Genomic DNA, 117,500 nt, shown 5'->3' with positions numbered 1-117,500 from the left:
TTAAAACAGCCCTTCAGAATGAAATAGTTGTTTCATCTTGTATTCCTGAAAAAGTCTGTGCAAACTATATATATATATATATATATATATATATATATATATATATATATATATATATATATATATATATATATATATATGATGATTAGAAAAAATGTATTGCATAAACAACATGGCTCTGGCAGTTGTATTTTATGGGCTTCATAAAAATGTTTTGCGAACGTAAATTAGGCTTCATGAACATTGACATGAAGAAAACGTGTCCAAAGTGAGCGTAACCGCACCATTCTGTGCACCGTTAAAATGGTCACTAAGCATTTAAGTGTTCTTAATAAGTCTTAACAAGTCTTGTTGTACTTGCACATAAATGAATGGCGATGATTGTTTGTGGAACAGTTTATTACGTTTGGTGATTTATTTGTTATGCAAACGAATAGAGGTAATTTATATGTTTATATTGTCACTATAGCATCACGTGATGATTAAGTATGGTAGTAGAGTCTGTGATTATATGCGTGTTATCAAGTTAATCGCGTTAGGATATTGTTTAATTGTTACTGTGTAATTATAATAAAGTACGTTGGCCTATTTACAACATATATATTTGTATTGCTTTGTTATTTTAGACTGAGGAAGTATCTGATGACAAAATAATTTGTAATATTTTTTATTGATTGTGCCCATAATATTTACTATACACATATCGTATTAGATAAGCATTGATTTAACAAGATGATGACTTGTAGTGAAAGATGACAATATATTTGGTTGCTAGAATAGCTGTTTAGAGTTAACTAACATTGTGTAAGATTTTATCAATTCAAATGTTGAAATGTCTATTTTAATTAGTAGTATGCATTATAGTTAACTGTGCTAATGTAAAGCAACAATTCGTTTTTTCAGGTGTTCTGAGAGTTGTTTGCCATGAGGTGCCATGTAAACTTTCAGTCATTGTGTCAGACTCATTTCTGCAGTGATGTTCTATTAAAAGATATAAATAAATGTTTGCTGAAATGTGAGGGTGTACTCAATTTTGTGACATACTGTATATAAAAGCAATTCCATGCAAATGTCAACCTTCTCATGAAAATTTTTTACCAAAATAGCGAAAAAATGTCTATGTTGTTTCCTTAGGCTTGTTTGGTACAGTACTGTAAAAATGCTCAAGCATGTTTTTGTCAATGTTTTCAAACAATTATATGTAATTTATCAAAGTCCCACAAGTGCCAGTTTCACATGTCACATCCATAACCAAGTGTTTTCTTCATAAATCCAAAAATGTTAAATAAAATAAAACTCATTCATTTTGTTCTATAGTAAGCCAACTGTTATCCATTTGATTAGCATAATCTATTTTGGGTTGTGTAGTTAAATTCGCAGAATTTTTACAAAGTATGTAGTATACTGTAAATTTGCATACTTTTTTGGTGACATCCATAATGCATGTTTATTTTCCTCTATAAATTATGCAAAAATGCTTACAGATTGATATTTTTGTGATTCCATTAACTTTGTGGTTAGTTGCGACTGTGGTTGTAACTGTTACAATTGACCGGGTAGATGGAGGCAAATAGTGTCACAGAAGCCACTGGTGAAAGTGAAGAATGATTTATTTGACACAAAGTGAAGACAAAAATTCAGCAAAAAGGTGAAAGTGACACAATTACAATAAAAATAAATAAACAAACTTTACAATGTATATACAGGTTTGTTCAGCTAAATCAAGGAAATGACCTGAACAAAATTTGTTCGCAATACTCTGACACAACACAACCTTCTCCTACAACAACCCACTCCAAGTGAATGTTTGGGGCCATTTTATAGTATTGGCCCCACCCATGGGTTCAACCATTTTATTGGTAGTAGGTTGACATGTAGACAAAAAAAACATAAAAAGACATTCAACATAAGTATAAATTAATGCAAGTAAATGAATTTGCATACAAAACTCAAAATACAAAACAACAAATAACCAATACAAATTTAAACAACAAAACTGTGATTTTTATTTACTGACCAGGGGGTTGTGACCCTGATGATGTCATGGAAAATGGCTGCTCCAAAGTGAAGGCAGAAAAAACCTGTATAAATGGCTTTGTTTGAAAGTTAAACATGTTTGGTGCTGAGAAGTGGAAACTGGGAAGTATATGTAAACTCTCTATGTTTGGTTAATAAATGATGTTTAAAGGAAAATGTGTCTGTAGTTATTTCAGTGTGAATGGGAAGATGATATGGGCTATTGTTTGACATAAAAGTGAAATTTTTACATAAACACAATGCTAATCTTGACAAAAAAAAACAACATATACACATTACACAAACCCACACATGCACAATACAAATAACACAAAAGTCCATGTTTAAAAGCATGTATTTTATGTAAGAGTGCAATGTGATACTCAAAATCAATGGTGGTTTAAGCGCTCCTTTTGATGTACAGAGGGGTGTTAGACAGGGTTGTGCTATGTCAGGAATGTTATATTCCATTGCCATTGAACCTCTTCTACACAGACTAAGAGCGGAATTAAAAGGTTTTTCTATACCCCACTGTAATGCTCAAGTGCAACTTTCAGCATATGCAGATGATGTTTTTTATAACTAACACTGATGGTGTAAGAAGACTGGAATGTATTAACATTAACAATTTTAAAAAGATTTCTTCTGCCAAAGTTAATTGGGAAAAAAGTGAAGAACTTCTCATAGGTGACTGGAAAAGGGACCCTCCCTTTTACCTGGAGGATTAAAATGGAAGAGGGGTTTTTTAAAATACCTTGGAGTTCATCTAGGTGAAAGTGACTTTGTTCAACAAAACTGGAACGGATTGCTTGAAAAAATTTAAAGTCGTTTACAGAAGTGGAAATGGTTGCTTCCACAACTTTCTTACAGAGGGCGAACACTCATTATTAACAATTTGGTGAGTTCCTCTATGTGGCATAAACTTGCTTGTGTTGATCCACCTGCTGGACTCTTACCAAAAATTCAAGGAGAACTGGTCAACTTCTTTTGGGACAATTTGCACTGGACACCTCAAAGTGTTCTGTTTCTGCCAAGAGATGAAGGTGGCCAAGGGTTGGTGAATCTTGTGAGCAGGGGAGCCACATATAGACTACAATTCGTTCAGAAGTTGTTGTATGGGCCTGAAAATCTCGTGTGGAGGCCTTTAGCTCAATGCATCCTACGTGGAATAAATGGCTTGAATCTTCATGTGTCACTTTTTTTGACAGATAATGTGCATCTAGATCTGACTGGAATACCTTCTTTCTACAAAAGTATTTTTAAAGTATGGGGACTTTTTAAACATTTACAGGCAGATTCAACAACATCTCTTTTCTGGCTGCTTGAAGAACCAGTACTTCTTGGCAGTCGCCTTGATGTAACAAAAGATGATACCCCAGGACTAAAAGAATTGCTTATTTCCAACAAAATGACCAAACTAAGAGACATTGTTGGACAAGGCGGGTTTTGGACTAAGAGATGCAGAAAATGTTGCTTTATATATGGGAATTAGATCGGTGAGGTTTGTTACAAAATTTTTGAATGTTTTGAAAAGTTTTTTAAATGAAAAATAAAAAATTTTAATTGAAGGTTACAGTCAAGGTATTATTTTCCCTAATGATCAAGATTGTTTCCCAGACATTAGACTTACACCTAAGATTGAAAATTCTGGGATTAATAGTCCATTGTTATGCTTTAAGGAAAATGGGAATGTTGATTTTAGTACAGTTAAAGGGAAAGTGCTTTATAAAAATATTGTGAAACTAAATAATAAGTGTACTTTAAAAGAGAGATCTGACACTGTGTGGAGAGATAAACTGTGTTTAGTAGAAGAAGAAAAACCAGAATGGAGAATATTGTATAAACCACCATTGAATAAAAGATCGGGGGATTTGCAGTGGAGAATTTTACACGGTGCTATAGCTGTTAATGCATTTGTGACTAAAATAAATTCTAGTGTGAGTGATCAATGTCCGTTTTGTTTAGAAAGGGAAACAATTTTTCACTGTTTTATGTATTGTAAAAGACTTGCTCCTCTGTTTGATCTTTTAAATGTTTTAGTTTCTTTACTTGGTTTTTTATTTACGAAACAATGTTTTATATTAGGTTTTAAATATAAAAGACAAAACAAATATAAATGTCAATTATTGAATTTTATTTTTGGTCAAGCAAAATCAGCTATTTATATTACAAGAAAAAATGAAATAGAAAAGAGGAATGGTAAAAACATTGTAGAAGTTTTTAAAAACCTAGTAAAATCAAGAATTATTGTTGATTTTAATTACTATAAAATGATGAAAGCAATTAATGTGTTTAAAATTGAATGGTGTTGCGATGATGGCTTGTGTTCTGTCATTAATGAAGAGCTGTTTTTTATAAATGAATTGATTTGAGCTGTAAATCAATTGTTAAATAATTGCTTGTTAATAAAAGGATTTGTAAAATCAAAAAATCTCTCTCTCTCACACACACACACACACACACACACACACACACACACACACACACACACACACACACACACACACACTCTCTCTCTCAAACACACACACACAGACAACATGCATCACACACACACACACACAAATACAGACACTCTCACATGCACACAATCAAGCACACATACTCTCTCACACACAAGCGCACACACACACACACACTGCTGCTGACTGCTCCCGCAGAGGATTCTGGGTAAATCTCTCGTCAGTCTTCAGCTCAGTTTCACTGATGATCCAGGATAAAGCCTAAACCCAGCACAGAGCGGCTCAGTGAATGTGGTCTGGACTGAGTGGATGAGGCTCATTGTGTCTCTATAGATGTTGTAGAAGATCAGAGTTCCTGCACTGTGATCCACAAACACTCCTATTCTCCTGCTGAGCGCCTTCACTGGGAGATCAGTGTCTGTGTCATTGTGACTGAATGAGAAACTGGAGGAAACACAGCGCAAACTCCAGGACTGAGCATTATTTCCAAACAAACACTCATGTCCCTTCCTCCTGATGCTCTTATATGACACTGATATACACACATGATCATCTCCACTCCAGTCAATCTCCCAGTAACAGCGTCCACACACACTCTCTCTGCACAACACCTGACGATGAACATCAAATCTGTGTGGATGATCAGGATACGGCTGATTCTCTCTCACACTCTTCACCTCTCTGTTCTCCTCAGACAGAATGAGTTGAGTGTGTGCTGTGTTTGGATCCAGAGTGAGGAAACAGACATCTGAACACAAGAACACACACATTTACAACCACAGCTGTGTGTGTGTGTGTGTGTGTGTGTGTGTGCGCTTGTGTGTTCATAGCTGTTTGTGTGTGTGTCTGTCTATAAGAGAGTGTGTATGTGAGAAAGAGAGAGAATGTGTGTGTGTTTATGTGTGTGTGAGAGTGTGTATGTGTTTGAGTGTGTTTGTTTGAGAAAGAGGATGCGTGTGTGTGTGAGAGAGAGTGTGTTTGTGTGTGTATGTGTTTATGTGTGAAAGTGTGTGTGTTTGAGAAAGAGGATGCGTTTGTGTGTGTGCGTGTGAGAGAGAAGTGTATGTGTGTGTGCGTGTGTGAGAGAGAGCATGTGTTTGTGTGTGTGTGTGTGTGTGAGAGAGAGAGAGAGAGAAAGAGAGTGTGTGTTTGATTGTGTGTGTGTGTGTGTGAGCGCATGTGTTCATAGCTGTTTGTGTGTCTGTCTGTCTGTGTGTGTAAGAGAGTGTGTGAGTGTGTGCGAGAGAGAGAATGTGTGTGTGTGTGTGTGTGAGAGAATATGTGTGCATGTGTGTGTATATGCGTGTGCATGTGGTTGCGTGTGTGTGAGTGTGTGTGAGAGACTGTGTGTGTGTGTGCATGTGGTTGCGAGTGTGTGTGTTTGTGTGTGTGAGTTTGTGAGTGTGTGTGTGCGCGTGCGCGTGTGTGTATATGCTCATATGCGTGTGTGCAAATGCGTGTGTGTCGTGTGTGTCTGTGAGAGTGTGTGTGTCTGCGTGTGTGTGTGTGTGTATGTGCGTGTGTGTGAGTGTATGTGTAGTCCTACATTTGTGCAGTCCTGCTGTAATCCTCGTGTGTGTGCGTGTGTGTGTGTGCGTGCGTGAGTTTGAGTGTGCGTGTGTGTGTGTGTGTCTGTGTGTGAGTTTGTGTGTATATGTGTGTGTGTGTGTAGTCCTACATTTGCGTGGTCCTGCTGTAATCCTCGTGTGTCCTCCATGATCCAGACTGTAAACACACACAGATGGAGAGAATGAGCTGTTTAGTTTCCCCCTCAGCTAATAAGCTAAAGCTAGCACTGAGCCGCTCAGCTACACGCTCCAAACTCTTGAGCTAAAACACACAACACTTGTTGGTTGAGCCGGGATGCACAATGAATGTAACACAGTGCGTTCTTTTCCTCTGCTGTTGGTGAAGCGAGCGCAGATACTGCTCATGTTGATGGAGACACCCTGCTGCAACATTCATTTATTACAGTGATCACACTTAGCTTTGCCATCGTTCTTCAGCACATGCAGCCTTTGAGCACATGTTGCAGTCCATCTCTAAACTATGTTCAGATTATTAAAGCTGCTCGCCAGCGCCCAAGTTCCTGACAGATTAGCAAGTGAAAAATACACATGTGTGCACAGAGAAGAGGAATCCAGATGTTGATTTTAGAACAAGAGTCTGAACATTAGTCCAAGTGTCTGATTCCAGAATCTGAATCCATCTTCAATCCCCAACCCTATTCCTGACCTGATATTGTAGGATTCTTCAGCAGAAATGGAGGAAGAAGTTTCTCTGCTCAGCTCAAATGCTGAAACTGTACAGTGTGTCCCGCTTAATGTCACTGTAACTGAGCCAATACACTCCAACATTTACAGAGGAGATTCATTTCACACTCAATGATTTGCTCTTCATAGACATGACTGGAATACTCTACAAGCTGTATCTTCTGTCTGTCCTCACCCCATAACCCTCACAGAAAACTGAAGCTGATCACAAAAGAGCTTTCTAGTGTCTTTTTAAAGCCATTCAGTGTAAAAGCACAAGGCCAGTGATGCTCCACATACTTGAGTTTGTCCAGTGTGTAGTTTGGATCCTCCAGTTGTTCAGAGAGCAGCTTGACTCCTGAATCTCCTGGATGATTGTAGCTCAGATCCAGCTCTCTCAGGTGTGAGGGGTTTGAAGTCAGAGCTGAAGACAGAAAACCACAGCCTTCCTCTGTCACCATACAGCCAGACAATCTACAAACACAGCAATAGTCCACATCACACAGTTGGATAATCACACATCTCTTTGTGTTGTGAAGATGCTGACTGCTGTTTCTGCTCATGTCAACAGCAGTGATAAACACACACATCCTGATCAGCTCTCCTTATTGATCGCATCAGCAAACACACACACTCACACACTCAACAAGGACTCGACATCATCTGTAGAAGTTTATATCAATATAAATAAAATATTACCCCAGCACATTTGGGCTCCACATCTGGTAAGACTTAAGGGCTGTTCACACAGAAATGTTGAATGTTGACACCCACACACAGACACAACCTGGTAAAGTTTTCAAACAGTGAACTGAGACTGCAACTATTAGTGAAATCTATATTAAAGCTCTTCAAATATGATTTAGATTTACAGTAATTGTTTTTCATGTTTAAATCTGATTTATTCTTGTGTTTAAAGCGTTTGTCATTCCTCTACTTCAGTGTCTCAGACTCATTCAGAAATGATTATTAAATGCTGGATTAATGCACAAGAGAGTTTGGCGAACACGTTTTACACCATTTCAAATATATATTATATGTGCGGCTGTATAAGTCACATACAGCGCTCAGCATAATGGAGGACAGCCCATTCTGAAAACCAAGACTTTCCTCCATTTCTCAGTCAATATAGGCAGTGTATTCTGCTGCATTTAAACAGAACACATTTATTAAACAGATTTATTCATGAACATCATATTTTAGTCACCAAACATAATCAGAAATTGAAAGATAATACAATTAAATTCAGGCTAAATATAAATTTGTATTTAATATTTTTCTATAACATATAAATTTGAGTGTACTAGTTTTTACACCGTTATCATGAGTTATTTGGTTAGATGAGCTCCAGATTTGGCTAATCTATTGTATATGCACAAATATAATACTGTAGAGCTTCCTATTAAACTATGAATGTAAAAGAGAGATTAGTGAGGGCTGTACTTATATATGCTGAGCACTGTATATTGTTCACCCAGAGTGTTTACATGGTCACACAGCAGTAACACAACAAGCATTGAGTTTGGGCTAGCTTCTGCAGATGGACATTGCTGTACACTGCCCTTGATGGGTGAGTGGGGGAGTGTCTGTTGTCTCTCCGGTGTGAATTATTCATGAGCATTGTCACTCACACATACAGCTGAGATCAGCCAAAACAAACTTAACAAAATGTAGATCATTGTAATGTTTTCTCTGAATGAGAGAACAGAATAATTTCACATAATTGTGCAGTAAATATTCTAGTCTACAAGACTGCTTACTCTAAACTCTTGTTCAGGCACATTCAGTCTGGTTTTAGATTCGTATTTCAGCTACATTTGTTTCTCTAAAACCTACTAACCACACATAATATTTATCTCTACAAAACAGATGTCAGGGCATGTCAAAACATCTCAGGGGTCCCAAAATCACCTCAGACCCCTGAGGGTTAACTACAGGTATAGTATGTTAACATGTTCAAGCATGAAGAGCTCTAATATGAAACTGTCTGACTGTAGTTATTGTAGAGTGGAGAATCATTTACCTCAGTGTGTCCAGTTTACAGTGTTGACTCTTCAGTCCATCAGAGAGCTTCTTCACTCCTGAATCCTGCAGGTGATTGTTACTCAGGTCCAGCTCTCTCAGCACACAGTTTGAGGATTGTAGAGCTGAAGACAAACTCTCACAGCACTCAACAGTGAGATTACATGCGGCCAATCTGAGAAAGAAGAACACACATTACTAAAAACCACACTGTTAATGTGATCTGATTGATTGATTTTTTTTTTTTTTTGTTACATCAGACAGGTGTTTGAACTCAGACCTCAGTGTGTCCAGTTTACAGTGTTGACTCTTCAGTCCATCAGAGAGCTTCTTCACTCCTGAATCCTGCAGGTCATTGTTACTCAGGTCCAGCTCTCTCAGCACACAGTTTGAGGATTGTAGAGCTGAAGACAAACTCTCACAGCACTGAACAGTGAGTTTACATGCGGCCAATCTGAGAAAGAAGAACACAGATTACATTAACAGTGTGATTTCAGTCATTCATCTGATGTAAAAACAAACTATGAGGTTAATAATATGACTAAACTATTGGAATTTGTGTCAATTAGAATTATTGACTATTGTTATTTAATAAAACTGAATATTAAATGTCATCTAATATATTCCTGAACATGTTTAATGTAAAAAAAAAAACGCAAAATGTTAGTTCAGATAAGAGGACCACAAGACTTTATATATTTATGAACCTGCAAAATGCAAATGATCAGAGCCTGTCAAACCTGCTGCCGGGTCCAGAAACCTCATCAGACCTCATCCACATTGCTTCTCTTGTTTCATTTATTTATTTATTTTTGTCAGAATGACTAAACATCTGACAAATTCCTAAATATATCTTTCCAATAAACCAATTTAAAGATAAACTATAAATATGATCATTAAAAATATAAAATATAAATAAAGATTTAGAGGTAATTAAATAAAATAATCATTAAAATACACTGATTTCCTGAACTGATTAAGAAAAAGAGCAACTTTCATTTGAGAAGCAGCATTTTGCAGTTTCTCCACTAATGCTCTTAAATATATCTGGACATTTCCATCTCAATCAAAACACTTTTAATGTTGTAGAGTGGAGAATCATTTACCTCAGTGTGTCCAGTTTACAGTGTTGACTCTTCAGTCCATCAGAGAGCTTCTTCACTCCTGAATCCTGCAGGTGATTGTTACTCAGGTCCAACTCTCTCAGCACACAGTTTGAGGATTGTAGAGCTGAAGACAAACTCTCACAGCACTCAACAGTAAGATTACACCACTGCAGTCTGTGTAGAGGACAAACAGCAACACAATCAGCAGTAGGAAATGAGCAGTGTTGAGTGTTCATGAGTCCAGTCTACAGTGATAAAAGCAACACTGGAAATAAACTATATATATATACTGCTCAAACAATAAAGGGAACACTAAAATAACACATCCTAGATCTGAATGACTGAAATATTCTTATTAAATACTTTGTTCTTTACACAGTTGAATGTGCTGACAACAAAATCACACAGACATGATCACTGGAAATCAAATGTATTAACCCATGGAGGACTGGATTAGGAGTCACACTCAAAGCTGTAGTGAACTGCAGGAATTGCTGACACACTCCAGACACATGAGGTCCAGCATTGCCTTGCATTAGGAGGAATCCAGGGTCAACCAGACCGTATATGGTCTCACAAGGGTCTGAGGATCTCATCTCAGTACCTAATGGCAGTCAGGCTACCTCATGGTGTTGTACCATGGTGTTGGGCTGCAACCCCCACCTGTGGACATCGGGCCCTCATACCACCCTCATGCCTCAGAACAAGCCTGTTTATTTCATTTAGAAATATCTTTTTATTTTTTTATTGATTGAATCTACATTAAACTAAAGCTGTATTTCCCCATTTATATGACTGTACTGAATTATTGAACAGATTATTAATAACTAATCAGAGAGCATTTTACTGAGCTCAGTGTAAAGTTTAGTGTTTAGGCCTACAGTAAATGTAATATTAGAGGCATGTCTGCGGCGAGACGGTAATACTGTGTCTAAAATTACACTATTTCTCTGATCAGAAAACAAACACAATTATCCAAGAGCAACACTGTGTTAGATTTGAGCAAATACACATCAACAAATGTCCTATTCAGCTGGAGGAGCACAGGGATTTACAGGGATTTGAGTTATTTTCCAGGATAAACTGTAAAGCAAATGAAGTAGATTATTAAATAAGTACAAATGTTGTTTGTGTGAGTAAAAAGTCAAGAAAAGTTTGTTAAATACGTTTAGAAATGCTGAAATAAATGAGCAAATAAGGAAACAGAACACTGCCGCCGCGTCCCCATGCAGTAATATGGTGTATCAGCGATCTCACAGGGGGACGATATGGCCAGCTAAAGATTTTCTGTTAAAGCAGGGCAGTGATTCACTAAACTGATCTGAGTCTTCAGTGCAGACTGATGTGTGTCTTCTGTGATCAATCAATGAATACTCACAGAGCTCTTCTGCAGTTTCTCACAGCTGCTGTCAGTCTCCGTCTTCCCTCAGCTGATGTGTTGAATTTATTAGAGTCTAACTCATCCAGCGGCTCCTCTGACATCTCAATCATGTAGGAGATTGTTGAGCAGTGAGCAGGAGAGAGATACTCCTCTGAGTGTTTGTCTGATTTCACAAACTCCTGAATCTCTCTGGCCAGAGTCTGATCTTTCACCTCCAGCAGACAGAGGAACAGATTGATGGATCTTTCAGCTGAGAGACCGTTATCTCTCTTGATCTGGTCTTTAATGTACTGTGTGATTCTCCGGATGTTCTCTGAGCTCTCCTCTGTGTGTGTCAGCAGATCCTGGAAGAGTCTCTGATTGGACTCCAGTGAGACGCCCAGCAGGAACCGCAGGAACAGATCCAGATGACCATTACTACTCCTGACAGCTTTAACTACTGCTAAACTAAGCAGAAAATACAGAGACTTCTCAGAGCTGGACTGTAGATATTGATCATCTGAATATTCTCTGTCATAATCATCTGAATATTCTCTCTCATAAATCCCCCTCAGCTGTTCTCTGTTCTCTGTTAAATGGCAGTAAAACACAAAGAAAGCAGCCAGAAACTCCTGAAAGCTGAGATGGATGAAGCTGTAGACTTTCCTCTGATGAATCACAGATTCCTCCTTGAAGATCTCAGTGCAGATCCCAGAATACACTGAGGCGTCAGCGACGTCTATGCCGCTCTCAATCAGGTCCTCCTCATAGAACATCACATTGCCCTTCATCAGCTGTCTGAAAGCCACTTCAGCAAGTTTGAGGATCACTCCTCTGTTGGACTGCAGGAGTTTCTCTGGATCTCTCTCTTCATACTTCTGCTTCCTCATGTTGATCTGAATCAGCAGGAAGTGGATGTACATCTCAGTCAGAGTTTGAGGGATTTCTGCACTCACATCTTCTTCCAGGAGCTTCTGAAGCACAGTGGAGGAGATCCAGCAGAAGACGGGTATGTGGCACATGATCTGGAGGCTTCTTGCTCTTCTGATGTGGGAGATGATTCTGCTGGCTTGATGCTCGTCGCTGATTCTCTTCCTGAAATATTCCTCCTTCTGAGGCTCAGTGAATCCCTGAATCTCTGTCAGACGCTTGATGTATCTGGAGGGGATCTGATGGGCTGCTGCTGGTCTGGAGGTGATCCAGATGAGAGCAGAGGGAAGCAGATCTCCTTTCAGGAGGCTCCACATCAACACAGCCACTGATGAAGATTCAGTCACAGCACAAACTTTCTCCTCATCTGAAAAGTTGAGTGTGATTCTGCTTTCATCCAGACCATCAAAGATGAACACAACTCTACACTGCTCATAAATCTTGGGCTCCAGATCTTCAAGTTCAGGATGAAAGTCCAGCAGAAGTCTATGAAGACTGTACTGATGATCTCTGATCAAGTTCAGCTCTCGAAATGGAAGCACAAACATGAAATCTACATCCTGATGGTCTTTTCCCTCGGCCCAGTCCAGAATGAACTTCTGCACAGAGACGGTTTTCCCGATTCCAGCGATGCCTTTAGTGAGAACAGTCTTGATCTGGGCTTTCTCCTTCTTGATCTTCTCCTCATGTCCTGCTCCAGCTGAGGCTTTAAAGATGTCATTGCAGTAGACTGGAGTGTGTTGTGAGGGTTTTGTTCTGGCTCTTTTCTCCATCTGTAAAACCTCATGTTCTTCATTCACTCCTTCACTCTCTCCTTCTATGATGTAGAGCTGTGTGTAGATGCTGTTAAGGAGGGTTTGAGTCTCTCCATGGTTGATTCCCTCAAATAATCTCTCATACTTGTTCTTCATGCTGGTTTTGTGCTGCTCTTTGACTCTCTGAAGTTCATCATGTTCTGGTTGGAGTGAATCCTGCTGCAGGTCTCCAGTCTGATCATCTCTATCCACACTGCAGGAACAACAACAACACAAAGAGTCAATGAGTGCACCCAATATTCATGCCTCATGACTCATAAAGGATGTAAAAAAGGGAGACACCCAAGACAGCCAACATTATAGAACACAATTTATTAAAGAGACTCTTTTAAACATATTAAGTATAATAAAAATGTCCTGATGAATACTGAAATACAGTTCATGTGTGATGAATAATGTACAGCACTAAATACCTTTGGGCAGATGATGGTGATTTCTCACTGAATACTGGTGGAAGACCCATTGACCCGTCACTCTTCAGAGACACAGCGCTGGACACACATGATCCTGATCTCACACTGCACACATTAGAGGAAAAGGAGCATCACAACCTCAAGGTGATTTTTAAGGTGTAAGATAAACCTTTCATGAGTAAAATTTCAGATCAATATAGCCATCAGATCATTATTATACTCTTCTGAATATGTGAATCACAGACCAACACTCCCACTTGTGTCTCCTGTGTTCAAAGTTTTTGATTGAAGTCAATATTCATATTAAATATTTTTACGTGGAGTTTACTCACAGCTCTGTGCATTCTTCTGTCACATTTTTTTCTTCTTCTTATACTACATTTTTTGCTAATTGTACAGCAGAATTTATGCAGAATGATTTTGTAAGTATTGTGATAGTGTATCTTAATCATAGTTGTAACTTAAAACTTAATACATGAAATAAAAACTTTTAAACTTATTTCATGCTTACAATGTTAATCCATTTAGATCCACATATTTGGTAAACACAGTAAGACTTTCATTTAATAAATCTACTAATAGACAAATAATATGACTTCACAAACTGTATTGTAAATAAATCTAATTAACATTTTTTATATTAGTCAATAATATTACTAAAATTAATTTATAAACTGAATAATATAAATGTACACACATTTACGCTGGTAAATAAATAGACTCAGTGGTGGGATAAAAACCTGCATATTCCTGCACACAGAGATTGCATGTGGGTCAAGCTATTACTAATAATGAAACCGAATGATACGTTTATTATAGTATTATATAGTTTTTAATGTATATATTATTAAAAAAAATCACAAGGTGCAAGAGGTGAACAGTGTGATTTGTTGCTTTTTTCAGATCAGCACAACAGTAATTTTCATGTTTTGTGTCATGTTGTTAAAATAGCACATCCGTTTGCACCACTTTGTGGACTCATGGGTGATACGGTCTATAAAGGATGTGTATTAAGGTTATTTTGAAGAACTGAAATAGACCGCACCATTGAGCACAGATCAAGCTGTCTGTAATCTAGAATGATCTAAGCACATTTGCTGAAGCTGTAAACTGAAGCTTTGTCCATCATTTGATCAGGCAATAGCAACACAAATAAGTGCATTGTTGTTGGTCTTTGTTCTTCAGAGAAAGTGTTGAAATAATGGTGTAAAAACAGAGTCAATACCTGTGTTTCTCTGAGAGAGAGTCCTTTACTCGCTCCTCTGCCATACTGCAGCTAAAACACCAATGCAGACATTAGCAGAGCTTTCAGGAAACAATTATACACACACACACACACACACACACACACACACACATATAYAYATATATATATATATATATATATATATATATATATATATATATATATATATATATATATATATATATCTGACATCTCAGCTGTTTCACATTTGATTTAAGGTAAATGCATGTTATATAGAGTTTATCAAGAGAAGTTCAGGTTCAGCCAATTGTTGATTTAGTGAGTATTAAAATGTCTCTCTACTAAAGAGGATATTTGGTTAATGAGTTACTCTGACGGTCAAAGGTTAAATGCAGTGTTGTTTAAGGATCGTCAGCTTGTTGTTTTCAGCAGCTTTTCTTCCTGTTCAACTGAAGGTCTGCTTTAACTTTACTTTTGATTTGGTGACTCTGAATGTTTAGAGTTATATTTAATGCTGAATTATTGGACACTATTGAGTCAGTCTGATATAGAAGAGCACAAACACTTTAAAGGGATTAAAAATAAAGCTTTTAGACACAGTGTTTAAATGAGTGTGTTTGACTCAGTGTTTAATCTGTGTTTGAGGATTAGATCTTCAGGATCAGACATTTAAATCACACTCACACATATAAACCCTTCATCATCTCCACAAATCAGCGTAATGTAGAAGTGTTAAACTCACATGCAGAAGTACAGACGCTCTTGTGCAGCAGGAACACAATCTGAGCTCTTTCACTCTTTCACTTCACTAAAACACACCTGTGTGATCTACAGGTATATCCTCAAATATTATTGGCTCCACAGAGTGACACTGACATGAATATTAATGAGATTATCCTGACTGTGGGCGTGTTCTGAAGACAACACACAAACCACTGGAGCTGAAGATATCTGTGCAGATTCTCTGAGCACGAGTGTGTTGATGGAAAATTTAGAAAAGGTATTTAAGATGAAATCTGAGAGGTCACTGGAGAATATTTACAGTAATGTTGAACCTATAAAATAAGATTAGAGATTTATATATAAATAAGTACACCTCATACAGATCTCTCTGTTATATTATTATTTTCAATAGGATGCTGTTCAATAATATTCAATAAGTGTGTTTATACAATTTGTTGAAAAGATTTTGGGATTTAATAGTAATTTAGGACTGATTGACAGCTATACCTTATACCATCATAAGCCCACTTTACAGTCAGCAGCCATTTTGCAGGGTGCAGAGCAGTCTTTAAACACTCCAATGGTAAACCCCTGAGAAATTCAAACTCCAGGCAAGAAAGTATGGAACAAAATCAATGCCAAAAGTCTTGAATTAAAAAGCTTGTTGAATATCACAAACTGAAAAAATTAATACACCGTATTAACAAGTTCTTGCATTTTAATGACTTGAATTCCAGGGTTTGTATTTTTAGGTCCTGAAATTTAACATATCTGTTTATTTAAGCTGTGAATATTTCAATGAAAAATATTTCAAACACGTTTTCATACTTAAAAATTCAATAATTCATATTCAATTTTCAGATTTCACTTACAAAATATTCAATACCCTTTAAAAATACGATGTATAATATTTAAAAGGTAATTTTCAGTTCATTTTATTTTAGTTCAAATATTCGCTTCCATAAATTCAGTGGATCAAATTCGACTGTTAAAATTCAACATTACAGGGAGTTCCGGTTATGGCGCCTGAGGAGTAGACGTGCGCGTGGTCAGCTCCCAAAAAACTTTTCAGTTTTGTCTATTAACATCAGTGATTTTGTTAGTTTCTGACAGTATTCGTTTATTTACTGTTCTGCAACATATTTTATCTTTGAAATGTCAAAAGGAAGGGGCAGACAGGTCGATAAAGAAGGTTCTCCTTCGCCAAATGCTAACGTCACGTTGGCCGAGATTCGTGCGCTACATGACGATCTTAGAGCCTCGATCGCAGAGGATTTTAAAACATCTTTTGAAAGTTTGGCAACCAAGCTTGACAATATTCAATCCACGGTGGCTGATCATGACCTTCGCATCGGAAACCTCGAGTCCGGTGCTACAGAGTTTGGTCAGCAACTCGATCAACTCAACGCTACGTGTTTGCGGCTCCAGAAGGACAACGAGTGGCTAAAAGCTAAAGTTTCCGATCTTGAAAGTCGCAGAAATGGCTTGCTTTGGTTTCGGAAGCCAACAGTTTCATCCAGAGTTCGAGCTAGTAGCAAACGAGTTGAATTAGACTCTACTATGTACAGTCATTAATGTCTTTCTGGCCGCCTCCCTCTCCAAGGATGCTATAGGATGTACCTGTGGATTTGAGATATAAACCTGCTCAGTATAAAGACTTTTCCGTGCTTGAACTTAAAAGCTCATTTTTTTATTTATAGTAGGCTGAATTGTAGGCTTGCAGTTTATTTTCCCCTTTTTTTTTTTACATTGCATATTATGCTGCTTTGTTGTTGTTTTTTTATATCGATCTAAATAAGGGATGACTAGTACTTGGATTTTGGTTTAGATTCACAATAAGCTCAGTCAGGCTTTTTATACTGCAAGCAGAATTTACTTTTTGACCTTTTTTATTACTTAAAGAACAGCCTGGGAGGTTGGCCCAGCGGTTTTTATATTGGACATTGTTAAATTTGATAAAGCTATGTTGATGTTGCTTAGTTAAAAACTTACTGCAAACTATTTTATGTTATGTTAAAATCCAATCTACTTAGATTTGTGCTTATTTTGTGAGGCATAGTGTTACTGCCATTTTGTATTTTGTGTGCGATTGCTTCGCCTTTCTTTTTTCTCTTCCACCAATTTGTTTTGCAGTCTAAGTTTGTCAGTAAGCATTGAATGAAAAACAAAAATTTAATATTACTGATGTAACTATTATGTTTGGGAGGACTAGGAGTTAGGAAACCTGCCTGTTATGGTAAAGTGGGTTCAGCTGCAGTTCTTGTTGTCAGCTGGGGAAAGGGTGGGTTTAAGAGTGGGTTTATCTTTTTTTCCCTTTCTTTCTTTTTTTCCTTTGTTACTGTTGTTTTGTTTTTGTTGTGCTTTTTTTTTTCTTTTTGCATTTTTGTGTGCAATCACTTTTACTGCATTTTGTATCCTCATAATGCTTCTAGCCACCTGCTATGTTGGCTGTGCATACTTGGGGGTGGGTTCTCATAGACTCGATCACGCTTGTAGTATTTGTTATTAATGTCCCTCATGAGTAACAAGGTAGCAACGCGTGGTGTACTAAAATTCACTAGTTGGAATGTTAAGGGGCTTAACTCCCCAGTGAAGCGAAATAAAGTTCTTAACTATTTAAAACATTTAAATACTAGCATTGCCTTTATCCAAGAAACACACCTTATGCCTGCTGATCATCTAAAGATAAGAAAGGGATGGGTAGGTCAGCTTTACCATTCTAGTTTCCAGAGTAAGTCCCGAGGTGTAGCTATTCTCATCCACAAATCGATTCCCTTTTCAGTCTCTGAGGTTATTTCGGATCCTAATGGGCGTTTTGTTATTCTCAGAGGACAAATAAACGGAGCTCGCTTGGTTTTGGCTAACGTATATGGACCTAATTGGGACGATGAGGCATTTTTCAAAAAAATTTTGTTTTCCCTCCCTGATTTACACTCAAACCAACTAATTCTAGGTGGGGATTTTAACTGTTGTTTAGACCCTCTTCTAGACCGCTCATCTTCCAGACTCTGTGCACAGTCTAAATCTAGTAGGATCATTCAGCTTTTTATGGAGCAATATGCTGTTTCTGATGTTTGGCGCTTTTTAAATCCGAATACAAAAAAATCTCATTTTTTTCTCCTGTCCATCACTCTTTTTCCCTTATAGATTACTTTTTGGTTGATAATAATTTGCTTCCATTGATTAGTTCATGTGTTTATAATGCTATAGTAATTTCAGATCATGCCGCTGTTACATTTGATCTGGCTCTTCCTGGCTTTTCAATGTCTAGGCCACCCTGGCGTTTTAACTCCTTACTACTTAAAGATCCTGAGTTTATAGAAGTTATTAATGATCGTATTGATCTATTTATCTCTACAAATCTCTCTCCAGAAGTTTCACCTAAAACTATATGGGAGGCATGCAAGGCTTACTTAAGGGGAGAAATTATCTCATATGCAGCATACAAGAAAAAAATAATGAACGAAAGTAGGGTCAAGCTTCTTAATTTGTTGTCAGACCTTCAGGCTAAATGTGCTAACTCAACAGACCCTGACCTTTTTGCTCGGTTTCTCACAACAAAGACAGAATTTGATTTGCTTACCACAGATGAGGCAATTGATGCTTTACATAAAACTCATTCTAATTATTATGAATTCGGTGATAAATCAAGTAAATTGCTTGCTCATCAGTTACGTCAGTCTGCAGCTTCACATCATATTACTCAAATCTCCACCCCCACTGGTTTTTCAGCCAACCCACTAACTATTAATGACATGTTTAAAGATTTCTATGCCTCTTTATATACTTTGGAAAATATAGTCGAAGAGGCTCAATTAGACACTTTTTTCAAATTTCTAAATTTACCCTGTATTGATTCTGATATCTCCTCTAATTTGGCAGCTCCACTTGCATTGGAAGAAATTAAGACTGCTCTAAATCTCATGCAGAATGGCAAGTGCCCAGGGCCTGATGGCTTTCCTGCAGAATTCTTTAGGACATTTTCTGACAAATTGTCTCCTCTTTTACTTAACATGTTTAATGAGTCTTACAGTTCAGGTACCCTTCCTCCTTCTCTCCGACAGGCTATTATTTCCCTTATTCTTAAAAAAGATAAAGATCCCTCCCAGTGCAGTAGCTATCGTCCCATCTCTTTACTTTGTTCTGATGTCAAATTATTAGCTAAAGTTTTAGCAAGAGGTTTAGAGACTGTTCTCCCAGCTATAATCTCACCAGACCAAACAGGTTTTATTAAAAATAGACACTCTTTTCACAATATTAGACGCCTTTTAAATATTCTCTACTCTTCTTCTTCAAATGCATCTCCAGAATTAGTTATTTCTATGGATGCTGAAAAGGCATTTGATAGAGTCGAGTGGAGGTATCGGCTTTACACACTGAAGAAATTTGGGTTTCCTGATCAAATTTTAACTTGGATTAGACTTTTATACACATCTCCAATGGCCTGTGTACGAACACATAACAATTATTCTAAATATTTCTCACTTGGTCGCGGTACTAGACAAGGCTGCCCACTCTCCCCTTTACTATTTGCAATAGCCATTGAGCCGTTGGCAATTGCTCTAAGAGCCAGTGCAATGGCTGGCATAAAAAGGGGGGAGTTGGAGCACAAACTGTCTTTATACGCCGATGATCTCTTGTTATATGTGTCTGACCCTTGTACCTCTATTCCTTTGGTGTTGAAATTGCTTGCAGACTTCGGCCTGATTTCAGGATATAAATTAAATTTGAGTAAAAGTGAATTGATGCCTATTAATACAGCAGCCTTGGATTACCCATTAGGTTCTCTACCTTTCAAATCCTCCTTACAAAGTTTCAAATATTTGGGCATAAATGTCACAAAAAGCTTTTCGGACTTATTTGACCTCAACTTTGTCCCATTAGTGAATAATCTTACACAGGATTTTAATCGATGGTCTCTCCTCCCCTTATCTTTGATCGGTAGGGTTAACTGTATTAAGATGAATGTACTTCCTAGATTTCTTTGCTTATTTCAATGTATTCCTATTTTTATTCCAAAATCTTTTTTTGTTTCACTTGATTGCTCTATTTCTAGTTTTCTCTGGAACAGAAAAACCCCAAAGATTCGTAAAAGTATTCTTCAAAGAACAAAACAATTGGGTGGTCTAGCTCTTCCAAATTTCCAAATATATTACTGGGCAGCAAATTTACACTCTACTCTATATTGGCTACATTCATGCAAATTAGCGAATCCCCCCTCTTGGCTGCACATTGAATCTGTCTCGTGCAATAAGTCGTTCTCTTTGGCTGCTCTTTTATGCCTCCCATATACAATGACCCCAATTAAATATTCAAATAATATAATTGTAAAAAACAGTCTCAAAATTTGGACCCAATTTTTGCGCCATTTTGGTTTTCACAATATCTCTTTATTATCCCCAATACACTCCAATCCTCTGTTTTACCCTTCTATCTTGGACAGTGCTTATGCCTCATGGAGAGATCTTGGATTGGCTTCTTTTGGTGATCTTTACATTGACGGTGTTTTTGCCTCTTTTGGTCAGTTGGCCTCTCAATTTAATGTCCCTAAATCCAATTTTTTTCAGATACTTACAAACTCGAGATTTTGTGCGCAAAAAATTTGTTAACTTTCCAAATGCACCGCCAACTTCAGATCTAGACACAATACTGGGCATAGATCCCTGTGCTAAAGGTTCAATTTCTAAATTATTTAATATAATTGTTAATCTTCAATTTCCTTCTGATAACTTACGGACCACCTGGTCTCAAGACATGGGAATTGAGATTACAGAGGAGACATGGAAAGCGGTCTTGAACAGGGTTAACTCCTCCTCAATCTGTGCACGTCACAGGCTTATACAATGCAAGGTAGTGCAAAGAGCTCATTGGTCCAAAAGCAGGCTAGCTCGCATCAATCCGTCTATAGACCCTGAGTGCGACAGGTGTCATTCTGGTACAGCTACTTTATTTCATATGTTTTGGTCCTGTCCTTCCCTGCTTTCATTTTGGAGACAAATATTTCTCTCGTTATCAGCTATTACCACTGTTGATATCCCACCATGACCAATTATTGGTTTATTTGGGGTTCTTCCGCCCGACCACACTTTACCCTCTCATTTTGTAGACTTTGTAGCTTTCTTAACTCTTCTGGCTAGGCGATTAATTCTTCTGAACTGGAAGAGCCCACACCCGCCTTCTCACTCTTGTTGGATAAGAAATGTTCTTTATTTTATGAAATTAGAAAAAATTAGGTACTCTCTTCACCGAACTAGCACTATTTTTATTAATTTGTGGGAACCCCTTCGCAAATATGTCCAAACTCTTCAGCTTGACCCTCCTCCTTCTGATTGAGTCCCCACCCCCTAATGCCCAAACTCTTCAGCTTGACCCTCCTCCTTCTGATTGAGTCCCCACCCCCTAATGCCCAGCTTTTATGGGAAACTACTTATGGTCAACACATTGTAGACTTGTTTTTTATGTATATAAGATTGCACAAGTGTTGTTGTTTTTTATTTTATTTATCTATTCATTTTTATTATCTTATTTTTATTTATTATTGTTTATTTATTTTTATTATTACTATTTGCTCAAAATACTCTTCAGTATATTTGCTTATTGTTACATGATTATGTCTTTGTAAATTTTTGTAATGTTTCACAATGTATAAATAAAACAGTAAAAAAAAAAAAAAAAAAAAAAAATCAACATTACATCCGGGAACTGCAGGAGAAGCAATAGATTGCAGATTGAAGATCGCCAGCTGCTCTAGCTTTCACCAGCAGGTGGAGATGAAACCTCTTAAAGAAACCTGTTTTGAGCAGTTTTTCTTCCTGTTCAACTGAAGGTCTGCTTTAACTTTACTTTTGATTTGGTGACTCTGAATGTTTAGAGTTATATTTAATGCTGAATTATTGGACACTATTGAGTCAGTCTGATATAGAAGAGCACAAACACTGTAAAGGGATTAAAAATAAAGCTTTTAGACACAGTGTTTAAATGAGCGTGTTTGACTCAGTGTTTAATCTGTGTTTGAGGATTTGATCTTCAGGATCAGACATTTAAATCACACTCACACATATAAACCCTTCATCATCTCCACAAATCAGCGTAATGTAGAAGTGTTAAACTCACATGCAGAAGTATTTTTTTATTAAAGATATTTAATTTGACCTCACCATCATGGAGATCAGCAAATGTTTCTCTGACTGTTATAGCTGTGTTTCTAAAACGCATCAGTTATAGCGATGTGAAAGCCGATGTGCTGAGGAAGATTTAGACACTGAGTGTAGAGTAAAGACCGACCTGATGAGCAGAAAGACTGAACTCAAGCTCTCTGTTCAAGACTGGCTGTGTATTCACACACATACACACACACACACACACACACACACACACTGCTGTTACCACAACACTATTTTTTTATTAACAAGAACCAGCATGTAGTTTTCTAACACAACAAAATCAACAGAGAAGAGGGTATATGATTATTAAATTACACAAATATATTACACACATTTGTTTTTTCAATTTTAGTTATCACCAAGAGTTATTAAGTGCACTTTTACTACAGGAAATGCACATGTAACGCTTCTCTTCCTGATGACACAAATCACTCAGGCGGACACAGAGAACTGCATTCTGCGTTGTTTATTCTGTAACAGAAATATACATCCTCTGGCAACAGTATGCATTTAAACATGCATCTAAAAACCCCCAAACAAATAGTAAGAAATCCCCCCTGCACATATTAATGTCATCATTCCAGCTACACATAGCATGAGCAAATTTAACCACACAAAGTAGGTCACACACGGCAATCACTCGACAGATTTGATCTAAAACATCACTTAATGTTCATATTGGGCTTGTATGTGTTATTAATATGTGTTAAAATACTAAATTTGTCACATTTAGCTGGAGCACATTTTACCTACCGCCTTTCTGCATTCAGCAACCATTTTCTGCTGTAGGCGGGGCTTTGCAGGTGAAAGGTGAAAGAAACAATTACACACTGTTGCCACAAGAGGTCTCTCAACAACCACAAAATAAACAAAATAACCCATTTTGGTGAAAGACAATTAAACATTATTTTTACCCTGTTACACACATATACACACATTTGTAATGTAATGTAATGTAATGTAATGTAATGTAATGTGTATTTATATAGCGCATTTATTGTGTATGGCCATACACCCAAAGCGCTTTACAATCATGAGGGGGGTCTCTCCACACTACCACCAGTGTGCAGCATCCACTTGGATGATGCGACGGCAGCCACAGGACAACGGCGCCAGTGCGCTCACCACACACCAGCTATAGGTGGAGTGGAGAGACAGTGATCGAGCCAATTCGGTGGAAGGGGATGATTGGGAGGCCATGATCGTAAGGGCCGATAGAGGGACTTTGGCCAGGACACCGGGGTTACACCCCTGCTCTTTCACGAGAAGTGCCATGGGATTTTTAATGACCGCAGAGAGTCAGGACCTCGGTTTAACGTCTCATCCGAAAGACGGCGCCCACTGACAGTATAGTGTCCCCTTCACTTTTACTGGGGCATTAGGACTCACACAGACCACAGGTTGAGCGCCCCCTGCTGGCCTCACTAACACCACTTCCAACAGCAACCTAGTGTTCCCTAGTGGTCTCCCATCCAGGTACTGACCAGGCTCAGCCCTGCTTAGCTTCAGTGAGTAACCGGTCTTGGGCTGCAGGGTGATATGGCTGTGGATAAAGGAAGCTAACAAATTTATATGCACATATGTTAAAGGAGATTAACAGAAAACATCTGCTGGGATTCTTTGAAATCCAGTTTGGTGTATTTTGTGGCCAAACATAAAGGTGGGTGGCTGAAAATGCGAGCTGGAACCGAGGAATCATCAGGATGAAAAGAGAGGTATAGCTGGGTATCATCAGCATAGCAGTGGTAGGAAAATCCATGTTTCTGGATGACTGGTCCTAAAGATGTTGTGTAGATGGAGAAGAGAAGTGGCCCAAGAACAGAGCCTTGAGATACCCCAGTGTTTAGATGCTGTAGGTTGGACACCTCTCCCCTCCTAGACACCCTGAATGACCTGTCAGAGAGGTAAGATCTGAACCATTGTATAACAGTGCCCGCAACGCCCAGTGACTCGAGCGTAGATAGCAGGATCTGGTGGTTGACAGTGTCAAAAGCAGCTGACAAATCCAGCAAGATGAGGACTGATGATTTAGAGTCTGCTTTAGCCAGTCAGAGATCCTCCACGACCGAGAGCAGGGCAGTCTCAGTTGAGTGGCCTTTCTTAAAGCCAGATTGCCAGCTTAACTAGACTAAAAGCTTACCTCTTGGAAATGTAGCAAGCTAAGCTAAAAACTCCTTGGCAAAAGTAGTGTAGCTACACCCAAGCTAATTTTACAATATTCATATTTAAATCAAAGCAACTTAAATCCAAGTCAATCATATCTTAGTGATCAATAAAACTGTCAATGAAAAATGATTCAGTTCATTTATTTACTGTAAATATTATGTTGTACCAAACAGAAACAAATTATGTTATATAACAGTAAAAAACTAAAAATCCAATAAAACCAGGTGTTACAAAATAAAAATACTAAAGTCATTTATAGTAAAGGGAAATACTTTGCAATAAGCATTATATTGTATATATTTTTACAACTTTTCATTAATGAATTACACCCTAATCTAATCTAATCTCTCTCAGCCATCTTTTAATCAAGCAAGTTTCTCGTGTCAGCCCAATGATTGTTTGGTGACATCACCAACCAGAGCAAGAGGTGGCAGTAACGCATCAAAAACTTTGTTATCGACTACCGTAAAACAGGAAAAAGAAAGTGTCATTCTTCTAATGTAGAAATTACTTCATTACTGATCGTTAAAGCTGTTTCAGTAATTAAAGAGGTTTCCACTGCACAGAACTGCACAACAGGTGGTTGGCACTGACAAGCAGTACTACACGCATTGTGTTTGGCAACCCCCCATATGGGAGTCCTAGGCCGTAACAACCATTGTCGCTAACGTTAGCTTAAAATATTTCCGGCATCAACAGCAGTAGGCGTCGCAGTCATTTCCTGGCACAGGCTTAACCCAAGTGCAATTCGAATTCCTTGGCCACAGCGACACTTTCCCATTTTAGCCGACAAACTGGGCTAGTGACTATCTTGTTCTGTACCTCACCTCAAGTAACCATATGACGGGTGCGCACGCTTTCACGCTTTCTGCTATGACGTGGAGCGTGAGGTGCACTCAATGTTACGCTGCATGAATTTTTAATTAGCCTACATTAGTAACAGTTCATTTTTGTTACGGTATGAACTTAATCCTAGGAAAGGCAAAAATAAATGAATAAAATTAAGACCTTTTTAATGAAATTCAAGACTTTATTTACAAAATTCAAGGCTATTAAGGCCTTCATTTGAGATTATGAAATTTAAGAGTTTTTCAATGCTTTTGAGACCCCACGGGTACTCTGGACATGGACCTTCAGCATGCAGTGGGACGGTTTGCTGCTAAGTGTGACATGGCCGGGAAAGAAACAGCACCTCTAAGTCAGAAACCATAATGCTTGACTGAAAAACAGTGGCCATCTCTAGTTTGGCGGAGAGTCCTTACCCCAAATGGAGTTTAAGTATCTGCATTTTTTTGCCATGAGGAATGGAATATATGATTAAAAGATGGATCAGTGCAGCGGCAGCAGTAATGCAGTTGATGTAATTGTCTGTTGTGGTGAAGGAGCTGAGACGAAAGGTAATCTAAGTACTTACTCACACCTATGGTCATGACTGAGGCCTCGTTTACACTAGTGCGTTTTAGTTTGAAAACGCATAAGTTTTGCTACGGTTACGCCATCCGTCCACACTACGCCGGAGTTCTTGAGCGCCGAAAACGGAGCTTTTTGAAAACGCTGGAGAGGCCGTTTTCATTCTAAAACGCTGCTGCTCCGTCTCAGTGTGGATGGGGAAAGACGGAGACATCTGAAAACGGAGGCGGGGCTGCCGACGTTCGTCTATCTGATTGGGGCTTTTCCTCAATATTAAGTAGCCCACACACAGTTCAGTCTCGCATCCTCTTCTTGTAAGTTAAGACTTCGCAAGTTTGATCAAGGCTGCAGTCTCCCCCTTCTCAGTTTGATATGGAAACCATACCAAGGACACGGGTAAATCTTCAAAGGGAACAGTGTACTTTATAACTTCATTCACATCACCTTGGCTACGTTGTTTCACTTTCTCAACAATAAAATGTAAACATGATTTAAGGAACTGCCTATTTTCTTTTTAATATTAACAACTAAACAGACAGCAGAAATGTTGAGGCGCCGTGCTGAATATATGAGCGTCATCTTCAATGTGTGGATATTTATGACAAAACGGAGCCTATAACAACTGCCTCCTATCAATTTCAGTGAAAATACGAAACGCACCCTCTCTTTTGCTGAATATCAGTTTTAATAATCGATAATTATAAAAGTATAACATACAATAAGTTTATACATTGTAGGAAATAAAGGCAAGCGATCAGTCAATGTACCTGGATTAATTATTAACTTATCTTTGTGCTTAACCAAAACATGTTACCCGTGAACAAGTAACTTAATAGATTCCAATGACCAAAGTCAGGGAATTGGCCTATGTCGTTAGATAAAGACAACAACATGAATGAAATATCACGTTCAGCAAATATAGCGAGATTAGATCCAGCGGGAGATGCTTGATGAGCAGTCCGACAAGCAGAGCTCTCATCTGGGTAGAAATGCTGGAGCGCTTGCCCGAGAGTGTGTGTGTGGTCACGTGATGTGCGTTTTCAGCGTTTTGGTGTGGACGGAGAGCTGTTCAGAAACGCTGGGTAAAACGCGAGTGTGGACGCAGATCGTTTACATTCTACAACGCCGTTTTAAAACTAAAACGCACTAGTGTAAACGGTGCCTGAAAGGACAAGGTCTCGGATACAACCGGACACATTTTACAAAGTGTTATGACCCGCTTGTTTGAGTAGCAGCATAAAAGAGAGATGAGCCAACAAAATAACCTGAATGCAAATGATTTATTATAAAATGTAACTCATAGAACAATCAATCAAAACAACCAACAAATGTCTAGGGATACTAATGAAGATAAAGAACTTAGGATATAATCACAACAACATTTTAACTACATGATATAAGTAATGCAAAACAAAACCATAAGGTTAAAGAATCAATGAGATGGGAGGTCTTGACATGAGGACTCCTGAGTAGCCACAGGTCCTGAGGTAGCTAGCACAACAACTTATATATATCCATTGATGAGTAATGGAGGCATCCAATCACGATTTACCAAATACTCCAATCTGGATTTCTCATTCAGGGAGTCAAACAGAGAACATCATCCAAAACAACACTAGCTACATGAATACACTGGAGAGTGGAGTAGACGAGATTTCAAGCTACAGAGGTGCTGTTTGCCAGATGTTTATGAAACTGTTTTTCTCTCAGCCGCCATCAATGTGTTTACATAAATGCAAGGAGCGCGGCACATTTACAATTACAATCCCCATCTACTGCAGTGTAGGAGTGTTGGAAAACAGTATACCTATTATACTGTATTATACTGTTATTTATAGCCTATTCAAACATTATTCAGACATGAAACATCCTGTGCACATGAGAAAATGTTTTGCTGCATTCATGTCATGTGTGCAACTTTTTGTCCACGTGTTTCTTAAGCTGCGCCGAATGAGCGAAACTCTGTAGACAATGATCAGATCTGTACGGTTTCTCTCCAGTGTGAATCCTCTTTTGTGTTTTGAGATGCATTAACTGATTAAACCTCGTCACAGTTTGAACACTTGTACGGTCTCTCCAGTGTGAATCGTCTGGTGCAGTTTTTGGAGCTGTAATAAAAGTCTTCTCACACTCAAAGCACATATACTCTTTCACACCAGTGTGGATCTTCATGTGTTCATTAAGGTTTGGTGATTGGTTAAAACTCTTCCCACACTGAGTAGATGTGAATGGTTTCCCTCCAGTGTGGGTCTTCTTGTGTTTAATAAAGGTCTGAGGAGCTGCTGAAACTCATCCCACATCGAAGCTGCGGTCACACTAGAATTTGAGCATGCAAAATTCTGTTGTACAGCGCTGTGAAAAGGAGCCGGATTAAACAAGATGATCAGACATTTAAAAAGCGAGCGATTGGTCTATATTTTACTAACTGTCCAGAGTAGGGCTGTAACGATACACGATATAAAATCAAAATCACGACACTCAGATCTATGATCCTGTGTCGCGGTGTGATAAGGGAGAATCGCGACACACCCCGTGATACCTTTCCAATAACGTCACGCCTGCCTGCAAAAGTTGAGCTAATTAACACTTTTTTTCGTTCGACATTACAAGCACTGCTCCGTTTAAGCTCTCGCAATATTTAGCCGGGAGAGCTCGCACGGAGCTCTTAGTAAGGGACCGTCTGAATGTGTCAGGAATATCAAAAACAAAACCAAAACCAGAAACATTGCCAATGCTGTCAAAGCGGCTGGATTTTCACCGCATATACGATGATTTGCTCACACTGTTAATGTGGCTGCGCAGAGAGGGATGGGCGTTCACCAAATGTCAGGTAACAGTGCAAACTTTTCTGTATCCGTGCTGTGCGATTTCTGTTTGAACCTTTGAGAGCGCTGACTGACAGGTGCGCGATGTGTGAGGTCAGAAAACACGACGAAGCTTTCAGTTAAGATGAACACAATTTCTATAGTTATACTTTATTTAGAGATAAAGGTATATGGCTCTGCATATAATCACTCTATCTTGCTGGAGTTTATAGCCGTTTCGATTTACTTCAGGACGCATTAACGCCGCTCTGAAGGTCTAATCGCTGTTTTAGGTTATCCAGAGCTGTATGAATGTACAAATCTTGAATATCACAATAGTATTAAATATTACTATTGTAACAACACAGACAGAAACACTTTTGCACAATCGATACCCAGCTGATTCAGTCGTTTCATAAGAGGACCGCGCCTCTTCTTTTTTCCTTGTCAACATAAAGGCAGTGAGGTGCGCCTTGTTTTCGCCCCTTGTTTAACTGCAAGGCATACTTAATTTGCGGGACCATAACGTGTAACCCGTGCCTACTGACACATTTGCCAAAGAAGCAAAATGGAAGAAGAATATTGCTGTTTGATACAGACCTGTTGATGCTTAACCAGCGCTTATGTTGACCTGGATCTGCGTAATAAACGCAACAAATAGGCTTTACTTTTTATTTTACAGCTTATAAAGCATGTACGCAGATTAATGCAATATCATATTTAAACAACAAAACTGTTTACAAAAAGTCTACATATGAGCGCATTGTTGCTGTCTTTTCATCACGCAGCGCGCGCACTTGAACCGCGAGGGAGAGAGAGGAAAGCATAGACTATATCAGGACATAATCTTTAAAATAATAATTTCTATTAAAATGTAAAAGGTTTTGTGATTATAATAATAACAGCAGAGCTTTAAATAAATGCATATTTTCCGTAAAGCGGGCAATTTGAGGAAGTCTGCGATTTTTATTTGACGGAAGAAAAAAACATATGATTGGAAAAAAAAGCCTATGCCGGTTATTAAAAAGAATCAGTCAGTATTGTCGTTTTGTAATATAAATTAATTATTTAAGTGAAAATAATTTAGGGCAGTCCTATTTATTTTATTTAGATTATTCTGCTCTTCTGTGCTAAACACTGCAGGTGCGTGGAAATGCTCTGTTGTTCTGTTCCGCTATTAATATTCTAACATATAAAAATAAATCAGTATTTTAAAATGCAATATTTAATGTGTCAGACAAAAAATAGACACGTCAATTTGTTTAATATAAAATTAACAGTAATCTGACCAGTTAACTGGTAATAACCGATTAATGTTGTCGGTTAGCAAAATTAACAAAATGAGCATCCCTAGTAGCTATTTAATTTACTTTTTCTATGTAAGAGAACTTGATTGAAAAAGAATTTTCAACATGCTTGAACCATCTACACAATGGAGTTTAGTTCTGTTTGGTTTTTTAACAGTATTTTGTTACAAAGAAAACAGAAGTGATATAGCTTTGGCTATTTATTTATTTTATATATGGCTATTTATATTGTTAATAATTTGCATAGTTAATATTATTCTTTGATGTTTAGTTTATAAAGATTTTTCAAATGTTATTTAATAAAAAATAGTTTTAAAAATCTTTTTTTTGCCCACCCCACACAAAAAAAAAAAAAAAAAAATCGTGATACGAACCGAATCGTGGGTCAAAAATCGTGATACGAACCGAATCGTGGGTTTGGTGTATCGTTACAGCCCTAGTCCAGAGAGGTCATGTTTTGATCTTCGATAGGTCTCACACAGTCAAGTTATGCAATTTTGCAGGTCAGAATTCACCAAGCTTGAACTCTGCAAGGCAATGAACTGCGAAACTTGAGGCACGAACTTGCATTTCCGGTCTGACGCATTCACGTGCGTCTGAATGGAAGTCTATGGCGAGAAAAGTCCAGTGTGACCACAGGATCCTCATGTGTCGACTAAGGGAGAATGAGCAGTAAAAACGCTTCCTACACTGAGTGCATTTGAATGGTTTTTCTTCATGTGTTGATTAAGGTGTGATGAGCGGGTAAAACTCTTCCCACACCGAGTGCATGTGAATGGTCTATCATCAGTGTGGATCCTCATGTGGTAATTAAGGGATGATGATAGGCTGAAACTCTTCCCACACTGAGTGCATGCGAATGGTTTCTCTCCAGTGTGGATCCTCATGTGTTGATTAAGGTGTGATGATTGGATGAAACTTCTGCCACACTGACTGCATGTGAATGGTTTCTCTCCAGTGTGTATCCTCATGTGTAGATTAAGGTATGATGACCGGATAAAACTCTTCCCACACTGAGTGCATGTGAATGGTCTCTCTTCAGTGTGGATCCTCATGTGGTAATTAAGGGATGTTGATAGGCTGAAACTCTTCCCACACTGAGTGCATGCGAATGGTTTCTCTCCAGTGTGGATCCTCACGTGTTGATTAAGAGATGATGATTGGCTGAAACTCTTCCCACACTGAGTGCAAGTAAATGGTTTCTCTCCAGTGTGGATCATCATGTGTTGATTAAGGTGTGATGAGCAGGTAAAACTCTTCCTACACTGAGTGCATGCAAATGGTTTCTCTCCAGTGTGGATCCTCATGTGTCGATTAAGGGAGAATGAGCAGTAAAAACTCTTCCTACACTGAGTGCATGTGAATGGTTTCTCTCCAGTGTGGATCATCATGTGTTGATTAAGGTGTGATGAGCAGTTAAAACTCTTCCCACACTGAGTGCATGTGAATGGTTTCTCTCCAGTGTGGATCATCATGTGAATCTTAAGTTTGCTTTTGTTTGCCAAACTCTTTCCACACTGAGTACAGGTGAAACGATTCTTGTTTCTCCTTTTCAAAAAAATATTTTTTTCCTCAGTTTTGACATGATGTTTCTCCTCTTTACTCCCCTCATTCTCTTCAATGCGGTCTGAAAGAAATAAATAAAACATTAGTTTTTTATTAAGTCTTAAAAACTCTCATCAAAAGCTGAAAAGTGAAAAGACATCACACACCTTTTCACGTACGTTTTTACAGATGTCCACATTGCAGGACAGAAAGCAATTAGATGTATTCTTTGGCAAGTTTTGTAAATACCCAAGTGTCCACTTTATGGATGTGCGTGGTAGTGTTGGAGGAGATTTGGGATAAGGGTGGCATGTATATATATATATATATATATATATATATATATATATATATATATATATATATATTCTGTAGTGTTTGAGTTTATCTTTCAACAGTAAACAATGATATAACTTGTCATAAAATACCTCAAATTGCTCATGCATAGTAGAATCTTTATCTGCTAGGTTCTGCAATATCTTGATTATATCTGGTTCTTTGTGTTGCTCTTCCCAGATTTCTGCAATGGAGATGAGAAATACTAGTTCTTTTATAGCTGAATACACAACAACCAGGTAAGGGATGAATGCAAGATAAAAGCACCTGGTGCTTCATTCAGTGTTCCCTTTGTACTCAACCACAAAGTCAAATTTTTGAAGAAGGGGCCAGCGGATTAAACGTGAGGTGGTCTTCGTGGAGTTCATGACCCACTGAAGAGTGGAATGATCAGTGACAATAATGAAGAGTTTTGGCTCCAGGAAATGTCTCCACTTTTCGATAGCCTCTAGCAGGGGTTTTCAAACTTTCAGGACACACGCCCCCCCAAGTTTGTCCAATTTCACTCGCGCCCCCTCTCTTTTTCGTCCAGCGAGCCAAAATTATAAGGCATGTGCAAACATCACTCCCATATTATTTGCTGCGTTTAAAGTGCATATAATAATTACACTGAATCATAAACATGTAGCTTACCTGATTCAGTGTGATACATGAGTCTGTTTTTGATGTACGTACACAGAAAATGCTGCTTCGCAGAGCCAAGTTGAAGCAAAAGGCAAGAGTACATCAATTTCAAGTTCCGAAAGTTCAGCATATTCTGTATCCACTGCCAGCCAGACTTCTGAGTGTGGTTGAGTCGAACAGTGTCTTCAAAGTACAGGTCACTAGAAAAATGCAGAAGGGAATCTAGCGCTTCGTAAACTTTACGAACCCAGACGTACTGGTTCCAATTATGCTGCTCAGAAAAATACCTATTGAAATGTGCAGACAGAGATGGCAGATGGAGATTGATTTCTGTTTTAATAGTATCCCAGTTAAACATATTTTCTGTGATAAATTCATCCAAGGTCAGGAACATGTCTAGATTTCTTGCATCCACCTGTCCTCTCCATCGCTCCAGTTTCTTCACAAAGCCCACAATTTTATCAGACATTGTTAGTAGGTTTGAATACGGGCCTTGAAGGGACAAATTAAGCGAATTAAGCCTATCAAATATGTCAGACAGGTATGTAAGATCTGTGAGCCACTTAGCGTCAGTAAAATAACTCCTAAAGGAAGATCCAAAATCAATCCTCAGTTCGTCATGCAATGAAAAAATATTCTGCAGGACTTTGCCTGTGGAGAGCCATCTAACCTCCTTGTGCAAAAGCAACGGCTCATATTCGGACCCCATTTCTGTGCACAACAATGCAAACAGTCTTGATTTAGTGGGACAAGTCTTTATGAAATTCACAATCTGTATTGCTGTTTAAAGCACTGCGTTCAAGTCCGCAGGAAGTGTTTTTGCTGTGAGGACCTCTCTGCGAATCATACAGTGGGTGAAACAAACATGCGGAGCTACTTCATGAACCAAAGCAGCGAGTCCTTTATTTTTTCCTAACATGGATCCCACTCCATCAGTGCCCACACCGACACAATTGTCCCAACAAAGACCAAGTTCATTCAGTTGACCGCTGAGTTTTTCTAAAATATCTTTTCCTGTAAACGTCTTTTCATTGATGAGCAAAATAGTAGATCCTCAAGCAATTTTCTCTCATGACTGTAGCAGACGAATACAAGTAGTTGAGATGAGTTTGATATGTCTGTCGACTCAACTAATTGTAATAAAAAATAAATCCCATTCTTTATTCTTCTAATCAGCTGACGTTTGAAGTCGCATGCCATATCAGTTATACGCCGGCTTATGGTGTTGTCTGGTAGTGGAATTTGTTCAATGTTACTTACATACTTCTCTCCAAACAGTTCTACAGATGTTCTTTGCAGCTGGAGATATGAGGCTCTCTGGAAATGTATGTGGCTATTTGGCATATGAAGCAGTAAGCGCTTTTACTGGCAGCATGGTTTGACTGGTCATCGTTTGTTTTTGTCTTCTTAATGCTTATTCTTTACATCGAAAAAAGTCGACTGGCTTATCTTTTAACATCGGATGTTTCTTCTGTAAGTGACGCACCAGTTTCACAGGTTTTAAACTGTCATTTGCAAGGACCTCTGAACACACAACACATTGTGGACATGGTTCGTTATTAATCGTATTGTATGTACTGTTCATCATACTTCCGTTGCTTTGATGCACACAGGCCTTTGGTTTTTGTAATGAGCGTTAATCCTCTCTGTGTGGAGATCCCCGTTGACGCGGAGGGTTGGTCATCCTGTTGCTTTAATGCTTCAGAAGGGCACTCGTCATCTTTTTTGTCAGACGATTTACCAGTGTTATCTTCACCGTCATTCATTTTGAAAAGCCACAGGTCCATTTTTTGTATATGTTTTACGCGATCGCATTAACTACAAAAGGTGCCTCGTGCTTGTTAGTTAGCTGCGGGACTAATCAGATTGACTCTTGTGAACATAAAAAAAAGTCATAATTTACTCGAGTGCACACCTCAGTTTCTCGATCCCCCCTTAACAGGCGCTGGCGCCCCACAGTTTAAAAACCCCTGGCCTATAGTATGGCTACACAAATTATAAATATTAATAAATTCCTCCTGTCCTTGCGCCTTGTGTTGTGTCAACACTGCACCTAATCCGGAATCACTGGTAAACCACAAAGGGGAGTCGGAGAACAGGATGTCCAAGGATGGAAGGCGAGGTGAGACAAGTCTTTAATTTCTTCAATGCTTGTTGACATTGAGGTGTCCATTGAAAAATTCACCCTTTTTTCTTCAATGAGTTCATAGGCTCTGCAATTTGAGAAAGGTTTGGCACAAACATATGGTACCACCCTGCCAATCCAAGGAGTTAATGTCTTTGATGTTTTTTTGGAACCGGGTAGGATGTTATCGCTTCTACTTTAATGGAATCAGCAGGAATGGCCTGGGTGTTCACCACATGTCAAAGAAATGATAATTTATGTTGGCAGAATTTACTTTTCTTCAGGTTAATTATCAGACCAGCTTTGTGTAACCAGGTGAAGATCTTTGAAGCTTTGGGTGAGTATACGATGTCGTCATCAATATACACAAAACACATTTTTCCCAGCAACTCTGCTAGGACAGACTCCATTAATTGCTGGAATGTTGCTGGGGCATTTTAAAGTTTTTAAATCCAAAAGTCTTGGATTCACTTCCAGGCTCCATAGTTACCTGCCAGTACCAACTGTTGAGATCAATGGTGGAGAAGATGACAGCACCAGAAAGGGATTCCAGTATCTCTGTGATGTTAGGTAGGGGTAGGCATCTCTTTCTGTGATAGCGTTCACTTTACGATAGTCCACACAGAACCTCATACTGCTATCTTTTTTGGGGACAAGGACAATTCGTGAGGCCCACGCTAAGTGTGTAGGTTCTGTGAGGCTATTCATTAGCATTTCTTTGACTTGCTCTTTCACAATCTCTTGCTTCTCTGGTTTTAAACGGTATGGACGTTGTCTGATCAGCACAGGGTAGTCAGTATACAAGCAGTGCTGTAGAACAGTTGTTCTTCCAAGCTGGGAGGTACATACTTGTGGATTCTGCAGAAGTAGATGACGTAACTGGCAATTTTCTTCTGGATGCAGGTGAGATTGATCAACTGATGCTTTTATTATTGTCTTGTCATCCCTATTATCTGGTAACTGGAATAGACTTTGTGGTGGGGGAATTGAGGTGAACAACAAAAGAGCTTGGCTTGAGTTTTTTCTGTGCACTTTTTTTCTTCTGGTGGAGGTATGTTTTTGCTGGAATGCTGGCCTGCCCAGGCTGAAAAGGATACTCTTGGTTTCGGGTTGATGTGCAGGTTTAATTTTCACCAGCCACATTGATCTGTAGCCCACTGGTAAATATATAATCCAATCCTAGGATCACTGAATAAGTGAGAGCTGTGGAAGTGAGGATAGCAAATGGAATAGGAAAAAAGCATATTGTAAAGAATGACATTTGTTTTTGCCCATCCTAAAGGTATAGCGGTCTCACCATTAGCAAAGTAGAGGAGACCATGGGGCCATTGATGAAGAACATCAAGGGAAGCAAGTGCTGACCTCAAATGTTGGTGAAGTAGGGTATAGCTGGCTCTAGTGTTGATCATGGCTTTTCCAGACCAAGCTCCAAGGGTGCTTGATACAATTAGCTGTTGTGGTATGAACTCATGGGTAGAAGGATGACTTGGTTTTGCTGTAATTGTGGAGTTGGAGTTGTAACAGAGATGCTGTTGTGAGAAGGTACAGGCCTTCGATGCTGTGTGGGTATATTTTATCTCCTTCAGCAGTGGTTCTCAATATACCAATATAAAATATACCAGGATTTCGAAGCAATGATTTGACTGACATGAAAAGTGACCAATCACAGTCAACCTTGTCTAGTTTTGCGTTGAACGTAAGGGCGGGACAAAGGCCTTTCTATGTTAGAGTGACAGAAAACAACAATTTAAAAACAAATGCATTATTGAAATAATGCTTTTTGGTTTTTTTACTATAGAGATGTCTATGTTATTCACAAGAGTAATTAAGCCGCGGACATCCTGCCATTTTGAATTCTCTCCGACGGAGTTTACTCGCCTCTAACCTATCACTCTTCTGAAGCCTAGTTTAATACAATCTGAGAGCATACTCACACTATGTACAGTTGCTTTGAACTAGGCCAAAGCACGCTTGTCCTCCATTCAGGCCAGGGCACGCTTACAACATCGATGATGCACTGTTCAGTAGAGAAGTGCTCTCGCTCAGTACAGTGGAGACTTCTCTAGTTATGTTGTTTTAGTTGATTGGGATGCAGTGACACACAATCAAATATTTCGCCGAACAGATCTGCCAATTCTGACGCTCATAAACAGTCATAAAGTCCACGTGCTGCAGGAATTAGGAGGTTTGCTGAAGGCACAGCTGTGGTGCAGTGAGGAGTTTGCCTCTTTAATAAACTACAACAGTTTTGTGTTCATTGAAGTCCCTTAAAAGAAACGTCTTGCTTTCAGTTTCTGGCTTAGGTGTGTTTTGCACTCACACACAAGCGTACCGCGCCAAAGCCCAAGTGAACTGTGCCTGAGCCCGATTCAGCGCACTCACACTTCTCAAACGATCAGGCAAACAGGCCTGGGCACGGTTCGGATAGCATAGTGTAAGTAGCCTCTAAGAGTGTCGGCGCGAGCTGCAGGTAATGCGCAATTATTCATTTCTGCAAATGTCGCAAGTGCTTTATTTTAACACGAGAGTGCAGTCATGTAGTTAATCGCCAAAACTGGATATCCGAGCCCTAAAATAGGCTTTTTCAAATGAACTGCAAGTCCTCTCATGATCTCATCATCGCGTGTGTGTGCTCAGACTATATACAATTGTGATCTCTCAGAAGTAGAAATTATTTATCTTTGCTCCTCGACTAAACTTAGGTAAAAACTATCAAGTATTTAGAATTAGATTGATGCATGACCGGTGACAATGCTAACGCACTTACTTGTCTGTATTGTGACGTGAAACTTAGCCTACCATAACTTTTCACAAAGGTGGAACTTTTTATTTCTTTACGGCAAAAGAATTATGCTAGAAATGTTTCTGGATGAGGTATTTATGTGATTTATACATAATAGGGGTATTCTGATCTGTCTTAAAGCATCAACAATTTGTACAGGCATTACAGGTCAAAGCAATCTGTTACATTTATCAAAATAAACATTATTAAAGCACTGCCTTGAGAAATGTAGTGTTGTCAGAAACCAAGTAATTAGTTTTGTTATTTTATTACTGACAGTGTTCTTGTCTTTTTTGTAAAATTATTTCAGTTTAGGATCAAGAGTAAAATAAAATATTGTATTGACAACAAGCAAATAAGAAAAACAGTGTAAAATATGTAAATAAAACCCCAAGTTTAAATATTTTCATCATATACTTTAAACATTTAAAAGCTTGAAAGTATTGTTTTAAAATGGACAAAAAGTGTCTCTATGGCCTTAAAAGTATGTGGTAGTTTTGCCAGTGCTATTGAAAATGATTCATTGTCGTGTACGGAAAAAAATAGACCATACTTTGTTAATGCAAATACCTATATGTAGCCTATGATTTAAACAATTAAACAATTAAAATAATTGTATAATTAATAAAGGGCCATAATGAAAAACATGTTTTTTTTTCAAAAGTAATTAACTAGTACTCAGAGTAGTTTTTTAAAGAGTAATTTGTAAAATATTAGTATAATTTACTAAAACTTGTATTATTTTAGCAGTGTATTATAACTTGAGTACAAATATTCTGTTCTCTTTTCATCTGAGAGATAACATTAACAAATAAACAAAAAAATGCACAAGCACATTTACTAAAGGTGTATTATATTATTAATAAATGATTAATTAATTGTTATATTATTATTAATAAATGCATGTCAGTTTTGGCTTATTATATTAGCGCTGTTTTTAGGATCTAAAAATGTATTCTTTAAAAAGCAAAAAGATTCCAATAGCGGCACCTGCTGGTATGTGAAGAATATGGTCAATACTGATGAATTTTACACTCAAATGTTTGCACATCATCAGCATGTTGTAATCCATTTCCTAAGCAGCAAAAGTCTTTTTTAGACTAGTTTGTTGGCCAGTTGTAGTCAGTGCAATGATAAACGTTATTGTTTCACTTTAATTAGTTTTGTCTCACATCGTCCCACAACATCATATAGTTTAGAAAACTGTACAATGTTTTATAATAATTTATTATTTTGGTGTCCATTTCATTCAGCATATTTAAAATTAAGGGCATCCACGTTTTTTTGACATACTTTAAATCAGGGTTTCTACAGGTGTCACCAAGTTAAATGTAAGACTTTTTAAGACCATTATGAATGAAATTTTAGACTAAGGAATTTTTCAATTGGCCCAGATGAAAAAGATTTTTATTTGTTCAAACAAAAAATATTTTAATATAAAATATTTAATAATACAATAATAAATCAATAGTAATAATAACATTAAAATATTTTTTATATTTCTTAGCAAAAGATCATAAATATTGTGTAAAAACAAGAGAGCTCTACTTGGATCCACACACATTTTTCCCAAAATAAACTTTCTTTAAAATAAAAAAACAAATTAACAAATGTTTTAAAAGTTTTAAAAACTATATTAAACTAAATCTATGCACAACAATCTGTCCAGGTCGATATCCTCAGCAGTCCTTATCATTATGATAAACAGAGTTAAAATGTCTTGTTGGTGATTGTATAAGTTTTGACCAGATTTAGTAACAAAACATGAACAAAGGAAAATGACGACTTGTTTAAAAAGATTTAAGACATACAGCACAATATTTCAGTAAATTTAAGTTTTTTTTGAGGCCTAAAGTTTTGATTTTGGAATTTAAGACATTTTAATACCCAGCGGAAGCCCTGTTTAAACACAATAGCCCTGGTAATTAGTTTATTAGGCATTAAGAAAGTGAGCTATTGGTCCATATTTTACATTTCTGTCCAGAGAGGTCATGTTTTGATCTTCGATTGGTCTCACAGTCAAGTGATGCGATTTTGAAGGTCAGAGTTCACCAAGCTTGAACTTTGCAACGCAGTGAACTGCGAAACTTGATGCACAAACTTGCATTTCCGGTCTGACGCATTCTCGTGCGTATAAATAGAAGTCTATGGGGAGAAAACTCCAGCGTGACCACGGCTTAAGTGCAAGTGAAGGGTTTCTCTCCAGTGTGGATCCTCATGTGGTAATTAAGGGTTGATGATTGGCTGAAACTCTTCCCGCATTGAGTGCATGTGAATGGTTTCTCTCCAGTGTGGATTCTCATGTGTCTATTAAGGTCTGATGAGCAGTTAAAACTCTTCCCACACTGAGTGCATGTGAATGGTTTCTCTCCAGTGTGGATTCTCATGTGTCTATTAAGGTCTGATGAGCAGTTAAAACTCTTCCCACACTGAGTGCAAGTGAATGGTTTCTCTCCAGTGTGGATCCTCATGTGATGATTAAGGGATGATGATTGGCTGAAACTCTTCCCACACTGAGTGCATGTGAATGGTTTCTCTCCAGTGTGGATCCTCATGTGTTGATTAAAGTTTGATGATAGGCTGAAACTCTTTCCACACTGAGTGCATATAAATGGTTTCTCTCCAGTGTGGATCCTCATGTGTTTATTAAGGTGTGCTAAGCAGTTAAAACTCTTCCCACACTGAGTGCATGTGAATGGTTTCTCTCCAGTGTGAATCATCATGTGTGGATTAAGGTGTGATGATTGGCTGAAACTCTTCCTACACTGAGTGCATGTGAATGGTTTCTCTCCAGTGTGGATCCTAATGTGAATCTTAAGTTTGCTTTGGCTTGCCGAACTCTTTCCACACTGAGTGCAGGTAAAACAATTCTTGTCTCTCCTTTTTAAAATACCATCAGCCTGTAAATTAGTTTTTTCCTCAATTTTGACACGATGTTCCTCCTCTTTACTCCCCTTATTCTCTTCAGTTAGGTCTGAAATAAATAAATAAAACATTATTTTTCATTAAGTCTCAAAATCTCTCATCAAAAGCTGAAACGTGTAAAGACACATTGGCTACACACACTGTAATTTTGATGCATGTTAAATGTAAAATGAATCAGATCATACTTAGTTTGGTCCATTAACGTGTACACATTTAAGCAGATTCCATTCACCTTTATTTATCTAGTGCTTTTACGATGTAACTTGTTTCAAAGCTGCTCAACAGAAATAATAGTAAATTGAAACTTTCTCTGTGTTTCAGCAAACAAATTGGTATTTGGGGACATCTTATTTTGACATATTCTGGAAAAAATGCTTTGAAATAAAAAATAAATAAAACCTCAATACACTCTGGGCAAATTTACTCCATTTTAGTTATATTCATGGCTGTTTTTTTCTCAATTGGCCTCTATTATAACAACATTTTTTTATTGCAAAGCTATGACAGCATATAATCATGCATTAGTTATTGTTGGCGTTTTCTGTGACGACAGTCAACATTGTTTAATTGGTCTTTACCCATGGGACGGCAAAAAGCAAATGGGTGAGAGTATAAAGCAGGGGTCAACAATCCTGTTCCTGGAGGGCCGGTTTCCCTGCAGGGTTTAGCTCTATCTTGCCTCAACACACCTGCTTGGATGTTTCAAGTATACCTAGTAAAACCTTGATTAGCTTGTTCAGGTGTGTTTGATCAGTGTTGGAGCTAAAATCTGCAGGACACCGGCTCTTCAGGAACAAATTTGGTGACCACTGGTATAAAGAAAGAGGAGGAGAGTTAAAGAGGACAGCATTATGTGGTGTGCAGAAGAAAGAAAAGTTGACTGAACTGTTGCAGTGCGGGGAAACGAGTAATGACACCGGGTCGAGATGAGCAGTGTAAACGTAATGACTGGCTGTGAGAAACAAAAAGTGAAAGTATGTATTGAAGCAATGAAGCAAAGATCGCTGTCTTGTTACTGAAGTGCTCGTGACGTCTGTGAACGAGTGCATCACCAAAGACTTCAGCGCATTGTGTCCTGAACACAATCAACTTACTGATTTATCTCGCTTGGCATGGAGTCAGCTGCCGACTCATTGGCTGGGTTCGTCAACGCACTCAATCTTCACATCCACACCTCCACATTCGCCATTCTCCACTCATATCCCTTGACCCCTCCGCTCCGTGGGTAAGAAGTGAAAGTTTTTGGGGTTTTTTTGGCCAAATTCTCCTTTTATTAATTTTGTTTTGTTTTCTCCTTGTACTATTATTATCAGTATTATTTTTTCCCCGTTTTCAAATCTGGCGAATCTGCTGCCCTGAAATTATTTGCATTTTTCCTTTCACTTTCATTTGAGTTATAAGTGCTGAGGGTTTTGCGTTTTATTGTGAATATTGTTATATTGTTTTTTTGTTGTTGATACTGCTGTTTGTGCGCGAAAGGTACAAAGTCAAAAGACAAAGTCACTTTTTGGGTGAAAAATGGTCTATGCGAGAAGGCGTGAACTATCATTACTAATGCAATGATTCCCATCTGAGAAGACAAAGACGTAAATAATGAGTAGGGCCAGACGGAATCTGCGGACGTTTTTTGCTATTTCTGCAGAGAATTTTGGTAAAAATCTGCGGATTTCTTTTTTTATTTTAAAATGCATTGTATATAAATCAAATGAACATTTTTATATTAGTCAATAATATTACTGTTTTAATTTAAAAGCTGAATAAATATAGATTTTCACACATTTACTCAAGCAAATAAACAATTAATGATGGGCTAAAAATCTGCAGATTTCTGCGGAAAAATCGGCGTAATTCTGCGTGCGCAGATTCTGTGTGGGCCTAATAATGAGCCATCAGACAGGTATGTGACTAACTGTACGTTCACACCGAAAGCGGCAAGAGTGTCAATGTAACCGGAAGTCATTTATATTCAATGAGAGCCGGCGGCGATAAGCAGCGAGGAGTGGCACGTCTTTGCCGTGTGGGCGTCGAGGAGAGTTGAAATCAAGTCAGCTTTATGGTAATGAGCTATGACGTGGTTCGGCGGCAAGCAATCAGAATGTAGAAGTCCACCGCTTGACAGGAGTTCAGAGAACACAGTTCTCCTTCGGGTGGGGAACTCCAATGCTATTAGTGGATTTGATTTAAGGAAAATCCACAAATTGGGAGGATTCGGTTCAGAAGCCGCTTGTCTTAAAGAGTATTGAACGGGCCAATGAATGCCAATGAATTGGCAGCGTAAGCTTGCGCAGGTGTGCATCATTGCCAATTAACCCAGCATATAAGCACACATGGAGCAAGCAGACGCCATCCTTTTCGCTTCAGAGACTTTTCTGATCGAGTCGATGAGGGTTCCTCTTGCTGTCTACAGCGACTTCCGAGCGAACAAGTGTCTCCCGGTCCAAAGTGTGTATACGCGGCGGCAGACGGTCGAGCTGGGATTCTCCCTTGCCAGGCGTTCTTTGGGTCCGGTCCTCCAAGAGCGGTGCGTATAGTTGCATTTTTCCTAAAAGAGCAACACAGTCGTGCAGCACGTCCTTTTCAGGATGGCGCTCCAACTGTTCGTTTCTGGTTGCGGGGGTTTCCTGGCTCCAGATGATGGACACGATCACTGCATTACATGTTTGGGGGTCCAGCATGTTAATGTGGTGCTCGCAGGCGGTTCATGTCGTCACTGCGATGCCATGACCGTTGCGCAGCTAAAATCGCAGCTAGCTTTCGTCCGAGAGCGAACCACCCCAGTTGCCTCCTGCTCTGCAGCGGGCACTTGGGCAGATCTGAGGGTCTCAGCGGGAGATAATTCGCCGCCCAAGGGCTTGCGGCCTACCGCTCCTCCAAGCGCTCCATCCAAGCTTCGTGCACTGGGAGTGATCCGTCTAATCAGATGGTAGCACTCAAGCTCGCTGACAGCAGAGATCAGATGTCCTCTGCGGCAATCGGAGGGTGGGCTTACACTGTCCGACGAAGATCCAGACCCGCTCACCCCCTTTGGGCAGGCGGGCGCCGTCAAGACGGATCCTGAAGCGGACATGTTAGCCGTGCTTTCCCTGGCTGCTTCGGCCGTGGGGTTAGAGATGGTTCATCCCCCAGCTCCGTGGCCGGACCGACTAGATGGTGTTATGTAGAGGAACAGAAGGTAAAGCCTTCTAAGCCTCTCGTCCCCTTCTTCCCGGAGGTGCACAGTAGGCTCACGCAGTCTTGGAGGGCACCTTTCTCTGCCCGCGCTGCGTGCCCCTCCGCACTCACCGGCCTTGACGGTGGAGCTGCCAGGGGGTATGAGGCGATCCCGTCAATGGAGCGCGCTATCGCGGTCAATCTTTGCCCGCGTGGCACCCCTACTTGGTGGGGTCCACCCCATCTCCCGTCCAAAGCCTGTAGGTTATCTGCCTCCCTCGGAGCCAGAGCTTACAAGGCTGCGGGCCAGGCTGCTTCCGCCTTGCATACGATGGCCACCTACCAGCGCTACCAAGCGCAGGCGCTATCCGAGCTGCACGAGGGCGGATTTAACCCAGGCTTGTTACACGAGCTGCGCACCGCGACCGACTATGCTCTTAGGACTACTAAGTCCGCCACGTGTGCGCTGGGGAGGACGATGTCCACACTAATGATCCAGGAACACCACCTCTGGCTAAACCTGGCCGATATGCGCGATGTCGACAAAGTTCACTTTCTTGACTCGCCCATATCCCAGGCTGGCCTGTTCGGCGACACAGTCGGTGAGTTCACCCAGGAATTCAAGGCGGTGAGAGAGCAGTCGGATGCGATGGGCAATGTCATCTATCCGCGGGACCGTAAGCCCGCTCCACCCACAGAGCCATCCACCTCCGCTGCTCCTCGCCAAGGAGCGAAGTGGCTCCGACGAAGCGGTCGTGTCAAGCACCTCGAAAGCCAGCAGCCCCCCCCCCTGCCCAGGGTGCTGTTAAGTCCGGTAAACGGACCGCGAAGCGTCCCTGAGACAGGCCATCCGGAGAAGAGGAAACTTGCTCTTTCCCCGCAGTTGGGGGGCGGGGCCCCTATTCCAACGGTACGTTTCAGTGCCATGAAAACATCAATGGAAGAGCACTTTTCCCCTTCCCCGGATGTGACAGCATGAACCTTGTCAGTCTGGGACACGCTGCCTTCCAGCTCACAGGTTCTACGTGCTTCGCCAGTGGCTCACTAGCGCTGGGGCGACGGTCTCCTTTTCTCCAACCCTCGAGCCCCCCTCCGGAGTTGTGTGGAGCCAGAGCGAATCGCTTTCCTCCAGCTTTTCCGTGGGACCCTCGCGCTGCCCGGATCAGGACACCCACTCCGTGCTGCCCCACCGCTGGTACGTCAGCGATTGTAACGATGACTCCATTAGCGGGGGCTCTGCCTGCCTGGTTAGTGCGGGCCAGCCCCTCGTGGTGGCTCATACGCACAATCAGACTCGGTTATGTGATCCAGTTCGCGAAACGGCCCCCCAAGTTCACGGGTGTGTTTTTCACCAGGGTCAGCCACCTGTCCACCCTGTCTTGCAAGAGGAGATTGCTGCCCTCCTGGCAAAGGGTGCAATCGAGCCAGTCCCTCCAGCCGAGATGGAGAGTGGGTTTTACAGCCCGTACTTCATCGTGCCCAAAAAGAGCGGTGGGTCACGGTCTACGCTCATTGCCAGTTGTTCTTTTCCCTGACCGAGGGCTCTCTCTGCACGTATGCACTGGCCCACAGCTGGCCTCTGGTCATGCGCAAGTATGGGTTTCCCCCAGCCTGCTCGCGCAGTTACTGTGCAAGGTCAGGGAGGACGAGGAACAGGTTCTGCTAGTTGCGCCCCTCTGGCCCAACCGGACCAAGATATCAGAGCTCTCCCTCCTCGCAACGGCCCTCCCCTGGCGGATCCCTTTGAGAGAGGACCTACTCTCTCAGGAACAGGGCAACATCTGGCACCCTCGCCTGATCTCTGGAACCTCCACGTGTGGTCCTTAGACGCGAGGAAGACTTACCTACCAAGTGCGGTGGTTGATACCATCACTCAGGCTAGAGCCCCCTCCACGAGGCGTGCCTACGCCCTGAAGTGGAGTCTATTCACTGAATGGTGTCTCTCGCAGAGAAGACCCCCGAACCTGCCAGATCAGTGTTGTGCTCTCTTTCCTTTAAGAGAAGCTGGAGAGCAGGCTGTCGCCCTCCACTCTCAAGGTTTACGTGGCTGCCATCTCTGCTCATCATGATGCGGTAGCTGGCGGCACCGTGGGAAAGCATAACCTCATCATCCGGTTCCTCAGAGGTGCTAGGCGAATTAATTCAACTCGGTCAGTGACTCGTGCCTGGAATTCGGGCCGGATTACTCTCACGTTATCCTGAGACCCCGCCCGGGTTATGTGCCCAAGATTCCTACCACTCCCTTTAGAGATCAGGTAGTAAACCTGCAAGCGCTGCCCCCGAAGGAGGCAGACCCAGCCCTTTCGCGCTCTGCGCATCTATGTGGACTGTACTCAGTACTTTAGATCATCTGAGCAGCTCTTTGTCTGTTATGGCGGTCGGCAGCAGGGAAGTGCCGTATTGAAACAAGGATTATCCCACTGGATTGTGGAGGCCATTTCACTTGCTTATTCGAGCAGAGGTGAGCCGTGTCCCTCGGAGCGTTGCATCCTCTTGGGCGCGCGAACGCGGCGCCTCTCTAACAGACACCTGTAGAGCTGTGGGCTGGGAGACACCCAACACATTTGCTAGGTTTTACAATCTGCGAGTGGAGCCGGTTTCCTCAAGGGTATTAGGTAACCCTTTGGTGATTGAGGAAACAACTCGGTAGGGTGTTGTAACACGCTTGCGGCGCCATTTTCCCTAACACGGAGATATGTGCGCCTTCTTATCTGTCAGTAAGTTCCTCGTCAAGTGAGCCCTGCAGATTCCTCCATGGCCCCCAGCACTGACTCAGCGGAGGAGTCACTTGCTGGCCCACTACGTTGTAGGCCTGCCCGTTGGTCAGCCCGCGTTTTGGGTATAGGTGCCTGCTATGCGTGATCCCCACTAGGTGATCCCAGATGCTTATTTCGCCACAGTTCAGTCCCCCCTCTCGGGTGGACCCGTGTCTTCCCTCTCTGCTAACCACCTTCTTTATGCGCACTCCCCCTTCTTAGGGCTAGTCCATATGTAATCTTGCCATCTTTTCTCCCCCATTGGGTAGCGGATGGCCTCCCCAACGTACTGTCTTTGGGGACCAGTGCTTGCCCGGGAAGAGTGGGGGTGTCCCTGGGCAGAAAGCGCGTTAAGTGAGGCCTTGGAGGCCAGTGGTCCACCAGCGACACCGTTCACGCATCTGCGGGAACCTAAGTGCGCTCACCGGGGGGGTTGATTAGACCCAGGGGAGAGCCCACCAAGCCATGCCCGTGGAGAGACCACCTTTCTCGGCGTCTGGAGGTGCGTGCGTGACTTCCGGGTTTGGTGAAGGCGAAGAAAATGACACTTAGTGCAATTTTGGGTTTAGCAGTTGAAGGAAACCGGGGTCTAAGAGCAGGCCTGTTGCCCCAGAAGGCGCGACCGAACCCGGGCAAGGCCGGTGCGCTGAACCCCATGGGAGTCATGGGTCCCATGGCTGAGCTGTCAAGCCGCGAGAGAGCGTCCGTATTTCCGCAGGTCGCCGCGCGCGCGCCTCGGAGAGGCAGGGGGACGCAGCTGAGCTGTCAACCCACGCCAAGGCGTCCGTTTCCCCGCAGGCCACCGCACGCGTCCCGGAGGGGCAGGGGGCCCCAATGGCTGAGCTGTCAAGCCGCGAGAGAGCGTCCGTTTCCCCGCAGGTCGCCCCGCGCGCGCCTCGGAGAGGCAGGGGGATACAGCTGAGCTGTCAACCCGCGCCAAGGCGTCCGTTTCCCCGCAGGCCATCGTGTGCGCGTCCCGGAGGGGCAGGGGGCCCCATGGCTGAGCTGTCAAGCCACGAGAGACCATCCGTCTCCCCGTGGTAAACACAGGATTTCTTTATTCCCTGAGGCTAGAACTACGTGCCCCTGGTGCCCCATCAACAACCCAAAGGCCGGTGGTGCCCCATTCACAAACTCAAAGACCATTTGGGCCACCAGCGGTACGTCTTGGCCAGTTGGGTCACCAGTGGCACGTCTGTCTTGCCCGTGCGTTTTGGAGAAGTTATTGTCCCCGGGCCTAATAGTGGGGTGCCCGGGCACTGCTGGTGATCAGGCGCCAAATCCAGAGGGTCCTTTGGGACCGGCGCTTGTCCCGGAGAGTGGGGGCTCCCTGGGCAAACAGCACGTGACACAAGGCCCCCGGAGGTAAGTGGCTCCAGGCCCAGAGTGGAACTTGGCTGGCCGGAGAGCGTGTGGGCTCCCTGAGCATACAGCGCGTGACACAAGGCCCCCGGAGGTCAGTGGCTCCATCAGTGGTTCACCAGCGGCACCGTTTACGCATCTGGAGCGATAGAGGTCCAACAGGGATACGTGTGGCCTGACGCTCACTGGGGGCGTTGATTAGACCCAGGCCCGAGTCCACCAAGTCATGCCCGACGGCAGACCACCCTTCCCGGCCTGCTTGTCGGGACGTCCCGCGCCTGAAGGTATTTGCCCGATACCAACATTTTCTGACCTGCCATCGGGTTTTCGGTGAAGGCAATGAATCACGGACTTTTTCTTTGACAGTTTTGCCGTCGGACCCCTCCGTTACTGATCGATAGGAGCTTGTGTGATGCCCCAGGGGTTAGGCCCCCACCCAGGCCCCCCAAAGCACCAATGGGTCGGCCTCTATGGGTGTGGTAGTTTTCTCCTCGTCCTGGGCGTTCTTTCAGGAAGCCGTGGGGGTGTCCCTCCGCACACAGCGCCCCCCCTTCCTGCCTCGATCCGTGGGTGAGGACCCAGATGGCCCGTCTGACTTTGATCCAGAGCTTGTCTGCCGCTCAGCCCGCCCCCCTGGACTCCGTTTCCTCTCCGCCGATACTTGGCCCGTGCCCCCGCCCCATGCCCTGCGAGGGCTGGGGGATGCTTGGTGAGTTCGGTCGAGTCACCCGGCGTGGTGAATCGAGCCCCCGGCGGCAGCGTAGTGAACGAGCTGGTGTAGGCTTTGATTCTCCTCCTGCCCGAGTGTGTGCGTTAGCATCCCGTCCGTCCACCCGCAATGCCGCCCACCCCCTGGGTTTATCCTCGCTGGCTCCCGGCTGACCCCCACCCCACCTACCCTGCTCACCTGTGTTCTTCCCCTTTAAGAAATAGATGTCCACCAAAGTCATGACGCAAAAGTGTACACTGCCTTCGCCCGCTTATGAACCGCTGCACCAGGCGTGTGGGTCTCTATCCCCCTCTGCATTGGCTCTAGGACTGTCATCGCTGAATGTGCGCTCTGCTTGAAAGTCTACAGTCGGCTGTCTCCTCACCTGACTCTTTGTTGAGTATTTGCAGAGTTTCTGTTCATTTTAATGCCGTGTTTTTTCTGACCACAGTCTACATGTTGCGTGCGTCTCTTACAATGATTGTAATAACACAGCCTGTAAAAACAGTACACGGAGAGAGAAAAGAGAGTATGCCTACACTGTTAATTATCCTTATTTTGCAAAAGCACACAAGTTTGTTGTCATTGTGAATGTACACAATAAAAACTAGACACTTAACAGATTCGATTGATGTATTGATCTGATCTGTACGATCAAAACCAAAAGTGTAATTCAAGTTCTTTTTGGCATTATGAGGAGAAGATGCATAAAAATGTGTACACGCGGTGTTCAACCCCCTTATGTAAGGGTCTAATTGTTGTTATTCTGAGATTGTATGTTGGGCGGTCTACAAACTTTTTGCGAGTGTTGAAGCTGGTCTCTGCTTATAAAACTCCAAACTATCTACAGTAAACTTTCTTTTAATTGAAACTCTGACTCCTGCTCTTCTTGATCTGAATTTTGAGACAAAACTGTTGGTCCCCCTACAAAGTATATTTATGCATGCACACTATAATCTGCTGTTTTACTCCCCTGAACTCCATATGAAAGACAGAAACTTTTTGAACAGGCCTATTTAAAGGGTGAATGCTGCCAACTGATGATCAACAGTAAAAATGTCACATTTGACCTCTTCCCAACAGGGAAAACACCAACAATCTAGAATCCATGATTATTTGGTGTCATGGTTTTGTGGTTAAAAATGTGGTTATAATAGAAGTTAATGGGTTAAAAACAGCCAGGAACATAATGAAAGAGTGTAGGGCTGCACGATTAATCATATTACTATCACAATAACGATATTTGTGGCCCACAACCAATGATTATATATCTTCACGATTTTACAGTATAAACACCAAACCGTTATTTTAATAAGTGGAGTCTACGAATTGTACTGCAACATAAGCATGAGGTGACTGTGTCTAGATTGCAAGTGTTTTTTTTTTTTTTTTTCCGAGGAACGTAATGTTGATCAGGTAGCCTTTGCTCCTGTTCAGTCCAAACTTCCCAAGATAACACAACAAATCTCATTAACCACCTTAAAAACCATCTCAAAGTGGCTGTCATCAGTAGGTTATGCCGAGTTCAGACTGCATGATTTTTAAAGTAGTCTTGTCACAGATGTTTTCACACTGCATGACTATCAGGGGTAGAAAATGTACATATTTGCTCACCTGGGTTTAAAGGGAATTAGCCATTTCTCCTCAACGTTGCCAATAAACTAATTTTTTTCTGTATGAAACGTCAAACAGACACGGTTGCTCCTGAGTCCTGTCAAACCTCCATTAGTTTTTCCTCCATTTTGTGGGTTGAAATAAACCGAAAAAGAGCGCTTTTAACTTCTCCCCCAGCCTCCCGCTGGCCTGCAGCAGGTATACACACACGCACATACAAGTGAAAGCTGCTCTCTCATTGGCTGTAGGCGATCGCTGATGTTATTTTCAGTCAAAACTCAAATCACACAGCATGATTTGAATCGCTGACAGCCCCAGATATTTAGCATGCCAAATATCTTGCGGGCATCAGCGACTCATCGGCGATTCTCTCAGAACGCGTCTTTGATAGTTTATACTGTGTGATTGTCACTCACGTGCACGAGCAGCGATTTGCCTGTGATTTCAGGCATTTGTCGGCGATTTCTCAAAACCTGTCGGCGAGCCAAAATCGGGGCTAAAATCACGCAGTCTGAACTAGGCATTAATGATCTCAGGACAAATCTGTTTAGCATTTTTCTATGCATTAATAACATTACTAAACATTTGTTAACAAAATATTTGCAGAAATTTCCTGCCGCGTTTGCCAGTCATGTAGACAGAAGACACTATCCAATTGTTTCAATGAAAACTAAAAAGTCACTGTGGCCCTGTTTACGCAGGTATTCAGGTTAGTTTTCATCAATCTGATGCAACTTTTATTGTTTATAAGAAAAGAAAATGCAATTAAAAGTTTCAGAATTACCTCAATTTATAAAAAGACTAGCCTATTTTATGCATTAAATAACGAAATAGATTAATTTACTAATTTCCTTCATTTCCTATTACCATGCACTTTATTCAGTTTTACAGTTTTTTGTTTTTTTAATATATAATTATTTATAGGGGTTTTCACCTTTATTTGGATAGGACAGTGGAGATTTTACAGACAGGAAAGTGTGGTGATCAGATATAGGGAAAGGATCGGCGAAGGACCACAAGCCAGGAATCGAACTCGGTCGCCGTGAGCACCTTGGTGCTATTTGTCGATGCACTAACCACTAGGCTTTTGGCGCTGACAGTTTTACAGTTTAAATAAGTGTATAAGCTTTTTTTAAATAATTATTTAACAAATATTTAGCACATTGAAAGTAATTAAATTATCTTGTCTTTTGTTTTAAAAATGTAAGCAAAGGAATTGATTGCACGTGCATTGCTTTCATGCCACATTTTCAAGGATAAATTTGCGTCTGTGTGCTGCTTTGAAAAGAATAAAATTATTTAAAAGCACATTAAAGACTATACACATAAAATAAAACAGTCAAAGGTGTGTCTTATGGAGAAAAACACCAATTGACAAATGCTGCTTTTGGTTTTAACCGAATCAAGCAGATTTAAAAAAAATCTAATTTGCAGAAAAGAAATGACAAACATTTTGCAAAAGGACAAACTTAAACATATAGTTTCTGTTAAAAGAACATTCTACTTTATATATTCTTTTGACTCCAATACAACAGCTAAAGCCCCGGTCAGATCACATGATTTTTACTGTCGTTTATGAAAGTCACTACGTCAGATCATGCAATTTAAATTTTTTTTTATTAAATCTTGATTTGTCGTGGGTAGCAAATGTGCCAGACTACACGTTCCTTCACAATCAGTCATCCTGTGATGTCTACAATGATGGTTATTTCCCAAAGCGGTCACATAGGTTGCTATAACAATATATATGAGCAATATCACACGAGTAGCAGTGCGATATGGCTGTATATCGGCACTGGTGGGAGGCGTGCGTTGGCACGAGGGTGCAGGCCGAGTGCCTTAGTGCCCCCACCAGTGCCGATATACAGCCATATCACACTGCTATGATTGTGATATTGCGTTTATACAACAGTTTGACGGCATAATTGTGTATATAAAAACAAAATCAAACATGGAGAGTCTCAAAAACCCTTTTGTATGAGGAACTACTTTCTTCCGGATTCAAATCATAAGCTGACAGTTAAACAGTTGAGCAAGCATCTTTTAAACTTTAGATCTGTATTGTCTGCTTTTTGCTGGCTGTATGTGGGCAGAATAATACACAAAGGGTAAAGAGGCTGTAGGAGTTCTGATATTGCAGAATATTGCACGGCTATCAGCCAATCAGATTTGAAAACCAGACAGAACTGTTGTGTGTGTGTGTGTGTGTGTGTGTATATATATATATATATATATATATATATATATATATATATATATATATATATATATATATATATATATATTATATATATATATATATTTTTTTTTTTATCTCATTTTCAATTTGTTTTTTTTTTAAATATTATTTTAATCTCATCAAACACTGATGCTTGCAGACAATAATAATGCATTTTATTTGAAGGGGCCTTTCATGACACTCAAGGTCACCGTACAGGACAGCTAGAACAATCAGTTCAAGTAAAAACATAATAAAAATAATAGCAAAAACAAAACAATACAAACTTAGCAAATTTAGCATTTAGCATAATTAAAATTGGGGGCTTCCACGTTTTTTGACGTATTTTAAACCAGGGTTTCTGCAGGTTTCACCAAGTTTAATTATTGAACCATTTTGATAAATAGAGTTAAAATGACCTTATTGAATGAAAAGTTTAAGATTTTATTGAGATGGATTGTTAGTGATTGTATGGGTTTTGGCCAGATTGGGTAGCAAAACATGAACAAATGAAAATGAAGACTTGTTTAAAAAAGGTTTAAGACCTACAACACAATATTTCAGTAAATTTAAGACTTTTTAAGGCCTAAAATTTGGATTTTGGAATTTACAACATTTTAAGACCCCGTGGAGACCCTGTTTAAACACTATAGCCCTGGTAATAAGTTATTATAATAATAATGTAATTCTAACTCAAATACAATCTGTGAGAACTAGTAACAACGACTAGAAACAAGTTTAAACCCATAAAGTTGATAAAAAAGGGAACTGTGATCACAGTGACATATAAGTACAAAGTACTAAGCCAACACTATCACTGTAATAGCAGATATCTTCTATTAGAATACTGTAGGTCAAATATCGTCAGCTCAGTTAAACTTTTTTAATTTATTGTTTTTATTTATTTTATATAGAGTCAGCGCTCAAGGACTCTTTAAAAACAGTAGGAGAACTAGAAAAGCAATAACCTTAAGAAGGTTGAGAAAATGAGAGACTAATAATACATAAAAAAATATTGACAAAAAACATGAGAACAAGTAACAAGAAACAAACTCATTCCTCTTTCAATGAGTGCTTATGTGCATTTAGGAGAACTAGGCAGCACACTCAGGGCTGCAAGATGGATTTAATATTGTATTCTTATTATTAAAAAAATATCAGTAAGAAAACCAACCTGTTTGTTCCACCAGATCTTCCTGTTTGACTCTGAATGTTTCTTCAATCTTCAGGTCTTCACTCTCCTCTTTAATAAACGCCATCTTTATATAACAGTGTGGAGATCAGTCGCTTTAGCAGGAGTTTTTCTCTGTGTTTGGACACCTTATTCTGTTTAAAATGAACAAAACAATAAAAAAAGTCCTGTTTAAAATAAATAAAACAATGAAAAGAAACAAAATAACTTCATAGAAGTAAAGTTGGTTTTATATTCACACATTCAGACTTTCCTCTTAATAATATAATTTCATAAAAGTATTATTTGCAAACTCTAAACAGTAAAATCATATTAGCAGCAAATGACTATCAAAGTAAAGCATTGTTCACAGTCAAATAAACAGTGTTAATGCTGTTTTCAAGTCATATTTGCATGCTAATTCCAATCGAATATTCAAAGTAACATGGTAAACAATATAGAGACTTCTAAATGAACGAATGTGCGAATATAAAAACAACTTTACCTCTATAATAACTTCTCTTTAACACTTGCTTCAACAGTTTCTTTATATGAGAGTAATTAACAAATATAAATCAGGTAAAAGAGTAAGTCTGAGTAAGAAACAATGACCTGATTAAAACTAGTACTCCATTTCTTGTATACTTTGAATGGAATGACATTATGCTATTTAATAAATTAAAACACTTATTACACACATTTCTGTTAACTTATTCAAACAATAGCCCAGTACTCTGAATAAAATAGCACTACGTTGTATAAAGAGTTAAATAATATTGTCAACAACAGGTTCATAATTTATCATCGGGTAAAAAAGCCTGAAACTTTAATCAATCGCTTTATTTTCATGTAAAACACAAACCTTTCTCCAGCTGAATCCTAGCGCTGGGGTGGCGCAGCCTTATGACGTCACACGTCACGCCAAAATAAAAGTCTTTTTTTGTTTCGTTTTCTTTTCCACAATGTAGCAGTTATATTAATACATTTCACCCTCGTTTTACACTTTCAACTATAACTGCTCTCTCTCTCTCTCTCACACACACACACACGCACACACACACACACACACACACATACAGGCACAGATAAACAGTATTTGAAGTTGATCAAAACCTTTAATCTAAACATTTTAGAAACATTTTAAAAAACTTTTTTAATCCACTTGACTCTTAAGCACATTACTAATAATATCCAAATCTCATCCTCGTAATTATGACATCTACTTTCCTATTTCTACAACTTTATAGACTTTATCTAGGGTTTTAGTGCAGTCTAGGGTGTACATTAGGCACTCAGGCATTGTCCACAACCTGTTGTTTCAATCCCCTGAGAACTTGCTAATCTTCAGAACATGAATGAAGACACTTTAGATGAAATCTGAGAGTCCCGAGATGCCAAAAAGGGGGCCCAGTCCAGAATAGGAACCAAAAACATTGTCAAAACAGTCAATGTGACTTTAGTGTTTTAATAATTCGGTACATTTACATTTATATAGCACTTTTCTGGGCACTCAAAGCTCTTTACACATAGGGGGGAATTCCCTAATCCACCAAATAATTGTAATCAAGTCTCAAGAACACTTTGTGCCGTTGAACCATATAGTGGCTGTTTTTTGCCGCTGTATTCTTCAGTATATCTTTATTTGCATTCAACAAAACAGGTTTGGATCAAGTAGAGGATGAGTAAATGACAGAATTGTATTTTTTGTGTGAACTACCCTTTTAATAGTTCTGTAAGTGAAGGTAAATTAAATATTATTACTGAAGATATTGCTAAAGAATGGCAAGAAACATAGAATACAGATAAGAGACGACAATTCATATGAAACAGGTGCCATTTCCACATTGCCATTTTCTAAATTCTCAATAAGTACAAACTTTAAAAAAAAAAAAAAAACTTGAAATATATCTTAACCCTCCAAAACAGCTATTTTCCCACCTCAAAATCCTTATTAATTTTATTGCTTTTCTTTAGGCAAGAGAGCCTCTCTTGTACCACACCGTTACAGACAATATGTATGATTTTACAAAAGTAAAATAACTAATTGCTTTTTAATTTTATATGTTTTCCAAATTATCTTTTATGCAGCTATCAATGGAAAGTCTGTAGTTTAATCAATTTTTTTTATTATTACATTTTTACATTTGAAAAATAAATTTGGCATCTCAAATGCCTCATTGTTTTCGCTGAAAAAACAAATTAACTTAAAAAGTACAAATCAACTTACATCTTTATTTATTAAGTCCACACACCAAGAACACCATTCAACATTAATTTATGTAACATTTTCTTTTCTTTCCATAAACCTGTAAGAAAATGGCAGTGTGACGGGGTGGTATCTGCTGTGACAGGGTTGTTCACTGTGACAAGGTGGTAAGGACAATGTATTTTAAAAGTAATTCAACCAGTGTAAATCTTTAAACATGGTCATTTGTGAAATTATATATATATAAATATATATATATATATATATATATATATATATATATATATATATATATATATATATATATATATATATATATTGTTTTTATTTTGAGGTATGTAAAATTAGACCATTGAGGTAAGATGGACCACCTCATTTGGACTATGGCATTTTCTGTGTGGAGTTTGCATGTTCTTCCCGTGTTGGTGTGGGTTTTCTCCGGTTTCCCCTACAAGTCCAAACACATGTGGTATAGGTGAATTGGGTAAGCCTAATTGTCCTTAATTTATGTGTGTGAATGAGTATGGGTGTTTCCCATGATAGAAGGGCATCCGCTGCGTAAAACATATGCTGGATTAGTTGGTGGTTCATTCTGCTGTGGTAACCCAAGAATAATAATGGGACTAAGCCAAAAAAAGAATGAGTGCTGAGCACTGTATGTCCAATAATGTTTAATCTGAACTGTGTGCTACCCCAGGTGAAAAAAAATATCTAATTAAATGCAACTAAAATACACTTAAATACCCACAAATAAATTTTTAGTACATTGTTATTTTTTTGTGTTAAATAAAAGTTTGTTGGTTTTACACTATAAATATACTAATTAAAAGTATGTTTATACTTCAGTAGGACTTTAGTACACTTGACAAAAGTATACTAAATACCAGTAATACTTAAATAATTTTTTAGTGGACTACAATAAAGTACACTACAGAAAAAAACATCCTAAAGACTTTTATTAGTGTGTTTTTCAAAAGTGTGCTTTAAATGCTTTAAACATTAGTTGATTTTTAGTACACTGTTTACATACTAATCCTAAGTTTAAAATAAGTTAATATATAAAAAATATATTAGTAATGTATTGTAGTAGAAGAACATTTTCCCAAAAATTGTACTTAAGTACACTTAATGTGAATGCAATATTATCACTAACACTTAAATTGATTTTGAGTGTGGTAATTTTAAGTAATTTTAAGTAGAAGTACATTTTCCCAAAATGTCTTTACATTTCATATATGTGCTGTAATGTTGCATCTTATTTATATTTTTGTGTTCTCAGTTTTTGCTAAGTTTTTGTTCCCTTCCATAAGGTATTTTTGGACTTGTGGTTTATTGCACAAAAGAATTAAAGTGTAGAGCATTTAATTATATATTTTTTTCACCTGGGCTACCACATATGGCTGCACGCCTCATGGAGCACAGTTGAACTCATCAGTGAACAAAAGACACTTTGGCCGGTTTGTTTTTATTTACAGTTGTCTTGAACCAGTTTACAGACGCTTTTTATGAACAAAACAAAAATTACACATTTTATAAATAAGAAAACTGCGATAATAGGTGTAAACCAGGTTTTAAAAAATGCATTGACATCTATACGAGGCTTTAAACGTCGCCAAGGGGCATGGCGTCCTCAATACTGATGCGTAAGGTGCTTGACCATGCTTCAGATTTTGATGCCTTCGGGGTGATAATAACAAAAACTTCTGCTTCAAACATGGTTTTGCTTCTCACCCTAAAGAGTTTTACACAATAATTGATGATATTCCTAAAAACATCATAGTATTGATCAGAGATATTCTTTCACACTATTCTGTAGTTTTCTCTTCTGTTTTTGGCCACTTAATGTTTTAGACACAAAATGTAATAATAGGTTTTTAAAGAATATTCTTATTCAAAGGCTTTATCCTAATCAGCTCAGAAATTATTTTATTTTTAAAGATTTTAATTTATAGGAATTAGAAAAAATAAGAACAAGTATGGAACAAAATCAATGCCTAAAGTCTTGAATTAAAAAGCTTGTTGAATATCACAAACTGAAAAAAATAATACACCGTATTAACAAGTTCTTGCGTTTTAATGACTTGAATTCCAGGGTTTGTATTTTTAGGTCCTGAAATTTAACATATCTGTTTATTTAAGCTGTGAATATTTCAACGAAAAATGTTTCAAACACGTTTTCATACTTAAAAATTCAATAATTCATATTCAATTTTCAGATTTCACTTTCAACATATTCAATACCCTTTAAAAATACGATGCATAATATTCAAAAGGTCATTTTCAGTTCATTTTATTTCAGTTCTAATATTCGCTTCCATAAATTCAGTGGATCAAATTCGACTGTTAAAATTCAACATTACATCCGGGAACTGCAGGAGAAGCAATAGATTGCCGATTGAAGATCGCCAGCTGCTCTAGTATTCACCAGCAGGTGGAGATGGAATAATGTAAGATTTTTAACCCAGTAAACAGGCGAGAAAAAGGCTAATAAAGGCACAAAAGTAGCATTCAATTTTAATATCAATGCCTTGGACATTATAAATAATAAAAAGTATGAGTAAAATGAGTAAATGAGGGTTTAGTCATCTATATTTGCCCTTATGTAACGGAAGCCAGCTGGTGATCGCGTAAAGCTCACTCCTGATCCAGTGACAGACGTTGTTCTGCAATCTTATCGGAGCTTGTCTCCCATGCTGGCTCGTTACCTGCTCGGACCGGTGCAGTTACTTGCACATAAACCGTCTTTTGATGAATATGATGTTACACATTGTCTATCTTTATTGACTCTTTCTTCCATAGACGCAAAGTATTATATTGACAGCTAAAGAATATAAACGTAAGAGAAACAGGAGAGGAAATATTATAATAATAATACAAAATAGATAAACATTGACAGGGCTAAGAACAATTACGAACAAAGATTTTCAAAACCAGAGAGATTTTATGAGAATGTCACAAAACAGTTTACTTGGAAATGTTAAACAGAGTTCAGGTATGATTTAAGGTTGGTTATGGATGGGGCGTCTGATTTAAAATAATTTAACATGCGAATGCATTAAAGGGGCGTCTTCAGTTATTCACACAGAACCATCTAATATGGCATAAGGAGTAATGTTTGCGCTGTTTAAACGCAGCTATGTCAGGATTGGGATAGGTTATACATTTTCATCATTTAAATTATTATTATGATTGTTAATATTATTATTGTATGACATTTTTTTCTAATTTTTGGGGTTCTGCCATGGTTAAACGTTTGCAAAATGTCTTAGTTTGTCCAGATTATTGTTTTATTGTTATGTAGCCTATAGGCGAGAAAAAAGGTAATAACGCAAAAGTGGCAATGTCGCAGCCAATGATAAGTAATAAAACGAGTCGCCTGTGGTTTGATAATAGGCAGTTATAACTGACTTTGTTTTTATTAAACGAGAAAACCGTTATTTATAACTTTGCAGCGACCGTTTGTATTTTATGATAAGCAATGTTGATCTTTTTTGCAGTTATTAAACATATAAACTTATTTAAACTGGTTTAAACTTAATATAGTTGTCACTTGAGCTAGTTTCATAAGATTAATGTTTATAATGCGTGGTTTGACATGCGTGGTTGAGGGGTTCCTGCAAAGCAGCTCAATTCATCCGCATTGGGGTATTATGAGCTTTAATCGCCATCTACTGGAGAGAATGTATTTGCTCATTTATAACTCTTTTCTGCAAGTGTGTTTTATGATTTCACAAAGTCAAACCATTATGTTTTTATTTTATATTTTGAGATGATCATATTTAAATAAACAATTGCTAGGGTAGCTAATAGTTTCTTTTTTCTTGTTTTTTAAAAAAAATCAGTAGCTTATAAAATCCAAATTTTTGCTTGACAAAGTTATTGGTTTAGGATTCTTGATGCATTTTTGCTGTGTTGGAAACTCATAAGCTCACACTAAATCAATTATATCATCAGAAATGACAGATATAAGAAATCCATTAATATTCATCACTCTTTTTACAATTATACAAGCAATTTCGCGCCGACGTCAGCTCCACTTTCGGAAATGGTAAACAGCGAGGTGTTATTCATATAAGCCCAAGCATGACATATGTCATGATTAATATAATAATCGAAACACTCTTGTAGGCTATTCTTATGCTTGGCCAAATGTCATGACTTTCACTTTCATTTTACATTATTATGCACACGCCCAGATGTCATTTGAAACTTTGGAAGAATTCCTATCATATATTGGCAGCCATTCAGCATCTCAATCAGTTTGCTGTGGGGCGCTGGCTCTGACTGGCCACCGGAGCTCGCGGCCGCTCGTTCGACTTTGTCGTGAGCAAGCCGCACAGCACATGCATAAAAACGTCAATCATTTGATTCATTCATCAATTCATTCATTTTCCTTCTGCTTCGTCTCTATTTTAGAGGAAAAGCAATATTCTGGACAAACCAAAGACATTTTGCAAACGTTTAACCGTGGCAGAACCCCAAAAACTAGAAAAAAAGAAGAGAAAGACGATAGCAAAGTGATAGCTAAAAAGGATAAATAGAAATATTAATTTAGAATCACGGATGACTTATTTAAGCGCAATAGCCCAAATACATGTCATAAAATAATAATAACAATAATTTAAATAATTAAATTATAACCTATCCCAATCCTGACATAGCTGCGTTTAAACAGCGCAAACATTACTCCTTATGCCATATTAGATGGTTCTGTGTGAATAACTGAAGACGCCCCTTTAATGCATTCGCATGTTAAATTATTTTAAATCAGACGCCCCATCCATAACCAACCTTAAATCATACCTGAACTCTGTTTAACATTTCCAAGTAAACTGTTTTGTGACATTCTCATAAAATCTCTCTGGTTTTGAAAATCTTTGTTCGTAATTGTTCTTAGCCCTGTCAATGTTTATCTATTTTGTATTATTATTATAATATTTCCTCTCCTGTTTCTCTTACGTTTATATTCTTTAGCTGTCAATATAATACTTTGCGTCTATGGAAGAAAGAGTCAATAAAGACAGACAATGTGTAACATCATATTCATCAAAAGACGGTTTATGTGCAAGTAACTGCACCGGTCCGAGCAGGTAACGAGCCAGCATGGGAGACAAGCTCCGATAAGATTGCAGAACAACGTCTGTCACTGGATCAGGAGTGAGCTTTACGCGATCACCAGCTGGCTTCCGTTACATAAGGGCAAATATAGATGACTAAACCCTCATTTACTCATTTTACTCATACTTTTTATTATTTATAATGTCCAAGGCATTGATATTAAAATTGAATGCTACTTTTGTGCCTTTATTAGCCTTTTTCTCGCCTGTTTACTGGGTTAAAAATCTTACATTATTCCATCTCCACCTGCTGGTGAATACTAGAGCAGCTGGCGATCTTCAATCGGCAATCTATTGCTTCTCCTGCAGTTCCCGGATGTAATGTTGAATTTTAACAGTCGAATTTGATCCACTGAATTTATGGAAGCGAATATTAGAACTGAAATAAAATGAACTGAAAATGACCTTTTGAATATTATACATCGTATTTTTAAAGGGTATTGAATATGTTGAAAGTGAAATCTGAAAATTGAATATGAATTATTGAATTTTTAAGTATGAAAACGTGTTTGAAACATTTTTCGTTGAAATATTCACAGCTTAAATAAACAGATATGTTAAATTTCAGGACCTAAAAATACAAACCCTGGAATTCAAGTCATTAAAACGCAAGAACTTGTTAATACGGTGTATTATTTTTTTCAGTTTGTGATATTCAACAAGCTTTTTAATTCAAGACTTTAGGCATTGATTTTGTTCCATAAACAAGTTACATTTCTTATCTAATTCTCCCCAAAATGAAAGAGCTTCAGTTTAAAGTGATTAATGATGTGTATCCATCAAAATAATTCCTGAGATTAAAATGTGATACTGAGGATAACTCTTGTCAATTGTCAATGTTGTGAGAGTCATATTGAAACCACTAAGCATATATTCTACAATTGCATATCCTCTTGTAAATGACAGAATGTCTCATGTCAATATCCATGTTAAGCCTTTTTGCTATAAACAAGTTAAATTGGGTGTAACTAAATAAAATTGTACACAGCATTACCTGGTTAACAACGTTTTATGCTTTGCAAAATTCTTCATTCATAAATTTAGGTTTTTGTATTACTAGTATTAGCATGTGAGCTTACAAATCACTCATGTTCGCATTCACAATAGCGACACTGAATTTCCTATACATGTATTAATTTGTAGGAATGTATGAGTTTTCACATGAACGTATCTATAAAGGCAACCTTTAAAGCTTGTCTACAGAAAAGTTTAATTGTCTTCATTAAGAAAACTTGTTTCTTTTTTCAAATTAGTCAATCAAAATAAATGTGTAGTGTGTAAACATTTTCTTCTCTCTAATCTTTCTAATTCTCTTTTCAGAGCCGACCATTTGATTTGGTAATCAATTTGGTAAGTTAATAAACAATTTGCAAGTGTGCAATGTGCAGAAATATGGTTATCGGTTCATAGTAAGTTGAAACACATTGTTAGATTTTGCTATACTTGGCTAAACTGTTCTTGGGTGGTTCCCCAATATATAGATGACTAATACATAAAGTAAGCAAGCTGACTAAAGTTATTACGGGTAGAAGACTTTATTAAAGACAATAGTGCAGTTCCTCATCAGTAATGTCAACTCATCGATCTTCAAGTAAGAGATTACCCAACTGCTTTGATTGGGTCACAATTCTTGAGCTCCTGTAGGTCATTTGGTTCACACCTTTTCAGATGCAGATACTTGTTTGCATATGAAACAAGTCATACAATCTATCAACATATAGAGGTCTTTTGCATTATTGCAGCCCGATAGCAACTCTCACAACCTGGTACTGGGATGTGACCCCTGATCTACACTACAAAACAGTTATTAAAAATTTTCACCCCTCTTCAGTTATTGAGTTTACATATTCAGGTGTTCAAAGGGTTTCATTTCCAGTAACTTGACATGTATTCAAGAGTTCACACTTGTCCCAGAAGAGAGCCCTAAGCTCATAAGATACTCAAGCTCTGGACTCCCTTCCGTAAGCAGGGTGAGAGGGGAGTTTGAGCTCAGGTAGATCACCATGAACACCTTGTTTCTGTTCTAATGACAGATATAGAGATGGCTAAAAGGAGATATATGGCTTCTAAGAGCTCGACTATGGGCAACTATTTTGGCACATATCTAGAAAGGAGGGGCAGTAGGGGTGGGAGGAGGATTCTTCAAGATGAAGATAACCGAGTTAAGAAACTTTGGTTATCTATAGTGAGTTAGGAATCATCTGATTGGTGAATCATGTGTTAGCTAATGCAGGACCAGCCATGGACAATCATAAGCATGTGATCCTCTCGAAAGTAGTTTATAAGTAAACTTCACTTGAATGAACAGCCAAACTACGTGAAAAAACTGCTGTTTTGAATATACCTGCATTTGTGTGGACAAGGCCTAAATGTTGAGGACTCTGCTCTGAATTGTGAAGCTTCATGTGTGCGCTGAGGCTTCTTTTATGTTTAAAGTCTTTTCCACACTCACTGCATCTAAAACGCTCTCCTGAGTGAGTCTGCATGTGTCGCTTAATAGAGTCTTTGCGTGTGAGACTCTTTCCACACTGATCACATGTGAACACTATGGTTCCAGTGTGACCATTCATGTGATTCATGAGGCTAAGTTTGGTTGTGAAGCTCTTTCCACACTGAACACATGCAAACAGCTTCTCTCTAGTGTGAGTTCTCAAGTGGTGTTTGAGTGTGCTTTTACGTATGAAACTTTTACCACACTCTGTGCATGTGTAAGGTTTCTCTCCAGTGTGAATCCTCATGTGGTTATTGAATGTGCTTTTATTTGGGAAACTTTTACCACATTCTGTGCATGTGTAGGGTTTCTCTCCGGTGTGAGTTCTCTTGTGGATATTTAATGTGCTTTTATTTCTGAAACTTTTACCACACTCTGTGCATGTGTAAGGTTTCTCTCCAGTGTGAATCCTCATGTGGATTTTAAGGTTTTGTTTTTTAGCAAAACATTTCCCACACTGTGTGCAAGTAAAACTTCTCTCTCCGGTGTGTGTTCTCATGTGGACTTCAAGGTTGTAATTTTGTTTAAAACTCTTTTCACACTGAGGGCAAGAATAAGGCTTTTCTCCAGTGTGAACTCTCATGTGCACTGCCAGGTTTCTTGCATGATGGAAGCTTTTTCCACACTGTTGGCATGTGTACGACCTCTCTCCAATGTGAATTCTCATGTGGGCTTTAAGGAAATGGATTTTAGGAAAACTCTTTCCACATTGTTTGCAGGTGTAATGTTTCTCCCTATTGTGAACTCTCATGTAAACATCAAGGTTTGGCTTTTGACTGAAACTCTTTCTACTCTGTTTACAGCTGAAATTACACTCAGACTTGTAATTTAGATGTCTTCTGTGTGATGAAGTCTTTTTAGTCAGTGTGGGTTTTTCATCAGTCGGTATGTCTTGGTGTTTCTCTTCCACTTCATTCTGTTGATGAGTCTCTTCTTTCAGCATCATCAGGTCTGAAAAAAACAACAAAAAAGTGAACTTTAGAATGAAGGCTCAAAGCGACAAGCATTAAATGGATGTTTCACCAAAAAATTAAAATGACCTCACCATTTACTCTCCATCATGTGGTTTTAAACGTTTCCTTTCTTCTGGAACACAAAGTAACCCAGTGTTTTTTTCGTAATATCTTCTTTTGTGTTCACCAGAATCAAGAAATTTAAAACCACAAGAGGAAGAGTAAATGGTAAGTCTATTTTCATTTCTACATGAACTATCACTTTAAAGGGTTCCTATTATGAACCTTTTTACAAGATGTAAAGTAAGTCTTTGGTGTTCCCAGAATGTGTCTGAGGTTTCGGCTCAAAATCAGATCATATACCTTGCAGAATATTTAATTTTGGGGTCAGAGGAAAACCAAGCTCTTTTTGTGCCTGTGGCTTTAAATGAAAATGATCAAATGCACTCGCTCTAGATTACTCCTGTTGTGTTCCCTCATGTGCATCTTCTACTGGATTTAAACATTTTTAACTTTTTTGGAAGACCTGATAGAGACAAATCCTGCATGTTCATAGCAAGTACGGATAATTCACGCTTATATTTGTGAGTTTGCATTATTGTATATAACTTATGCAAATGTTTCTCAGTACTGGGTTGCAGCTTGAAGGGCATCTGCTGTTCAAAACAAATGCAGGATAAGGTGGTGGTTCATTCTGCTGTGGCGACCCTTGATGAATAAAGGAACTAAGCCAGGGCTTTTCAATTAGCAGCCCGCGGGTCGAACTGGCCCCCGAGGCAATTTGTTCTGGCCCTCCAAATAGTGACCAAGACATCAAAAATAAATTTAGCTCAGTCGAAAAACGGACGCTATAGCTATGAAGTGACGTGCGTCTGTTCAGTTTAGTATGAGCTGCAAAGGCTGCGCAGAGCGTTTCGGACAGCTGAAAACATTTGGATATGTTTTGTAGAAAATGCCTTATGTACAATGCACTGTAATCAATAATAGGGATGCAACGATTAGCTGATTTCACTATTAACTGCGCTTTAATTTGTCACAGTTAATTAATCGTAAAGGCTTCTCTAAGCCGCATTTCTGTTGCACAGAAAAGTTATGGCAAGTTGCCAACTGTGCGCTAGTTAAGTTCTAAGTATGTACACCGAGGCTAATACGCACGCACACCGGATTAACTATAGCAGCGGCCGTTACCATATCAAGTCTTTTCCACTTGCAAGTTTGTTATTTCTAATGTAAGAATGACAATATGCACGCACAAGCAGAGCAACGCGCTTGCCTCTGTCCGGGCGCACACAGTAGAAAACATCTCACGGTGAGATTTGACCGTGCCTTTTAGTGAAATGTAAACAAAATATATGTTAGATGAATTATTATTAAAATGATTATATACGCATGAACCCAGATGATAACAACAGCTAATCTAAATAGCTACTTCCCTAATATAAAGCTAGTTGTTCTAAATTACATTAGACGTGATAACTGTGAAAGCATGATTATTCTTCAGATTATATCGTACAACCAAAATCTTTATTGTTGCATCACTAATTGCTCTGCTGTTCAAAACATAACATATGAATGTGTCTGAATGTAGAAGAAGCCTTCTTCAGCAATGCACTGCTTTTGTTGTGCGAAAAAAACACATTTTGAATGTTTGTAAAAAAATTTTTTTTTAAAGTCAACTGGACAGTGCAGTTGTTTTAAAATACAATATATTAACATTTTATTGTAGAAAAAGCCATCGTGGGTGTCTTTATCAGCACAAAATACACCATATGGGCTCTTATATGGAGTTGTGTCATCACTTATATAACGAGTCATATCTTTTCGGCCCTTCGTTTGGGATGCTTTTCATGAACCGGCCCCCATGCCAAAATAATTGAATAGCCCTGAACTAAGCCAAAGGAAAATGAATGAATGAACTTATGCAAATGCTTAATGCCACATTTGCTGTAAACTGGAGTGATGAGATGGCAAGATGACATTGCTACTTTTTTTCATTCATTTGTACTTTTGTCTCAGTTTTCTTGCCTTTGTGCAAGTCCTGAGGCTTAGCTGAAGACCTACATGATGACATTTTATATACCTGACAAGATGCAGAAATGCCATCTAAAAAGGTCATCTACTGTTTGTCCAATCAGGGACAGTGACAACGTAAATCTACAAATAATAATAATGTTAACCCGGGGTTTGCCAATGCCAACTGTTTGAAGTGTGAAACGCTCTGAAAATACTCAGCATCAGCTCTCAGGATAAACGGAGCAAAATGACAAACAGCGACAATTGTCAATCATGTCATAGTAGTGACCCGGTGTTCTTTGGACTTCGCATAAATGATCTAAGATGATTTGGCAGATCCTGGATCTTTTAATCTTGATAACTGATCTCTGGCAAATTTGGTTCTTCAAACAAGCTTGTGAATCAGATTTAAAAGTCTGGATGAACTGATATAAGATCACTGCCCGTGTTGTGAAGGACTGATCTATCAATCGAAATTATGATCATCAATGCAACGATTGGCTGACGGCACAGCAGCATAATGACATCCTCTGATTAATATTCAATTATCCATGTGAATAAAATTACATAAAATTCAAAGTCAATGGTTTGTTAAATATGACACGCAATAACTTTTCACCTTTGTTGTGGGCTGCAGGCTTTACACTTCATGTGTCAATAGTATTTAGCAATTTATTTAGTTTTACAGTTAAAGCGGATTTTCTTTATTATTGTAGCCGGTTTCTTATTCTGTGTAAAGAATAACTGTTTACAAAAGCATTTGGATATTGGTAAAGGCGTCTGCACCTTTTGTGACGCATCAAATCAGTCATATTACTGTCAAAACATGTTCATGACTGCATATGTATTTTATATATATATATATATATATATTTTTTTTTTTTATTTTTTTTTTTTAACTATTTTCTCAAGTGTATGTAACTACTACTGTAAGAAAAAAAAAAACTGAATTCAGTACATACTTTCAGTATTTTCTTTGCTTGAACTGACCCGATCTAATCCTGTTTATATGAAATGAGCCTGCTCCCAAGTTGGTTTAAGCTACCAGAACTGTTGCTATGACAACAACTCTCGGATCAGTTTTGAAGAACGAAATGATCTTGGATCGTGTCAAATCCTCAGTAACCATATCCAGCTAATTGAGTAATCCACGTACAAAGAACAGACCCCTAATCTCATATACTACTGATTTAGAAGTTCCAATTCAGTTGCCTATTGGAGATACCAGGAATAATAAACGGCAGAAAACGGTCACCGTACTTGCTCTACAAAAAAGTGTGTTTGTGACTATACATACAAAGAAAAACAATACAATTAGAAAATATGACTTTGCAACATCAAGAGCTTTAGGCAAGGGCCAGTGTAAGATTCTGACGATATGATAACCTTGAATAAAAATATCACGGTTTCACAATACTCTAAAATTATTTCTTTTAAATGTCTGGGTAAAAAACCAAACACTTTTTTTTTCCTTTTGAACACACAATATTTTCTTTTAAGAAACTTTTTAAATATTGGAGCAGTAAACATGTCAGGCTAAATCATTTAAATGAATCAATTACTACTGTTGTCCTCATTTGTTTCAAAAACACAGATTTCTTTACAATTTAAAACAGCATCTTAGGATATCTTTTCTGCTTGAGATACTGTTGTCCTAAAAAACTTAAAAAAAAAAAAAAAAAATTACCTATACAGTAGGAATGGTATAGAAAGTTTTGACAGTTTTATACCTTGAAAACGTCTCATACCCAAGCACCATAACACCTTTAAGTTTTTAGGATCTAAAAATTCAGCCTTTAAATAAAGTCGTAAGCAAAAAGTTTTACAATGTTGTTTTCATGATAATTAATTATTTTAGTGTCCATTTCATTCAGCATATTTAAAATTAGGGGCATTCAAATTTTTTGACATACTTTAAACCAGGGTTTCTGCAGGTTTCACCTAGTTAAATGTAAGACTTAAGACATTTTAAGAACATAATGAATTAAATTTTAAACTCATAAAAGGCTAAAGGCAATTTTTTTTCAAATTATCAAAAAATATTATAATTTAATACATTTAATAATACAATAATAAATAAATAATAAAAAATAAATATTTTAGCCAAAGATAAATATTTAAATATTGTGTAAAAAAGAAAGCATTACTTATATCCATACTTTTTTACAAACATAAACTTTATTTAAAATAATAAAAATGTTTTAAAAGTTTTATAAACTATAATAAACTAAATCTATGCAAAACACTCTGTCAAGGTCAATGACCTCAGCAGTAAATGAATGGAGAATGTTAAAACAACTGTTCTTGTAAGGAAAATAATTAAACCATTAAGATAAATAGAGTTAAAATAACCTTTTTGAATGAAAATTTTAAAGATTTATTGAGATGGATTGTTGGTGATTGTATGGGTTTTGGCCAGATTGGGTAGCAAAACTCAGATACTATCTGTGAGAACTAGTAACAACTACTAGAAACATGTTTAAATTCATAAAGATGTTGAGAAATTGTGATCAACGGGACATATGCAAATGGAAAGTACTAAGTCAACACCATCACCGTAATAGCAGATATCTTCTATAAGAATACTGTAGGTCAAATATCGGCAGCTCATTTTAAACCTTTTTAAAAATTATTGTTTACATTTATTGTACATAGCCCCAGTGCTCAAGCACACTTTACAAACAGTAGAAGAACAAGAAAAGCAAGGTAGAAGAAGGTAGAAAAATGGGAGACTAATAATACATAAAATAATGACAAAAGACACGAGAACAAGTAACAAGAAAGAAACTCATTACTGTCTTTCAATGAGTGCTTATGTGTATTTAGTAGATAGAGGTAAAGTTGGTTTTATATTCGCACAGTCATTCATTTGTTCATTTAGAAGTCTCTATATTGTTTACCAAGTTACTTTGAATATTCGATCGGAATTAGCATGCAAGTGTGACTTAAAAACAATATTAACACTGTTTATTTTACTGTGAACAATGTTGTACTTTGATAGTCATTTGCTGCTAATATGATTTTACTATTTAGAGTTTGAAAATAATACTTTTATAAAGTTATATTATAAAGAAGAGTTTTTACCATTGATTGACTATGGTGATGTTTTATATATGAAGGCTTCAACCAAATGTCTTCAGCCTTTAAACTCCATCTATCACAGTGCTCTAAGGTTTGTTACAGGCTGTCAAAGAATTATTCAACATTGTGAATTGTATGCCAAAGCTGAGTGCCCTTCTCTGAATGTAATAATGTACACCCACTGGACACCCAATGTTCTCTTCTTCATAAGTCTAAATGCCAGTATGTCCTACGTTCAAGTGAATCTTATCATTTGACTGTTCCCTGGGTTCGAACTGGAATAGGGAAGCGAGCCATCAGTCATGCCGCCCCCTCTTCCTGGAATACTCTTCAGTCTGAAATAAAAATGTTGCTATGACATTGTTTTGCTCTATCCTTTTTAACAAACCACAACAGTCAATTTCTCAATGTATGTGTTTTTAATATATTGAAATGTGGTAAAGCTGAACAACTGAACTGTATTTTTATATTATATAAAATGTATATTTATTAATATTAATATTATTAAAAATATATATTTTTTCATAAATCGTGTGTTGGGGACCTCTAGGCCAGGTCACCCTTGTAAATGAGATCTTGATCTTAATGGGTTTTTATCTGGTTAAATAAAGAAACATATATGTCTGAATATCCAAATATAAAACCAACTTTACCTCTATGACTGACAGCTTATAAGACTTTATCAGTGTTGTTGTATTTGTGTGTTTTAAACAAAACAATTAATGATGTTAAAATAAAGGGGAAAGTCCAGATGTGCGAATATAAAACCAACTTTACTTATATATTTAAGAGAACTAGGCAGCACACTCAGGACTACAAGATGGTTTAGCAGTAATTTAGCATTGTCATTATTTAAAAACAAAATCTGAATGAGGATCAAATGACTGAGTTGGTCTTTTGAAAATGAAACTCAACCTGTTTGTTCCTGCAGATCTTCCTGTTTGACTGTGAATGTTTCTTCAATCTTCACATCTTCACTCTCCTCTTTAATAAACGCCATCTTTATAACAGTGTGAAGATCAGTCGCTTCAGCAGGATTTTCTTTCTGCCTTTGGACACTTTATCCTGTTTAAAATGAACAAAACAATTAAAATTTCCTGTTTAAAATAAATAAAACAATGAACAGAAACAAAATAACTTCTCTTCAACAGTTTCTTTATTAGAGTAATTAACAAAAAGAAATCGGGTAAAAGAGCAAGTCTGAGCAAGAAACAATAGCCACACATGACATTTATTTCTAAAAGAGGTAAAGTTGGTTTTATATTCACACATTCAGACTTTCCCCATAAAAATATAATTTCATAAAAGTATTATTTGCAAACTCTGTACAGTGAAATTATATTAGCAGCTAATGACTATCAAAGTACAACATTGTTCACAGTCAAATAAACAGTGTTAATGTTCAATATTCAAAGTAACATGATAAACAATATAATAGAGGTAAAGTTGGTTTTATATTCCCACATTCATTCATTTAGAAGTCTCTATATTGTTTACCATATTACTTTGAATATTTGAGCGGAATTAGCATGCAAGTCTGACTTGAAAACAACAATAACACTATCTAATTCACTGTGAACAATGTTGTACTTTGATAGTCATTGGTTGCTAATATGATTTTACTATTTAGAGTTTGCAAATAATACTTTTATGAAATTATATTATTAAGGGGAAAGTCTGAATGTGTGAATATAAAACCAACTTTACCTCTATCAAATGAGCTGATTAAAACTAATACTCCATTTTTTATATATAGTTATGTATACTTATAATAGAATGACATTATGCTATGCTATTTAATAAATTGCATTAAATCTTGCGTAAAACACTTAATACACACATTTCACACTTTACACTTTATACAAACAATAGCCCTGACGTTAATTACTTTGAGTAAAATGATATCAAGTTGTGTAATGGGTTAAAATAATTGTCAACATGAACCTGAAACGTTAATCAATCCGTTTATATCTGTGTAAAAGTTTAGAACAAACCTTTCTTCTGTTGAATCGCAGTGCGGGAGCAGCGCAGCCCTATGACGTCACACACCACGCCAAAATAAAAGTCTTTTGTTTCGCTTTTTTGCCACTTACTGTTGCAGTCATGACTTATTAATACATTTTTCTCTCGTTTTCCACTTCAACTTCCCCTTGCTCTCTCTCTCTCTCTCTCTAATAAAAAAGAAAGATATTTATATATAATAAGTAAATAACATTTTAACAATACATCATATTATTCAATATATCACATTAATATTCAATACATTATATTACTGTTCAACATATATTATTCATACAAATCAATACAAAATAGATCAGAATATACTTTACATTTAACAATCAACATTTTAAGATAAAACAGTAATACAAATAATAATCAGTGTATTTACAATGATATTTATAATCAAGGTGTGTGTGTTGTGTGTGATAGAGAGAGAGTGAGAGAGAGAGAGACAGAGAGCAGATATAGCGGAAAGTGGAAAATGAGGGAGAAATGTATCAATAAGTCATGACTGCAACAGTAAGTGGCAAAAAAAAAGACTTTTATTTTGGCGTGACGTGTGACGTCATAAGGCTGCACCGTTCCTGCGCTGGAATTCAACTGGAGAGGGGTTTGTGTTTAAAACTTTAACAAAAATATGAACTGATTGATTAAAGTTTCAGGTTTTTCATCTGATGCTAAATTTAGAACCTGCTGTTGACAATATTATTTAACCTTTTATACAACGTAATACTATTTTACTGACAGTAATGAGAGCTATTGTTTGAATAAGTTAACAGAAATTTAATACATATTTTAATAACCTTTTAATTTATTACATAGCATAATGTCATTCCATTTTAAGTATAAAAGAAATGAAGTAACTTACTAGTTTTAATCAGGTCATTGTTTCTTCCACAGACTTACCTGATTTGTTTTTGTTAATGACTCTCTTATAAAGAAACTGTTGAAGCAAGTGTTGAAGAGAAGTTATTTTGTTTCTCTTCATTGTTTTATTTATTTAAAAAAAATTTTATTGTTTTGTTCATTTTAAACAGGATAAAGTGTCCAAACGCAGAGAAAAACTACTGCTGAAGCGACTGATCTCCACACAGTTATAAAGATGGCGTTTATTAAAGAGGAGAGTGAAGATGTGAAGATTGAAGAAACATTCACAGTCAAACAGGAAGATCTGCAGGAACAAACAGGTTGATTTTCATTCTCAAACAGCAAATAACCAAAATGGTCTTGTTTGAAGTTTGTCAAAAATCGTGGATGCCCCCAATATTAAATATTCTGAATGAAATGGACACTTAGATAATTAATTATTTTAAAACATTGTACAGTATTCTAAACTATATGATGTTGTTGTGGGATGACATGAGGCAAAACAAACAAATTATGGTGGAACAATAATGTTTAGCATTGCACTGACTACAACTGGCCAACAAACTAGTCTAAAAAAGACTTTTGCTGATTTAGATATGGATTACAGCATGCAAAAATTGTTAACCCTGGGTCATTCTAACTCTGGATAAACAGAATCCTGGGTTATCTGTAATCACGTTCCACACTGCTCATGTTATACCTGGGGTTAAAATACAATCCTAGATGTTCATTAACAGATGTTTCACATTCACAAACCCAGGGTTAACATTATTATTTGTATATTTACATTGCCACTGTCCCTGATTGGACAAACAGCAGGAAACCTTTTTAGATGGCATTTCTGCATCTTGTTGGGTATATACAATGTCGCCACGTAGGTCTTCAGCTAAGCTTTAGGACATGCACAAAGGCAAGAAAACAAAGACGAAAGTACAAATGATTGAAAACATGTAACAAAGTATGTCATCTTGCCATCTCCTCATCATTCCAGTTTACAGCAAAGGAGGCATTAGGCATTTGCATACGTTTTATACAATAATGCAAACTCACTAATATAAGCGTAAATTATGCGCACTTGCTACGAACATGCAGGATTTGTCTCAATCTGGTTTTCCAAGCAGGTTAAAAATGTTCAAATCGAGTGGTAGAAAAATAAATCACCTGATGAACGTAGTTCATATAGACCTATTTGCTTGATTGGGTTAGATGCCAAGATACTCTCTAAGCTCCTGCCCAGGAGACTCGAGATAGTTCTCCCCCACCTTATAAACCCAGACCAGACAGGCTTTGTACAGAACATTTCTCTATTACAAATATAAGAAGACTTATGAAAGTTATACAGTACACCAATCAACAAAACTATAAAGCAATCTCTGCATCTTCAGCTTTTGATGGGGTTGAGTGGAGTTATCTGTTTGAAACTCTGCATATATTCTGTATAAAGGGTGAATTTCTAAAAGAGATTCAAATGATCTATCACTCCACAATGTCTTGCGTTGTTACTAATGGTCTACGGTCAGATCCTATTCCACTTGCTAGGGGCACCAGGCAGGGCTGCCCACTGAGCCCTCTTCTGTTTGCATTGGCTCTGGAACCTCTAACAAAAGCTATCAGACAGAATAAAAAATATAAAGGGTATATCAATGAAGAGTTGTGAACACAAAATTGCACTTTATGCAGATGATATTCTGCTGTTTTTATCATCACCTGAACACTATAATTTTTTAAAGATTTTAGCTTAAAAATTTTAGCTTTTTTTTAGCTGCAATTTTTTTTTAGCTGCAAAAAAAATTAGCTTTAGCTTTAGATTTTGGCTACAAAATTAACTCCAATAAATCAGAAGCATTGCCAGTAGGTAATTTCGATGCTGAATCTACAGTAAATTTTTCTTTTAAATGGTCAAAATCTGGATTTGTTTATTTCGGAATTAAAGTGTCAACTGACTTAAATAAATTAGGGAAACTCAATTATGCCCCAATTGTTCAAATGGTCTAAAAAAAAGGAGAGGGTGCTCGCTGCAGAGCCATTTGAGCAGAGCTGAGCTCTAGCGAGGGGGAGCATGAGCTCTCGCTCTGCCTCCTGTAAGCTGTTTTAATGCGTACACCAACCCCACCCCTAACCCTAACCCCAGTGACATCACTCGGAGAAGAAGTGCAAAAAAGGTGGAGCTCAAGCTCAAGCTCCCCCTCGCTGGAGCTCAGCTCGCCCAAATGGCTCTGCAGCGAGCACCACTTGAAAAAAAGACTTAAACCGCTGGCAAACCCTTCCCCTTTCACTCTTTGGTAGAATAAGCTTAATTAAGATGAATATTCTCCCCCGATTATTATACCCTTTTCAAATGACACCCTTATGGTTAAGCAGGAAAGACTCTGCACAGCTTGAAAGTGCTTTTTCTAGATTTATATGGAATGGCAAAAAAACTTAAATCTCTGCAGATGCCAACAGAGCTAGGTGGATTACTACGGTAATATCGAATTAAGTTAATTTACAATACCGTTACATCCCTAATATATATATATATATATATATATATATATATATATATATATATATATATCACTCATTCATCTTTCAATCAAGCTTCTCGTGTCAGCCCAATGATGAAAAAGTTTGTTGTCGACCATTGTAAAACAGAAAGAAGAAATTAACATTCTCGACAAAATATGGATTTACTTTTATCGCCTAGACACCGGCCTCCAAGCTACGTGAGTGTCAGTGCCATCACTTATTGATCCGCAATCAGTATATGTAGATTGTGTGGACACTACTTGACTAAAATAATAGCTTCGCTACACAAAAGCTATTTGATTTAGAAAGTAGTGACGCTACTGAGAAATATAGTTACGCTAGTACCGTCACTACTTGTAGCGACGCTACTGCCCAACACTCCATGGTTTCAATGCTTCTAATGTAGAAATTTCCTAATTACTGATAGCCAAAGGTGTTTTAGTAACCGAAGTGGTCTCCAGTGCAAAGAACTCCACAATAGGTGTTTGCGCTGATGAGCAGTACTACACACGGTGTGTTTGGCACCCCTTATATGGGAGTCCAGGGCTGTAACATCCATCGTTGCTAGCTTAAAGGTTTGACCCAAACGTAATTCGGATTCCTTGGCCAAAGCGGATTAAACAAACCCACAAACTAGACTAGTAACGATCTTGTTCTGTAGCTCACCTCAAGTAACCATAGTAACGGGTGTGCATGCTTTTGTGCTTTCTGCTATTACGTGGAGCGTGAGATGTACTCAACGTTGCGCTGCATGATTTTTTAGTTAGCTTACATTAGTTACAGTTAATTTTGTTATTATATGAACTTAATTCTAAGAAAGGTAATATAAATGATTAAAATAAGACCTTTGTAACAAAACCCAAGACTTTGTATAATAATTCAAGGCTATTAAGGCCTTAATTTGAGATTATCAAATTTAAGACTTTTATAAATGCTTTTAAGACCCAATGGGTACTTTGATTAGGTTTTGCATATAAATACTCGCAGTCTCCTTTTGGTCATTCCACCTCTTCACGGAAATTGTCAGACTGATTTGGTGTATTAATCAACTATTGTGGGTTTTGGAACTGAACAAAAATGATGTTCCAGATGCTGGACATCCACTGGCACTTGATCATCATCAATTTAAGAGTAAATTTCCCTTTTTTGCCATCCTCTGATGCATTTAGGTTTCGCCGCTATTAGATTTAGGCGTAGAGCGCCTATGTAGACGTAAAGAGCCTGACTGATATTCTACCAGAACCACGTCAGCAGAGTTCGTGCATAGAGTCCATATAATATAACTTCTATGTTAAGCGGCTTTGACACATTTTACATGGTAAAAGCACTAGATAAAAAAGATGAATTGAATCTGCTTAAATGTGTACATGTTAATGGACCAAACAAAATATGATCTGATTTATATTACATTTAATGTGCATCAAAATTACAGTGTGTGTAGCCAATGTTTCCAGTGTCTTCACTTTTCAGCTTGTAATGAGAATGTTTAAGACTTAATGAAAACTTATTTTATTTATTTATTTATTTCAGAACGAATTGAAGAGAATGAGGGGAGTAAAGAGGAGGAACATCATGTCAAAATTGAGGAAAAAACTCATTTACACACTGATGGTATTTTGAAAAGGAGAGACAAGAATCGTTTCACCTGCACTCGGTGTGGAAAGAGTTTTGGAAGAAAAGGCGATCTTAAGATTCACATGAGGATTCATACTGGAGAGAAACCATTCACATGCACTCAGTGTGGAAAGAGTTTTGGAAGAAAAGGCCATCTTAAGATTCACATGATGATCCACACTGGAGAGAAACCATTCACATGCACTCAGTGTGGGAAGAGTTTCAGCTGCTCATCATACCTTAATCTTCACATGAGGATCCACACTGGAGAGCAACCATTCACATGCAATCAGTGTGGGAAGAGTTTCAACCGATCATCAACCCTTAATAAACACATGAAAATCCACACTGGAGAGAAACCATTCATATGCACTCAGTGTGGGAGGAGTTTCAACAGATCATCACACCTTAACGATCACATGAAAATCCACACTGGAGAGAAACCATTCACATGCACTCAGTGTGGGAAGAGTTTCAGCCAATCATCATACCTTAATAAACACATGAGGATCCACACTAGAGAGAAACCATTCACATGCACCCAGTGTGGGAAAAGTTTCAACCAATCGTCACACCTTAATAAACACATGAAAATCCACACAGGAGAGAAACCATTCACATGCACTCAGTGTGGGAAGAGTTTCAACCAATTGTCACACCTTAACAGTCACATGAAAATCCACACTGGAGAGAAACCATTCACATGCACTCAGTGTGGAAAGAGTTTCCGCCAATCATCATCCCTTAATCGACACATCATGAGCCACACTGGAGAGAAACCATTCATGTCGAATCATCTTGTTTAATCCCGCCCCTCATGCTAAAACTCTAGTGTGACTGCAGCTTCGATGTGGGATGAGTTTCAGTAACTCATCAGACCTTAATAAACACATGAAGACCCACACTGGAGAGAAACCATTTACATAGACTCCGCTAGCTACCCCAGAAAGGTGTTGCTACTCTGGAGTCCTCATGTCAAGACCTGCCATCTCATTGACTCTTAAACCTTATGGTTTTGTATTGCATTACTTTTATCATGTAGTTAAAGTGTTGTTGTGATTATGTCCTAAGTTCTTTATCTTCATTATTATCCGTAGACATTTGTTGGTTGCTTTGATTGATTGTTCTGTGAGTTACATTTTATTATAAATAATTTGCATTTAGGCTATTTTGTTGGCTCATCTCTCGTTTATGTTGCAACTCAAACAAGCGGGCCATAACACTTTGTAAAATGTGTCCGGTTGTATCCGAGATCTTGACCTTTCAGTCATGACCATAGGTGAGAGTAGGAACCTAGATTGAGTGGTAAATTGAGAACTTTGCCTTTCATCTCAGCTCCTTCACCACAACAGACAATCACATCAACTGCATTACTGCTGCCACTGCACTGATCCATCTTTTAATCTCACATTCCATTCCACATGAAGAAAAAATAAATTAATGCAAATACTTAAACTCCATTTGGGGTAAGGACTCTCCTACAAACTGGAGATGGGCACCTTTTTCCAGTCAAGCACCATGGTTTTGACTTAGAGGTGCTGTTTCTTTTTCCTGCCATGTCACACTTAGCAGCAAACCATAATGCAGCAAACCATGCATGCTGAAGTTCCATGTCCTATGAAGCCAAAAGCACAATGTTATCTGCAAATATCAGAGACCGTCCTAGCCTGCACCTACAATTCTGTCAGTAAAAATTATTATGTTTTTGAGGTCAGCCTAAAAAATAACACCTTTAAAAAATAAAATGAATACATATATAGATAGATATATAGATAGAAATTTTAGTGGTGGAAGGGAAGTAGGATGGCTTGTTCAACTATAAACCAAGATGAAGCCTCAGAGCAGTGGTTCTTAATTCTGGTGCTTGTGCAAAATGTGTTGACAATGGTCCCAAATTAATTTTAGGTCTTATTACTAGATCTTAGTAATAAGCAAAGCAGCTTCTTCCTGCTTTGCTACTGTTCGGACGTCTTTGCCCACTGCTCCGCTCTTCGCACTCTTGCTTTTATATCTTATACCCTAATTTTAACTTGAGCCTATCAGCACAGTGCTCAAACAACACGGCTTGAAGATCAGCATCGATTCTACAAACTTTCTGGAATATAGCTTTACTAACAAGAAAGGAATTACCGTCTAAACAATCCTCCCGCTACCAGCTATCAGCTGCTTACATTCCGGAGACGGGAAGACACGGCTGTGAAAATGCCTCTGGATCGGATTAATTCAGATTCTCACTGCTGTACAAACTGCCACAAACTTCTACAAAAGATTGCAGTTCTTGAAACGAAGTTGCTTGCGATCCGACCAGAACTTCAGCTTCATTATGGATTCTCTCAGCACACAGCCGGTGAGTCCCATAAATCTGTTCCTGCTACTGTTTTGAGCACAGAAAAACAGAAAAGAACTGTTGAAAATGAGCATTGGCATAAACAAGGTGCGAGACCAAAGGGTACTCGAGGGGTCAGATCATACGCTGCCGCATTAGCGTCTTCTACCCCAAATACAGCTCGGACTCAAATACAGCTTCAGAACAGATATGAAGTTTTGAGTAATATGTGTGAAGAATCCCCAAATGTAGTCAGACAGAGATCGCATGATTCAGCAACTAATTCTGCATGGACAGAGGCTCAAGGCCGACTAGACAGCGGCATTCTGCTCCGATCGCACCTGAGGTAAGAACACTAGTCGTAGGAGATTCAATAATCAAGAATTTCAGGAGCAGATCTACAATGACATACTGCTTTCCTCATGCAACAGTTTCTGATGTAAACAAAGAACTTGAGGAAATTCTGAAAAAGCACAAGACGGCAAAACGGATTATCATCCATGTGGGGAAGAATGATATTCGGAAAGAACAGTCAGAACTGCTCAAGAAAGATTTCTGTGAGCTCTTGGAAACAGCTGAAAGATTGAAGGTTCAGGCGTTCATAAGTGGACCACTCCCTGCAAGAGGGACAAATATGTTTTCACGGCTTCTTGGTCTAAATGTATGGCTACAGAAAACATGTAACAAGAAAGGACTGAATTTCATCGACAACTTCAATCTCTTCTGGAACCAAAGACAGCTGTTTACATCAGACGGCCTTCATCCAAACAAGCTTGGTGCAAAGTGCTAAAGGACAATATTTTTTTCTCCCTCAATCATCCATCAGCTGTGTGTGCCACTGAACTGAATTGCAAACACACACCTAGCAAATGTCCGGATGACCACAGGACTTCAAATCAGCTCCTGAGTGGACTTGTGGCTGACGAATCACCCAAGGACAGTGATAATGCCACGCAGCCAAAACACCCAATGTTGATAGAGACACTATCAGTTGCCCTCTGCTCAACACAGGCAGACTGTGACGCATCAGAACAGCATCAAGTCTCGTCACTCAAAAATGATCCTCAGGAAAACATATTTCTGCAGACAGAATCTCCAGATGCACAGCCTCTGTCACCGGACACATTCTCATTGTCACAATGTTCACCACTCTTGGGTTTTTCAAAAAAGATGGAGGAACTGGTGTATGCTGGAACTAAACTTTCACACTCCATTGCCGCAAGCCCCCAGTTACCAACCAAAAAGCGGCCTGCTCCACAACCACCTATGAGCCCACCTGGAAGAGCCCTCCGATCACACCGCCAAGGCCCAAACAACAACGCCCCATCTTCAGCTGGTGAACACAAGAGCTCTCTGTGATGTGTGTCGGGGACCTGCTTAGATAACAGTGTCTTTATCAAATGTTTTCAGAACAAGCAGGAACCCAGTGTGTCTGTAGCTTTCTCTAAGCAGATATGTGTTGTGTTAAGTGACAGAAAACCAAAGACTTCATTAGGCCGTATAGCAAATCATTTAAATCTGGTGTCTATTAAATGTAGATCTGAGACTACTATAGGAAAAACAGCTAAAACTGTTAAGTTAGCGCTTTTAAACATCAGATCACTCAACAATAAGTCTCTTTTAGTCAATGATTTTATCAACACAAATTGCCTTGATTTTATGCTTTTAACTGAAACTTGGCTAGATGACAGTTGTAGCGCAGCAGTTCTGCATGAAGCAGCTCCTTAAAACTTTGACTTTTTGAGTGTTTGCAGAGCTAATAGGAGAGGTGGAGGCATCGCTGCCCTGTTTAAAGATGTGTATGAATGTAAACAAGTGTCATTTGGTGACTATCTGTCTTTTGAATATCTGAGTATAGCACTAAAAGGGTCTCCACGCATCTTACTGATCATTATCTACAGACCTCCAAAATATTCTCCAGCTTTTATTGAGGATTTTACAGAGCTGTTATCAATAGTAACCTCTGAATTTGATTATTTTAGTATTGCTGGGGATTTTAATATTCACATTGATAATCCAGAAATCAATGCTGTAAAAGAACTGATGACTGTTTTTAACACTTTTGATCTGACTCAGCATGTTCAAGGACCCACACATAATCGTGGACACACTCTTGATCTACTTATAACTAAGGGTTTACACATTTCATCAACTGTTGTTAAGGATGTGGCACTATCTGATCATTTCTGTATCTTTTTTGATATATTGATCACTCCAGCTATTAAAGACAGATCTGTCTCTGTCAGAAAGAGATGCATAAATGAGAACACTAGTGAGCAGTTTATGAAGGCCATTTCGCTAGCACCAAGTATATCTGCAGACTCTGTTGATTCTCTCCTTGATTTGTTCAATTCTAAAATTGAGAATGTCATAAATGACATCGCTCCTGTTAAAGTCAAGAAGATGACTGGCAGGCAAAAGGGATCTTGGACAAGGTCACCAAGAGTACAAATGATGAAAAGGCAGTGCAGAAAAGCTGAGCGTATGTGGAGAAAGACGAAACTAGTAGTCCATTATAACATCTATAAAGACAGTCTTCATGCCTTTAATATGGAACTAAACACTGCTAGACAGACTTTCTTTTCAAGCCTTATAAACAGCAACTTAAATAATGCTCGTACACTCTTTGCAACGATAGAGAGACTCACAAACCCCCCCAGTCAGATTCTAAGTGAGCTCCTCTCTGAAAGCAAATGTAATGAGTTTGCTCATTTCTTCACTGATAAGATTAATAATATCAGAAAGGCAATCAGCTTATCCAATCAGTCAAGTTGTGTCGATATCAAACAATCTCAACCACAACTTAAGAAATCAGACATTATGTCTGATTTCATAGCAATTAACAGCAAAATCTTAGAAGAGACTGTGCAAATTATGAAAACATCAACCTGCAGTCTTGACACGCTTCCCACATCATTCTTCAAAACTGTGTTTACCTGTTTAGAAATGGATCTTCTAAAAGTGGTAAATGCTTCACTTCTATCAGGGATTTTTCCAAACTCACTTAAAACTGCAGTTGTTAAACCCCTCTTGAAGAAGAGCAACCTGAATAACACCCTATTAAGCAATTACAGGCCAATCTCAAATCTCCCTTTCATTGGCAAAATCATTGAAAAAGTTGTTTTTAACCAGGTTAACAAGTTCTTAAACTTCAGGGGGTGTTTAGACAATTTTCAATCGGGGTTCAGAGCACATCACAGTACAGAGAGCGCTCTTATAAAGATAATCAATGATATACGCCTAAATACAGATTCAGGTAAAATAACAGTGCTGGTATTGTTGGATCTCAGTGCTGCATTTGACACTGTCGATCACAGCATACTTCTGGATAGGCTGGAAAACTGGGTTGGGCTATCTGGCACGGTCCTCAAATGGTTTAGATCTTACCTAGAAGGTAGAGGTTACCATGTCAGTATAGGTGACCATAGGTCGAGGTGGACACCCATGACATGTGGAGTCCCACAAGGCTCGATTCTGGCACCTCTCCTGTTCAACCTTTACATGCTCCCTCTAAGCCAAATAATGAGAAAGAACCAAATCTCCTACCACAGCTATGCTGATGACACTCAGATCTACCTAGCCTTACAGCCTAATGACTACAGCCCCATTGACACCCTCTGCCAATGCATTGATGAAATGAGCAATTGGATGTGCCAAAACTTTCTTCAGTTAAACAAAGAGAAAACTGAAATGATTGTGTTTGGAAACAAAGATGAGGTTCTCAAGGTAAATGCGTACCTTGGCACTAAAGGTCAAACGACAAAAAATAAGGTCAAGAATCTTGGTGTGACTCTGGAGTCAGGTCTGAGTTTCAACAGTCATGTCAAAGCAGTCAGTAAATCAGCATACTATCATCTCAAAAACATTGCAAGAATCAGATGCTTTGTTTCTAGTGAAGACTTAGAGAAACTTGTTCATGCTTTTATCAGCAGCAGGGTGGATTACTGTAATGGACTCCTCACTGGTCTTCCTAAAAAGACAGTCAGACAGTTGCAGCTCATCCAGAACGCTGCAGCCAGAATTCTAACCAGAACCAGAAAATCAGAGCACATCACACCTGTCCTCAGGTCTTTACACTGGCTGCCAGTTACATTCAGAATAGATTTTAAAGTATTATTACTGGTCTATAAATCACTAAATGGCCTAGGACCTAAATACATCACAGATATGCTCACTGAATACAAACCTAACAGATCACTCAGATCTTTAGGATCACATAAACTAGAAGTTCCAAGAGTTCAGTCAAAGCAGGGTGAATCGGCTTTTAGCCACTACGCCCCTCGCTGCTGGAATCAGCTTCCAGAAATGATCAGATGTGCTCCAACATTAGGCACATTCAAATCAAGACTGAAAACACATCTGTTTAGCTGTGCCTTTACTGAATGAGCACTGTGCTGCGTCCGACAGATTGCACTATCATGTTTTTCTCTTCTTCCTCATTCTTTCATATCACATTTTACCTGTTTTTATGTTTTGTTTTGTTTTTATGCATTTTTTATTATTTGTTTTTATTTTTATTTTACTTGTTTCTTTTATTCTTGTTTATGTAAAGCACTTTGAATTGCCATTGTGTATGAAATGTGCTATATAAATAAACTTGCCTTGCCTTGCCTTGCCTTGCCTTGCCTTAGAATCACACCTGGGAAACCCTAAAAGCAGAGATTTGGCTTATCTTTAACTGCTTAAGATCAATTTGCACCAGATCAGCAAGAGACAACATCTGTTTGAGTTTCCTTCGCCGACTGGGCTCAACGAAACATACCATTGCTGATTGGTTGGTGACTTAGCTTCAGTAACGTCCTTAGGATTCAGTCGCTTGTAAGTGGAAGTTGTCCTGGATTACCGGGGTGACAGACTCTGCTAAAAGTCGGTTTGCTGAAGTTTTTTGCGGTTTCGGCAGTTTCTAAACTTTAAGAGGTTGCATGGTGCTGCAGTGTCCAAGAGCAAGGCAAGAGGGGGGAGAGAGCAGCAGAATGCAAAATGCAAAGTTTTACTGTTACGAGAGGTTTTTAAGTGATCTGGTTTGGTCCATCCCAATGGCCTTCAAATGAGCAGTTGCCATGCAGGGCTGGCCCATGCCTCGTACCATTATGCTCAGGGTATTTATTATTGACAAATTATGACAAAGTATGAAAAATTTTGTGATCTCCTTAGGTCTCTGGATTTTTTTTTGAAATAACACACAATTTTTTAATTCACAAATCCAATTTTTGCTAATTTATAAATTGTAAATAAATAGTGCTGTGCATGGATTAATGTTATTTAGTTTTTTATCTTATTTTAGTTTTGAGACTAAGAATCTTACATATAGTTGGGAATGGGAAGACATTTCTCCAGCATGAAACAGTCAATGAAAAGGTTTTATAAAAGTGATTTATAGCCTGCACTCACTTCTAGATTGGAGGCTCCTGAAGGGAATGTAGACCTCCAGCAGTAGGTGGAGCTAAAAGAGTGCAGTGCCAGTGATTTTAACTTGATACGAGCCTTGAACGGTAACCAATGCAGAGAGATAAAGAGAGGAGTTACATGGGCTCTCATTGAAGACCAGATGAGCTTCAGTGTTCTGGAGCATAGAGGATTAAGGGTGCAGGATGGGAGTCCAGCTAGAAGAGCACTGTAAGAGTCCAGCCTTGAAATAACAAGAGTTTGCACTAAAAGTTGTGCAGCATGATCTGTTAAGAAGAGTCTGATTTTTCTGACGTTGAAAAATGCACATCTGCATAATGGAGCGGTGTTAGCAATGTCCTCTCTTTACTGAACTACATGGGGGTAATGGTGGATGATCCCAGCTGGATTGAGAAATTGTGTTGAATGTGTGGAGTGGCAAGGAAGGTGATGTAAGCAGATGAGTAAGCAGTTGGTGATGTTTTTTCCAAGCTTTCATGCAGTTTTATGTGAGTTAAAAAATGGAAATATAGTTGAAAACAGCCATTTGTAGTGTTTTGGCAATACATTCCAGTGAAAACTCCAGCTCTACTCTTCAAGACATCCCTTCCACTCTCAACCCTCATCAATACTATCGCCCTTCCAACCTCCCTCAGTCTTTCTCTACAAGTCCTAACACTCTTCCTCTCCCTACTCATTTACCCTCTTCCAGTATCCCCTTCTCCTATGAGGAAACACATTTTTACACGTACCAAAAGTTATTTTCTGCAAAATGCACTATTCGTGTTACTCTGTGGAATCAGTGTTCCTACTGGGGGGCTATGGATACTGATCTTTACAACAGAGTTATGATGTCGTAATCTTTCCTGCGCGGTCTACCGTTCAAATCTGCACACGGCCCCTTCCTGTCCCTTCATAATCCCCTCCTCTGACCAAGAACTACAAACCCAAAGCTACCAACAGCTATGTACCCCACAAATCCACCTCTGCTATCCCCGCTCTACTTCTTCCTTCCTCAGCCCAAAACCCTCCCTCCTTTCTATCTTGCAATAATTTTAATATAGAAAGATGCTTTCGCCACCCCTGCAAATTTCTTCATATCTGCAATCACTGTTTAACCCTTAAAGACCTAGAGGTATTTTGTGGGCACCTAATGGGCCTATATTATTATTTTTTTCAAAAGCAGCTTTATTGTTATTTTAGCAGTCAGCCTCAAGTGTCATATATTATTTTAAACAGGAGAACCTAAAGCTTCAATCTGTATCATTTAAAGGGCCATGAAACCCCCTCGTTTCAGCAGGGTGTTTTCACACCTCTACTTTGGAAAAAGTCAGAAAAGTGGGCGTGTCCAGCTCTGTTTAGGGGGGAGTGTCGGAGGAACTAAATTGGGAGGGTGTGGAAGTGTCTATTTGGGCACGCGTGAGTTTCAGTCAAAATACATACAGGAGAAAGTGATGGTGTTTAACCTACATGGACATCTGTAGTCGAATTATTTGCCAAATTATTAAATGTTGGACTTTAACTGCAGTTTGGCTCTTTCATTCAGGGAATTCATTCATGCCCCTTGCGACAAATGAGATGTTTGATTCGAGGATCTGCTCTAAGCGTGTATTTTTCATGCAATGTTTCATACTGCACGGCGAATGAGAGAAAAAAAAACTCTGTATTTTCCGGAAACTTAGATGCACACTCTACCAAATCTGTAGAGACAGGACAATCACCAGCAACTAGAGCCGCGTCTTTATGAAGAGAATACTACAAGCGAATCCAGATCTCAGCGTTTGCAGATGAGAACAGCACTCAGGTAAACAATAATCCTCCTTAGACACATAAGTTATTGTTGTCGAGCGTACAACAAGCGTACACTGTCGAGCGTACACTGTTAATCCACACGTGATCCATATGAGCTCTCACAGAGAGAAAATGAAAACGAAACTTAATGGCAGCAAACTATAAAAGCAACACTTCACGCTTGTTTTGCCAACACAACGTGGCATCTCTGTGGTGTAAACACGGTGACACTAATGAATATTAATGAAGTTGCACAATAGAGCGCGCTGATTGGTTTGAACCAAGCCTTACTCAAGCATTAATGCAACACACTGTAAGACGTAATAAGACACACTCTGGCACAGACGCCCAGTCTGCACGCTGGAATACACGCTATTATGTCATGACCGTGACGCAGCTTCAAAAATTCGTTTCAAACAGGAAGTACGAATTTGCTTGAAATAACGCAAAAGCAACCAATTTACACTTTTTAGTGAAATATAGGTGTCCTAATAGTGTTTTTAGCAGTGTGGGACACATATACGACTGTCAACAGCTCAAAAAATGTGTTTTGGTGTTTCGTGACCCTTTAAAGGTCCAGTCTAAAACTTTTTTGGTCCAAAAACATATGAACAGACAGAAAATATTCCAGAATTTTAAGAAAAATGTTTTTTAAAAAATTGGCATTTTCTAGTCATTACAAACAAAACCTCATGAAGTTTTTTTTTTTTTTCTTTAGAAATACACACTACCATATTTTATACTTCCAAAATAAATTGTGTCTACATCCACTTTTCCCTGAGCAAGTTATAGCAATTTATTTCAATTTTATTCTAAGGCGTTTTTCATTGGGAAAAAAAAATAGTGCATTTATTTACTGACAACATATTTGCCCAAAAGTTCTGGGAATGAACTAAACAGAAAGATTGTTACAAAATAACAGAACACTGAAGCAAGTTTGACTTTTTCCAAATAATATATATTCCGTTACCATAAACAACACTACTTACAATAAACAAATAAAAAATAAGAAAATTATAAATAATGTGTCAAAGTTCAAATAAACATGGTGCAAATCCTCAGTAAAAACTTAGATATAAATATTTACTATACTATAAATAGTTATATAACTAAACTAGATTCAATATGGACCATCCTTTGGTTTTATGTGCCAGCATATGGTGTTAACCCTGCGGCTTATCAACTTTTGCGTTGCAGACAAAAAGCCACACCGCCATTTGCGTCCTTTGAAAACAGCAAGACCAGCACTTCATCTTTTCATCTTTGCTGTGTCACTGTTTTGTCATGTTTTTGTGCTGTTGTGCATGCAAAAGTACTTAGTATGAGAATTATTTCAAGCAAAACTTTTTTTTTGAATTTCATTTAACTGTGCGTAAATGTACAGCCTATTTCTCATTTCGGGTTGTTCAAATTGCTGATTACTGGTCCACAAAGCGAAACCCATGCTTATTGGTTGAGAGAGAGCAAGTTTGAACCAATCTGGGCATGGAGGATGGACAATGCATCAAAGCATCATGTCTAGTTTGTCTTGAGACAAGCCACAAGTGTTTCTTTGTCAAATCAGCGCTGTCAAAATTTGATGATGTAACCACACTGATTCCGGAGACTCTGAAGGTCTGTGAATGTAATGTATTACAAAATTGCAATACTCTCTTCTTTATGCCAATCTTTAAATTGTGCGGATCGGATCAGAAGATCAAAAGTTATTAAACATTTAAGAACAATACTTATTTTTAGCCGTGGGTGGCTGTCTCTGTCTTTAAGGGTTAAATAAGGATTTATGACCATCTGTTGATTTTGATGCCTTGTGAAATGCTTGAACTTTTGTGGCTTGTTGGTTTAGGGGTATGATTCTTGCTTAGGGTGCAAGAGGTCCTGGGTTCAAATCCCGGATGAGCCCTTGTAGTTCTCTGCTGTTTTGAGGGACATCATAGTGTTCACAGAAACTGGCCTGTTTCAATGCCAGTTTGCAAGCATTAGATATACTCTAATTAAGATCTTGATTCTATGGTGTAATGGTTAGCACTCTGGACTTCTGGAATCCAGTGGTCCGAGTTCAAATTTCAGTGCAACCTTTTCCTTCTTTCCTTGCAGCTTCAAATCAGTGAAATGAATAAGACCTATTTAGGGAGTGGTACTGATACTATGCGCTGAGGATAGCTATTTGATGCTATCACGATCCTCCTAGACCAATGACTTACATAATGTTATGTGTGTTTTTGCCATGCAGCTTAAATCTGTGAAATGGATAAGATCAATTTACCTCACTGAAGCTGCTGGATTAAAAAAAAAAACAATTTATAAGCAAGGAAGTGACTCAACTTGTCGGTCTAGGGCTGTGATTTCTTGACTTTTAACTCCATATACACTGTAGTTCTATGACATTTCTGTAGATCATTTGTACGTCAAAATACAGAACAATAATATCCAGAAGCATAACAATGCTACAACAAATACTACATAATAACACATTAAGTAGTATGCTTTATTTTTCATGAAAAAATATAAAAAACACAACAACAAAGTGTTACGTCATACCTTTACCTTGGAGCATTATACATTCAAACAGTTTATTGAATAATAAGAAACAAATAACAATAAAGCGTCTTTAGCTGGATTCGAACCCCGGTCTTGTTGAGCACCTGCAATAGAAATCAATGCAATTCAAAATACATTGTTTTTACTTAGAACAGTATCACAAACACGTGACATAAAGCAGATGCAGGGAAGGAATGTCTGGGAAACTTAGAATACGCCCTATCTTTTCTTTAATTTTTTCCCCATCTTCTTCCCTTCTTCCCCATCTTTGTCGGACGATTGTTCCCCAGCTTGAATGCAGCGCCTTAGACTGCTCGGCCATCCTGACATGCAAGCTTGGCAGGAGCTGTCTCCTGGGAGCCACAGCGCAGTACCGTGACATGGAATGTGGTGTTTCACAGCTTGCCCAGCTCATTTGCGTAGCAGGCAGCTAAGCTGTGCTCGCCTCCTGGGGCTGCGCCTGGTTTCAATAGCCAACACTTGACAGCTGTCATTGCTTACGGCCACACCACCCTGAGGGCGCTATAGAGCAAACAGGAAGTGAGTTGGCAGCAGTAAGGAGAGAAAGGCTCTCCCCATTTTGTTTGTCTACCTTTTTGTTTATTGAACTTGAGCGTCTTTGTTGGTTTGTTTTGTTTTTGTCTTTAAAAACCACCTAACAGCAGCATTTTGCTGACTTGAGGGTGGTTATGTTGTGTGTTTTATTTTTAATCATGGACAGATTACCCGGCAACGACATGGAAATGGAGAGACTTGCACGAAAGGATAAAGAAAATGGGCTGGATAATAGACGAAGAGATAAAGAAAATGGACTTGACAACAGACAAAGAGATAAATAAAATGAAGAGCCCGGCCAACGAAGAGGTGAAAAGGTAAGGATAAGCAAGAGATACAAAGAAGAGTATGCACAAAGAAAGCAACAGTAACTGTAGACGTAGAAATGTAAAAGGTGCAAGAAGATTTGATATAATCAAAGCAGTCACGGAGCTGATTGGAGAAGGAAGAATTCTGGCGGTGAGACTCAAACAAACAAGGGAGTATGAAGTAACAATGGAGACTGAAGATGACACCAAAATTTTTATAGACAATGGATTGACAATTAAAGGAGTGAAATCTGAAGTACGGACATTACAAAACACAGACTATGTTGTTTCGTTCAAGCATCTGCCTGTTTACCTAGCTGATGAAGAAATTTTAAGCAAGCTAGAGGGATAGGGAGTTTTCCCCATATCTAAAATTAAAAGAAGATTGTATCCAGGCACAAACATAGAAGATGGAACAAGGTTTGTAAAAAACAGATTTCCAGAAGAGACGGTCTCCTTACCATACAGTACCAAAATCGAGACGGCTGAAGGGCCACAGCACTTTAGAGTCATGCACACCAATCAGGTAAAAACCTGTCAACTATGCATGAGCTCAGAAAATGTGATGAAGGAACGCCCAGAATTCAGGTGCTTCAAATGTGACGAAAGGGGACATTTCGCAAGGACCTGTACAGCTGTGTTGGGCCCGGATTGTAAATTGGCCCTAATACCTGCAGGGAGCTTGTCACACCGAGTTGGCTTTGTCCGCTTGATTGACAAACGCGTACACCTTGTTTTATCCTTGCAGGCCTAACATCGCTGGTGAAAATGCTTGTGGGGTTTCTGTAGTGTAGTGGTCATCACGTTCGCCTAACACGCGAAAGGTCCTCGGTTTGAAACCGAGCAGAAACAGTGTTCTTCTTTTGGCGAGAAAATAATAGCATCCACTGCCGCACCAGCAATGATCATCGACAGGCACCCAATCAAAAAGGCTTATCTACTTATTGTGCCTGTAGGTTTCCGTAGTGTAGTGGTTTTCACGTTCGCCTCACACGCGAAAGGTCTCCAGTTCGAAACTGGGCGGAAACAACCTCTGGCTGTCATGACAATAGTCAAATCAGGCTTCTGTTGAGTACTGACGTTCACTGAAAACATTCTTTCTGCAGAGCAGTGTGAGGCTAGAAGTTTGAATTTAACTTAGTGTTTACCTCCCCTCGCGGTGTCGCAAACTTGCGTAGAATCTGATTTCTTTTAGCTTTATGTTGTGCATGAGCAGGTGGCCAGTGCGTTTGCTGGCCCTCCACGGTGCAGACCGTACAAGACAGCTCTATAAAAAAAGTCTATAAATACTTGAAGCAGCACTGACCTATTGGTTTCCGTAGTGTAGTGTTTATCATGTTTGCATTACACGCTAAAGGTCTCCTGTTCGAAACTGGGCGGAAGCATACAATTAGCGAACACTTTTGTCCAAAGCGACATACAATAGTGGAGGTCTTCAACAAGACGAGGCAATGCATACGAAAAAGGGCTATTTATTCCAAGTAATTTGTTTGTGCTCAGAGAATTTAGTGCTGGAGTAGGAGTTTCGTTTTCTTTAGAGAGAGGGATATTCACCGGGGTTCGGGTGTACTCTGAAGAGATGGGTGTTAGCTGTCGTTTGAAGGATACCAGTGTATCCGTAATCCGAGTGGGAATGGGAAGGTGATTCTACCAGCGTAGAACATTGAATGAAAACATTGCGGAAAGTGACTTTCAGTCTCTCTGCGATGGCACCACAAGACAGTGCTCTCACCCTAACCGGAGGCTCCTGTGGCTATCACGATGGCTTTACAAGCGGAGGGTCTCCTGTTAGAAACTGGGCGGAAACGTTCAGATTTGCTTTTACGCACATTCTCCATTGGCTCTCTGCTCACTGGATGATCAACGATACAAGGTCGTGGATCTGTCAAATGTCATGACTTGACGTTGTACGAGGATTTGACGAAAAAATGCCCTGCAAACCTTAAAAATCAATGCCATCCCAGGACAATTCTTTTGATCCCCTTTCGGTGCACTTGCATTAAAGCCCGCGTGATGCGGCGCTTTGTCAGTGTTACTGTATCATTCGGACATGGTGGCAGAGAGTTAAAGACTTCAGCCTGAGCGCACTGCCGCAGGCTCGGTTTGTCAGAAGTGGGATTCGAACCCACGCCTCCAGGGGAGACTGCGACCTGAACGCCAGCTGCTGAAGGGTTGTCTATCAATATTTTACAAATGTTGAAGATGAGAGCCAATCAGAGGGATTCGCTCCAACATTGTAGCCAATCACGGTGCAGCATCTCAACATTTGCAGCCAATCGCGGACTGTAATTCTCAACATTTTCAACATTTGACCAATCAGAGTCGAGGCAATGTTAAAGCCGGGGAAGGAACTGTTCGAAGATTCACCGCTAGGTGTGTAGTCAGACAGGCTAGTCAGATGTCAATCAATTTTTCGAACTGAGCCGAAGGTACACGAAAGAAAAAACGGGGTCCTCTGGAGGCGGGTCAGAGGTCAAAAAAGTTCCTTGACCTTCAGTGATTTTCGACAAAAAGCATCATTCGACAGAGCACAGCATCGTTTTTTTTAAAGTATAGGACTTTTTTTCCGATAATGATTTCTTAAAAAAGGTAAGAAAATCTTCATAATTGCACAAATGAATGTTTTAGTGTGTTGTATTTTAAATTTGGATACTTTAATCTAAAACCGTTTAATTTCTAGGAGTAAAAATGTCTGGAAAATCTCATAAAGCCATGTCAGACTGGATTTCACGTCTGAAAAAGTTTGCCAGCACAGGAGTTTGGCCATTAAATGAGGGCAACAGGCCAGCTCCTCGACAAAAAAGTGGCATGAGATTTATCAAAGGGTGTGTATTTCGTTTACATGATATAACGTTTGTTGAAATTTGCTTAACAGAGTAACGTTAACTTGTTAGGCTTCAGTACATTCAGTACAGTATCTGTGTAAAACATGTCATACTTGTTTTTAAATAATAATAATGTGTTTTAAATTGCATATATTTTGAGATTTACATCGAATAATTTACTATAGTTTGACCGTTTATGAGAGAGATTTGAAAAGGTGGGGGAATGGATTATGTGTAGAATACAGCATGTGGTTTATAGGCCTGGAATTTTCCTTTCCAGTTCCCCTTATTCTTTTTCTTATAGAGGTAAAGTTGGTTTTATATTCGGATATTCAGACATTCTCCTTAATAATATCATTTCAGAAAAATATTCTTTGCAAATTCTAAATAGGAAAATCATATTAGCAGACAATGATTAGTGATTATAAAAGTACAGCATTGTTCACAGTGAATTAGATAGTGTTAATGTTGTTTTCAAATCATACTTGCATGCTAATTCCGATCGAATATTCAAAGTAATATGGTAAACAATATAGAGACTTCTAAATGAACGAATGTGCAAATATAAATCCAACTTTACCTCTATCTTTTTCTTTTCGTTTTTGAAGATACAAACTGTACAATTACATATTAGATAAATATTACACACATTCTAGAAACAGTGGTAAATTAATTTTCAGAGCTATTGTGTGCTTTATTAAAGGAGTCATTGAGTTGAATTTCTTGTTTAGTTCTAAAAGTTTTTTGTATTGTGTAAAATTATTAGTTACATTTATGAATCAATATGTGTTTATTATTTACTAAAATGGCTTTCCTTCTTCATGATTATATGTATTTTTGTGATTATTTTTAGCAGAGTACTGCATCTGCTGCTCCAGCACAAACGGTGCAACAACCTGCCCCTACTGTACCTGCTCAGGAGGTGATGGAGAAGAGACAACTTAGGGCCCAGCCCCTGTACTCCACCAGTGGCATCAAAGATTTCACCGGACCAACCAGGAGAGCAGCACCAGTACGTGTTGGCAGAGAGTACAGCAGGTCAGGCAGAGGCAGACATCTGTTATGCGACCCCCACTCAGACCCAAGGCACCAGCACTGACCCAGGTCATCAGGTCATATTTACACCACCAGCACCTGGAGCATCGCTGCAGATGGTACCCAACATTTAAATCCTGGCTACACCAGGGTACCAGGGTGTGCCGATGTTTCAGGGTGTACCAATGTTCCAGGCTGTGCCAATAGTCCAGGGAATCCCTATGGCCCAGGGTATCCCGATGATGCAAGGAGTGCAGATAGCCCAGGGTGTCCCAATGGTGCAGGGGATGCCACTCAGACAGCCACCACTTCAGCCAACAATGTCCAGTACCAGCTTACAGCCTGCTGCATCACCGTCCACATCTGGAGCCATTCCCAAAAGACCGTACCGGAGAACTGTTCAAGCGAACACTTGTAAAAAGTGTGGGCAGTTCAAAACAAATGCCACAGGCCATAGCCAACTCAGGGGCAGGGTGTACTGCCCACAGACTGAAACTTTAACTAAAGAAGAGTGGCTAGAGGAAATGAAAAGGACCAACCCAAAATAATGTGTTTGTTTGTTTGTTTGTGTATGTATATAGTGTAATAGTTCTTCAGTTTTTTAAATTTCACTTGCTGTTAGTTTATATTTTTATTTCACATTTTCTTTAAATAGTGTATTTATTTTGTTGACATTTTATTTAACTTATATAACATTTATGTGTGTGTGTGTGTATAGTTTTTACAGTTTATAACCATAATTCAATTTATTTTATTTCACTTGTTGTTTTTTGCACATTTTACTTTTTAATTATTTATTTTGTTTACATTTTATTTAACTTATTTATTATTTATATATGTGTGTGTATTTATAAAATGTATAACCATAGTAGTTTATTCTATTTCACTTGTTGTTGGTTTCTATTTTATTGCGCATTTTATTTAAATAGTGTATTTATTTGGTTAACATTTTATTTAACTTATTATTTATATATATGTGTGTGTGTACAGAGTGTATAAAGTTTACAACCATAATAGTTCTTCAATTTATACTATTTCACTTGTTGGTTTCTATTTTATTTCACATTTTATAAAAATAATTTATTTTGTTAACATTTTATTTAACTGTTTATTATTTATGTGTATGTCTAAAGTTTATACAGTTTATAACCATAATAGTTCTTCAATTACCTTGTTTGATTCTGTTTTATTGCACTTTTTATTTAAATAGTGTATTTATTTTGTTGACATTTTATTTAACTTTTTTATTATTTATATGTGTGTGTATGTATAATATGGAAGCCCGTTCCCGCCACTGAATGATAAAAAAATTAAGAATTTATATAAAAAAAATATATATAATACTATTTTTAAAAAAATTATAAAGTCAGAATTCTGAGTTATTAAGTCACAATTCCGAGTTATTAAGTCAGAATTCCGAGTTATTAAGTCAGAATTCTGAGTTACAAAGTCGCAATTCCGAGTTATTTAGTCAGAATTCTGAGTTACAAAGTCGCAATTCCGAGTTATTTAGTCAGAATTCCGAGTTATTAAGTCAGAATTCTGAGTTATAAAGTCGCAATTCCGCGTTATAAAGTCAGAATTCTGAGTTATAAAGTCGCAATTCCGCGTTATAAAGTCAGAATTCTGAGTTATAAAGTCGCAATTCCGAGTTATAAAGTCAGAATTCTGAGTTATAAAGTCGCAATTCCGAGTTATAAAGTCAGAATTCTGAGTTATAAAGTCGCAATTCCGAGTTATAAAGTCAGAATTCTGAGTTATAAAGTAGCAATTCCGAGTTATAAAGTCAGAATTCTGAGTTATAAAGTCAGAATTCTGAGTTATGAAGTCCCAATTATGAGTTATTAAGTCGCAATTCTGAGTTATAAAAAAATCTTTTGAATTTCGACAATTTCTCACGACATTTCATATTACGTTACGAGAGTTCCTGTCGCCAGCAGCTGAACGTTTCTGCGACGCCAAGGTATGGTCATATTTACTATTTGGCATGATAATTATTTACGATATGAAGTGTTACAGTAAATGCCGTGTTATAATAGAAGCCTTTGGCGAGTGTAAAATCCGAAAGTTTTGCGTGTGTGGTATCATAGCCTACAGGCTCATGCGGTTTCCTCGAATAGTAGTCGTGTTGCTTTTATGGACAATTCAGTAGGCTAGTTTACATTGCACCAAAAGGGAGTAAAATTAGGTTTGGATTCAAAGCTTGCTTTGTTATGTACAGTATACTAACCACAAAAGTACATGGATTTTGTTTTCTGGCTTATATACTCGGTCTAGGCTTTATATTGGCCTCTAGCCTCACTATGTTTTCCTTTTAAAACTATCATTGTAGGATGGACGAATTAATAATTTTACTAAGGGAGAGAAACATCCCTGAAACAACTATCAAACGACTGGAGGAAGACAAGGTAATACCTAAACAATTTACCACACACTTTTAAAGTCATAATTTGGAAGAAGTGGACATTTTAATGCATGTTTAATTTTAGTCACTTGCAGTTTTATTTCTTAAAGTAGTTATATACTGTTTATTTTACAATAAATAACTTAACTTAAGCTGAACACTTTGGCAAAGCTCCAGTGTTTACCTAAACACTTTCAATTATACTTCAGTTTAGTGACTGAATCTTAATATTAACCAGTTGCTTGTTGACATGCATAATACTAGCAGACTGCTTGTACTTAAAAAACATATATTAATGCCATATTTTGAATGACCATATTTTACATTCTTTTTTAAACCATTCATAGTTACTAAGAGGCATACTCAAAGAAAACAGTACTACACCATTGGGGAATATTACAGAAATTTAATACATTTATTGAAAAACAAAGTACCAAAATGTATGTAATGGCAGAAATATGAAATGAAATATGAAAATAAAAATAAATAAAATAACATGAACTTGTCATTTATAACCAGTAGATGGTAGCAGAGGTTAACTCATTTAGCTCAGTTACTGTATCGACTCCTTAGATGTTTCAATGTCTTTCTTTTGGATTTCTTATGAAAACATTAAATATAGCAAGTTTACTGTATTATAAGGAAGTACAAAGTACAAGAAGTCAGAGTGCCATTTAAATATAAATAGTGAACCCATACACCAACAATCTTTAAGGGTAATTTACTTAAATACTTTAGTATTAAATTTACTTTATTCAGCCAACTCAGATTTGTTATTATTTAGTTTTGGTACTCTAAATTTAGTTTGATTTACTTTATGCACAACTCTGAAACTGCATAGGTGGATTACACATAAACACACGCACGCACGCACACACACACACACACACACACACACACACAYATATATATATATATATATATATATATATATATATATATATATATCTAAAAACATACATACATACATACAGTACATACATATATGTATAGATATATATATATATATATATATATATATATATATATATATATATATATATATATATATATATATCTATATATATATATATATATATATATATATATATATATATATATATATATATATACGCGTGAGTGTGTGTGTGTGTCTGTATTTATTTATGTAAGTATTTATTTATTTTGCAGATTGATGTCAGTGTCCTACTGTTAATGACTGATGATCAGATGAGAAGCTATTTTCCTTCATATGGAGACAGACTGGCCGTGATGGGATTTTGTAGGAGGCAAGAAAGAGAACCAACTTGCAGGAAGTCAAAGCTGTTTGAGCGCCTCAAATCAAAACTGACCAAAAGACAAAAACCTGACAATTCACAAACAGAAACCCAAAATACTACAAAAAAACATTCTCAGCGTACTGTAAGAAAAATTGAAATGGGGTGGATGCACCATGATGGTCAGGGCTTTGTTCAAATGAGAGCAAAAAAAGGAGGGGGAACAAGGAAGTTGAGTGTTCCAAAAGAATGGAAAAGGGAAGAGCTGATTGAGGAGGCAATTCGTCTGTTTTTTCCAAATGGAAAAAATTCTCATGGGAGTATTTCTGAGTTTAAATTGGATCTAACAAATTATCAGGAAGTGTCACTAGATGCAGAATCTACAGTGGGGGAAATGTATAATGCATCCAAACTCACAATGATGAGGTTCTACTTGACAACAAAAAAGGTGGAGAGGGAAGTGGAAACAGAAAGTGAAGAGGAAATGTCAGATCAAATGGAGAACTTTCACAGTAATAACCAGGATCAAAGCCTTCCCTCTACTTCCAGTGGGATGAATGACTTCTTTCCTTCAGAGATGGATGTAATTTATGTAGATAGTCCGGTTAATGACACTGCATCTCCCTTTCATTCCACAGAGGATCATATTGCAGATGATGACCTGAATGTATCTTTTCAAAGTTCTTTAGTGACCTTGCCAGATTACTTAGATTCAAGCAATGTAGTAACAGTACTCACTGGTGACATCATTGGAATAGATGAACAAAACTTAGATGACACTTTGCCGCTGAGCCCAGAACCCATTGCTCCACAGAAAAAAATCCTTGTTGTTCATCGTGGACAAATATTTTCAGAGCTCATTGCCCATTTCTGTGATGAAACCCTTATTCATACACAGAGTGAAGTAGAAGTGAAGCTGCTGCTCCCAAATGGACAGTTTGAGATGGGTCATGATGTTGGTGGAGTGTTTAGGGATTGCCTATCAGAGTTCTGGCAGGAATTTTATGATCAGTGCACATTGGGGAACAATTTTAAAGTTCCCTTTCTTCGACATGACTTTGGCAAAGAAAAGTGGGAAAGTGTGGCCCGAATAATTTTGTTCGGCTGGAAGAAAGAGAAATATCTCCCAATAAAACTTGCACCTGTCATCCTCCAGCAAGCAATACAGGGATCTGTGAAAAGTGATCTGATTGAGAACTTTTTGAAGTATGTCTCAGAAAACGAGTGTGCTTTGTTAGAAAGCTGCAGAAAAGACTTCTGTAGTGCAGACCAGGAGGAATTGCTTGAGACCTTAGACAACTACAGTTGTCGAAGAATTCCAACAAATGAAAACTTCAAGCAAATTTTGGAAGAACTGGCTCACAAAACTCTCATTCAAGAGCCTGCTTATGTTCTTGAACAGTGGGCATGCATACTTGGACCTCTGAGGAAGGACCTTGAGGAAATTGAAGATGTGTACTGTGCATTACAACCAACAGTGAGGAAAATTGTGCAATCTCTCAAATTTCCTGAAACAATGAATGTACAGCAAAAGGACATTTCAAAGCACTTGACAACTTACTTGAGGGAGTGTGATGCAAAACGGCAGTCTCTGTTTCTTCGATTCTGTACTGGATCAGATTTGTTTATAGGCAAAGCTATAACAGTTGATTTCACAGACCTTAAAGGGTTTGAGAGAAGACCAGTGGCGCACACATGTGGCTGTTTTCTGAGGCTTTCAGTGCACTATGACAACTACCCTGATTTCAGATCTGAAATGAACAAAGTCCTTGAAAGCAACATCTGGGTCATGGACATAGTTTAGTGGATTTAGTCGGAACTGAGTTGTGGCCAGCTCCTATGCAAGCTATTGTTTTCTGTCATTCTTATTACACTTCATACAGTTAATTCACACTGTATACAGAAAGTAAATCATTCCCTTTAATTTTGCACTTACATATTGCTGGTTACATTGAATGCAGACCAACCTTTATTATTTTTGATGATTGAGTTTTTTTTTTTTTTTGATGATTGAGATTTGATTAAAAAAAAATAGGTGCAACCAAATGTTTGAGTTAAATCATTAAATTGTTAATTTCAACTGTTCAGTCAAATAGGCTTGGAACTGTCCAAATGTTTTAATGGTTCCTTTTTCATACATGTACACGCTCTACCATTATTTGACAAGTTCATAAAGTAAAACAATCACTTTAATTGTTCATTGAATGTTGCCCCTAAATAGTGAAAGTTTTCTTCATAGTTACAAACAACTGTTTACATTTAATTGTACAAGTTGCATCTACCCTGACATAAATGTCTGAATGATTATGTGTTCCTAAAGAGATAGTTCACTAAAAAAATGAAAATGTTCTCACTTTTTACTCACCCCTCAAGTGTTTACAAGCCTCTATGGATTTATTTCTTTGGTTGAACACAAAAGAAGATAGTTTGAAGAAAGCTGCAAACCTGTATCCATTGACTTCCATAAAAGAAAATACAAATACTATGAAAGTCAGTGGTTACAGGTTTTCAGCTTTCTTCAACAGAAGAAAGAAACAAGCAAGGAGTGAGGAAATTGACAAGTTCATTTTTGGGTGAACTATCCTTTTAAGTTTGTGTTTCTATACAGTTGGGTGTTGCATTATTGCAACAATACATAACAATTTTATAACATTGTTTTATTGAAATAGTTTTAATGTGGTTTGTTTTATTTTTTCTTGTACCACATTGTAATGTTAAGTACTCATACATTAAACAACACAACCTCCATATATTGTGCCATGTTTTTTTGAGAATTCAAGATGGAGTGAGTAGGCTACTACACTGAAAAAAAAAATGATTTATTGGATTTACAAAAAGTGGTTGCAAACAAATTGTTTAGGCTGAATTTAAACAAACAAATTAAGTAGAACATAACTAAATTTACTTTTTTGTTTATATTCAGCCCATATAAATTTTTGCATTTCAGCATTGCATTTTTTATTGGCCAATAAATAAATTGCTCATCAAAGTCTGCTTTAATTAAAAAAAAACTTTGAACTTTTAAAATCAATTTCACTTAAAGCTCTGTAGTGGTGCACAAAACCTGACAGCCAGTGTACCATGTTAAAATGATTACAGGTTCGTTAAGCATGTATAGGAAAAACATTGGGAATACTGTTCGAGCATTTGTTTGAAACAAAAATGTACTACTACAAAGTTGAATATTTAATAATAAAAATACTATTACAAATTCAGTTCTTTATTTCAGGTATAACACAAAATACAGACAGTTTACCATTTAAACCCTTTAGTTTATGTTTTAAATATACATCCCCTTTATATTCCTAAGGTGAAACAAATGAAAATTCTATACATTTTGAAAAATTTCAGTACTATTGCTTTACAGTTTAAACAAAATTATTTTACTTTTGAGTAACAAAATACTTCTAAAACTCACTTCCTCTGTTTCTATTGCATTCAGGTTAGGTCTAAAAGTATTAATAGAGCACCACAAAAGTGTTTGAAATCATGCAAAAATGTGCATTACTGTAGTTGGGAAAGATGTCATTTAAAAAAGTAGTCATAAAAAAGTTTTTTTTTGTGTGTGAAGTGCATCTTGATGCACTTTTATTATCTCATCTACCTAAGTTTGCTGGCCTTCTTTTGCACATGAGGATGGGATGGTCTGGAACAAATTATTCATTCCTTCTGAAAACACAAAGCAACATCACTGTGATTGTGTGTCATCATAAAGAATTATATTAGAGGTTATTTACTGTACTTTGAGCACTGTGTCTGACAGACAAGGGATCCTGAAGCGTGTATGAAAATGATGGGATGTAAACAGTTGTTCCATTATAGTATGTAGAGTAAAGGTACATTAATCCCATAACCCTAGAAGATAGGGCTGTTACTAATCAAATACAATCAGCATCAATAAAATACATCCTTCGATTGCCACAGTGGCACAGAAGATACATCAGATGTGTCATTCATTCATTAGTAACGAAGAATTCATGTTTTAAAATTATTCTTTGTTTGCTGTGAGCATTTTGCATGCTGTTTATGTGCCCCAGTACATAAAAAAGCAATGTTATTTGACATGTCTGTTAAATGCAGCTAAGTTGTAACACAACTGTGATGCAGAAAAAAATACAATTCCAGTTGTATCAATAATGGCATTGTGTTAATGTTTTGTTTATAGAATTTTTTTCATATAAAAATATGACATGTCAGTGGCAATCCCAATTTAAATATTATGCCCTTAAATTATACACTATGGCATTTAGACAACTGGCTTGTTATCAGTTTCATAATTAAAGATGTAATGACTTTTTGAGTCTGGGGCATAATGGTAACAAAATTCATTAACATATTCATGTTTAAAGCCAAATAATAATAAAGTGAAATATAAATCCTGCTCACCTGTTATCTTGATAGACAGACACAGCACAGTGAAAGTAAAGTGGGAATTGCAGAGATTTTAACCTCAGAGAGTTCTTTTGAGACTTGCATGAAAAAAGCACAATAGAAGTGTTTCAAATAATGCTCACAGATAATATTGTGTGTGTGTGTGTGTGTGTGTGTGTGTGTATGTGTGTGTGTGTATGTGTGTGTGTGTACAATACCTTTACCTTCTAGTGAAAGTTGTAGATAAGATCTCAATGGTGCATCTAGTCATCCAAGTCCAGTCCTTCAAGGATTAGTTCACGAAGCTTAAGGTAAAGGTCTGTAATTTCATAAACATCATCTGACAATGCAAGGTTATGTTCATCCATCAGTTCTACGCACAGTTGAAAGACATCCTCATCACAAGGGTAGTCTTTAACTAAACACTCCTCTTTGCAAATACTCAGCTTTGTTTGTTCAATTGGATGCAAGAAATTCTGCACTCCATATAAGCTGGGAACAGCAAACATTATTGAAGGTCGACCACTGGGAGCACGTGGATTGTGAGTTGGCCGTATCCTGTGGCAATTCCAGGCACTGACTATTTCATCAAGCTCTTCCTTTATAAAATAAAAGCAACAAAATTAAATTAATAAACACACTGTAAACTGCATATTGTAGGCTATGTAAATATTAAGTTAATCTTTAACGGCAATATTGTTTTTATGATTAAATAAACTATAGTAAACCAAATGTTACCTGTATAGAATGCTGGAAACAAAACTGGATGAGAGATTTATCAATGAAACTATCAACAAAGTGCCCATCTTCTTTTAGCTGTTCAAAATGATCCATCCAAAATTGTATGCACTGACTTCTCAAAGTGGACCACCATCGTTCAATTCTCTGGTTCCCCGTGCTTGGACCAAGCGTGACAGATTCGGCACTAGCAGTGCCTCTGAAGAATGTCTGCATATCTGCTAAATGCGTATTTTCAGTTCCATGGTCAATGCGAATTCTATGTGGAAATCCGTTATTCTCAGCAACAGCTTGTATGAAATAACCCGCAATTACTCGTGGGTCATTGTTCGTTTTGTATGCTTCAAGCCAGATCATTTTTCTGGAAAACCCATCAATGCATCCGTTTATGCATATTCCGTAAGGTTTCAACTTGTCGTACCCGTCAATATGCCAAACATAGTTTGGTCCGCGGCTGTTATACATGCGTCGCCGCAGACGACCGCGAGCGCGCAGGTCAACTCCCTGTCCATCTAACAGCCGCATCAACTGACGGACAGTTTCTCTGTCTGTAATAATGCCAGAAAGCCAACATTTCTGGTGCATCCAACGATATCCATGTTGTCGTCCCGATGTCTGTAGCTGTTGGTGTATAAAACGTGCCACGTCGGCCTCGTCTGTTTTATTGCGTCTCCGCCACAACTGATTCATACATAACGTTCTCTCAAGAGTCCGCAAACTAAACTTTATGTTGTGTGATTCCTCCAATAAAATTAAGATTTCTCTATTAGTAAAACCGCACCAAAAATAATCCTCTATAATCTTTTCCATTTAGGCTATAGCCTTCATAAGAAGGTCCAGCGATGTAACCTACTTCCATGCCATACAGATAAGACTCAGATAAGCCTTTTTTCTCTGAATTGCGAGATATAAACTCAGAATTCTGACATAATAACTCAGAATTGCGACTTAATAACTCAGAATTACGATTTTATAACTCAGAATTCTGACTTAATAACTCGGAATTGCGACTTAATTACTCAGAATTGCGACTTAATAACTCAGAATTACGACTTTATAACTCGGAATTCTGACTTTATAACTCGGAATTACGACTTTGTAACTCCGAATTCTGACTTAATAACTCGGAATTGCGACTTTATAACTCAGAATTTTGACTTTATAACTCGGAATTGCGACTTAATAACTCAGAATTCTGACTTTATAACTCGGAATTCTGACTTTATAACTCGGAATTGCGACTTTATAACTCAGAATTCTGACTTTATAACTCAGAATTCTGACTTTTAAATTTTCTTTATATTATCATTAATTTTTTTTTTATTATTAATTCTTTTTCTTTTTTTTATTCAGTGGCGGGAACGGGCTTCCATAGTATAAAGTGTATACAGGTTACAACCATAATAGTTAAATTTATTCTATTTCACTTATTGTTGGTTTCTAAATTTATTTAACATTTTATTTAATTTGTTAATTTTGTATTTATTCTGTTAATATTTAACATTTAATTTTTTTGATTTTTTATTCCATGTTCATTACTGTTTTGTTGACCATTGTTAAATAAATATTGCATTAATAAATGTCCTTGACTTTTAAGTCCACTTTGTGTCGGTTTCTGTTTGTGTTTAACATTTTATTAACATTGTTTATTTACATTGTTAATATTGTATTATTAATAACTAATTTATTATTTTTACATTTTCTACTCTATATTCATTACTGTTCTGTGGACAATTGTTGAATAAATAATGCATATATAAATAACTGACTACTTGACTTTTAATTCCATATACACTATGCACACTATATACACACATATATATACACATATACTCTATGACATTTCTATAGATCATTTGTACATCAAAATACAGAACAATAATAACCATAAGCATAACAGTGCTACAACAACTACTAAATAATGGCACATTCAAGTTAGTATGCTTTATTTTTCATGAAAGAATGTCAAAAAACACAAGAATAAAGTGCTTAGGCATATTTTATTTACCTTGGAGCATTACACATTCAAACAGTTAGTTTATTGAGTAATACTAAACCAATAACAATAAAGCGTCTTTAGCTGGATTCGAACCCCGGTCTTGGTGAGCACCTGCAATAGAAATCAATGTAACTCAAAATGCGTTGTATTGACACAGAACAGTATCACTATGCGTGACGTAAAGCAGGTGCAGGGAAGGCTTGCCCGGGAAGCTTAGAATTCGCCCTTTCCTTTCTTCGTTTTTCCCCCCACTTTTTCCCTTTTTCTCTTTCTTTCTTCCCTTCTTCCTCTTCTTTGTTGGACGATTGTTCCCCAGCTTGAACGCTGCGCCTTAGACCGCTCGGCCATGCTACCTTGTCAAGCTGCTTTTCCTGAGCACTTTTCGCACAAACTTGTTTCAAGTAGCGCAACAGTGCTGGGAAATCAATTCACTTTGGCCGTGCCTTACTGGAGCTCCTCCACAAAGAAAGAGAGCTCCTTAATACCAGCTTAGGAAGCACTCCCACCTTCCTGTCAACCACAGTTCTGTCTCTATTTGTGCACACCTCAAGGCATTTGAAGTCTACTCCAAACGGCAGCCAGCTGCGATGCATTTAAGCACCTGATTACAAGGTAACTGTTATTTCACAAACGAGTGAAATTTACTGATTCCATCACAGCAGACCCCACATTGTTGTTGTTATTATATTCAAATACAGTTATAGAGTATTACTACTCTAATTGTGAATCTTTACTGTTCCTGTTTCAATAGGGTGCTCTTGCTAAAATGAGCAATGGCAGAGAGAGACTTCCAGTGCAGACTTTGTTAAGATGCATGCAATCTAATCGTGGGTGTTACAGCCTAAACTCTAATCTGGCTCGAATAACAACAACAATCAAGGTTTGAGCCGAACATATGGAAGACACAGACTTTGATATGGTTAAATTGACGTTCCGTCAATATGTTTTATTTTTCCATAAATCATAAGTTTTCAAAAATTTACAAAACATTAACAAAAATCAAGTAGACAGGTAGAGAAGCTAAGGTAAACAGGTCTCTGACTAAACTGTTTTAAATGGACAGATCTTACCTAAACTCTCGTGAAAAGGAATAAAAAATAGGTGAGTCTTCAGGGCTACTGCTTACCTTCGCTAAACTAAATAAATAACAGAACGTGACTATGAAAAATTAACCCCTACCTGCTACAAAACAAAGTATCAAAATAAACAAACTAGTTAACACATTACGAACTAAGAATCAAAAGATGAACAGGAGCAAAACAATAAATGGAGCGGCATCTAGATGAATGATCGCCGGGCTTGCAGAGCACCGCCAGCCAGACCGCCTGAGCGCAAGCCACCACCGAGCTGAGTGAGGGCGAGAGACTGCAAGACAGAGAGAGACAGAGACGCCATTGCTGTCAGCCTTATGTAGTGGGAATCCCCAGTGACGTCACGGGCATCATCCAATCCTGGATAAGCTGGGTAGAAACACTCATCCTAGTACTTGATCGCAACAAGCACAAACCGGGAATAAATAGATTAATTAAATAACACAGACCCACGTAACACCCTTCACCTTAAGTGAATAAATTGTAAGGAAGAAAAAACATCTTACCTAAAACAAAAACTACAATTTATTCTATCAGACGCGTGATAAAGCGTCTGCAATAACATTATCCTTTCCACGGATGTGCCGAATGTCTAGTTGAAACGTTTGTAAAAACAAACTCCACCTCATCAAACGCTGGTTGTCATTTTTCATCCGACTAATAAAAAGTAAGGGGTTGTGATCTGTGTAAACAATTAAAGGATACGAAACAGAACCAATATAAACATTAAAATGTTGGAGAGCAAGGACAAGTGCGAGCGCCTCCTTTTCAATAGTTGAATAACCTCGCTGATGTTTATTAAATTTTCGCGAGAAGAAACAGACAGGGTGTTCGATTCTATTTATATCTGTCTGGAGGAGAACAGCACCTGCACCAGTGTCACTTGCATCAACAGCAAGAATAAAAGGAGAAGAAAAATCGGGCGCAGATAGGACTGGAGAACTAATCAAAATGGCTTTTATTTTCTCAAAACTCATCTGACATTCCTCAGACCATTCGAATGGTACATTTGGACTGAGAAGGTCAGTTAAGGGACAAGCAACTACAGTAAAATTTCTACAAAAATTTCTGTAGTATCCAACCATCCCTAAAATGCGACGGAGTTCACGGCGCGTAGTGGGCACTGGAAAATTATGAATTGCCTCCACCTTTGACTCGACCGGACGATTTGTCCACCACCCACAACTTTCCCAAGATAAGTCACAGTTGCTCGACCAAATTCACACTTTGCCAAATTGATAGTGAGGTTGGCACTCGACAGACGGTTGAATAAGGTCTCTAGTTGTTTTATATGCTTAGACCAAGACGTGCTATAAATAACCAAGTCATCCAAATACGCTTTGATGTTCTGCAAGCCTTCAATTACGCGGTTTACTAAACGTTGAAAAGTGGCCGGTGCGTTTCGAAGGCCGAAAGCCATTACGGTGTAATTTAGAAAACGATCTGGTGTAACGAACTCAGATATTTCCTTAGCACAGTCACTAAGGCCCACCTGCCAATAACCTCGGAGCAGATCAATTTTTGAAACAAAAACCGCATTCCCAACGCGATCCATGCAATCCTCCATACGAGGTAACGGATAACTATCAGGCTTGGTGAGATCATTTACACTTCTAAAATCAGTGCAAAATCGAAATGTGTTGTCAGATTTCTTTACAAGCAAACAGGGTGAACTCCATGGACTAGAGCTTGGTTCAGCGATGTTATTTTCGAGCATGAAATTTACCTCTTATTGCATCTGTTCTCGCTTTTCTGGACTTACCCGATAAGCATGCTGTTTTATTGGTAACGCGTCACCCACATCAATATCATGCTCAATTAAAGACGTACGGGTAGGAACATCCGAGAATAACTCAAGATGATTTTCAATAAGACCAACCACATCCGATCGTTCAGCAACTGTTAAATAGGAAAGATAAAAGTCAAGGTTTTGGACAATCTCAGAATTTTTTTGTCTTCCCGCCACTAACTCAGGAGCAGGAACATCCACGTCTTCCTCCTCCAACAACACGCCGTCAGCAACAATGGGAGACAAAGGACTGATCAACGGATCAGCACTGGACAGCGCACGGTGATCAGGAATTTCAGCACCGGACAGCGCCTCGTCAGTCAACGGAGTCTCTGTGGGCAACACAGTTAAAACAGCAGCATTCTCTTTAGACACATTTGACGATCATTCAAAGTAAGGCTTAAGCATGTTTATGTGACACAGCCGAGTTTTTTTCTTTCTGTCAGAAGTAGCAATCACATAGTCAAGTTCACTCACCTTTTCTTTAACTACATATGGGCCATAATAGCGAGCCTGCAATGCAGAACCTGACACTGGCATCTGACATCTGTAAATTTGATGATGGTGGTGGATCTATTTTATTCAGCTCAGGATTCAACACTGTCATACCCTCCAAGTTACTGATCAAACTAAGAGACCTGGATATCGACACATCACTATGCAACTGGATTATGGACTTTCTGACTAACAAACCTCAAAATGTTAGATCAGGTCACATCTGGTCCACCAGCGTCACACTCAACACTGGTGTACCACAGGGCTGCTGAGCCCGTTCCTCTACTCCCTTTTTACCATCGACTGCAGGGCTGTGAATAGATCCACCACCATCATAAAAACTATATATTTAATAAGTACTATCTAATGAATAAGTACTAGTATCTAATAAAATAAACCAGTGTCTAATGAGTAAGCACTAGTATATTTTGAAAACTCTAGTATTTAATTAATAGCACAAGTATTTCATTTAAAAGATATCTGAAAAATAAGCACAAGTAACATGAAAAAAGACACTAGTATGGCAGGGCTCGAAATTGCGACCATTTTGCTCACAAATGTGCCCGAAATTTTATCTATGCGACCTCAAAATATATTTGGGAGTATTTGTGCAAGTGCATGAATGTATTGTGTGCGACCAGTTTTTACTGTGCAAAATGTTCACCACATACGCGGATTCGGGAGACATTCATGCTGAATGCATCTCTGTGCTTGAAATTTGATGATGGTGGTGGATCTATTCACAGCCCTGCAGTCGATGGTAAAAAGAGAGTAGAGGAACGGGCTCAGCAGCCCTGTGGTACACCAGTGTTGAGTGTGACGCTGGTGGAGCAGATGTGACCTGATCTAACATTTTGAGGTTTGTTAGTCAGAAAGTCCATAATCCAGTTGCATAGTGATGTGTCGATATCCAGGTCTCTTAGTTTGATCAGTAACTTGGAAGGTATGACAGTGTTGAATCCTAAGCTGAAGTCCACAAACAGCATTCGTGCATAAGTGTTTTAATTGTCCAGGTGTGTGAGTACAGAGTGCAGTGCTATAGAGACTGCATCCTCTGTGCTCCTGTTGCCACGGTAAGCAAACTGATGTGGGTCCAGTGTGGATGGCAGAGAGTCTTTTAGATGTGCCAGGACCAACCGCTCGAAGCACTTCATGATGATGGGTGTGAGTACTACAGGGCGGTAGTCATTCAGGCATGTTGGGCTGGAGTGTTTGGGCACTGGCACAATAGAGGTGGCTTTAAAGCATGTTGGCACAGCTGCTAGGTTAAGCGACAGGTGGAAAATGTCTGTGAATACCCCAGCGAGCTGTTCTGCACATGCTTTGAAGACTTGCCCAGGAATACCGTCTGGTCCAGCAGCCTTACGCACATTGATCCGACTCAGTGCGTTGTGTACTTCTGAGGAGGTGAGTGTGATAGGTGAGTGGTCGGTGGAGGAAGTGATCCTGATGTAGGGTTTTTTATTGTCTCTTTCAAAGCAGGCATAAAAGTAATTTAGCTCGTTCAGGAAGGAGACGTCTGTGGGTGTGGACTGGCTGGGTGTGTAGTTGGTGATGGCCTGGATGCCCTGCCACATGCACCAAGGATCAGAGTTATAAAGGGCTCCTCTAGCTTTAGCTTGTAACAGTGCTTGACCTTTTTGATGCCCCTCGTCAGATTAGCCCTGGAAGTGCTGTAGGCCTGTGCATCGCCTGATCTGAAGGCAGTGTTGCGTGCTTTCAGCAGGAGGCGCACCTCCTTGTTCATCCATGGCTTCTGATTCGGGTATGTAGTGATCTGTTTCTGGGTTGTAACACTGTCTATGGTGGTGTTGATATATTCCAGAACAGAGGAAGTGTAACATGTCTGTGTGAAAGCCATGTGTGGCCTGGGAAGCAAACATACCCCAGTCTGTGTGTTGAAACCTGTCCTGGAGTGTGGAGTCTACCCCATCTTTGTGTAAACATGGTCTAATATTTTAGACCAAAAACAAGACCTAAACAACAGAATAGTTACTAGTAACTATTAAAATTAGTACTAGTATCTAATAAATAAAAACTATATATTAAATAAGTACTATCTAATGAATAAGTACTAGTATCTAATAAAATAAACCAGTGTCTAATGAGTAAGCACTAGTATATTTTGAAAACTCTAGTATTTAATTAATAGCACAAGTATTTCATTTAAAAGATATCTGAAAAATAAGCACAAGTAACATAAAAAAAGAGACTAGTAAGGCAGGGCTTGAAATTGCGACCATTTTGCTCACATATGTGCCCGAAATTTTATCTATGCGACCTCAAAATATATTTGGGAGCATTTGTGCGAGTGCATGAATGTGTTGTGTGCGACCAGTTTTTACTGTGCAATATGTTCACCACATGCGCGGATTCGGGAGACATTCATGCTGAATGCATCTCTGTGCTTGAAACGGGAAACGCAGCGCTCAGGAATGGTTTAAAACAGTTGTCATGTCAACTTGCTGCAGTAAACAAAGCCAAGTCCGTAATCCTTGCCCCGCCTTCGCGCTCTTCTTATTGGCCCACTGCTCTAGCACTGAAATATCAGCTGTCAATCACTCAGTTAAACGGACATCGCAAACGGGCCTACACTGAGTAAACTAATATCGCTACTCATGAAAAGACCGGTATTGCTATTAACATGACGTATGCATATAATAAGGTGCAGTACATGTCAAAAGCATCAGTGCAGTATCAGACAGCACCCGTGAGAACAGCACAGTTATATCGTTAACAGATTTATTCATGTCAAGCAGTGCGTGCAGGGCCGGTGGGCGCTCTGTGTATCTTTTGGACACTCAGTTACAGGGGCGTAGATTTAGGGTGGACGGTGGTGACATGTCCCCACCAATATCCACAAACTACCAAAATGTCCCCACCAATAATTTAATTCACTTAAAAACATCGCACTGTCAGTATAAACCTAGACATGCCGAAAGGGTTAAATCACGTTCTCTCCTCCAGTCGCACCGCCCCCAAACACATATGAACATTGTGATTGGCTCTGCCTTTCCCTGCTGTCATGTGAGTGGCTGCTTTCAGACCATAGTTTCAGATACAAACAGCGCCAAAACAAATGCGCAGGGGGAATTTCCCAATGTGCGAGGTGTAAGACAGACACGCACAAGTTAGGATGGAGGTAGCAAGAAGAGGTGGACATAAAGAGCTTTTTCCAACGAAAAGTGTAAGTCACATAAACTCAAGTTCGCTACTGAATGAGTCCATGATGATAATGCCGTTATGCTGGTGTTTTCACCGCTTTTACGTTCATTCTAACGTTAAAGCAGACTAGTCTGTAAACAATATTCCCTGAAAACTAACTGCAGAATAAACACCTACATGTAAACATATATGACCCTGCCAGTTCTCCTAATCTCTTAGAGTAACATCTCCAATTTTGGTTGAAACAATTTGTCAGAAAAACTACAGCCTGTGCTCCATCTTTTAATAATACTGAGAGATGTTTAATTTGTACGAAAAATAAACGAAAGTTTTTATTAAGCTCTCTCTTTATCAGTTATTAAACATCATTTTAACATTGCACTTTCAGGCCTGTAGCCAGCTTATTGAAAGGGATTATTTGTTTTCTAAAAAAACTGAACCTTTTTGCAGTTATTCACCTGATTTTCTGTTTAATTGAGGTATAAATATGACATTTTAGTGACATATTAAGAACTAATTTTTGTTGGATAATCCTGTTGGATAGTTATTACAACTACACTTTTTGATGTACCAAAACTATTTCCTACCATTTTGTCAAATTGCTTTATTTACATATTTAAACTGAAAATTTTATTACAGTTTTATAAATAATAAAAATACTTTGAACTAGAAATTAGGACTTTAAATTCTTAGAATAAAAAAATGAAGTAAAGTACAGATGCCAAAACCTCTAAATGCCATGTAAAATGAGCATTTTTCTTAGCCTTGTATATTTATGTTCAGTTATTTCACTTTAAAGGCAATGAAAAGAACGTATTTGTCACTATAAAAGGTAAATCACTGAGTCCACACACAGGAGTTGGAGAAAAATGCTCATTTTAGAAGAAAATATTAAATGGCATTCAGAGGTTTTTACATCTAAACTCTTCAAATATGTAAATATACTTATTTTTAAAATACAATTTTTTATCATAATTTTCTTTGGGAAATTTGTTAAAACTTGATTTAAATTAAAAACTAAAGCCTATAGGCAAATGACAAACTGGCCGGCACATTCAACCTTCCTCAGTGAGGATTTATCCATTTGAATAATGGGATAAATTCAAACATAATAATAATAATAATAATCCAACTGTTGGTCTTTCAAACCACTTGACCCCCCTTGGCTAACCGCATGACTATTTAATTTAACTTAATAAACTGTAAGAAGAGAGGATTAGTTAATAATACATTTTAATAGCAGTTAAATAATAAATAGCAATATATATATATATATATATATATATATATATATATATATATATATATATATAAACAATATTCATTCTTGGCGGGGGTGACTCGTCCCCAGTCCCCACCAATGTCAGGTGCAAACCTACGCCCTTGCTCAGTTATGTTATAAAAATGTATTTTCTTGAGATAACGGGACGAGGCATATTTTCCTCACGCTTGCATTTATACTGTTGATTTCAAATGCAATTAATATGTTTGTATAAAACTTGTAGTAATGATGCTTATGATTAGTGGGTGCGACAACATTTTTGCTGATGCGCCTGCATTTTTAAAGTTATGAGCACCGGTGCTACCAAGCAAAAAGGTTAATTTCGAGCCCTGCTAATGGGTGATGCCGTGGCATAGTGGGTTGCACCTTATCTCACAGCAAGAAGTATAGGTGAATTGAGCATGCTAAAATTGACTGTGGTGTATGAGTCTCTGAATAAGTGTGTGTGTTTCCCAGTGATGGGTTGTGGTTGGAAGGGCATCTGCTGTGTAAAACATACGCTGGATAAGTTGGCGGTTCATTCCACTGTGGAAACCCCAATTACAGTTTTTTTTTCATTTGTTTTGCCACAAATTTCAGAACCCTGTTATCAATTTTCAAAACTCGAAACATTCACTACTTTAAACACAGACTCTCCAGTGTTCAATACTCTGCATGCTGCATTCATTTGCTTTGAGAAGTCTTGCATTTGAAGGATCATTGGTTCACATAATCCTTTTATCATATAAATACTACAGGAACAAACTTTAGATCACCAGCACACAAGATGCACATCGTTACAGTAAACAATCTTTTACAGTCATTTTTGTTTAAAATATATGATACAGGTTTCATAATGGTTTATACATAAGTGTAGAGGGAACAGTACAGACAGTGGATACACTAAACTAAGTTTATTCCAACGCAATCTCATGGCAATTCGTAACTTTTTGATTTAGTGGCTAATTCTCATTCCATCATAATGTAGGTTTACTGTCATTTTTTTTCTCACTGCAAGTCCCCATATAGAAAGCTTATATTTGGCATGATATATGGCAAGATATGGAAATTACAACTGGTCCCGACATACTGTATTTAAAATCTTATAATAGTCAATAACTTGTCAAAATCCCTGTTTACATTTTTTTTAGCCATATCACGTGTGTGTGTGTGTGTGTGTGTGTGTATGTGTGTGCATAAAAAGGCTCTTGTACAACAAATTCAAAAGGCTTGATCTCAACAATAGCTGATAGTCACTTTTGCTGGAACTTGATTCCAGGGTCTCCTGTTTACAAGACAGGCACTTTGACCAACTAAGCTAAAGCGCCAAACGACCTTGACAGGGGCTAATTTTTTTAATTGAAAAAAGAAAAAATAACTAACAACTGTAGCGCTGCATGCACTCTTAACAAAAAGCCACCCTGGCACCTGTACATTAGGCACTGCTGGGATTTGAACCCTGGATCTCCTGTTAACAAGACAGACGCTTTGACCAACTAAGCCACAGCTGAAAAGAAGGCAGGACGTTTTTGCACACAGAGACTAAAAATACACATTGAGTCTAAAAATCGCAAGCAAAGAAGTTGTTTAACTCTATTTGTCACAGTATTCATTACGCCTCAAAGCTATACAATTTTATAATTCGATCCGGCAAGCTATATAAAACAAGCACACGCACCACCTGGACTAAGGCGCTGCTGGGATTTGAGCCCAGGATCTCCTGTTTACAAGACAGGCGCTTTGACCAGCTAAGCCACAGCGCCACAGAAATTCACTGTTAGAAACATTTGCCCAATAACAAAAATCAAAGGAGAAAAAACAATACACAACAAAAACCAGCATGTCAGGATGCAGAAAATGCAGACAAGATGGACATGGTCTTTTAGAGTCTGGAGGATCATGTCTCAAACCTGACCGGTAACCTGGCCTCTGTTCAAGATGTGTGAATTTATTTTTATTTAATCTATCCTTAATCATGTGTTAAGTGTTTTTTGGAACCTCCAGTTTCATTACATCCAAACTCAGAGTCAGCTCGGAAAATGGAAATCAGGACAAACATATGCTATCGGCCATTGAAAGAGTTTCAGATCAGAAAGCCACTCTCCCATAATCTGAGGGAAAGGTGCAGTTTGGATTTGAACCTAGCACCTGCTGTTCCCAAGACAGGTGCTCTGGCCTACTTAGTCTTAACACTAAAAGAAAAAACGTCTGGATACGATACTTCCAAACGCAGTTTCATCTAAGACAGTGGGGGGAAAGCAAAATTTACTATGCTTTCTACTCAGTTCCTTTGCACATGCATAAAGAGGCTCTTGTACGACAAATCTAAAAGGCGTGATCTCAACAATAGGTGGCAGTTACTTTTCCCCAAAACCACAGGTTGCCTTCGAGTCATTCCTCAAGCCCACTAGGCCCTACACTGTTTTCTAATCTCCCTTATTTAAAACAGCTCAATTTAGTCATCGGCTTTATTGTAGAGTACCCCTAGTATCTGAGCCTGCACTGCGCAATGAAAGAAAGAAGCAAAACGGGATGGACAGATGCCTAAAATGTTAGAAACGCACCACACCTTAAGTCAGTGAAGATAAAGAGCCAAGCTTGCGACTCTGGTGGAACTAGAACCCACAACCTTTGAACGGCTCAGCTCACAGCCTAGAAGTCCAATGCACTATCCATTGCGCCACAGAGCCTGGGTGCTCTGCTGCCTCTAGCACTGTTGCACAGAAAACACTTTTTAGTACTTTCTGGCCCATGAACGAATGGCCAACTGTCAACAAGGCACTGCTGGGATTCAAACCCAGGATCTCCCGTTTACTAGACAGGCGCTTTGACCAACTAAGCCACAGCGCCAAACAACTGTGGAAGGGGCTAATTGTTTAATTCGAAAAAAGAAAAAAAAACTAACAACGGTAGCGCTGCATGTGTCAATGTCTGGACTTGAAATATTAAAGTCCAATTGGTTAGGCATTACCACACTATGCTTTATAAAGCCATCGTCCAAAGCTCTCTTGAACGAGCAGCGTTCTTAAGGATTTGAGTTTTGTTAAGAAACCGACTGCTAAACATCCCGCTGCGTAAACACTCATTACTCTTAACAAAAAGCAACCGTGGAACCCGTACATTAGGCACTGCTGGGATTTGAACCCAGGATCTCCTGTTTACGAGACAGGCGCTTTGACCAGCTAAGCCACAGCGCCACAAAAACTCGCTGTAAGAGACATTTGCCTGATAACAAAAATCGAAGTAGAAAAAAATAATACACAACAAAAACCAGCATGTCAGGATGCAGAAAATGCTGACAAGACGGACGTGGTCTTTTAGAGTCTGGATGATCATGTCTCAAACCTGACCGGTAATCTGGCCTCTGTTCAAGATCAAAGCAAAAAATGCATGAATTTATTTTTATTTAATCTATCCTAAATCATGTGTTAAGTGTTTTTTGGAACCTCCAGTTTCATTACATCCAAACCCAGAGTCAGCTCGGAAAATGGAAATCAGGACAAACATATGCTATCGGCCATTGAAAGAGTTTCAGATCAGAAAGCCACTCTCCCATAATCTGAGGGAAAGGTGCAGTTTGGATTTGAACCTAGCACCTGCTGTTGCCAAGACAGGTGCTCTGGCCTACTTAGTCTTAACACTAAAAGAAAAAACCTCTGGATATGATACTTCCAAACGCAGTTTCGTCTAAGACAGTGGGGGGGGAAGCATAATTTACTATGCTTTCTACTCAGTTACTTTGCACATGCATAAAGAGGCTCTTGTACAACAAATCCAAAAGGCGTGATCTCAACAATAGGTGGCAGTTACTTTTCCCCAAAACCACAGGTTGCCTTTGAGTCATTCCTCAAGCCCACTAGGCCCTACACTGTTTTCTAATCAACCTTATTAAACAAAAAACTGGATGGCGGAGAGGGTGCCGGATTTTTATAAGGAATTGTTAAGAGCTTGGGGCAAATTTTTAAACAATGTGCATTTTAAACCTCTAGGGAGAGAGAACATTTTAAATCAGCCTCTTTTCTTAAACAACTGCATTTTAAATCAAGGGAGGGAGATTTGTTTAAAGAAATGGTGGGTGGCAGGAATAGTTAAAGTAAGGGATATTTTATATGAGTATAAAGAAGGTTTTTTACCAGTACAATGCATTATTGATGCCATGGAAGAAGCAAAGGAAGAATATAGCAGACAAGAAATAAAAAATAAGTACGAAATAATTAAAACTGCAATCCCTCAAGAATGGATTCAAAAAATTGAAAATAAAGAAGATGACGTTGATGGAATGGAAGTGTATGTGAGAATAGGGGAGAAATTGAATGATTTTAAGGAATGTACTGTGAAAAGTTTTTATTGTGTTTTTAGGGATGCAGTTTTTAAGAAACCTGTGGCAATTGTATACTGGATGCAAAAATACGAGATAACAAATGAGAACAACATATGGGAAAACATGAGAGGTATTTTTATACAAACAAAACTGGCAAACTTAGAATATTTTATTAGACACAGAGTGATTTTTACTGATGCCATTTTAAATAAAATTGGGATGGAACAAGATGCAACATGTAAAGTGTGTCACGAAGATGATGAGGGGCTTTTACATTTATTTTTACATTGCAAACAGTTGGATGATTTTAATGAAAGATGTAAAGAAATGATATCGATATTAAAAGGGGAGGAAGAAATGGAATGGAATAAGGTTTTAATGTTGGGATTGGAAAATGTATGTGCATGTAAAAACAAAAAGCTAATTAACTTACTGATAATGTTGATGAAAAACGCAATATGGGAAAGAAGAGTTGTAATGAGGAAGGAAAAAGTGCGACTAAATGTATGGAACATTTTTAAAAGAAAATTCGTAAAGTATGTACAATATTTGTTTTATTATTTTTATCATGAAGAAAAAGTTGATGTTTTTTACAATGTTTTTACAGTTGAAGTATGTCAGATTTTAAAGGACTGTGAATTGGACATTACTTTTTTAAAGGACTGAAAGGACCCTGGAAATAGGACCATCGACCACAAATGAACTGCTTTTGAAATGAGATGTCTTGTGCAAATATGTGTAAAATGTAAAATTGCAATTGTATGAAAATTTCTTAATAAAAAAAAATATATATATATATATATAGTGGTTAGTACTCTGCGTTGTGGCCGCAGCAACCCCAGTTCGAATCCGGGTCACGGCAGGTTTTTCAAGGTGACATTGGTGTCGCACTCTGTGTTGCCATCCGTTATCTCCAGCCTTCTTTTAGTGCAGGCTGTGCTAATGGCACGTCCTGAATGTTTACGTTTCCTAAAGTGTGGAAGACTAGGGATATGATATAAGAGAAATAGGATCTTTGATGCCAGCATGCTGTGTAGATAAGTACTGATCAAGTCACGCTTCTAAGGCACGGAAGGAATCTTTTCAATTGTTGAGTGTCCATTCATTGCCACAACAGCAGAAAGACATTCTGCAGTTATCATTGATCTATTTAATGTCTCCTACATGACATGAAGTCCAAACTATTGTGTTGTACTGATGTCTACACCTACAAAAACCATAAACCCAACCTCAAAGTAACCTGTCGTGTTTTAGCAACCTCCACACCAACCATAAGCTTAAAACCCCATCTCACGGTAAACTTTAGTGTACTGTAAAGGTCTGCGCCGACCACAACCCAAACCTTGCCTACTTGTAAATTACTGTTGTGGAGCCCGGATAGCTCAGTCGGTAGAGCATCAGACTTTTAATCTGAGGGTCCAGGGTTCAAGTCCCTGTTCGGGCGTGTGACACTCATTTTGTGGAGCCACAGCTTTTGCCGTTGAGCTATCGCTTGATGAAATTTTCATCTGGATGCACAATAT

At 38.3% G+C, this 117,500-nt stretch overlaps 5 protein-coding genes, 2 long non-coding RNA genes and 6 other non-coding genes across 17 annotated transcripts in view; 5 read left to right on the top strand and 8 right to left on the bottom strand.

Moving 5' to 3' along the window:
* Nucleotides 1–1,599: 1,599 nt before the first annotated feature.
* On the bottom strand, nt 1,600–15,406 carry si:dkey-59l11.10. Its single transcript, XM_017355519.3, has 10 exons — nt 15,326–15,406; nt 14,602–14,652; nt 13,377–13,481; nt 11,237–13,156; nt 9,859–10,032; nt 9,033–9,206; nt 8,754–8,927; nt 7,031–7,204; nt 6,157–6,203; nt 1,600–5,226 (listed from the first exon to the last, which is right to left on the bottom strand). The coding sequence occupies exons 2-10, from the start codon at nt 14,643–14,645 to the stop codon at nt 4,706–4,708; spliced, it is 3,333 nt and encodes a 1,110-aa protein (XP_017211008.2). The 5' UTR covers nt 14,646–14,652; nt 15,326–15,406; the 3' UTR covers nt 1,600–4,705.
* An 11,902-nt stretch (nt 15,407–27,308) lies between these two features.
* On the bottom strand, nt 27,309–71,389 carry LOC137487279 (uncharacterized). Of its 4 annotated transcripts, XM_073947692.1 has the most exons (4): nt 71,329–71,389; nt 70,250–70,399; nt 64,333–64,370; nt 62,320–64,238 (listed from the first exon to the last, which is right to left on the bottom strand). In XM_073947692.1, the coding sequence occupies exon 4, from the start codon at nt 64,231–64,233 to the stop codon at nt 63,076–63,078; it is 1,158 nt and encodes a 385-aa protein (XP_073803793.1). In that variant the 5' UTR covers nt 64,234–64,238; nt 64,333–64,370; nt 70,250–70,399; nt 71,329–71,389; the 3' UTR covers nt 62,320–63,075. The 4 variants fall into 4 exon arrangements, with proteins under 4 accessions (XP_073803794.1, XP_073803793.1, XP_068076034.1 ...); XM_073947693.1 differs by lacking the exons at nt 62,320–64,238; nt 64,333–64,370 and adding an exon at nt 27,309–31,783; XM_068219933.2 differs by lacking the exon at nt 64,333–64,370 and having other exon boundaries at nt 71,279–71,389.
* Nucleotides 39,130–54,381, bottom strand: LOC108183688 (uncharacterized). 2 transcript variants are annotated; one of them, XM_073947940.1, is made up of 3 exons: nt 54,336–54,381; nt 53,477–53,628; nt 39,130–40,542 (listed from the first exon to the last, which is right to left on the bottom strand). In XM_073947940.1, exons 2-3 carry the CDS (start codon nt 53,559–53,561, stop codon nt 39,746–39,748), a joined length of 882 nt encoding a protein of 293 aa, XP_073804041.1. In that variant the 5' UTR covers nt 53,562–53,628; nt 54,336–54,381; the 3' UTR covers nt 39,130–39,745. The 2 variants fall into 2 exon arrangements, with proteins under 2 accessions (XP_073804041.1, XP_073804042.1); XM_073947941.1 differs by having other exon boundaries at nt 53,477–54,381.
* Nucleotides 71,390–71,904: 515 nt separating the features above from the next.
* LOC141381675 (uncharacterized) lies at nt 71,905–77,761 on the top strand. Its single transcript, XM_073947886.1, has 3 exons — nt 71,905–71,945; nt 72,373–72,522; nt 76,241–77,761. The coding sequence occupies exons 2-3, from the start codon at nt 72,438–72,440 to the stop codon at nt 77,128–77,130; spliced, it is 975 nt and encodes a 324-aa protein (XP_073803987.1). The 5' UTR covers nt 71,905–71,945; nt 72,373–72,437; the 3' UTR covers nt 77,131–77,761.
* Nucleotides 77,762–90,006: 12,245 nt separating this feature from the next.
* trnav-aac (transfer RNA valine (anticodon AAC)) lies at nt 90,007–90,079 on the top strand. Its single transcript has one exon. It is a non-coding gene; the product is annotated as a tRNA-Val (tRNA).
* A 104-nt stretch (nt 90,080–90,183) lies between these two features.
* trnav-cac (transfer RNA valine (anticodon CAC)) lies at nt 90,184–90,256 on the top strand. Its single transcript has one exon. It is a non-coding gene; the product is annotated as a tRNA-Val (tRNA).
* A 4,409-nt stretch (nt 90,257–94,665) lies between these two features.
* LOC101884789 (uncharacterized) lies at nt 94,666–99,495 on the top strand. The gene is made up of 3 exons (XM_009300528.4): nt 94,666–95,050; nt 95,420–95,495; nt 96,662–99,495. Exons 2-3 carry the CDS (start codon nt 95,421–95,423, stop codon nt 98,549–98,551), a joined length of 1,965 nt encoding a protein of 654 aa, XP_009298803.1. The 5' UTR covers nt 94,666–95,050; nt 95,420; the 3' UTR covers nt 98,552–99,495.
* On the bottom strand, nt 98,753–103,095 carry LOC101884753 (uncharacterized). The gene is made up of 5 exons (XR_012402339.1): nt 101,857–103,095; nt 101,343–101,717; nt 101,134–101,216; nt 99,284–100,416; nt 98,753–99,192 (listed from the first exon to the last, which is right to left on the bottom strand). It is a non-coding gene; the product is annotated as an uncharacterized lncRNA (long non-coding RNA).
* A 1,678-nt stretch (nt 103,096–104,773) lies between these two features.
* LOC141381734 (uncharacterized) overlaps nt 104,774–117,500 on the bottom strand; it is a 16,534-nt gene continuing 3,807 nt past the window's right edge. Inside the window, exon 3 of the long non-coding RNA XR_012402380.1 lies at nt 104,774–107,067. This is a non-coding gene — a long non-coding RNA (uncharacterized lncRNA). The remainder of the gene's footprint in view (nt 107,068–117,500) is intronic.
* trnat-ugu (transfer RNA threonine (anticodon UGU)) lies at nt 113,346–113,419 on the bottom strand. Its single transcript has one exon. It is a non-coding gene; the product is annotated as a tRNA-Thr (tRNA).
* Nucleotides 114,433–114,506, bottom strand: trnat-agu (transfer RNA threonine (anticodon AGU)). Its single transcript has one exon. It is a non-coding gene; the product is annotated as a tRNA-Thr (tRNA).
* On the bottom strand, nt 114,780–114,853 carry trnat-cgu (transfer RNA threonine (anticodon CGU)). The gene has a single exon. It is a non-coding gene; the product is annotated as a tRNA-Thr (tRNA).
* trnak-uuu (transfer RNA lysine (anticodon UUU)) lies at nt 117,349–117,421 on the top strand. Its single transcript has one exon. It is a non-coding gene; the product is annotated as a tRNA-Lys (tRNA).

This window comes from Danio rerio, chromosome 4 (assembly GCF_049306965.1).
Source record: "Danio rerio strain Tuebingen ecotype United States chromosome 4, GRCz12tu, whole genome shotgun sequence".
In the NCBI taxonomy this organism is placed as follows: domain Eukaryota; kingdom Metazoa; phylum Chordata; class Actinopteri; order Cypriniformes; family Danionidae; genus Danio; species Danio rerio.
The sequence above is the reverse complement of the archived record's forward strand: the minus strand, read 5'-3'. Positions and strand labels throughout refer to the sequence as shown.

Excerpts from the sequence above, each read along its gene's own strand:
- si:dkey-59l11.10 (XM_017355519.3), bottom strand. The coding sequence starts at position 14,645 with ATGGCAGAGGAGCGAGTAAAGGACTCTCTCTCAGAGAAACACAG. Across the intron at positions 9,207-9,858 it reads TGTAAACTGGACACACTGAG|ATTGGCCGCATGTAAACTCA; the intron begins GTAAATGATTCT and ends CTTCTTTCTCAG. Across the intron at positions 5,227-6,156 it reads TACAGCAGGACCACGCAAAT|ATGTCTGTTTCCTCACTCTG; the intron begins GTAGGACTACAC and ends TCTTGTGTTCAG.
- LOC108183688 (XM_073947941.1), bottom strand. The coding sequence starts at position 53,561 with ATGGCGTTTATTAAAGAGGAGAGTGAAGACCTGAAGATTGAAGAAACA. Across the intron at positions 40,543-53,476 it reads AGATCTGGTGGAACAAACAG|ACCTAACTGAAGAGAATAAG; the intron begins GTTGGTTTTCTT and ends TATTTATTTCAG.
- LOC137487279 (XM_068219933.2), bottom strand. The coding sequence starts at position 70,334 with ATGGCGTTTATTAAAGAGGAGAGTGAAGATGTGAAGATTGAAGAAACA. Across the intron at positions 64,239-70,249 it reads AGATCTGCAGGAACAAACAG|ACCTGATGATGCTGAAAGAA; the intron begins GTTGAGTTTCAT and ends TGTTTTTTTCAG.
- LOC141381675 (XM_073947886.1), top strand. The coding sequence starts at position 72,438 with ATGGCGTTTATTAAAGAGGAGAGTGAAGATGTGAAGATTGAAGAAACA. Across the intron at positions 72,523-76,240 it reads AGATCTGCAGGAACAAACAG|AACGAATTGAAGAGAATGAG; the intron begins GTTGATTTTCAT and ends TATTTATTTCAG.
- LOC101884789 (XM_009300528.4), top strand. The coding sequence starts at position 95,421 with ATGGACGAATTAATAATTTTACTAAGGGAGAGAAACATCCCTGAAACA. Across the intron at positions 95,496-96,661 it reads AACGACTGGAGGAAGACAAG|ATTGATGTCAGTGTCCTACT; the intron begins GTAATACCTAAA and ends TTTATTTTGCAG.